Here is a 144,179-nt window from a genome sequence, read left to right on the forward strand (position 1 = left end):
TGGCGTAACAATATAATCGATCCAATCGTTATTTGAAGTGCAAAGCTACTTTCAAAAGGTGACTAGTACAGTATACAGAGTTACATGTTTAAAAAAAAGACCGTTATAATTTATTTATATGATCAATTATTAAAAAAGGTTTTCTAATAAATAAATAATGATTAAAAAAGTTCAAAGTGATCATGGTGTTTATTGCAATGCACAAATATCTTGGTCAGAATGAGAATAAAACACTTATTTACCTGGAAAACATACTGAAAAACAAACAAATACCTTGTAAGGTTGCAATCATTACAAATCATTTGTATTACATATAAATAGCTAAATCTATGAGTGTATAAATCTGTTCTTGGTAAGTACTGACATATTGTATAGATTATATACATCTCCAGTATACATATAGGCAGTGTTAGGCTGACTTTGACCTACAGTATGTCTACTACATCACATAAATTACAATCTTAGAGAATAATATATAACAAAATTAAATAAGCATTTTCTCATTACCATGGCATTTTAAAGATCATTAGATGTAATTTAGTACTCTAGCAAAAATACATAAATAGAACTTCATAGAACATGCCTAACTTTGTTCAAATTTAGTGGTAGGCTAATATAAGATAGCAATTTTAATATAGGAAGTGCCTTCTGTCAGCATAGTGGAATACTAGCGCGACTCGAATGAAGTGCACTCAACATTTGTACATATGCCACAAATGTGGTTAAAGGATGGCTGTAGTCGGCCAATTTCATGTAAATTCAAGGTGAGTTATTTAGCAGCCGCAGATCTCAAAAAAAAAAAAACTTACCGATCGGTGCGATTTGCTGCTTAAAGTCGGAGGAGTTGAATACGTACTGAAGCCATACATGCACTTTGCTGTCTTTATTGCAGATGAAGCTGTTTATATATATTTGTGAAATAAACGCATGTTTCCAACATTTACGTGCAGTAAAAAACTATTCATTCAAACCTTAATGCACTACTTATTTCAGCGCCTACAGGCCTTTGTACAATGAAGATCAACATAAGCTTATTCTTTTTAAATATCAAAGTCTATTTTTATACCTTTATTTCGATAAATATGGCATACATAATAATACAAATTGTGTTTAATATAATACTATTTCTACATGAAAACTGTTAATGTTGTAAAAACTGACTCATGTACATGGCATTTTTACCATAGTAAAAAAACATTGTCATTCGTCTCTTTATTGCAGAACAAGATCGTCGCATACAAAAATATACAGAGGATTTACAATAGTATACTCATTGTTATAGCAGCAAATGAACAAAATCAAATTATTTCTCCAGGGAATAACATTAAATGAACACATAGGCTACTTCCGTTTTGTATTTTCAATACACTTCTTACAAATTATACAATCTTAATATATTGCAGCAGTTCAGTTTAAACTGGTATGATGTAAAATTATCTCAAATCTTCACACTATTAATTCTTCGGACTATTATGGACGTACACTTCCAGATGTCCATTATTTGTAAATAAATCTCACAAGAACATTATCATATAGCCTACCAATTTCTAAAAATAAAGATTTTTTTAAAGACAATATTCCTTTTATTCCAAATAGGCTAACAGATTAGTGTGGACACACAATCGTTGTGATAAAACTCAATTCAATGACAACATTGCAAAAGTTTCTGCTCGTGGAAACCCTAACCAAGGCAGTTTCAGAAAGTAAATAATAAATATCATTACCAGAAGAAGCCGACTGTGTAAATCCTTGACATAAACCGTTCGCATTTAAAGTTATTAAAGCATTTTCCCGAGAAGTCGCCGGCGCGAAGGTAACAACTGATACACTGCTTTGCGGATAGGCGGAAGTTAACTGACGTCATTGTGAAAAGGGTCTATTAAATTAAAATTTTCATTGCAGGGGCAGGACCAGGTAACAATGCTAGTCCAATCAACAAACTTTAAATGAAAAATTAAAAGACTGACATATTATTGAAAAAATCTAACGTAAATGGGCGGGGCCCCCTGTTGGGCGGGGCCCATGGGCTTGAGCCCAGTCAAGCCCAATGGTAAGTCCGGCCTTGGTGGGACGCCTCTTTGACAAATTTGGTGTGTTTGAGCTCGTCGAGGTAAGATCTCCGCAGGTGAAAACAAGAACACACTGAATAGCCGCTTTATAGTACAAAATGAAGTTGTGCTTGTAAAAAAATGAGGCACTAACACTGTTTTTCATGTTTGATACTGTAAAGCTGCTTGATTTTAAGCAATCTATAAAGTGATATATGAAGACGTGACGTGACTGGAGTGCTAATTTGCAGAGCTCGTCCTAACCAGAGCCATAGAGAGCCATCTCTCTATGGCTCTGGTCCTAACATACTGTACAACCACAGCCACACTGCTCTTGTCGTACTGCTAGTGTACATTTATTACACATCCTGTCCCGATCGCAGTGACTGTTAAATGTGACAGTATTCAAAGACCGCCCAGTATGGAGTTACCATACATTTAGGTTTTATGATGAATATTTGATGCAGATTTAGGGTACATTTACGTGACAACGATGTACTAAAAATGGAAAAGTGTTTCCTTTGCGATTACGCACCTATAGCCTGAACATAATATGCATGCGTCACTGCTTTCACAAATTTGCATTTTTTTGTAGTTTACAAGGAGAAGATAATGCTATCATTTTCAGAAACATGCACTTTGAAACCTGTTTTCAAAAGTTTTCAGGCCCCAAAATGCTGTTGCAGTGTAAATGAGCAGCCAAAATGCATAAAAAGATTTCACTTTTTAGTTGAAAAAGGTGTCATATAAACCAAAGTCTAAAATCATTTCACATTCCAAGTCACTTCACTCGGAGACCATCTTTGAAACGCCTCTCTGGCATTCAAGTGCAGCTCCTACCGGTCACGGAACGTAAAGGCAAAGGGAAGATCCAAGTGCAGCAAAGGTGTTTATTGAGGGCAATTCCATAAGGCGTAATCCAGAGTACAGGCAGGGGTCATAATCCAAAATAACAGTCCAAACATAAAACAAGAAACTACAAACCAAAACTGGGAAACATGAAAATCAGGGAACAGACTCCAGGGTGACATTCAACAATGAACCACAAGAACAGACAGAAACAACTCAGATTAAATACACAGACACTAATGACAAAATAACAAACAGCTGAGTGCAATGACGAATGGTGATTAGTCCGAGGAGTATGTATGGGAAATGTAGTTCATGAAATGGGTGAAACAGAAGCTGTGTCCGAAACCACTCACTCGTTCACTCATTCACTAATCCCTATATAGTGTATGGCTTTTGAGTGCACTATATCTGTATGGAGTGAACGAAATGAAGTGAGTGAATTCGGACGCTGACGTATACACTGTGCGTCGGAGATATCTGTCTCAGAAACGGCTCGACACACGATAAAACTATTTTATCCTACATGTTATTTACATTATAAAACAATGTTAATAACAATAACAATCATAATGACTTTATTTTGTAATCATACATGCCTCTGTGCCAGCTTTGTAGTTTAATCGATGTATATTTTTTTTGTCATGCTTAATGTGTTCATAATCATTTAATACTATAAAATACTGCAAACAAAAATAAACACATTAACAAGTGTATATAATTTCATGTATTTATGCTTTTTAATAAAGTTGTTGGAAACGCTCACGCTCACAGATGACGTGGTCTTTGAGCGCCCTCAGGCGACCGTTATAATTTGAATACGCTATGATTAACGAATTTTTTTAAATCATCCACTAAATAATCATCTTTTAAAGTTTAATGTGTTAACAGTGCCACAAATTATTAAAACACATTGCTGTTAGTAAAAACACATTAAATTGATTTAATGCCTACATAATATTTTAATAATAAAAATAATATTTTTATTAATATAATTTCTTTTTTTTTTTAATTCATCTATATAATAATGTCCCCCTACATTTTAGTAGGTTTTATTCAAGTAGTGATAAAAAATAAAAATAAAAAAGGTTAAAAAAATTGGATTTTGGGAAATAGTGCTTCAGCAAGTGTACATCGAATGTACACTCGAAATCAGAGAGAATTGTGGGTATAAAGTAGTGAACGAATGTAGGGAATGAAGTCGTTCACTAAGAATTCGGACACCACTACAAAATGGCCGACACCCGATATAGTGGACTATATAGTGGATAGGGAGCGGTTTCAGACACAGCTAGAGAGTCCGGGAAGGAGTGCCCTCTAGAGGCTGAAGGGCACTCTCACAGGTAATCGTGACACTACCTCTTTGAATGGGGAAACATCAAATTCTCCAAAGCTGTTTGCCAAGCTTTCAATTAAATTTCATATTTGAAATTTTGAAATCACCAATGAAATCTGACAACAACTGTCTCATAAATGTTGTTTCTAAATGTGCTGTGTATGAATACTTATCCACTTTTTTTTATTTGAAATGCTGTCCAAATGTCCTGTTTTATCACGATGATGTCTAAAGTCCCCGCCAAAGGAAGTAGTCCCTTGTTAGCAACCGCCATTTTTAAGACACAATAAAGGTTTAAAAATATCACAAGCGGGTTATAACTGGTGTGTTTTATGTCATCGATCAAAACGTGAAAATATTTAGAGGCTTTGTTAACCACAGACCTTATTTCAGGCGATTTAGCAAAAAACCCATTCAAGAAACCCATAGATGTTAGGGTGATGGAACCGTAAGTCCTAAAATGCTAACTCGCTTCTGGGTTTTACATACAAAAACACGTCATCTCTGAGGCACTCAATTGTGCGTTGCACTTTCTCACATTCAAAACAAAGTTTTTTTCTGTGGGGACATGGTTTTTATACGGTACAAACCGTATTTTCAATCACCCTACACCAACCCTATCCCTAAACCTACCCATCACAGGAAACTGTGCACATTTTTGCTTTCTCACAAAAACTCATTCTGTATGATTTAGCCTTTTGAAAAATGGGACATGGGGTAATGTCCTCATAAGTCACCCTCTCGTTGTAATACCTATGTCATACCCATGTCAAATTTGTGTCCTGATATGTCACAAAAACGCACACACACACACACACACAAACACACACACACACACACACACACACACACACACACACACACACACACACACACACACACACACACACACACACACACACACACACACACACACACACACACACATGTTTGTTTTTGTGAATTGTGGGGACTTTCCATAGACTTCAATGCATTTTACACTGAACAAACTGTACATTCTATCCCTCCCCCTACCCTGCCCCTACCCCTAAACCTAACCCTCACAGGAAACTGTGCAAACTTTTACTTTTTCACAAAAACTCATTCTATATGATTTATAAACCCATTTACATTGTGGGGACCGCTGGCTGGTCCCCACGATGTAGGTGAACTCAGGTTTATATTACATCATGGGGACATTTGGTCCCCACAATGTAATATAAACAAAAGCACACACACACACACACACACACACACACACACACACACACACACACACACACACACACACACACACACACACACACACACACACACACACACACACACACACACACACACACTTCTTTTATGTTCCACAGAAGAAAGAACGACCAAATGTTTTGGAACGACATGAGGGTGAGTCAATGATGACAGAATTCTCATTTTGGGAGAAGAATCCCATCAATAAGCTTTTCAAAAAAGATATTCCATAATCATCCATTATATAGTGCAGTGAAGCCTGACCTCTGCAGGTAGAAGGTACTCATTGCAAAAAAGAAAATGCTAATAAAACGAAACAAAATAAATAAAAACAAAAATAAAATAAATACATAAATAATTCCACTAACCTGCAGTTTAACACTGGTAGTTCTCTGAGAAAATAAGAGATACAGATTGTTGTATCTTTGGACCACATGCTTCAGTAAGTGAATTTACTTTAATGAATGCATTCTGCACTAAGTTGGATAAGGATACTGTAAAACATGTCAACAATGTGTGGTGTTTCCTGTCCGCTACGTAAAAACATCCTGTTGTTGATTCGTTTTAATGAGAGTCTGTAGATCGTCATTCTCTTTAGTTTCATATTATTTGTGACTATTATTGAGTTGTCACTCATAGCGTTGCATGATTTGTTTTTAAGCGTCATGGGAAAATTCCAGAGTATGCAAAGACATGTCACTGCAGAGCACACTAAATTTATGTCAGTGTTATAATTACTACCTTTGTTTAAAACTTGGAAGGCTTTGCTGGCAACAGGTTTGTCAATTTGAATATAGGTGAATGCAAACTCCAGGTCTGGAGAGAGATCACAGTAATGAGAAAGGAAAAGACTTCAGCATTCATTAGCCGAATGATAGCCGACAGATTTCTTTCTCTCATCTCTGGGACCTTTTGACCAGTGATGAAAAAAGCAGAAGATGGTAAAGACATTTGAGAGGTAATTTGACAATTTTCCTCAGATCTTGAAGGCCCTGAAGAACAGTGTTTCTCAAAGCCTTCTCAACCACCCACATGAAATGATTTTCCCTTGCCTTGGATTTCAGCCTTGTAAGATTTGGCAGTTTTATTTATTTATTTATTTAGTTTTGTTTGTTTGTAAAGATCTTCAAGATTGCAACAACAGTCAAATACTGTTGTCTAATATTTTAAAGCACTTCCCAACCATAGTTATATTAAAAGTGAATCACTGCAAAATTGCCAGATTAAAATCAGTAATGCAAATGCTATAAATGACATCCATTGTAATATAATATAAGGAACACATTTATGGTTTGGTTCAAAATCTTGTTATGGTTCTGGCTGAGACTGAGATACAATGAAACAACAACTAAAAGCAAATGTATTGATTATGAAATTGTGGTACATTATATGAAAGTCTTTAGAATGGATCAGATAAGTGCTTTCTTCACATGGCTTGGCAATTGATTCTGTGTTGCTAAAAATGCAAAGTATGTCTACTATGTACCTGTATCTTGCACTTTAGTATGTCTTGACTAGAACTCTAGTGATATGTGGAGAAATCAAAATGAACATTGTATGCAAATTCAGTTTTTACACCATTTCACACGTGTCAACAGGGCTACCATTTCTTCCTGCATTGTTGAAAACACAGTCTGAAGATAAAGAGTCCGTTAAGTGGAAGCAGAATACAAACACATATTTGTGCACATAGACAAATATAAGGTAATTTTCATTAAGGAACTCTCTCTCTCACCCCTGTAGCACACAGACTGTCAGACAGGACAGGAAGTGCCCGAACTCCACTGGACTGGTCTGGGGATGAAGTAGGAAGAACTTCTACAGACAAGGAATGTCTGGAATTTCTTTTTGTTCTCCACATGACCTTTAGAGGTTAGCAATATTCTCATCTTTAACCCTTATAGGGTCTTTGGGGTCTTTTTAGACCCCAAACGATGTTTGCTCAAATAAAAAAAAATATTCTCTTTGTCCAAATGACATGAAACTTTGTACCGTTGTTAACACTTTCTAGATCTACAAAGAAAAAAAAAATTGGAGTGATAGCTTGTTTTTATGTTAGTGTAAAAAAAAAAGGTACACTCAGGGTCTTCGGAGTCTCCACAGACCCCAGGCAATAAAATTTAATTTTGTTATAAAATAACTGCTTTTTAAAAAACAAATGTAATTTTACTCTGTTTATTAATGTTTTTACTTCATATTTGTGCAGTTTTTGGAGGATTTCTCGTATCGTTTAAATTTATATAAATAAATAAATAAATAAATATTTTTTTACAAAAACAGCTTTTTATGTAAAATTCACTTTATAAAAGACCCACATTTCTAACTTTCATTCATGGGGATAACATGGATAATTTGACATGGTTTAGTGTAAGATTTTTGCCCATCTTTTGGAAAATGCAGTTTTAAAAGTATTAAAAAAATCACTTTTACCAGTAGATGGCTGCAGAACTCCACTATTTGCTATGTTATTTGACTAACTGAAAGACATCTTTTCATAAGTTTTTTTTGTTGGATTCATATCTAAATGTTATGAAATCACAATTATAACAATAAAAATTACTTTTTGTCAAAGTTTAGCATTTTTTTTGTACTGAAAAAAATAATTTAAAAATTAAAAATTAAATGGATGAATTTTGTCCATTTTGACAGTGGAGTCTCATCATAATGTAATAATATTGAAAAACTATTTTTTTTTCATTACAAAAAATACTAAACTTTGACAAAAAGTACCCTTTATTGTTATAATTGTGATTTCATAATATTTAGATATGAATCCAACTGGAAAAAAAACTTATGAAAAGATGTCTTTCAGTCATTCAAATAGCACATAGCATATAGTGGAGCTCTGCAGCCATCTACTGATAAAAATGATATTTTTTTTTACTTTTAAAACTGCATTTTCCAAAAGATGGGCAAAAATCTTACACTAAACCATGTCAAATTATCCATGTTATCCCCATGAATGAAATTTAGAAATGTGGGTCTTTTATAAAGTGAATTTTACATAAAAAGCTGTTTTTGTATAAAAACCTATTTTAAAAAAATATTTTTTAATTTATTTATATAAATTTAAAAAATATGATAAATCCTCCAAAAACTGTACAAACATGGAGTAGAAACATTAATAAACAGAGTAAAATTACATTTGTTTTTAAAAAAACAAGTATTTTGTTACAAAATTGCATTTTGTTGCCTGGGGTCTGTGGAGACCCCGGAGACCCTGAGTGTACTTCCCAAACGAAGACCGCATAAGGGTTAAATAGCTCAGATAATTCAACCCCTTGTTTTAAAAATCTAGGACTAACAGCTGCTATCAAGCTAGAAACCACACCATTACTGTGCATTTGTCTTTCTTCTCCTTGTTTTTTCTACTGCCTTTCTTGTTTTTGCTTGGATAAAATCGACAAAAAAAAACAACAACAAAAAACAACAACAACATATATATATATATATATATATATATATATATATATAGATATATATATATATATATATATATATATATATATATATATGAAGAGTTTCGTTGCAAAACGAGATAACTCAGTTTTTTTAATTTTTCAAAAATCTTGTTTTTTGGTTGTGCATTCCAATTAATATCAATTCAACTGCAGTTGGTTTGTTTTGATTTAAACCTTCATAACTTAAAAAATACAGCTAAGTAGCACCATAAAACAAAATAATAACATGATAACATAATAATAAACATGTTTTGACAAATGTTAAAAACGGAGTTATCTCGTTTTGCAACGAAACTCTTCATATATATATATATATATATATATATATATATAAATCATTTTCCAGTCTTGCTAGAATCACCTGAAAAAGTCAGACCCTTCAAAAGGCATGCCATTCAGAAAAGAAATAAACACACAGTGCTTTGTGATATAAATTATTTATTTACATTACAGAAAAAGGACCCCATCAAGACAAACAAATTAACTATTGGAAATATTACCCATACATAACCAAATAACAGGACTTGTCCTATCATGGTGTCCTAAAATTCTCTGTTTGTGTCCTGTGCCACAGGTGCAAGGCATCGTGTGTAGAACCCATCATCCTCCGTTATATCTGCACCATCATCCTCCGTCCCTCCATCCCATCATCCAGCAGGATGCAGTGTCTCATTGAGGACGAAGATTGAGTTTTTTATTTTCTGTCCTCTGTCCAAACTACGTTTCCCATAATTCTCTTGTCACGAGCGGTCACGGCGCTCAAATGAGGCGGGTGGAGGCGCGCAGGGTGTTTTCAGAGTTGTAGTGCATTGTGTTCTGCTTCTGCCGGTTGATTCTGTTGGTCCGTGGGCACTTCCTGTGGAGGAAGCAAAAGGACGTCATTATCGTACATATAATTTGCTTACACCAGGCAGCTCTATGTTATTTCTAATCAAAACAATGCCTGGAAGGAAAAAACTAATTTCCAAAGCTTTTTCTATAAAAATATCTTGTAATTGTAAATATCTTGACATTTGTAAAAGAATGTTTCATGCATGCTTCTGCATCAGTAGTAAGTATTCATTCGACAATTTTCCGCTGCTATGATTTGAAACTGCATCACGGCACCACAAACAAGGGTCTGTTTCTTTCACTGAAGAAGCTAAATAAACAGTGATACAGTAGTCAACATTTGAAGTGGATCAAAACCTTTCATCAAAGTTGTCCTAAAACCTTATTCTTAGGACAACTTTGATTAACCTTTTTTGATGCACTTCAAATGTTGACTACTGTACTTTTTGACTGCAGTTTTCAAATAATGTTATTTTTTATTTTTAACATATCTGTCAAAGTACTTTTCATTGTTTTGGGTGGAATATGTTAGAAGTGGGTAATGTCTGTGCCAATAGTGACATCAAATGGATTTGCAATCTTTGTGAGTGGGTACAACAAAACATTTGCTACTTGTTTGTCCAAACAATGAAATAAGGGTTAAGAGTTTGATGCATTTTTTTTTAAGAAACAATGTTTATTTTTTACAATTTTGCTTGGTGCCAAAATTTCACACTTTTAAATTTTATGCATTTTTAACTTCTATTTCTTACACCGCAAAAGTATATTATGCAGTTATTCAGCTGAAATTATCATACATATGTTCAGTTGGGTATACACCATCATTCAAAACATTTGGGATCAGTGCAATGTTTTTTGTTTTTGAAAAAAGTCTCTTTTGCTCAAGAAAGCTGCATTTATTTAATAAAAAATACAATAAATCAGTTATATTTAGAAATATTATTACAATTTAAAATAACTTCTTTTAAAATGTAATTTATTCCTGTGATGACAATCATCCTTACTCCAGTCTTCAGTGTCACATGATCCTTCAGGAATCATTCTAATATGCTGATTTGCTGCTCAAAAACATTTCTTATTATTATCATCAATGTTGACAACAACTGTGCTGCTTATTATTCTTTTAGAAACTTTTTTGATTCATTGATGAATAGAAAGTTCAAAAGAACAGCATTTATTTTAAATATAAATACAAATTAAAGCTGCAAGCAGTGATGAAAGGGCCCTCGCACCTGGGGCCACCACCACCCGTTGGCCTCAGGAAAACTGTGAACAGTGGTTGACACGTATTTTGAGTAAAACACATGAGTAAATACAGGAGAAATATGGCAAAGTCAATTCGACATGCCACACTTCCTGCTGCCAACAGGTGGCACTTTGACTCTTACTGAATACTGGCATGTAGATGTCTTTAGGCCAGGACTCTTATCACACGTGAAGTTTGGTGCAGATCAGACATTGTATGCCTGAGTTACAACAGCTTCCTCTTTCATGTCGAAACATCAGACTTTGTCAGACCACGGACATGCCCTTCAACGAAAACTCAAGATCTTTGCAATTTAACATCTCAAAGGTCTTAAGATTAGAATGACAACATATGATGTTTATTTGGGTTAAATCTCTATGAGGAGTTAATCACAGTGTAAAACATGTCATTTCCTGTTGCCCACAGGAGGCGCTATGACTGTAACTGAATATTGCCATGTAGATGTCTTCAGGTCAGGACTCTAATAAAGCATGTGAAGTTTGGGGCAGATCAGACATTGTATGCCTGAGTTACAACAACTTCCTGTTTCATGACGAAACATCGAACTTTGTCAGGCAGCCACGGACACGCCCTTCAGCGAAAACTCTAGATTTTCGCAATATAACATCACAAAGGCCTTTAGATTAGACTGACCAAATATGATGTTGATCTGATTAAAGCTCTAGGAAGAGTTTGTTAAAGTACAGCGTCTGGAAATGGCAAAAACTGCAAATATTTTGCATTCGGGGGCTTTTTGTAGGTATTGGGCTGTTATATCTGTCTACCGAATTTCATACCTGTACATGAAACATAGTGCTTAATTGAAATTTTGTGGGTGGCGCTATTGAGCCATTTTGCCACACCTAATTCTGAAACCCATATCAGACGTACATTTTCACCACTTCTGATGCGTTGTGCAAAGTTTCATGAGTTTTCGAGCATGTTTAGGCCCTCAAAAATGCGATTCATTTCAGAGAAGAAGAAGAATTGACCGAGCAATTACAATAGGGTCCTCACACCATCGGTGCTCGGGCCTAAAAATCTTACTAAGCCCAAACTTTTGTATGTAGACTGAAGACGATCTGAAGTTTAATCATCCATCCATCACTTCTACTCATGATCCATGAACATAAGAAATAATGCTCCCTCTTTTGATGCGTATTAGAGTAGATGGGTGAGTTATTTAGTGCTACTAGTGATTTAGATTTCACTATCAGACACATATGCTTCAACGGAGACCTTTCACACAGTGTAAAAAGACTCTTGCTGGCGGGACCTCTCACTCTATAAAGAGCTGAGAGTGTGTGGGATCTACACAGGAGGTAGCTGCCCTCTGCTTTCCTTCGCAGTTATAATGCTGTGGTGTGTTTATACTCACCGGGTGATACACAGCACCACTACACATATGATGGCCACCTGCAGAGCCCCAATGACAGACGCGATGAGGACGTAACGGAGCTTTCCAGAGCCAGGCACCACATACAGCACATTATACTCCTTAGTGTCACACTGCGGACCGCTGAATCCTGAGTGACAGCTGAAGAAACAAACACAGCATTATGTACTTGTTACATTAGATACGTTTGAGTGCACACTGTCTCTGTAATATATCTAGTATTCACACACACACATGCTGCAGTGTATCATGCAGTTTTAAAACTCGAATAGCCACTTATTTTTATTGCGCTAATGTGTGCACAATTCTGTTTACAATACTTCCGTCTGTCCAAACTTAATCTGTAGAGATGACTTGTAGATTGATTATATCTACTATATCTTAAATACCTAAAACTGAAATAAAAATGAATAAAATCAATATTTTTTTAATGATTATAATGATGAACAATCATTATTTTTTCGTGGTTTGAACACTAGGGGGAGACAAAGGTCTGTGATATAGAGTTCCATACACAGTCATAAGATGCCGTGTGCCTGAACACACATTTATTCACAATGATTTTTTCTAGACGGGATACGCTTGAGTGATCAGACACATCATGAGTGTGAGTGTGTGTACCTGCAGGACGGTGTTGAGAGCATGTTGGGATATTCACAGTCTCCGTGAACACAATAGTTCTTATAGTGCTCAGGGCAAGGGATGTACAACCCTCTCGCCACCTCTGAAACCTCAGGCTTCTCCTCTATTATTCAAACACAGACACACACAAGTGGGTCAGAACAGCTGGAATTCAAGGGCATCTTCAGAACCACAGGACATACATGCTAAAATCAACTTTTTATTATCAAACACGCACGCACGCACCTGTGTAGTCTGTCCTGGCATATTGCCCATCGCCTGCTTTGGTGCCTGTAATCATGTCGCCTACAGGATAGAAATGAATTCAGATGTTAAAATGAACAGATCTGCCTCAGCCAGTCTGCTGGTTATATAATAAAGCATGTTTTCATTTGTACATTGTCATTTTGAAGAGGATATTTGGGAAATTGCTATATTCCAGAAACTAATGATCATATGAACATGATTATGAATGAACTTGATTATGTAACAGTGATTTATAATGTTCATCTTTACATGAGTTCTCTCATGTTGTCTTATATAAATGCAAATTCAATGGAAGAACACAGAATGTAACAATATAAGAAATGACTATGTTATATAAAGTAATCATAAATGATTTCAAAATGGTCTTCTTACCCTGACAGTGACCCAGGAACTTGACCTCGATTCGTTCTTGCCGCTGACACGATGCCTCTTTCACCTGGCAGGGGTTGTCATAGGAACGGCCGTCTGATGCGCACACGGGGTTAAAACTGATGTGGGAGCAGTCGATGTTACAGACGCACCTGTGTAGTGAGAAACAGCACAGTAAATGCCAATTACTGACAAATCAAAGACCGTGGAGAAAGATCATTAAACAAGTGTCACATCTTGTTTGATCAAGCTGCCAGCTAAGAATAACACTTCACACATGCAAACTGGGGACTCAAAGTAATTTCTGGAGGGGTATTCAGTGTTTCACATCTGATAACGAAGCAAAATCTTTCATGGCCTCTTTGGACATAATGAATCTTTTTTGGCCTTTTACCAATTTTTATTTTTTATTAATATTAAATAGGTGGAAATGATGGTCAGGAGGAAATATCCAAAGAAATGTCACAAGTCAGATTCCAATGTTGGCTCTAGGGTGGGGTATCGTTGCAGAATTCTGATTCTCAAGCTCAATTATGTTTGATTCCAATCCATTTGGTTATGTTCATTTTTCTTTCTCTTCTAATGCTGTAAATTATACAGGGCATTGTTTCAAACCCATTCAAACCAGTAACTCATTTTGAATGAAAAGAATTTAAAATTTAGTCACTTGTTTGCGAATCAGACTGCACTGGCCACGCTGTATTGTTTGCTTTTGCATGCAGATTGCAGGGGCAACATAATAGAAAGACATTATTTTTTGCTACATTGTCTTTATAATGCATCACAGTCAATACAGATTTTGAGAATCAATATCAAGTTTAACCAAATTAATGTGGTATGGTCAGAGTGAGGTGACAATGACACTTGCAATGTTTGGTGTCAATATGTCAAAGCATTGCAGAGATACAGCTTCAAGTGTCGTTTTTGCATCATGCCTCAAATTCTTTACACCGTTATACGAAAACGATTTGACGTATCAACTTGAAATCCATAACTTTTTGTCGGCATGTTCTGAAGATGACACGGTTAAATTTTGGTGAAAATCAGAGCAAAGGTCTCGGAGGAGTTCGAGAAAGTAGTTTTTTAAAGAAAAACAATATGGCGGACAGCAAGTTCAGCCGACTATGGCAAATTTCATATCTGTGTTCTCAGCATGATCCAAAGAATCTACTGAGACCAGTTTTGGTGAATATAGTCCAAAGTTATTAGTATTTTTGTAAATTTTGTTATAACTTTTGGCCACAAGGTGGCGCTGGTCCAAAACTTCTCAGGCTCCTTCAGGGCATTGTGCTGATGACCCATACTGAGTTTTGTAAAGATACGCTAATGTGTTCGTAAAAACAGCATTTTAGCACAAAATTCAAAATGGCCGACGGCCAAAAGGTCTTATATGGGAAAATTGGGTATCATTCGACTCGGCATGATGCCCCGAATCCAATGAGACCAAATCCAAATCCATCAGAAGTTAAAAGCAAAATTAGAAATTTTTCATATCTCCGCACCACTAGGTGGCGCTGCGCCGAAACGCTGCATGATGCCTCAGGTCATGCTTGTGATGACATGTACCAAGTTTGGTCTGAATACGATAAAGCGTTGCGGAGATACAGCCTTATGTCTATTTTCGCAAGCACTATGTACAATTTGTTCACATGTTTTTCAAAAAGGGTTTGAGGAATCGACTTGAATTCCATTACTTTACGAAGTAATGGCCTAGGAGGAGTTCGAAAAAGTAGGTTTTTCAGAAAATTCAAAATGGCAGAAAAATTTTCATGACGGAAAATGACGTCATATGGTGCATTCGATTCGTCTTGACCCAAGGAATCAGAGGAAAAAAGAATTACGGTTCAAAAGTTATTAACATAAACATGAGTGCAAATTTGGACAGCTGGTGGCGCTAGAGGGATTGAGTTAGAGACTCCAAATTTGCTATGGACACAGTTCAGACTGTCCTCTAACTGTGTGCCAAATTTCACAACTTTTTACCATACGGTTCTATGGGCTGCCATAGACTTCCAGACCGGAAGAAGAAGAATAATCGAAAATAAAAATAAAAAGAACACCAACAGATCCAATAGGTGCCTACGCACCTTCTGTGCTTGGCCCCTAATAAAAGTACCGATCAGGTTTTTGTGCCCCCGTTCTGATCCGATTCATTGAATATTGAGTACGATCTGATACTTGTATTTTCCTAGTGCTTGGTGCACACTTCAAGCACATTAAAGTTATTAAAATCAATCCAATGTATACAAAGCCATGGAGAGATTTTCTCAGGGGCTCAAATGTAAAAAAAAGAGGCATCTATCACTACGGAGCGATTCCAAGAGAATTACTACAGTAATTATATTTATAGGCATACACAAACACACACACAACATAAAGGGAAAAAAAGTGGATTTAAGGTTAGAAAGCATGATGCTCGCATTGTCAGAATGAGAATGCCAGTCTGCCAGTCAAGGCCAAAGCAAGATGTAACCCATAGCAATGCGTTACGGCAACGACACCTCAGATAGTCTGATGGCAGATAAAATAAATAAATGACTTTTTGTAGAGATTCCCAGTTGTCAAATGTACTGACTTCAGTACCATGTCGGTACTGAAATTTTAAAAATGTGACACTTTGAGTGCTGTTGAGCGGATTCGTAAACACCTCTGATTGACCACTGTGTTCACGGCTCATCGGATATGTCTGTGATTAGCTTCAATGATCAACACTTCAAAAACATTGTAAACAGCGGGTGTGCCTCATATGTCCTGAAAAGTGTAGCTGCGGGCTCTTTGATCGCCCCCTGGAGGCAGGATGCAGTACAGGTCATAAACCCCGCCCGCTCAATGCAGACGAAAGTTAAAACATAAAAATAAATTATGTTTCAAATAAAGTTTACCAATTGATGGTTCTGATCACTTAAGGTAGTTGGGCGGAAGTTTGATACCGCGACTCCGCCTCCGTGCTCCACTGACGATTCCTTCTGCGCATGCCCAGGTTCCAAACTGACGTTTTTGCGTAATGTGTCAGCGCCCATCGGCGTCCGTTTTGGCTTCAGTTCATTACATAGACAGTAAAAGAAATGGACACAGCGACCCCATTGGAACTCAATTGAGACAAGTGAAGCCCATTTTTAGCGATTTTAACACTTCCGTTTCTGACGCGCAGACTCAAACTAAGCTTGATGACGTCAGCAACCTGTCTGACAGATGTAAATCTTCTAGTAGCTGTGCGTGCAAACTGCCATCGTTAATCTTGCAGAGACGGCGAGCTTGAGCGGGGAGTTCTTTGGCATGAGTGAGCAGGGGTAAGTATTCGGATTAATTAGTTTGTATAGTATTTTAAAATGTAATGCCAGTACGCCATATTAAGTTAATGCATACTATTGCCTGCGAGCTTCTCCTCCTGTCTGTACGGTAATTTCTCTACTGTGCGACAGAGAGTCGAGTGGTTATGACGCAATCGTTAGCCTATTTTTACAAAAACTGTTTCTACGGGGCCATAATGTAACATAGAAGGTAATGGAGCCCTTTATACATTGTCGTGTAGGTTTAGAAATAAATAATGGACAAATGGAGTCTTTAAATGCCTCAGATGTAAAGTTATTCACTGTCAAAGTGACGCCAAAATGAATGGGAGCTAACGTAAGTGAAGTTCTGCTACAAGATGGCGGCACGCGGCCGACTTCAACTTCCGGTAGACTTCCTTGGGCACTGGTTAATTACAATGGAAGGAAGCGGCGTCGCGTCGTCCATCTTTTTTTACAGTTTATGGTAAATAGTCATCAATGACACTCTTCACCGAGCCCTTACACAGATACACACGGGAGCGTTTGAAAGCAGGTGTCTATTGCGGACCAGTCCGCCGGCTTTCAAACGCTCCCGCTTTCAAATTTAAACACTTCCGTGTGCGTTTAAACGCTCCCGTGCATTGATCAGTGTAGCCAATCACAGACATAGGACATCCGATGAGCGTGTGAATACAATGGCCAATCAGAGGTGTTTATGAATCCGCTCAACAGTGCTCAAAGCGTAGGATAGCCGATACCGATCAGTTAAAAAAATGCTTGGTCATATCGGGACATGCCTAAAACAAATTGTTTTGGTAACACTTTGGTATGGGGAACACATTCACTATTAACTACGACTTTTGCCTCAATAAACTCTTAATTTACTGCTTATTAATAGTTAGTAAGGTAGTTGTTGTAGCATTTAAGTTTAGGTATTGGGTAGGATTTAGGGATGTAGAATATGGTCATGCAAAATAAAGCATTAATATGTGCTTTATAAGTACTAATAAACAGCCAATATGTAAGCAAATAAGCAACTAGTTAAAAGTGAGAATTGTTTCCCATACTAAAGTGTTACCAATGTTTTATACACTATCGTTCAAAAGTTTGGGGTCGGTGATTTTTTAAAATTGTTTTTGAAAAAAGTATGTTTTGCTCAACAAGGCTGCATTTATTTGATCAAAAATACAGTAAAAACAGTAATATTGTAAAGTATTATTTCAATTTAAAACAACTGTTTTCTATTATAATGTATTTTGTATGTAATCTATTCCTGTGATAGCAAAGCTGTATTTTCAGGATAATTTCTCCAGTCTTCAGTGTCACATGATCCATCAGAAATCATTCTAATATGCTGATATGGTGTCAAGAAACAATTCTTATTATTAATGGTTTTGAAAACCATTGTGTTTTTTATTATTTTTGTGGAATAATATATATATATATATATATATATATATATATATATATATATATATATATATATATAGAACATCTACAAAGCAAAGTTTGCCCCACAAACAACACCTGCCAGGAACGGACAGTTTTAAGTATTTTGTTTCTTCTAGTGTTGCTGGTAGTTTCAATCAATCACACAAACACTTGTTTTTATGCCTACAAGAAAATTGCTTTTGTAAGAGCCAGTTCTGCAAAGGGTGAACATTATGATTTTAATGTACACCTCTCCATCATGTATGAGTGTGTTAAGCTCAGCATTTTCACAGGCGTCCTGCGAGACTACAGCGCTGCAACATACACAGATTACAATGGTAAAAAATACAGGCCTCTTTACAAAAGGTCTGCATCAGCGGGAACGGCAACCTCACATAAACATTAACTGACATTCATAATTGCCCATTTGGCTTGAGGCTGGATGAATTACCATTAGAAACAGATTAACACCAACATCAACAGCATTTTTATGATGTGTCTACTCTATAAATGTTGATAAGGGTGTCAAGATTGCAAATGTAATAGTAAAGTCTTTTTTCATCTACTCAGATCAGCGTGAAGCTAGAAGGGAAAGCTTAGGAATGAATGTGGATGGGATTGAATTGGATGCAGCAGTGATTTTCAATCTATAGCACATTCTGGAGTCTATCATCACAGGGGCTTAATGATTAGCACAGAGGACTGGCTTAGCAACCAAAGCACTGCGAACACATCAGTGGAGAATAATACAATGCTCCGTTTCAAACCAGAAATGATGAGTTCTAATACTTTGATGTTCTTTTGCTCGTTTTAATGGTGGTTCTTATTCACATACCTTCATTAGTGACGGTAATGAGTGCTTATGTGCATGTGCGTATGTATGGATGAAAGGCTATGTGCTTCTGAGAAGGAGACAAAGACGCATTGAATACCGGACAAAGTTTCTGACATTTGTGACAGGCAAGCAACACATGCAGCCTTTGTATTTGTGTGTGAACTAGTCTTTCATTTCTGCCTGAGAGAACACAAAATCTGTCATCTAGTCGTCAACTGTGAGTTTATTTGGTAAGTTAGTATTTCCCAGGGTATTTCCCATGAAACTCTAGATGATACAAGCTGATAGGTCTTTGACCCAATGAGCTTGCCGCTTAATATTCAAATACTTGCATTTGCTGCAGCGTGCTTTCAGAAACCCTCCACCTTCCCCAGCTCCACCTGTATAGATTTGCTACGGGGTGATTCATACTTGCCCCGCAGCAGTGACAGCGTAGCAGGTCTATTCCACCAAGAACAAACACATTAATATTGTCATGTACATTACCAAACTGGCCAAACTCTCAGAAATTGAATTTATGGTCTGTATCTTCAGCATTCAGGTGTTTCTGTTGTAGTTTCTCTCTAAAGTGTGTATGCGTCATCTGTGTGCCACTGCAGGAACATGTTGAGCAGAAATTACAATTAAACTGCCGTCCCCAGTCACTTCTCGCTGCAGCAAACAGACGACAGTATAATTAGAAATCTGTCATAATTTGTGTGTGTGTTTTTTCTTTCTTCAACTTTCCTTTTTAATATTTCCACCCTGCCAGTGAGCTTTAGTGGAGTAAGGAGCCATTTTGTATTCTGGCACTTCTGGAATAATGTGAACTGACTACAAATGTGAGCTAAAAATATCTGTTTTAAATACAGACGTTGACTGAACTGAATTGTGGTATGAAGTCCACTCAAGGGCAGCTTTGATTGTTTTGCCACTGCTAATTGAGATCTGTAATGCACGGTAATTTAGATAAATCCCCGGGAATGTTGAATTTGAGATATAAACAAACGCACAATGATATTAAGATGTATTTATTGCAAAGCTCCGGTAATGGTCACACAAACACACACACACAAACACACACATTTGCTCTCCAGTGTGACCGTCTGTAGTGGTCATAAAGGCTAATGTGTCTTGAGAGCATGAATATTTAATGTTGCCTCTCACATTTTCTAGACACACACACTGCAAATGCACTGCATCAACAACACACACACACACACACACACACACACACACACACACACACACACACACACACACACACACACACACACACACACACACACACACACACACACACACACACACACACACACACACACACACACATTAAAGGTTTCCAATAGCAAATCAAGTAATAATGGCTTTGCAAGTGTATCAAACTGAAGGGATGAGATTTCCTTAAAAATTCAGGTTGTTTGGATGGTAGCCTCTGTATGTGTGTGAGCGTGTGTTTATCTTGTTGAGTGAGGGGATATGTCTTATTGATTTGTAAGAGCCATGTGGTTTCTCTGTTATCTAAACTTTTCCAGCATGGCCTGTGGGCTTCCTGTCTGTCCAGCTGCCCTTTACTCACACACTTTAGTCTCTCTCTCTCTATGGCTGGATTATGACGACTGAGTCTGTACTTGTTGAGGATCAGTCTTATTTTTTAGGGTAATTTGTAGTTTTGTCTGTCTATCTATCTGTATTCTGAAAAAATTTTTTTTTTCTTGTTATTATTGGTATTTTGGCTACACAATAAACAGTATCTGGCATTTATTTCAGTGCAAACTCTTGTGGCTTCAACATTAAGAACATCATTTAACATTTTCAGAACAATAAACTGTTTACTGTCTTTCTTTAAACAAATCAACAAAATCCAACATCTGTTGTCTGTCCAGGGTCTCTGCATAGTTTTTATTTATTTATTACATTTTTTAAGACCTGCACAAATAAAATGAATACTGAATGTCCATACAGAACAACTCCATACAATCTCAAAATAAATCATGTATCTGAGTTTGGTTTACTTCATTGAACAGGCTGGGCCACACATTCAACTGCAAAACAGGGTATTTGCAAGTTTAAAATACTCAAGACATGTTTTATCCAATATTTACATATTTACTGAAACTGTTTTTTGCACTAATATATATATTAATACATATGAATTAGAGGTTGATCTATAGTGAATACAAAACTCACATGATAATAATGTGTTTTTAAAAAAGGCAATACATATTATTGTGCCGATACTAGTAAAATCTATATAATGAATATGTTAAATAATAATATTCTTAAAAACATTTTTGTTTTTTTGTAAATGTCTACTTCCAGCTGCTCATTCAAAAAGATCAGGGAGATATATACCCTTACAACCATCAGCAACAGTGCTGCACTTTGAATGTGCAGCACTCACATTAATTTAATTGAAACATAGCCATTTGAAGATTAATAATCACATTAGACTGTATCGCAATTCCTGTTTTTCTGTCCGCAAATGTAAGACCTCTTAAAATGATAATGAAGACTGTCTGTCTGTCTGTCTGTCTATCTATCTATTCATACAATATCTAATAATTCATACAACATTTCAAAAATATTCAGCAACATGCTAACGGCAAACTATACAGAAATCAATATTACTTCTATCTTTCTATCTCTTTCTGTATCTCTCTCTCTCTCACACACACACAAACAAACACACACACACACGCACGCACGCACGCACACACACACACACACACACACACACACACACACACACACACACAGACTAGTATCCTACACAACAGGCAAACAAATCCGGTGCTTGTCACTACACACAATCAATGCACAAACACACACAGACATGTTATTAATGCAGCTTATAGCACTGTTTTTATTTATAATCTCTCATCTCATTTTTTCAGTAATCCTTTCAAATGACACAGGAAGATGGAAAAATGGAGCGAGACTAAAAAAAGAAGGACTACTGAGAGAGGTAGAGTGTTTTTTTCGGTGAGGTGAGGTGAGTGAGTCATCTGCAGTCAAGTGTATCAGAGCGAGGGGCCTGTCATGGGACCATCCCTACGACTCAGGCATAAATGCCTCAAATTGTGCTGATATCTCTGAGGAGGGAGAGGCCGGGTTGTTTCATTCTGATGCCTCCAAACACCCCAGCTCTCCAGCCAGTGCTTGTTGAATCTTTAGTGAATCTACAGGCTGTCTTTGCCAAGGCCGACATGTAATTCCCTTCAGATGCCCTGAGAGAGATAGACAGGAGGGAGGAAGAGAGGCCTTCTTCTATTAAGATTAAAGGGTAGTCTCGTTCACTCTTGCTGACAGTTTGAGCTGTTCACTGATGCTCAGGGCAACGAAAACCTCCTCTCCACATCCACGGGTGGATTTTAAATATATGACGTGAGTCATGATTTTTTCACATGTTTACAACTCAAATAGATTCTCTAGAAATTAGAACCATTTCTCATTGTATATAGCATAAAGATGTTGTTAGAAGAGCAAAGTGACTGCTTATGGGAATTTGCTTCTTATTTTTTATTGAATATTAATGAGTTCTCAGAGCTGGAGCGGCGGAGCTAAACGGCCATTCATCAGCAGAGATGAAACTGTCATAATTGGCCTTGTTTCTTGTTCATTTATCTCGAGCAAGTTCTCCGAGTTCATTTTAGAAGAAGTGAGATTCTTTGAAGTATGTGGATAAATCTCATATATTGCCTATAGTGTCCAATTTTCCACATCATGCTATTACAGTACTAACAAATCAAACAAGCAATAAATCTCTTTGTTACTGACCAGAGAATGAATTCACATTAAAGAAACAGTTATTGATATATTTACTGTTTGCACATTACTGTTAAAAAAAACTGATTTTTTAAAAAAGAAATTAAAACTTTTAGTCAGCAAGGACACATTACATTGATCAAAAGTGACTGTAAAGACATTTAGTGTTACAAAAAAAAAAAAAATCTATTTCAAATAAATGCTGTTCTTTTAAAATTTCTATTCATCAAAAAATCCTTTAATGGTTTCCACAAAAATAATAAGAAGCACAACTGTTTTCAAATGTCATAATAATAAGAAATATTTTGTGAGCACCAATTCAGCGTATTAGAATGATTCCTCAAGGATCATGGGACATCTATTTTTCATACAGTGAAAGTAAATTAAGACCAGGGCTGTCAAGGAAAATTTCCAAAGCAAGAATTCTGTGAATGACTTACATTTCAGTTAGTTCATCACATAAATTGTAATATGCTCCAGAACAGTAGTATATAGTACAGGTGTTCTTTTTGGAGCTTAAAGGGTTAGTTCACCCAAAAATTTTATTTCTGTCATTACCCTCATGTCGTCCCAAACCCTTAAGACCTTCATTCATCTTTGGAACACAAATTAAGATATTTTTCCTGAAACCCTTGGATTTCATCAAAAATATCTTAATTTGTGTTCCGAAGATTAACAAAGGTCTTACGGGTTTTATTTATTTTGTATTCGTTTTCCTACAGTTTGTTTTTGTGCTTACCAGACATCTTCTGCATCAACATCACACTCTGCCCCAAACTGGCAAATGTCACAGGTGGACGTCTCCTTCTGTCCATTCTCTGCCGAACCCTCGTTCCCTGCTTGGATACATAAATATGAGACATGACAGCATAAGCTATTAAAGGTCTTGACAAATATTACTTGGGGTAAGATGAGCAGGCAATCACAGTCAGTCTCTCTCTCTCACACACGCAAACATTCATGAATAGATAGAGAGACAGAGGACAGACATAATTCTCATTCTGCCTTTGTCTCTGGCTCTCATGAGAAGTTCAAATCCCCCACTGATCTTTCCTCAGCCTCGCCCCTCATTTCATCATGATGATTTCTGATATGCTGCTCCTGCTCCCTGGCGATAGAGGCTTCCCAGGAGCCGAAGCTTAAAGCCCCTCACTATCGCATATCTGCCCTCATCAGTGGACGGGGAAAAGCAATCCCGTACGCCATGGAATTTAAATTACGTCTCCTCCTCGGAGGATCATCGTTCCCCTTTGGATCCTGACCCTCCATTATGAGGTGCTATTTTTAAAACTTAGACCGCAAAGACAGACAGATGAGAAAAGAAAGGCAGATGGATAAAAGGAAGAAAGAAATGTAAAAAGAAAGAAATATACTAAGTCACAGGTGTTTCAGTCATTGTTTTGCTTTATTTTGTCCCTCTACGGAGTCTGTTTAAAATGGTTCTTTTCTTTCATTTTGGTGTAGATGACAACCACAAATCCAGGCTTCGAGTTCAAAGCAAAGATACAAAAATAAAAATAAAGCTATTTTAAATTCAGCAATACTACATGAGAAACCGTAAAACTGCTTTTATACAACAGTTCAATAAACTGTTAATATTAAGTAATTTTGACAGTATAACATGATTAACAACATATAGTAACTTACATTTTAGACACAATAGTGTCAGTTATTTTGTGCATTTTGCGCCACGAATTAAAAAAAGTTTGAAACAAGTAGTTTGGCATCAACATGAAGGGAATTAACTGTTGTCACTTGTTGCTAGATGAATCAGTGTTCTATCGAATCTATTGAGTGAATTATTCAATGATTCACTCATAATCATTTGTTTTGTCTGGAATGAGTATGATTCAGTGCCTCACTCACTCAAAACAGTGCCTGCGTCCAAAATCAGATACTCTCGAGTAGGTACTTCACAATGGCTAAAAAAGTATGTTCTATATAATATGAATGCAGTATGTAGTATGAATGTAATATAGATGTACTACATTCGCCATGTTGCCCTTATCATGTGACCTACCAGTGACAGTTGCCTCGCAACGCCACCATACACAAATCCTCTCCCATGGCCTCATGGGATAGTAAAGTGTACATCCATTGTATGCACAGGACATCTGGTTACTTTTTGCCTACTCTTTTATGAGTACCATGAATTCAGGCATATTTCTTTTGTAACATACTGGTTTTCAGCTACTATATTGTATGGAAGGATGCAATTTTGGATGCAGCCAGTCACTTGTTTTGTTCCTGAACAAATCAGTGATTTAAATGAATTGCTTGAGAGAATGATTCAAAGATTCACTCAAACAAATCAAAAAGTTTCTTGTCGACACCTACTGGCATAGTGATGCAACCTGCAGAGCCATTAAAAATGCCCACCACTAATGCCCACCAAACAAACTGACTGTCTGGAAGCACAAAAACAGACAATCGGAGAGACACATGAAATGAAACAAGTAAATCAATGAAAAATAGTAAAATAATGCATGTCCTCCAAAACTATAGTACTGTATTTGGTCACAATCAGCTACTAAACTGAAAAGCATCTCCTGTGTTAGGTCTGAGGTCTTTTTTCTGCCTAACTCCGGTGATTGGCACATCTGGAAGATGCCGTCTGAAATGAGTTAGCATGTTGGTCGTAGAATGTCCACGACACAAATCGGCACAATGCCAAATGGTTTTCTCTCAAGATTAAGACATCATTCGAAACGGTAAAGGGTCTATTTTTATTTGTGTAGACTCACAACAAAAACAAAACACTGCTTTGTAAAATACAGTAAACAAACACAATGCCGATTTCTGCCATCCCGGTTTCCTTTCCGTGAAATTTGTGTAGCGCTCACAAAAAACTATTAAAACTCAGTGTATAGGCTACTAGCAAGTGGTATCTGAATTCTAGTTTTGGGTTGGTGCATAGATCATCTCTTCTTCTTCTGATAAATTTTCTGTTGTGGCGCTTAGCAAACAGGGTTGCATTACGGTTCGGGATTAATACATGTACCATTACACCCCTACTAACGGATCAAGCTTTGCTCCAAACACATCTCTTGTCCCACATCATGACCGTAGCTGATTAACCCAATGCCCAGCTTCTACCTAAGGTGTGGCTGCATGGACCCAAGGGTCTGGAAATGAGAGACGCATCAGAGGGAAGGGATAGTAACGGTTATCTCCATCTCCTGGTTCGATGGACCCTCTGAATCGATTTTCCCTGACCAGAAAACACAGTCGATCACCAACCCCCTCTACTTTCATCTGCAACCGCTGACAAAAAAAAAAAAAAAAAAAAAAAATCTGCTACCGACCCTGTTTAAGAATATCTATGATACACTATGCGTGAACACCCAAGGTCGATGATTGATTTAATATATCTTTTGTGGATAATGGCCGATAAGTCTTTGTTTTTGTTGTTAATGAAGAATCTTTAGAGTGCTTTCTCTGTTTCATAACATTAAGTGTCTTTATACATTCAAATGTAGCAATCTGAGCACATACTGAGCAGAGGAATAGGTTTTGCTTTAAATTTTAGATGGAAAGGAGATACTGAATGAACATAAGACAGATGGTGAGTGTCCAAGAAAATGGCTCTTAATGGGACAAACCTACTTATGCAGAAACTAAGGAGAAAGGTGGGGGTGGATTTAGGGCACAACATGGGCTGTCAAGACAGATGATGAATGAAGCCACCCATCTCCTGCACAGTGTATGGAAACTGACCTTCACAACAAATAGCAAGAATGAGTGTAACATTCCAGTAGGTCAGAGGAGCTGTATATGAACTGACTGAGATCACATCATGAGAAGTGAAAATAGCACCAAAAGACTGGATAAAAAATCAGTATTTTTGCCTTGTTTTCCAGTGAACATATCAAGATCCTTAAAATTAGATAAGTTTTACTTGAGAAGTGCAGAACACAAATTTTTATGTTATAACCACAGTATCAATAGACTCTCTTTGTTAAGCTCTCCTGGGTCTCCAAAAGGTCAAATTTTATCATGTATATTACTTTGCAGTTTAAAGGTAACGTGATTAACATGTGAAGCAATGTTCTATTAGCCTACTATGAAAAAACAAATGTGTAATGGAAGAAAAGCCTACATCCTATATCTCACTGAAGAGATGCCACTACACAAGAACACGATGAGCTCTTGAGGGACACAAAGGTCAAGTGAATCTCCACAGATGGAGAGGACACATTACATCTTTGAATCAATAGAGAATGTAGGAAGCATAATGCTCACAGTGGAAAGATGATAGCCTGAAAGAGGATCTTTGGATTTCCACTGATCTCTACGAGCTAATGATGCTTCTTCTATGCGGTGAATGTGACATTTTAAGCATTACGCATGATCCACAGTATCGTCTTAACACTTACTTTCTCGAGAATTTCAGAGTGATGTTTTCCCCCTCCCTTTGTATTGCAGTAACATGTATTTTTTTTCTGGCAATGATTGCAAAATTCATGGAATGACTGAATCACAAAATTAGGGATGTGCATGAGTAATTGACTACAGCTCGATCCAACTAGCTGGATTGTAAAAACACTACAAATATTGCAAATTGATTACAGATCTCTTGCATGTGCATCACTGTAATGGTATTTTATTTATTTATTTTAAACAAAGTGATAGTCTTTATTTTGCTGTTTGTTTGAAAATTTCATTATTGCTAACTTAATACAACTGATAAAAATTTCATGAATCTGTTATACTCATCATTTTAAAACTTATTTCACTTTCAAAGGACTTGATTACTCAATGCAGAAAACATGGACAGAATCAGAGTCCATTCATAAAAATGGAATTTACAGTATAATGTGGAATGTTGCAGAATTTGGCAAATTTTGGATGAATAAATAAAAAGTAGGACTGTACACTTTGTTAGACACTTAAACAAATTGTGATATGCATTAGCGTTTGTTAATATTAAAGGTTAAAATGGCTGTTATTTAAATAAGTCTGCATGTCTACTTGAATAAATTCCACAGGCGAGCAGTTTTCATGACAACCAGTCAAAATAAAAGTTCATTTTAACTTTAAAAGTCAAAATAATTAAAAATTATTAAAACTGTACTTTTTTTTCCCATGCTTTAATTTTAACAGTAAACCTCTGTTGTGCAGCACTTTATTTGTTAAAAATTAAAAGGAAATTTCATTTGATTACATTTTTAAAGATTAGCCTTCATTTCATTGCTGCCTTTTTTAAAAATACATTTGTATTAAAATATAAAAAATTAAACATTTCATAGGGCCCTGTTAATGCGGCTTTTTTAAAAAAAATAAATAAATAAATTTAGTTGATTAGACATGATTCTTGCTTATTAAAACTGAATAAAAAATAGAAAAAAATAATAAAACGGATTTCATATGGGCATAAAATTAAATTTTTGTTAAACTTTTAATAAATCGTTGATAAATTGTAGAAGTTGCATAATTTCATTTAGTTAGACATGCTTTTTGATTAGAAGTAACTGTAGCAATGCTTAATCACTGTTAAGCATTGCTATCGGGTGTGTCTCATACGTCCTGAAAAGTGAAGCTGCGGGCTCTTCGATCGCCCCCTGGAGGCTGGATGCAGTACAGATCATAAACCCCACCCTCTCAATGCAGTCGAATGAGACTTCAGTGAAAACTTACAAATAAATTCTTTCAAATAAAACTTTCTGAAAGATGGTTTTGGTCATTTAAGGTAGTTGTTATCACACTGATATATATTCAATTGTTCGTTTTTGTGATGATTTAGATTTTAGCTAGCAATCTGATGCTATAAAAATGGGGCGTGTCGTCATGATTCGAAGTTGATTGACAGCTTGTCTGAGGACTGTCGGAGCTTCGAGGGGAGACTGAAGATGTATTAACTAACTATTAATTTTCGATTTCTGTGTTATTTAACACCAACAAAATTAGTTGTTCAGCAGTAAACTGTATTAACCGACCTACAGGATCTGACGGATCACTGAACTTTTTTTCTGTAACATTAAATGTGGGCGTTATAAGCTAATTAATAAATGTTATTAGTTAAGATAACACACCTAAAGTTAACCATGTCGGGAAAAAGCAGGTGATCGTTATCTGGCAGTTACTTATTATTTTTATGGGTATAAAATAATAATTAGCAGGACAAAACTAATGATAGCTTACTCTAATTACAGCAATCGATCTCCTGTAACGTTAGTTGAACTTGATTTAAAATGGCAGGACCGTTTCTGACGATTTAGAGTTGTTTCTAGTGGCATATTATATTGATTTTATCTACTGAATTTGCTGTTTCAAAAATATTATTGCTCTAGAAACAGAATAGCCTATTATTTTATAGGTAGAATTTTAAATTGTGTATAATTTTTATAGTCTATTTAAAATACATGAATGATGACGCAGTCATCTGGGCGGAAGTTTGATACCGCGACTCCACCTCCGGGCTCCACTGAAGATTCCTTCTGCGCAAGCCCAGGTTCCAAACTTTTTTTTTGAGGTATTGCGTAATGTGTCAGCACCCATTCATCGGCCCATTTTGGCTTCAGTTCAATACAATGGAAGGAAGCGGCGTCGCGTTTTTTTTTTACAGTCTATGATTGCTACAGTCCCTGGCCCCAAAAAGTTTGAGAACCCCTGCTCTAACATACATATAAAAATCCCCAAAATTTAATATTACTAAGCATTTTGTATGGATGTATATTTCAACATTTGACCTGCAAACTTGTCCAATAAATACAGTAACAGGCTCTCAATGCTCCAATCATGTAGTCATCAACTGAGTCTTCACCACATTTGGTCCATTATAACATACTTCACACAAATAAGGCTCAGTGAGTACCCCCGTCCAATTGGGAAAAGCATGTCGTAAAACCCCCTCTGGCACTTTGCCTCTTCTATCCACACCTGACAGCATAGAAGACCTTGCCAATGACCCATTTGCGCATGTAATTACAGCAATCCGCTGACGACAGTGGCACAGAGTGAAGGTGTCTAATTTTGTGGAGTGCTCCCGAGGCTCTTTTCTTCCACACTGGCTGACAGCTTTTGGAGAGCATTTTGAAAGCCAGATGAGGGTTTGAATTGGCAAGAGCAGCAAGAGCCAACGTGCGAAATTCAGGAAAGGAGGCCTGTACGGGCTGCCCTTCTTCTAGGGATTAGGGAAGAAGAATTAGGAGAGGAATTATGGCTTAAAACTTCATTTTTTTCTCAGCTTTGACCAGATTAAGAGCTGCTCACTGAAAGTCTTTCATTGAGAGCCTATAAGACCCAGCAGAAGATCTACGAATCGGTTTCACTCTGGGTCATTACACTGCACAAAGGTCAACCATGTAAAATAAACACAGACATTTCCATACCACTCAGAAAGACGATATAAATTAAACGTACACCCCACATAAGCACCAATTCACTTGCATTTGATACAGCTGCACTGTTTCTAGAGCTCTCCGTTATTCTCCCATGAGAAGTGCTGCGAGGTTCAGAGCCTCTTACATTCACACACAAACCAGCATGTGTGCTGATCTCCAGCTCTGACTATGATCTGCCCCTGATGGCACCCATAATAACACTTGTGATGGAGCCGCTTTTAGTAATATAATGGAAGAAGAGTGTAGGGGAAGGAAAGGAGATGAAGAGTAGAGGATGATGAGAAATGAGAGTAAAAACAGGATAGAGAGAACATCAAATGGCGTTTTTGGTATGCAGTACAGAGAACGAAAGAAAGAAAAACAAAACAAGAAAGTAAACATGACAATGATGGAGAGTGTTCAAAAACAGATGAAGGATTAGAGACAAAAAGAGAGACTGAAAGAGACAGAGAGAAAGAGACAGAAAAAAAGCATCTCCAGCAGCTAGGCGGTCGATGTACAGTCAATAAAGTGTCACTTTCTGCAAGCTAAGAAGCCGGCCTTGATGAAGGGATCTGACCAGGATCGAGACTGAAATTAACGTTTGTATTAGTGGCCATATCAACTAGTGGTTTACCCACTGGATGACCTTACCTAAACTACACTCTCATATTAGACCCTAAGATGCCACAGATCTTTAAAAAAAAAAAAAAAAGATTTCTTACATGCATCGCTGTGGAAAAAGACTGCTGAATTTTGAAGCTTTAAAGGAAGACAGGCTCCAGCTATTTTTTTATTTAAAAAAGCCTACATAATACTGTTGTGTTTCCACTTCCTTGTAGTCTTAATTTCCATAAAATGTCCATAAAAGGTCTATTTATTTAAATTATATACTATTAATGAAAAACAATAAATGAAAAATAACACACTTAAAAACTAAAATCAATTGTTTTAAATGCTACCAGTGAATTAAGGCAGAGATTTGTTAAGGATTACACACACTGGTTCTTTACAGGCATTGATGTTTCATTAAGAAACTTTGGCATCCATTGAGCCTTTTCATTGCACAACAGGTTCTTTATAGTGGATAAAAGTTATTTGGATTATTAAAATCAAAAACGGTTCTTCTATGGCAGGGGTCTCAAACTCGCGGCCCGCGGGATGATATTTTGTGGCCCCCCACCTGACATCAAAGTTTAGTGTTAGTGCGGCCCGTGAGTTATTCTGAAACGTTTTATTTTGTTATCACTTATGGCAGTGGTCTCAAACTGCCGGCCCGCAACTAATCTCAAAAATAAAACATAATCCGGCCTGCTAAATTATTATTATTCCCTAGTTGCCCGCGCCGCATTCTCCTTTCCAATGGGCTTTCGCTCCAGTGGCGTCTGTCGTTGCTATGCAACCATGAGCTGCGCTCTCAACCGCATCGCTTCTATTATGAGCACGCTTGCCTAAATCACAGTAAAAGCACTCGACTTTAAGTCACGAGCGTCGATTTAAAACCACCGAAACGCAATGCAACCATTAAAAGGTACAGATGTTCAAACAGCATCTTGGACAAATGTGTCTCAGCTGTGTTAGCGCAAGCGCTGCCAAGTGTCTGTCAAGAAACAGAAGAGTGTACAAATGTATTCAGGGATTGTATTTGTTAAGTACAGTGTTGTTTAGTGCAAGATTTTAATGTTATTTAAGCTAACATAAAGTAAGGGAAAATACTTCCACTAAATTTTAAATACTAATAATGTATGTAACAATGAGAGCTTTTTATTTTTTGGCAAAATAAAGTTGATATATATAGCTCCAGTTTTTTTGTTTTTTTCTGACCCCTCCACACCACAAGTTTTGCTGGTTTTGTTCCTAAATTACACATTTTTTTATTCCATGCACCTTGTTGGATGTGAGAAGTTGCACCTGGCTATTGCAATAAACAGTATTATATTAGTAGGCTATATTAGTAGTATTATATTAGTAATAGTATTATATAATTATATTACACTCTCTAACAATGAGTGAGACAATGCTGTTTACATTTAGTATGGTAAATAAAATATTTATAGTATAGGTATAAAAACATTTTAGTAGGCCTAATGAAAGTAAATGAGAAATAATGCAAAGGAAAGTAAATTTTCTTAAATGTTGCGCTTTCTTGCGCTTGAATGTTAATATGGCCCTCCTATGAGGTGTCAATCACAGAAATGGCCCCCCGCCAATTTGAGTTTGAGACCCCTGTTCTATGGCATCCAGTGCTTGAAATGGGCCGGCATTTCTGACATGTTGCTTGGAACATGTTTTGAACAGAGCATCGGGAGTACTGGAATTTTTATTTTTCCAACCTTTATTTATTAATAGTGCATTTAACAGAGTTATTAAATTATTAGTGTTTTCAAAGATTAAATTCAAAGGATTAAGCATTAGATGAAGGCAAAGGAAATCTCAGGCCCTGTTTACACCTGATTTTAAGATGGTTGGTTGATCATTTTGTTCGATTGGATCACAAGTGGATGACGCTAAATACAGGGTCCAAAACATTTTGAGCTTGTCCACTTTCAACCAAGTCGAAAACGCATTTGACCAGGCTGCTTTAGTAGTGTAGATGCTCATGTGGTCGAATGTCCACCACAAAATGTCAGCCACAAAAGACCACCTACTCTCCACCTACTGACCTAATGCATAAACATTATGGGAAGGGCAATAGACGGGATTCAGAGCGTCTATCAGAGTAGAAACACAAGCTTCTGTTCTCTGTATGCTTTTCGGTCATCTCTGGTTGTGTTCATATGTAAATTGCGTGAGCTTAATTTCGTCCATTGGATCGAAAGATCTGAAAAAGCCCATACATTTACCCACCCATAGATCCTCCCCTCAAAGAAATCAGGACAGAAGTGTTTAAAAGTAAACAAAAGTAGACATTGCACCGAGCACGGTTTTCCAAAATACAGTGCAAAACGTCTTGGGTTACGAGTGTAACCCTTGTTCCCTGAGTAAGGGAACGAGACGCTACGTCAGTGACGTGATGTTCGTGAAGCACTATTGTATCTAACCAATGAGAGAACGCGACGTCAGAGGCGGGTGACGTCACGAACCGGAACCTATAAAGCATGCCCGTAAACAAAGAACGCTAGCTTCTGTGACATGTCTGAAGTAAGCGCTCCAGGCATGCTGGAGGTACGGCAACGTGACGTAGCGTCTCGTTCCCTTACTCAGGGAACAAGGGTTACACTTGTAACCCAAGACGTTCCCTTTTGTGGGAACTATCGACGCAACGCTGTCCCAACTAGGCCGTGCCTCCGAGTGCCTGGCTACTATCTTGTAAAACCAAAGCACCCGGAGTTCCACTCACATTAAGATTATAAAATCTGATGAAGGTGTGCTGGGATGACCATCCAGCAGAACCACATATGTCATTAATGGATACTCCTGACATTAAGGCCTTTGAGGCCGCCATACCCCTAGTCGAGTGAACACGGACAGCTAATGGAGATGGCTGTCCGGCCCCCTCATAAGCAAGTGAGATAGCCTCGACCACCCACTTGCTCATTCTCTGCTTAGATGCTGGACCTCCTTTCTAATGAGACCCATAAAACACACAAACAATTTATCTGTTTTTCCCCACAGGGCAGCTCTGTGGACATATGCATCTAAAGCCCTCACTGGACAGAGCAGATTGAGTTTCTCCTGATCCGAAGTTGTAAATGGAGGAAGATGGAAGGCCTAAAGTACGATGGAACCTGGGACTTTGGTGGGGACCTTAGGCATATAGCCTGGTCTAGTGTGCAGGAACGCTTTGACCATTCCAGGTGCAAATTCCAAACACAAAGAAGCAGCTGAAAGTGCTTGAAGATCTCCTATTCTTTTAAGAGATGAAATAGCCAGTAGAAATATGGTCTTTAACCCTCTGGAGTCTGAGGCTGATTTGGGGCCTGGAGAAGTTTTGACATGCTCTGACATTTGTGCTTTTTTCAGTTCTTCATAAACATATTAATGGAAAACGTGTCATTACACTGTATTCAGCACAAACTAGGCTACAATAATATGTGAGGAACATGTATGTACATGTTTGTGTTTTTGAAGGAATAACATTTATGCGTGGTTATTGAAAAAACAAAAAACTTAAGTCACTGAAATAAGGCCAAAAAAGTATAGTAAATCTGTGTTCACAAGACTTTTGGGTATTGGAGGTTGTAGACTAGAATTTTTGCTTCAGAATTATGTAAAAATTATTCTGCCTACTCCTTCATATAAAACAATATATTCATTTAGTTTTTGTAAGACACTTTTTGCCAAGAAACACAGTATGCGAGGAGGCGTGAATCACCACTGAAAATGGGCCATTCTCACCTGAGAAGACAAAAGAATTGGATAGTAATGAGCTGAAATGACTTGCATATTAATGAGGCATTTCAGTCAGGTAGGCTGTGAAAAAAAACCTTCTGTGATGTCTCAAGCTCATTATGATATATGAAACATACAGAAAAATATTATTACAATATAAAGTAATGGTTTTATATTATACTTTAAAATATAATGTATTTCTGTGATGCAAAGAGTCTGAATATAGGCTTTTAGTTTAAAAGCATGCACATTTGGAGAAATATTGGATTCTCATATGCTTATGTCAATTTTCTATACAGAGGAGTTATTTTTATTTAATATTCACTGTCATTACTATGAGCGCTGGTGTTTTCAATTCATCCTTGAAGTCGGAGGGCGCTCTGTGCATTTTTAGTCCACAAATTCATCTAAAAGAAGAAGAGGCTATTCCATGAATGGAGTTTCCAATTCATACAGCAGCAGGAGGGTGCTAAAGAAACAAAAACTCATCTAAAATTCATCCATAGAAGAAAAGTAAACAGGAAGTAACTGCATGTCTTCTAGAGATCGCTAACCATGACTTTTACATCCATATAAACACTTTTCAAGACAATAAAAACACGATTGAGATGATGAATGCATGTATTGTCTCTGAATTTGCGTCTGAATAGCGCTGGCTCCGTGGGCGTGGCCGCATTAGCGGATAATGAGCTGAAACACGGATTTCTGACATGGCTCTCTTTTCATACAGATTACATAAACACAGAAGGTTTGTTTTCGATTTGACTTACATGATTTAAAACCTGACATCTTAACGTTTTTTTAGACATAAGTATAATTTTTCTGTGATTAGTATTCACTAAGTTACAGTTCATTTTCTGAGAACTATCAGATTGGACTTCATTCAGAGGGAGAGGAGAGATCACGCATCATGTTAGTTTTCTTTATTTTACAAAAAGCACAACATTTTGTTTTTACTTTGAGTGTATATAAATAAAAGAAGACATTCTATAGTTTCAATTGATATATTACTTATGTCTCTATGACAAAAAATGACAGAGTATTTGAAGTCTGTTTTGCTGCAATGTGAAAAAAAAACTGCAAAACGCGCCGGCGCGTTTTTAGACCTCAGAGTGTTAAGGGTGAGGAATTTCTCTGAAACTTCCTCTAGTGGTTCGAAGGGAGCCTCGGCTAACCCTTCTAATACCACGGCCGAGTCCCAGGCCAGCCCCAACCTCAGAGTACCACGGAGGAAGCGTATAAAAAAGGGGGTCTCGACCTACCAAGGAATCCCCCAGAGGACTATGGCCAAAAATGGCTGCATACACTTCCTCGTGGAGGGAGCTCTGGAGTGGAGTATGGTCTCCACAACCTCAGTTGGGAGAGCAGCATGTATGAGCCTGGCCCCCTCAGAGGCCAGGCCCACAGTCTCCATAGTTCTGGGCATGGATGAATTATAATGCTGCCCGCTTGAGACAGGAGGTCCTGCCTGAGAGGAAGCTCCATCAGGGAGCCATCTAGAAGTGGCACTAGGTCTGAGAACCATATTTTGGTTGGCCAGTACAGGGCTATCAATATTAGACTGACCCCTTCCTGGCGTATTTTCTCCAGAACTCCCGGGAACAGAGCGAACGGGGAAATGCATACAGACGCAGCCTCGGCCACGTCTGTACCATGGCATCCAGACCCAGTGGTGCTGAATGAGATAGGGAGAACCACAGTGGACACCGGATTGATTCCCCTGAAGCAAATAGGTCGATTTCAGCTCGACCAAGGTTTTCCAAAGTGAGCTCCACACCTCAGTATGGAGACTCCATTCCCCGGGCCTCGGCCCCTGCCTCGACAGGGCGTCTGCTCCCACATTTTAATGCCCTCAGGTCTGGGAAGAAGTATTTTACTGCAAGAAATACCGCCATCATTTCCAGCCGATTTAAGTGCCAGGAACTGATGGTCCTCCCAGAGACCCTGAGCTGAGCGACCACTCATGATCGCCCCCCAGCCCATGAGAGAAGCATCCGTCGTAAGCATTACGCGACGACGAGAAGTCCCAAACATGGGTTCTGGGACAGGAATCAAGGCTTTTTCCACATGACCAGATCACGAAGGCATCGCCGCGTGACTTTTGATCTTGCGAAAAGGATTTCCCCTCGGAGAAAACCCCTTGGTCCTGAGCCACCACTGTAAGAGTCTCATGTGCAGAAGGCCAAAAGTTATCACGTTGGACGCAGCTGCCATAAGACCCAACAGTCTCTGAAACTTTTACAGTGAATGACTGGTCAAGAGAGACCACCGTCGTGTTGTCCGTACGGACCAACACGTGGTGGCCCCTCAGGTCTGGGAGGAAGTGTTTCAATTCTAGAGACACCGCCATCATCTCCAGCCGATTTATGTGCCAGGAGAGCTGATGGTCCTCCCTTAGACCCTGAGCCGAGCGACCACTCATGATCGCCCCCCCAGACCGTGAGGGAAGCATCTGTCGTAAGCATCACGCGACGACGAGGAGTTCCCAGCACGGGTCCCTGGGACAGGAACCAAGGCTTTTTCCACATGACCAGAGCACGAAGGCACCCCTCAGGGAAAACCCCTTGGTCCTGAGCCACCACTGTAAGGGTCTCATGTGCAGAAGGCCAATAGTAATAACGTTGGACGCAGCTGCCATCAGACCCAACAGTCTCTGAAACTGTTTTACAGTGAGTGACTGGCCTAACTTCACCCCATTCACGGCTCCGAGAATGGAATTCACACGAGCAGGAGACAGCTGCGCCTGCATCGTGGTAGAATCCCAGATTACTCCTAGATAGTTTGCAATCTGACTCGGAACCAGCACACTCTTTTTGGCATTGAGCCTCAGCCCAAGCTTTTTCATGTGCGACAGAACAACATCTCGATGTTGAACTGCCAACTGTTCTGTTTGAGCTAATATCAACCAATCGTCGATATAGTTCAGCACGCAGATGCCCTGGAGTCTCAATGGAGCCAGCGCTGCATCCACGCACTTCATGAACATGCGGGGTGATAATGATAGGCTGAAAGGAAGAACCCTGTATTGGTAAGCTTTGTCCCCGAAAGCAAACCTGAGGAACTTCCTATGACAAGGCCTTCTTTGGAACAATGAAGTATAGGTTGTAAAACCCTGACAGCTTGCTGGGAGGAGAACCCCTTCTATAGCTCCTTTTTGCAAGAGCGTCATAACCTCCTGTTCCATTACCAGAGACTGCTCGGGGCCACCACTGTGGGAAGGACCCCACTGAATTCTGTAACCCTGTTCTACCATGAGCAGCACCCATTTCGAAATATTCGGAAGAAGTTTCCATTCCCCCAAAAATTCTACTAAGGGAACCAGCCTCTCGAGACTGGTCTCTGGTGTTTTTTGAGCACTTGGCTCGTTTATCTGGCACGGCGCACCGGCAGATAAGCGAACCATGTGCTGGCCGACCCTCCTCGAAGGATCGATGGGGACTGCTGCGCCCTGTCGCACACTGGGTGGCAGGGTTGGCAGAACAGCACCCTAAGGGCACCGATGGGGAACGATAGATGTTAATCGTCGAACCCCTTCGGAAGGGACTGCCCTCAGAAACCCTGACCCATGACCGTCAGGATTTCTTTTGGGAAGCCTTCCGGGAAATAATGACGGTCCTCAGATCCGCCCTACCCCCAGAAGGCTTCTGCTGTACAGCGCGCACCGGTCCCCAAGCTTTCCGCGGGGGAGCACGGGCGGCCACACTAGCTTTCTGCTGGGACCTGTATCCCGAGGAGCCGGCTATCGGCTGAGGCTGCTCCCGCCCAGCAGCCTCAGGGCGCTGCCGAATAAGCCTTGCCCACCAGACTCGATGTTTGTTTTAGTGGTTTGGTGGGCAACGTCGGGGCAAGTGTCTCCTCAACCCGAGGCATCGCCCCATAACCGTGTTGCTTCAGCCCCGTGATATTACTGTACATTGTCTTTTGTGGGCTGAAGACACGGTACTGCACGGGTCTATTCCACGACCTCGACACCTCGGTGTGGAGGTCGGGAAAGAACGGCAATCCCCGACGCTGGGGTAGTGACTTAGCTGGGAGGAAGCGTTCATCTAACTTGCTTTTTATTTTTGGAACGCTCTCCTCCGCGGGCCAGCTTATTTTCAGTTTTTTTTTTTTTTTTTTACTGCCCAGATCACTACCTCCATAAGCTCCTCATGGGCTGGAGATGAGGATGACGGTCCCTCATCACCACCCTCGACCCCTTCAACATTAACCTCCTCGGAGGAAGATATATTCAGTGCCGGTGCCTCCCTTTGCGGGGAAGAAACCGCAGCGCGTGCTTCCACCACCAAAGGAGAGACACTAGATCTAGCAGGTAAGGGAAGCGATAAGGCAGAGCCCGTCTCTCCCCCCTCTGCTAGATCCATTTGTGAACCCCACGAGTGCAGCCTTCGCTGTGCCTCAGCAGCAGCGGGACCAGACCCGCGGGGAACACTCGCCGCGGCGCCCTCCTCAAAGAGCGCCCGGCGTGAGCGCAGCGCCCTGAGAGTGAGCCGCTCACAGTGCACACAGACAGCCCCCTCAAGAGCTGCCTGTGCGTGCTCAACTCCCAGGCATTTCACACACATCTCGTGTGTATCTCCCTCCACGATGAATCGCGGGCAAGGAGGTGCACACTTAGTGAAACGCTGGCTTTTCTCCGTCATTTTATATATATATATGTATGTCTTTTATGTGTCTTGTTAGAAACTCTTGTCCTCAGACAAAGAGATCACTTTCTGGCGAGATGGTAGACAGACAACAGTAAATAAGACAGACAAGATACAAATAGCGCTTACTGAAGACAACAGAAGCTAGCGTTCTTTGTTTCCGGGCATGCTTTATAGGTTCCGGTTCGTGACGTCACCCGCCTCTGACGTCGCGTTCTCTCATTGGTTAGATACAATAGTGCTTCACGAACACAAAAATGCAGAGGATTCCCATCACGTCACTGACGTAGCGTCGATAGTTCCCACGAAAGGGAACAACTTTGGGAGTGAGTAATCTGTTAAACGTGCTCGAGCCTGATTTCTGTTGATATGAGGACTTCATTGCTGTTCATACTGATTAAATTGTACAGGACACTAATAAAAGAAACTAGGTATCATGATGTGTGTAATGGTGTAGTAGTGGTGTGCCATTTCTTAGGGGAATATTTTCACCCCTACACCTTGCCACTCTGTTTCAAGGGGCAAGAGGAAGGGTGAAGAGCTAGGCAATTTTATAAAATAGAATTGGGATTGGCCCTCAATGTAAAAATAGAGGAAATGAGCACGCAAAGTTAAATATTCAATATCTACATTCAAACTACCAATATACAAACAAATCTCTATTGTGAGCCAATAAACAATACAGTACCAATATACAGTGCATTCCTAAATTCTGTTCTCTAGATAGAAGAAAGATGAGGGTAAAAAAAAAAAAGTAAAAGTAATTGATAAACTTGGAATTTGAACAAACATGCATTTATTTCATCAACTTGCATTATTCAGGTCCACTTAAAAAGATTGGTATGCCAAAAATAAATCATTTTACATAATATTGATTTGTCCTTTGATCCTCAGATGCATTGATCTGTGTGATGTCACAAAGTTGAAGAAGTTCAGAACAAGTTATACAGTTTAATTTCAATAAATGGATTCAGTAAGCTCTTGTATCTCTAACAATCAAGGAGCATTTGATTTCTTATACTATGACCTCTTTATGCTCCCCAATAAATTCTCCCAGCATACCCCTTGCTGCAGTGAATCATGTTTATCTGAGCAGAAAGATGCTGGCATCTTGTCTTTCCATCTAAACTCCCAGATACAGTGGGGTGGCACAGAGAGCAGCTGAGATTTCCCAGCTCAGTTGGTGCCAGTCTTTGCCATCGTGCCCCACTAATCCCTCTGGCTCGACAGTGTGAATCTTTCACTCCAGTTTTACCCGCTGATCTTTAGAAAAGATCCAAATCAGTAGTGCAAGGCAAGCTGCTGGTACACAAGAGCTAGCTGCTAAAGTCTATTGCAGAGAGGATTCCATAAAATATGACAGAACTAGTTTAATATGTTCTCTTACATAAAAATGCTATGTTTCATTCACTTTGTCCTGATTGTCTATTTATAAAAGAGCAATGTTGTTTTCCCTGAAGCAGATCTTTTAAACTCATTTGATGATGAATGATTTAGCAAGGACGACGTGAGGTTTTCCACCTCAGTAGAACAACAACTAGTTTTTCTGTATCAAGTTAAAGGTCATTTCACAACTCAAAGGAATATGAATTCATTGCTCAGAGACCTAAACCAAATTTAGATATTGGCCTTTAACAACATGTGCCCACCAGGGACCTTTTAACACCCAACAGCCAATGCACAAACGAAAAACAAATGAAAACATATGAAAGAATTTTCAAAAGGGATTTTCCTACTTAGCAATCTCACGTTGGTGAGGAGAACCATTAGACCTTAGAACTGCTTGAATCGACTGAGTGAATAACTAAAGATACCTTTACAAAAAAAGTACTTAAAAAGAAACTATTTAAAAAGATAAAATATTTAAAGAGCCTTTAAAAATAAACTATTTAAAATATACCTTTAATAAAAAAATAATTAAAACAGCCTTTGAAGATTCTTATAAAGAAAAAAATGCATTTACTAAAATTTTAAAAAGATACCTTTATTAACAAGAACAACTCTGTATTTGACATTAAAGGATAAGTTCACTTTAAAATGAAAATTACCCCATGATTTACTCACCCTCAAGCCATCCTAGGTGTATAAGACTTTCTTCTTTCAGACGAATATAATCAGAGTTATATTAATAATCACCCTGATGCTCCAAAGCTTTATAATGGCAGTGCACGGAAACCACACGTTTGAAGCTCGAAAAAAAGAGCATCTATCCATCATAAACGTACTCCACACGGCTCTGGGGGGTTAATAAAGGCCTTCTGATGTGAAGCAAAAATATCCATATTTAACAAGTTATAAAGTAAAATATCTAGCTTGGATTTATGCTCTTTTTTTGAGCTTTGGAGCATCAGGGTGATTATTAATTTTAATTTTAAAGTGAACTAATCCTTTAACTCACATAATCTGTGATTGTGTAATACATGTCCAGGGAGTTTTATTTGTAGCAGACAAATGTGGCTATACCGTGTATCAAAGTTTCAGAGATCTACAGCACAAACAACCACTCAGTTACCAATGCTCAAACAAAAAGTGTAACTTCCATCCCCGGTCTCCCCTATGCACGTATATGTGCTTCTCAAAATGTTTTGATAGGATTATTATTTTATTTTAAAGTGGGATGTAATCAGAAAGGTTTTAGCATAGAAATTGACTGACAGGTGAGTAGGTGGTCCTTCGATGCTATGCATTCTAGCACTACACTATAATTTGTAAATGTGGTCACATGTTTCTGACACTCTATTTGGTTTGAGTGTTCTGATCACTTTGGGCCCCATTTGCACCTGTACCCACTGATCAGAAACAGGGTCTAAGTATTAACAGAACGCACTGGTTGTCAATAATCTTAAACCAGCTGGAAAAAGCCTTAAGAAACTGAACAACAAATTCTGAGATATAATCATCCATTACGCCTCTGGCCCACAAATAACCCATACCATGTTACAGGCATCAACAGAGAAATGTGAAAATCTTTTCCATTTCAAAACACCTCCAGCTCCAGCACAAACCCCAGACTAAAGCCCAGCGGAGCTCCTCTTTGCTTCTCGACACTTTCTATTCAAAGACAGTCAAACAAACCAACAACCTCAGCGGATTTTGCAGATGCATCCCAGGATAAATGAGCCTTTAAGAACTGAAAGCTCTATAAACAACCAAGCCATTAGATGTTTACATTTCAAACACCGAGGTTTGTCTCCAAGGAGTTCAGGCTTAGCTAGTTCCAGTAATTTGGGAGCTAGAGACTGCTGTTATGATGGGTATTCCTGCACCACTGAGAGTTGATGCTTTACTGATTTTAACCAGAACAGATTGCAGTTGGTTTGTTTTTAGTGGCACTTAAGAAATGAAGTTCACTGTTATCAGAGAATAGTGTCCTCGTAAGATCCATGACTGGAAAGGGATTAAACTCCTCAAAGATGCAGCCGCTGAAAAACAATTCTATTTTCCCCAGTTACTGTATAAATGCTCCTAGTGTTCCCTTCTGTCTCCATCTTATCTTTCTCCCCATATGTTACATTTTCTTTCTCATCTCCTGAACTGTAAACCACTATGTTCTATGTTGATAGAATTTATTCTGTCTATTGGCAGAATAAATTCAAATATCGCTTTGTGTGTCATATCTGTTCGGTTACTGTACAGTAAGCCAAAATGAACTCTGCTCTTTTCACATTCTCTGTGACCTTGAGGCCATTTTGTCACTTCCTGCCACGGCTCATCAATCACAATGTCTCTTGACCCGTCTAGTGCACTAATCTCCATATAATCCCCACCATTACCATGGACGGCTCATCTTTTTCTGTCTAGTGTGATTCCTGTTCATCCTCTCCGTCTCTTTCCCGCTTTCTCCAGCCAGTCCATATCATTATATTGTATTTTCCAAAATACATTTTAATAGAAATCCCCTTCTGCCTCAAGGATGACCCACATTAAAACAGCACATTTATTTTTGAGTGATAGAAGGTTTACACAGCCCCCAATGCACCTTTGTCTCATTTGATTTGGCTCCTTCCACATGTGCCTGAGATTTACATTTCATCTCCGGAGACCCTGACTATATTAATAACTCTGGAGGTATTTATCAAAGCTCGGAACGAACCGTGAATGAGTAGATGCTGCCATAAAATGATTGCATTTTCCCTCTTGTTGGGTCTGGAAATAGCTTAGTCTCTGAAACGTTTTTCACAAAGGCAACAAGGGTGAATCTGTGTCTTGTTTGTGATAAGAACAAAAGTGGAATATGAAGTCATTTCCATTTTCAATGTTATTTTCAGTTATGTACTACCACCTAGCTATCTACCAACTAGAAACAGCATGTTACCATGCTAAATAATAGCTCATTGACTAAAGCAATGTTCTTCATGGACCAGAAACTGTTCTAAATCAAATCATAACTGGACATTAAAGCCTACTACTATAACTTCTACAATGTTTGTAAACAAGCAGATCTCTATCTGTTTTTCCTCTTTATGTTTTGTTAGTTAATATAACAAAGCTTTGTATGTTTTAATCGATTATGAGCCAAGCTTTCATGCATTGTGTCACATATTGTAAATACAGCAATTAAAAGGTGCTGTGACTGACACATACAATGACATGACAAAATGGTGATAACACAATTATAAGAGCATCATTCACAAGTTTCTGCACATCCCTAACCACAGCCTGCTATATTATTACATCGATTTCTGACTGATCTAACTCCTGTTGTTTGTGTCTGCTATCCAGATTAGCATTAGAAGAATTGACAAGGGTGCAGTTCCATCTTCTAGGGATCTCTATTTAGATCAGAAACACTATCAGCTTTACTCACAGATTTGAAAAATGAAAATATGCTTGTCTATTTGATATTATATTTTTATTGGAATAATTTGTCAGGTTTAAACATTCTCTCCAAATGTTCCGCTACAGGCAAAAAAATAAGCAGTAAGAACCAACCCATGAAAGTGTTTTTGAACTTAAGAAAGCTGTTTGGTCAAAAATATATACAGTACAATACCAAAATTCCAAAATTTGACATTTACCGGAACAGGGTCCAGCTCAAATTAAAGGGTTAGTTCACCCAAAAATAAAAATTCTGTCATTTATTACTCACCCTCATGCCGTTCCACACCCGTAAGACCCTCGTTAATCTTCGGAACACAAATTAAGGTATTTTTTTTTTTTTAAATCCGATGGCTCTGTGAGGCCTCCATAGCCAGCAATGACATTTCCTCTCTCAAGATCCATTAATATGCTAAAAAACATATTTAAATCAGTTCATGTGAGTACAGTGGTTCAATATTAATATTATAAAGTGATGAGAATATTTTTGGAGCGCCAAAAAAACAAAATAACGACTTATTTAGTGATGGCCGATTTCAAAACACTGCTTCATGAAGCATCGGAGCGTTATGAATCTTCTGTATTGAATCATGATTCGGATCGCGTGTCAAACAGCCAAACTGCTGAAATCATGTGACTTTGGCGCTCCAAACAGCAGATTCGACGTGCTGATTCATTGTGCTCCGAAGCGTCCTGAAGCAGTGTTTTGAAATCAGCCATCACTAAATAAGTTGTTTTTTTTTTGTTTTTTTGGCACACCAAAAATATTCTTGTTGCTTTATAATATTAATATTGAACCACTGTACTCACATTAACTGATTTAGATGTGTTTTTAGTACCTTTATGGATCTTGAGAGAGGAAATGTCATTGCTCCCTATGGAGGCCTCAGGGAGCCATCGGATTTCAACAAAAATATCTTAATTTGTGTTCTGAAGATTAACGAGGGTCTTACGGGTGTGGAATGGCATGAGGGTGAGTAATAAATGACAGAATTTTTATTTTTGGGTGAACTAACCCTTTAAGCACAGGTTTCAGTCATCGATACAGTATATAAACTCAATAATCCAAGATAAAACACCCTCTCATTGAAGCTAGGTTATTGACAAGATATCCCAGTCCGAGAGCTTTTCAATATGGCTTTTTTTTTCTTCTTTTTTTTTTTTTTTATCAGATGAACCTATAAATTATATCCGTTTTGTTTTTTTAAAAGCCTTTTCTAGCCGCAATGCAAGATACTGATAAACACTATGTATAACTCAGTAAGGACTGCAGTACAGAAACAGTGCACATGTTCACACTCAGCTTGAATGTTAAGCACACAAACTCTGAGCACAGCCAGACACTTTTCCTTAGTCTTCACCTCCCATTCCAGACGGCACTGCGCCCGTCTTTATCGCAGCAGCTGAAATGGGGAGATTAGATTATTCTCTTTCTCATTCCTCTAAGCTTGTTACCATGGCGATACCATGGTGACTGAGGAAGGTCCTCACCCGGAGACGGCTGTGCAGCTGACTGTCGTCACCTCAGGAATGTGAGGTCATTAATTTCCCTCCGGTAAAAGCTGCAGAGTGTTTTAGATCATTTTAAGGCACGACTTAACAACCATTTTTATGTGAAAGTTCAAACGCGGTCGACCGCAGCTGCAAAGACTAAATAAATACACAATGAAAACCCAAAGCACACAAACCAACTCCCTTAAAGACTGCCTCCTGTGACTGTATTGTCTGTATTGATTATAGAAAATCTACCAAAATTAAATACATAATGGATCCTTGAAGCAGAGCCCTGGATACACAGTAAATGGATTTCATTTGGAAGTAATTAGAAATAATGAAGTGCTGGTGGAGCCGTATTGCTGCAGTTTTGACAGCCGGAGTGATACAGCGATTAATCATTGAATAAAATCAGGCTTTACAGAGATGGAACAAAGATATTTGCTTCTTGAATTAAAAGCAAGAAAATATATTAAATAAATAAAAAAGTAGATCGAATTGTTTAGTAGTTAGTTCCGTCAGGAGAACACAAAAGGAGAAAACTAGCGCTAAGTAAATTAACTTATTGAGATTTAATGAGGCAATTCTCAAGGGATTTTTCCATTATTTTTTCCCAGTCTTAAAACATTAGGACTGCAATTAAATGTAATTAAGCAACAACAAAAATACCATTTAATGTTTTAAACAAGGGGTCAATATTTGGCTGGTTACCATGAGCCCATTAGCCCCTTCTGCTAGATGTCATAACTGCACCATCTTTTTCCACTGATGACCATTCAAATCTATCTGTATATTAATGTAATGCAATTTTTTAGTGTGCAAATATTTTTAATTAAGTACATATTTTATCAGTGCCTGGTGTGTTTTTGGGGGTATATCCGTGTATTTCCCAGGTATTACAGTACAATTACATTATATTACATATAAATAACTTGGTGACTAAACTTCAGTAGAATCACAATGTTAACTGCTATGAAATGTTTGATTATCAGCAAAGAGCAAAATCTCTTGCCATCAACCATAATAATCATCTTTTTCTCTATAGTCTAGAGCAGGCTTTCTCAACCCTGGTCCTCAAGGGCCACTGTCCTGCAGAATTTAGCTCCAACCCTAATCAAACACACCTGAACAAGCTAATTAAGCTGTTCAGGATAACTAGAAAGTTACAGGTAAGTGAGGTTGATCAAGGTTGGAGCTAAACTTTGCAGGACAGTGGCCCTCGAGGACCAGGGTTGAGAACCCCTGGTCTAGAGTGTAAAAAGTGTTATTCTGCATGTAGCCTGTCACACTCATGGAGCTCAGGGAGCTCAAAAGGCCTGAGAAGCTTCTTTCTCTGCTTTGCTGTAAGTGACCAGAAACCTCCAAGCCCAGTAGGCAATCCATATGATTTATCTGCAGCCATTGAAATACATTTGATTTTTATCACACCGTTGGTGCTGTGCTTACCTTAATGCCCTTCTCTCTCACTCTCTTTCTGTTCCATCCATAAACTGCAATCATTTCTCCCTTCTCTTACCCCAGCCTTTATCGCCCTCATCTTTCTCTTCCTCCTCTTTACTTATCTTTCTCTTTATCAGCCTTCCATTTCTCTTTCCTTCTCCTTTCCTTTCTCCACTCATTTTATCGATGTGCACGTTCTCTGGTCTCTTATCACTCTTCTTTTGTCTCTCTATCAATATTTTCTATACTCTCCCCTCATCGTCTTGCCTTCTCCACGTTCACTACATTGTATCTATTTTCCTGGTCTGCAGAGAGCGATTTATTGTTATCTACTAACACAAAGGCATTTGTTTTTAGTTAGAAATACTAACACATTCTCAGTTGGCATACTTGGTAAATGAGAAATTCATGATGAATTAAGTCCTTCATAAACACTATTCGGCAGGAGAAGTTTTCTAAACCAGGACTTTACAAACTTTTGTCATGGACCCTAAATATAATAGTTATGAACACCCATTTATACTGTGTAAGTGCAATATTATAAAGACAACAAGCTGTTTGCAAAATAATTGGCTTTTATATTGTTACTAAACTGAAGCCAACGTTAACTATTACAGTATTATCTAGAAAATATTGTATTCTCTTTTCTTGCCACTATTAGAGTGTTATACAAGCTTGAAGAGAACATTATCTTGCTATTTTTACTGTATTTTTGATCAAATAAATGCAGCCTTGGGGACAGATTTACTAAACAGGGCAAATTAGCATGAGAGCACAATTCTAAAAAAGCTCCAATGTGAGTGGAAAAGTTCTGTGCATGATCTACTGACGACGTGCAAATTTTGTTTCCGTGCCTTTCAGCGCTAATTTTTTACTGATTGTCTTTAGTAAATCCTGACAGTAGTTTTTTAATGCCAAAAGAAGGTTTGTGTTGGCGCAAGCTATTAGTATATCTGGCCTATACTGAACATTTTTCAAAACTATTAAAAAAATCTTACTGACTCCAAACCTTTGAATGGTACTGTATATATGATATTATAATGTTATAATTATAAATTATAAAGGGGTTATAAAGGGGTCATGAACTGCATTGTCTTATAATGTTTCCTGGGGTGCACATAATGTTAGTATGCCTTTTAAATCAAAATTGGTCATAATTTAGAAATAAAAGACATTTTTGCTACCCTGATTTTAGCCCTCTTATTTGAATGCTCTGTTTTAAGGGGCGTGTCTGCTGTCATACTTCAGTGTAAACGCCCACTGCTGTGATTGGCTAACATCGTTCCATTTTAAATAGCATTACTCTCTTTAAAATTTTTAGCACATTTTTACTATTACAGCTCTCAGGGCTAACTAATCATGAGAAGTGTTGCATTACATTTAGATCTATGGCATTATATTTAGATATTGGCATGAAAAGTTGCAGTGAATAGCATGTAGCTGATCACAGACATGTTGTTGAGCGCATGAAAGCAGTGATCTCATCATTGCAACTCAATTTCTGCACACTAATGAATGCTTTCATCATAGCTAACAGTGCAAATGCATTGTAACTAAGAGATTCGCTGAAAAAAAAAAAAAAAGTTTTAGCGTGTGTCCAGAACTCAGTCACTAAACTTGCGCTGCTTGATTGACAGCTCAAGCGATTGCAAAGGGAACGTTCTTTGATCACTTTCTTTATGTAATTTGATTACCGCTTATTTAACAGATTATATTCATCTTACTAAGAGAAACAACGTGAAGTTGACCATTTAGTCACTGTTTTGATTTACTGACACAGACAAACAACATTTGACTGAACATGAATAATTACATATCAGACCAGGCATTAGAACAGTAGGAGTACCTCAGTTACTTACATGCTGTTGCATTACTGTCAAGTCCATATCATAAAAGTCTGTTTGCAAAGTGCCGAAATGCAATTGATTTACCAAAGAATCCACAGAGAAATCGCAAATACAAATAAATAATGCTCAAACGAGACATTCACATTGTTGAAAATAAGCATATTCCTAGCATTAGGATCCTTTGAAAGGTAATGTTATTTTTGTCCTGTATATATTCTTTCCTCCTCATCTCATGAACACACCAGTGGGCGGTGCTAACGTTGCAATGATGAAGTAGGCATTGATTTCTTCTGCGGAGATGGCGTTTCACCTATCTGTGTTGATATTCTTATAGTATGATGACCACTTATATATCAAAAGCTCAAAGAAAAGTTGATTTCTCAATTCACGATCCCTTTAAAAATTAGTGTGAGAATCTCATGTCTGATGCTGCTACTACAGTTGATGTTCTGACACAATTGATGTCAATAATCAGTATTTAACCCACCAACTATTATTTTACAAAAAAAAAAAAAAAAAAAAAAAATATATATATATATATATATATATATATATATATATATATATATATATATATATATATATATATATATATATATCAAAAAGGATTCATTTTATAATGAAGATAGAACAGGCAGCACAACAAGAAATTTAGCTTTAGTTACAGTGTTCAACAGAAGTCCAAATATATTGTGAAACTACTATGAAAAAATAATATACCCCAATCACAGACATTCCTATCCTATCCGGGATTCAGTTTCTCTAAAAACTCCAGAAGATTAAAATCACGAAGTACTGTGAAATATAAATGTACCTAACCTCCTCAGGGAAAATAGTCCTGTCCAAATGACACATATACCAACCAAGCTGCTGCTATTTGCAAAAAGCACAGACCACATCTAGCAAACAGGAAATGGCTGGCAAAATAAGACCACAATAAGAAGCAGTATGCAGGGGGGATGTTACAGCACTCAATTTGCAAATGTGGCCTGTTCGATCAAGAGAGAGGAATAAAAGGGTTGACTGGAAGAGTGAGAGATTAAATCAAAGAAGAGTGACACATTTTAAGTGATGCTAATATACAGCTCGAGCCGCAGACTGTTCTACTGTCAGTCAGACATTGCACTTTGGGGGAAGAGTGTAATAATTCTGTTTCTCTGAACAATACGTGAGTGGGCGTAATTGAATCTCAGTTTCAGTGGGCGGCTTGTGGAGGAGAGCAGATGACTGCTGACAGGCTGAGAGGAAGTGAGTGTGTGTTTATGAGCATCATTTGTGGGGAAGTGTAAACAAGTGCAGAGTGATTTAATGAGCAGCATGTACACAAATTCAGGTGTCCAAATGGGAAAAATGTTGCTTTACCTTCATCACCTGATCCTGAACCAGCATCTGTAAAACACAAAAAACAGATCGTTTAGATCAATGTCTTCTCCAAAGTCTTTACATCATTTTAGTGAATCCAATAAGGGTCAAAATTGATACAGGTTTTACTGCATGTAAAACTAATTTAGAAAGCATTTTCTAGTTCTTTATCATTATTATGCATGGCGTTTTTAAGGCTTTGTTAACTGAGAGACCATATGAACATTAGTTTAAAACATTAATCTGTCACAATGGAGCAATATTTAAAGTACCCTTGTAGCCAATAATTTTATAACTCCTCTTCACCAAAAATGACATATTTAAACATTTTTTCCTGTGAAAAAACATTTCTTCATGCCTTAAAATAGCTTGAATGTAACTCTACACACTTGCCTCATTTAATATACGCGGATCAATGAATAAGCAAATTAGCTCCGCCTCCACTCAATCACACAAGCTCAGAGATCCACTCGGTCAACTTACTGAGGTAAACCCTGCACAATGGTATCGTTCTTTACAACATTTGACACATAACGGTAATTAATATGTTTAGCCTTTTGCTTGACTATGTTATTAAACAGCTAATAATGATCCTGTTCGTCATCTCAGAGTCAGACAACTGCCTTCTAACAATCCTTACAAAGGAACAACTCAGAATGCCAGTGAAGAAAGGCATATAGTTCATCATAACATTGAAATATACATCATATACCCACTATATTGCTAAATCTACATGATTTTTCATAACAACAGAAAAAAATACAGAGACAACCTGGCTTCTCTCGAGACTCCCCTGCTAGTTTGCTGTTAATAATATGCTAAAGCCTGCCGGCACGTTGACGTGATTGGTTACAAGGTAGTTTGTGACGTCACAGACACCAGCGGGTCTTTTTTTCATTGCAGTTTTAAATAGAAAATACTCAGCAATGGTGCTGACACAAGAATTTGTGGCTTGTCTTAAAGCATATTAAAACACCACATAGACAAATAAACATTAAAAACTTGATTTTCACCACAGGGGGTCTTTAAATGAACTGCAATAAACTAAAACGTTGAAATAAAGTCTTAGCCCTGTACATGGCCATATGACCAGGGTGTTTCCCTGCTACAGCCAGAGACTCTGGGATGGGCACAAATATCCCCAACGACCTTACATATAGGATAAGCGATCTGGAAAATGGATGGGTGAATGGATAAACTATGTACATTATTGAACATCTGGGTCTCTGGGTCTGGGCATACTATCCCAATATACAGTAGAGCTATAGTTTTGTGTAACTGTGGGAGGATCAAAGGTGAATATGTGACCCATTTGGCTTCTGTAGGCAGAAGTGGGCTGAACAAATGATATAAGAGGGAGATATAACAAATGCACACACACTTAGATTCACCACAGTCTGATTTAGATTCAATGTTTCAACTTAAACCATAGAAACTAACCCTTCTGCCCACCCTTTATGCATAACAACAACAGGATCCTGGGCATCATGGATTTATTGCCACATTATTTGTGACTCTAAGGGTGCGTTCACACTTGTCATGTTTGGTTCGATTAAAACGAACCCTGGTGCGATTGCTCAGTTAGTGCGGTTCATTTGAACATATGTGAACGCTGCCAAACGGATCGAGGCCGCTGAAAAGATGGGTCTCGGTCCGCTTCCAAATGAACTCTGGTGCGGTTCGAACGATATATGAACGCAACACGGACCAAAGACATGTAACCGAACCAAAAACAGGAAGACGAGACCCTAAAAAGGACAGAATCCTCACACATGTCGGTTTTTCTCGTCGTAGACGCGAGTTTGCCCATCACAGGCATCAGACGCTCCATGCAGCAGATCATTTGTGTGTGTGACGGATGGATTCCCGCCGGTGTTTTGACTACTTTACACATTTTATAAGCTCTTCACGAGTTCCCAGCTGGCCAAAATACCATCACATGCAGGCTACGCACACACAACGAGCGCAATTACCTCAGAAAACAGCATTGTTTTGGATGTTCGGTAAGTTCCGTCTCAAAATAGGCAATACGTAATAAAATCCGACCAATCACGTTGTGAATGTATTCCTATGCCTTAAGGTTCGGTATCTTTTGGTTCGGTGATAAAATTGCCAATCTGAACGCTAACCGGACCAGGACTAAATGTTTTTTTCTTCTTCTTTGGTCCGGACCAAATGAACCAAACGAACCGAACTACAAGTGTGAACGCACCCTAAAATCAAGTATCATAATGTAAATGAAGCTTGGATCATTACTTTTGTACCTGGATATAAAAGTACAAAAAGGCACTCAAGTGAAAATGAGGGAATGATAGCGAGATAAAACCATGCATATGCATCTTCAAACACACACACACTACAATTTACATGTGTAGGACTGTGTTAGATCAAGCATAAATAACATCCTCAGAGAAAATAAAATGGTCTATTTTCGATTTTTAAAACATTACATTGTAAGATTTTTTTCATCTGTACAATGCACATCAATTTGATATAAATTGAATATAAAAAATCTGACCACCTTGTTCCCAGCGATAATTTAAAAGAAAAATTCACCTATGGAACCACGCTCTCACACACAGAAGTTCAAACTGGTTTATTTGCTGTCACTTTTTCTAATTACCTCACAGTTACATTCTTGAATCAGAGACGTGTCGCACACAATCTGTCTTTGACCATCTGAGAGATTCTCTCTAGCCATCTGGACATGAAACACTCAGCTTTGGCTTTAATACAAAGAATATGTCTAAACCTGTCAAAATATTTTCACCTATATATTTGATATGCTTGCACAATCACCTGTGTGTATAAAAGGGAAAAATGTATAAAATTAGAAAATATGAGTAATATTAACTCTGTAGAGCCTGACATATAAATAATAGTTATGTGATCAATAGTTTTCTAATCAAACAGTCAATTAAAAATGTAGACAAAATATGCACATGTATTTATTATTAATAATTAATAATGTGGTACCAAGAACATTATTAAAATCTCATTGATTTTCATTATAACAAAGACAGCAGGCTTCATATAAAATACGTATAACATCAATTCCCACCCAATATATCTTAATTCATTTAAATATAATTTGATGATCATGTTTTATTTTATTCATAAGTATCTCTAAATAAATATTAGAATATGTTTTAAATATGATATGGCTTTGTAGAGTTAAATTGATTCAAAACTAAACAACTAAAGAAGTGTAATGCATTAAAATAAATAATCAATTATAATGTTCCATCCTTGTGTTCAATTCAACATTCCTAATAAAAACTGAAGACCTACAAGGCAAAAACATATAAATGCATTAAACAGAACCAAAGAATCTAACCTGAAGCATTGGGTCAAAAAGTGGAAAACTTTCAACAACCTCAAAAAATCATGAAGTTCCCTAGTACATCAAAAAGACTATTTCACAGTGAGGCTGGAAGAGTAAAGCGAGACGAACAGCCTGTTTCTCGGCACACTTCTTCCTGTGAGACTGGACTCTGCTGAGTCTGCAGGCACGAAACAATGGCAGGAGTCTTATTAAGCATAAGAGACCTTTGTTTCTCATTCAGAGGTATCAGCAGGTTACGCATCTCATCTGCCTTTGTCATTTATCAGGAAGAATGTGTGATGAGGTGACTTTGCACTTTTCCTCAGGCTCCCACGATGCCACAGGTTGAGCGAACTTGAGCTTGTGGCTCAGAGGCAGATGGTCTCTGTCAGCAGAGACAAATGCAGCTGTGATTTAACATGCCACGGCTGCTGTAACAACACACAATTAACTATTTCAAGAACAGCATGCTTGACCGACATGTGCATCAAGTAACATCGGTACCAGGTGTCAAAGAATTATTGTTTTATCAATAAGGCCTGTTGAGCTGTTTATGTGAATGTTTTGAGAAAGAAAAAGACATTTCTTGGAATATGAAGCATACTCCCTGCATGTAGAAAGCTACTTTAGCACTACATAGAGTGCGATTGCACAGAAAGGCTATCTAACCTCCATTTCTAATGTAGAAAATGACATGCCTTCTCCTCTCTACAGTCACGCACCACTAAGCTAATGGCTAGCTGCCCTGTGCCACGCTGAAAACTCAATATAAGCACTGGCCCGTCTCCTTAATCAGTGCATTATTCACACTGATCTTACAGCAGCACAGCAGTGAACTCGCTACCATTTGCGAGGTAAATAGCCCACTTATCAATGCCAGAAAAAAGAGAGAATCATATACTCACCTCTGTGATACTTCCTCAATATAGGAAAATTTAGCCTTCTGAAAGTTTCAGTGGAGCACAGCAAGGACTCATTTTGGGAAACTAAGCTTCAGTCAAATTTTAGTAGCCAAGTGTGATGGAGGAGAGGTTTGACACAGTAATGGAAGTGAAATTACTTTGTGGGACAAAGGAATAACAGGATTTCACTCAACAGTATTGGAAGTGACTGCTGGTTAATGGCATTACAGCTAATTTAGTGACAATGCTATACTAACTCGTAGACTTTAAATATTACCTAAAATTTTAATGCTCACACTAGACTAGTCTGAATTGAAGGATTGTAACTGACAAGTACAATGGCTTTTTGACACCATTCAGCACCATTCAACACATGTGGAATGGTATTCAGCACCATGGAGAGCACCAAACACAGGCCCAAATCTGAAAACTTCTTTAAAAAACATAAAAAAAAATCTTACTGACCCCCAAATCAAATCGGTAGTGGATATATCCACTACCGATATCCACTAACTTTTATAACTGAAAAACCTACTTGAATTTAATGTGCAAAAACTGTGACAGATGAATGCTTTAACACGTGACTGTCCATGTTTACATGCCAATAACATTTCTTAAAGCCAGAGCAGCATTTATTTCTAAGAGTCAGAGAAAAAGTGGAAAATATGACAAACTAAAATATGACAAAAATTTTATATGATGCGATATGACGCCTTTAATACTTCTCCGGTTATTACAATCAATGTTCTATTTCCTGGGGCATGAAGGAGCTCGCTTTTAGTTATGATATTGATGTATGAATGAAGACAGAGGATCCAAGTTGCAACCAGCCTTGGAGAAATAAAGAAAATAGCAGAGTGTGATACACTTCACTTATCTCCATAGGTCATCTGTCAGCTGCCGGATCATTTGCCAGGGAATTAGTGGAGAGGAAATCAGTGTCAAAGAGTTAGATGAGCTTGTGGAAGCATCAGAACTGTGAGGCAGTCCATTTCTCTGTCTCTTTCCTCATTGCCCTCAGGGCTGAAAGTGTGGAAATCTCATCGGGCTACGGGTATATTCTTTTGGTCAAACATAAAGTTCTTTTTATACAGAAATCACTCAGCAAGGTTTCAGAAAAATTACATTTTTTGTTCAACCACATAATTTAATCCTTGGCATAATGATGTGTGTAAAATTGTACTATTAAATCTGAATTGAACATAGTCAGAATGAAATTGGTAAGGAATTTCATAGGTCTGTTGAGAATGTCTGTTGGCCATGAGGTTTGGATTATGAGCTATATACATTCTGTCTGCTGGATCTAAGATCTTTCTTTCTATAATATATGACTTTGTGGTGAAATACTCTGTTGACTATGTTTTATAGTTTGGCTAGAGTTGTTCAACTATAATTTAAAATCAAGATTAGTGAGACTGATATATATATATATACTACTGTTACATATACATACTACAAAATTGTCAATACAATTTAAAAAAAAATCTGCTTGACTAGTTTCGGCTACTTCCTGTAGCCTTTGTCAGAAGCGTCATGTGATGTTGCTGTGACGTGTCTTGTAGGACCCTGGCAGGGTCATCCGTGCTGAAAGTAACAAGTATCAACGCTGGATTAGGGAGGCCACTGAAATTAGGAAACGTGCACCAAGGACCATGAACCGGGACGAGGGAGCCTACACCTTATCCCACACCTGGGATGTGGTCCTGGAGAAGGCGTCAGACAGTAGGGGGCGCAAGCTCTCCCTACTGTCTGGCAAAACAACATAAGCAGTCTACAAGACACGTCACAGCAACATCACATGACGCTTCTGACGAAGGCTACAGGAAGTAGCCGAAACGAGTCAAGCAGGTAAACAAAAAACGTTCCTGTCTATCTAAAAGAAACAATACAGTACTTAACGTAAAGAAGACAGTATGAATCTAGGATACAATAAATTGATGAAACGTGACAGTCAAGATATTTATAATATTACATAAGAATTATATTTCAAAATTAAAAAAAAAAAACGATCTGCTTCTATCTGCTATTTCAAAAAAAGTTAATAATTTAAATTCTTTTTCACAATATTACTGTTTTACACAAAGAAATGCAGCCTTGGTGAGCCATACCAACCACAAATTTTGAATGGAAATGTATCTTGCAATGTGTATAACTTTTTTTTTTAAAGATAAATAATTTAAGCAATTAAACCCTGACCTATATATAATAATATATGTAGTTAATTAGATTATTCAATAGACAAGGAAATGAAGAAATATTTACAAAGTACCAAGCTAGCTGTTACAGGCTAGAACTATTTGCCAGATTTGTGAGGTTCATAGAATCAAACCATTGAAAGTTATTGAAAAACTTCAGTTTTCTGAGACACTTTAGAAGTAACTAAACTTTGTTTTTCAGTTATATCCATGAAGTACTTAAACTGGACTTGTCTGATGTGCACTCAGTGTATGAACGTAAAGTGTGAAATAAAAACAAATGATGACAGGAAAGCGTTCAGAGACAGACAGCCAAACAGAGAGATGATGAGAAATGATTCAGTGGTGCCATTCAAGCATCACAGAGACAAAGACTCTTGTTTTCTGCAGCTTGTTTCAGTAAATTAGCTTTTAAATTCCAGAGCACCTACAGACAAGTACATGCTCGCATATTCAGGAATAGATGAGAACCAACATCATGCTGGGATTGAATTATGACTTTACCTGTATACACACAAACAGGCACACACGGCGAGAAGAGAACACTTTTTTTCTCTGGATGCTCCATAAGCACAAATACTCGCCTCCCACACTCTCTTCCCTCCCTAGAGATCATTTTTAGAGGTTTCACTGTGTTTAGGCACTGTTTAATGGAGTCTGACTCAGCAACTCCCAGAGCACCAAACATCTGCTTTACACTTTGCAATATACCATTTAAATGACCACAGAGCACACTTTTGCTCGTATCATTTGGTTTTTGATTTGGCTTAAACATGCAATGCTCATGCATAATCATGAACATAATATAAAAGGGAAAAGGAGGATGTTTATCTGAAAAAAATTCTAACATGCATGCCTTAAAAAGTTCTGAATGCAGCTCACAAACCCTAAAAAAATAGCAAAACTTTACACAAAGCAGTAATACACAGCTTTATGCTGCGTTCACACCGAACGCGTCTGGGGCGTCTGAGGCGTCTGACTTACATGTTAAGTCAATGCAAACGCGCGTCTAGAGGTCCTGCGGCGCGAATCAAGCGTCTAGCGCGGCGCGAATCGGCCGTTGACGCGCGAATGGCGCGGCGCGAATTGAGCGTTCACGCGGCTGACGCGCGAATTGAGCGTCTGACGCCCAAACGCCCGAGTTGAAAAATCTGAACTTTGGCGTAAATTCGCGGCGCGTTAACCAATCAGGGACTCTGCTTTGGTAGTAACGTGTTTATGATGTGATCAGTGATGCCGGAGACCAGAACAAAGATGTCGCTGTGTGTAACGTTAGCCACCCTGAGTTCTGTGATGTGTCATTATATTTTTATCGAGACAGGAATAAAAAGGACCTTGCCTGGAAGAGAATAAGCGAAGAAATCGGACAATCTGGTTAGTTGTAAAACTTTGTGCGTGATTTTAGCCATTGATACTAGCCCACCTTCTAGCTAGCAAAAGTCGGCCGGCATAACAGAGTTAAATTGCCGCTACAGGTTTCCAACTGACGAGATTATGTGTTTATTCAGAGGATCTGTGCAGAAAGAGATGAAAGCCCCTCCCATGACGCGAATTCGCGTCTGAACACACTTTGTTTAGACGCGCGAATTGAGCGAATTTTACGCGCGTCTGAAGCGTCTGACTTCAAAATGTTCAAGCGTCCAACTAGACGCGTCTGGCGCGAATTTGACGCCCCAGACGCGTTCGGTGTGAACGCAGCATTAGCCTGTTAAAGGTATTATGGGTATTGTCTGACTGAAGTATAACAACTTTATTTAACAATATCTAGTGATGGGCGATTTCAAAACACTGCTTCATGAAGCTTCAAAGCTTTACGAATCTTTTGTTTCAAATCAGTGGTTCGAAGCGTGAATCAAACTGCCAAAGTCACGTGATTTCAGTAAACGAGGCTTCGTTAAATCATAAGTGTTTTGAAATTTCAATGGTTCACCACTAGGGGGTGTGACTTTGGCAGTTTGATACATGCTCCAGACCACTGATTCGAAACAAAAGATCCGTAAAGCTACGAGGCTTCATGAAGCAGTGTTTTGAAATTGCCCATCACTAGATAATGTTGAATAAAGTCGTTATTTTGTTTTTTGGCACACAAAAAGTATTCTTGTTGCTTCATCACATTAAGGTTGAACCACTGTATTCACATATGTCACATACATAAATCCATCTTTAGCAGCTTTCTGGGCATTGAAAGTGTTAATTGTCTTACTGGCAATGCAGGCTTCACTGAGCCATTGGATTTTATCAAAAATATCTTAATTTGTGTTCTGAAGATGAACGAAGGTCTTACGGGTGTGGAACGACATGAGGGTGAGGAATTAATGACAGAAATTTCATTTTTGGGTGAACTAACCCTTTAACAACACAGATATGACTCTCTGTCTGTTTCAGACCACAGGGATGAATAAACTGAATTTCTGTCCTCAATCTGATAACTTCGACTCATAGTTACACATTTTAATGGCAAATGGTTAGACTGTGGATTAACCTTTAAGAGACATACGCACCAAACCCACGACTGAACGTACCGGCTGGGCAGGATCCTTCAGAGACCACCAGGATCTCGGTCTGCTGTTTGCAGGCATCTCTCCGCAGAAAACACTCGTTTTCATAGTTTTCGTTGTTGGAGCCGCATACAGGAACATAATCGTTGTTGCACTGAAAAAAAGGAGGGATTTTAAGCATTAGAAAATATATGAGAAAAATTAGATTTAGGAAACATAGGGCAAAAAAAATCAAGTCAAAGATTTCAAGCATCAGTAACAAAGAACATTTGGATAAACACAATTATATATTTAAGTTTATAGTATTACAACTATCTGATCATGTTAATAGTATAAATATATATATATATATATATATATATATCTTTTTTTTTAAATAAATATATATTTTTATAAATATAATAAAAATAATTAATTTAAGAAACACTGTATATTATTTTTACAATGAGTAGTTTTCAAAAAATATAATAAAATAAAATTCATATTTTATGTAAGCATAACATGAAATGGGAACAAAGGAGTCTTTCTTTAAGAACATGTATTATATTATGCAAGAATAATAATTAAGCATGACACTGACCTATATATCTCTCACAGCTTAATTGTGATGTTTTACCACCACTTTATTTTGGGAGTTTTAGATGAGCTCACAGCAGAGAATAAGAATTGTGTGATCTGAATGTGAATAAAGAGCTCAGAAGGGTCGAAATACAGCCTGCCAACTACACTGCCCACATTCCCAAAGCAGCGGAAAAAAGAAGATTAATGTAACAAAACACCAGGGAGGAATATATCACAAAATGCTGTGAAACATTTGCAAATCTATGGTTTTAGGTTATAACAGGTTATAATTTTAAAGATGAAATTTGTGTTCAAAAATGTTCCAACCTTTTCTAACCTTTCATTTAAGTAAAACAATTGAAAATGGGGGAGAAAGCTCATTATGAAATAAATGTTTTTCTGTAGTTCACGTTGGCCACAATTATTGCAATGTCCTTTTGCCAAGATAACAGCTTTGGGTCTTCGCCTGATGAGTTTGGAGAACACCTGACAAGAGATCAGAGACCGTTCCTTCATACAGAATCTCTCCAGATCCTTCAGATTTCCAGCTCCATGCTGGTGCTTCTTCTCGTCATTTCACTCCACTCATTTTCTTTAGGGTTCAGGTCAGGGAACTGGGAAGACCATGGCAGAAACTTCATTTTGTGCTCAGTGACACATTTTTGTGTTGATTTTTATGTTTGTTTTGGATCATTGTCCTGATTGAAGATCCAACCAGGCCCATTATTGGATTTCTGGCAGAAGTGTTCAGGTTTTGATTTTTTATAAAATAGGCCCACAACATTAAAGATCCAGCAGTATATTTAACTGTGGGCATGGGGCACTTTTTATACATGTGTGCACCAAACCCATCTGGTGGGTTTGCTGGTTCCAGTCGTGTCTGACAACTGAATATGCTGGAGTTTGTTTTTGGATGAGCGAGGAGGATTTTCTTGAAACCTTCCCAAACAACTTGTGGGGATGTAGGTGCTGTTTGATTTTTTTTTTTTTTTTTTTTTTTAAGCTTTCTGACCTCAAGACTCAACTAATCTCTGCAATTCTCCAGCTGTGATCCTTGAAGAGTCTTTGTTCACTCAAACTTTCCTTCTCACCGCACATTAGGACGATTTAGACACACATCCTCTTCCAAGCAGATTTGTAACATCTTTAGTTGATTGGAACTTCTTAATTATTGCCCTGATAGTGGAAATGGGGATTTTCAATGCTTTCGCTATTTTCTTACAGCCATTTTCTATTTTGTGAAGCTCAACGATCTTTTGCTGCACATCAGAACTATATTCTTTGGTTTTTCTCATTGTGATGAATGATTAAGGCAATTTGGCCTTTGTGTTTACACATATTTGTACTCCTGTGGAACAGGAAGTCATGGCTGGACAATTTCATGTTCATGATCACCCTGGTGTGCTAAAAATTTTTAAATATGAATGGGAAAATACCTCAGAGATATTTTACTCATAAGAATTTCTAGAGGTGCCAATAATTGTGGCCAACATGTATTGGAGAAAAACATTTATTTCATAATGTGAGTTTCCCCACAATTTCAATTGTTTTACTTCAATAAAGATCAGAATTTTGTGAAATTTTTGAATAAAAGATCAAAAGATAAACAATGCAGATTTATTTTCACAGCTGCCTTTGCTCATATTTACTGAGGGTGCCGATATTTGTGGAGGGCACTGTAATTAATCGCCTAATTAATTCTTAAATTTAAATTTATTAAATCTGTATCAGACATAATTTTTATTATTGGTGCATCCACAGAATTTTGACAAACAAAATAATTAAAAAAGAAAGACAAAAGATCAGTGCACCAAAAAGCTTCTCAAATATTCCAATGAATCTCTTTAAAACCCACTAAAGTCTGACTTCATGAGAAGCAGTTTAAATTCACTGGGTGGCCTGAAAATGAAGCTGTTCCAAACCTCACGCAGGTATTTTGGAAAAGTCTGACCATACCGCACACACATATGCACCTGGACACACAGAGACACACTGTGTCTGGTCCAGCAAGCAGGTTCTGTCTGGCCCCTGGGGAGGCAGGTAGAGTGCAGGGCTGCAGTGGTCTGTCAGCTCACATGTTGGCTGAGGGACTGTGTGGCTGGAAGCCAGCTGGTTGGCAGGGGTCACAGGAATAACTGTGCCCATCGATTCTGGAGCGGGATTTGTACTTGCTGTTTTATCGGCCGAGAAGCAATATTATGCAGGAAGAGAGAGCTCTGAGCCAACACTGGCAAGAGATCCAGAGAGAGGGGGTTGAAATAGGAGGAAAAACTGGATGAACTGAAATTAGTGGAAAACAGCAAAAAGTCTGATATGATTATACAGGTTTTTTGGCATATATAGAATTTAAGAGTTAATTTTAGAAACACAAGAAGAAGGGTGGTGGAAGGAAAACAATGCTAAGTCTACAGATACATTTTTTCAAAGGTGCCCTAGAATCAAAAATTGAATTTACATCGGCATAGTTAAATAAAAAGAGTTCAGTACACGGAAAAGACATACATTGAGTTTCAAACCCCATTGCTTCCTACTTCTTATATAAATCTCATTTGTTTAAAAGACTTCCAGAAAACACGGGGATCTCAACATAACACCGACTGTTACGTAACAGTTGGGATCATTAATATGTATGACCCCAATATTTGCTTATATGCCAGCCCATGCTCAAAGCATTAGACAAGGAAAGGCAGTATTAACGTCAGAATCTGTGCACAGACAAGGTAAGCAAGCAAGAACAACAGCCAAAAATGGCAGATGGAGCAATAATAACTGACATGATTCATGATATCATGATATTTTAGTGATTTTGTAAATTGTCTTTCTAAATGTTTCATTAGCATGTTGCTAATGTACTGTTAAATATGGTTAAAGTTACCATCGTTTATTACTGTATTCACGGAGACAAGAGAGCCGTCGATATTTTCATTATTAAACACTTGCAGTCTGTATAATTCATAAACACAACTTCATTCTTTATAAATCTCTCCAACAGTGTAGCAATAGCAGTTAGCCACAGAGCACAGCCTCAAACTCATACAGAATCAAACGTAAACATCAAAATACTTTACTCACATAATTCGAAGCATGCATACAGCATGCATGACGAACATCTTGTAAAGATCCATTTGAGGGTTATATTAGCTGTGTGAACTTTGTAAATGCACTGTAATATAGTCGAGAGCTCGTGTGGCAGGGAGCACGCCATTTAAAGGGGCGGCGCTGCCAAAATCAGTGTATAGTTAATGATGCCCCAAAATAGGCAGTTAAACAAAATTAATTAAAAAATATCAATGGGGTATTTTGAGCTGAAACTTCACAGACACATTCAGGAGACACCTTAGACTTATATTACATCTTGTGAAAAAGCATTCTTGGGCACCTTTAACTTCTTTTTACAAAAGAAGTGAAACAGCTGTCAAATGTGTCCGTCTAGCACATGTTTGCATAGAAAATCAATAGAAAACTATAGCATAGTGGAATGCGCAAATAAGTTCTGTGTGAACGACTCCTGAAGCTGTTTATTAGGGCTGGGACAATATATTGCGATTCGTGGATCGATTCTGATATTTTTCAAATACGTCGCAAAAGATTCTGAGCTTAATTTTTATTAGCAGATAGCGCTCTGAGCTAGTTTTTAACCGTACACTCAAATGCTCACGAACAAGAGTGCTCATGCGTTTGGCTGAGTCTGAGAATTAACTTGCACCTCAGAATGCTTTTAACATGAGATTAATGTAAACAGCTTGCAGCAAACACCCTTGTAATTCACTTCAACCTTTTCAAACCTTATGAATGAATATTTTATAGAAGGTTCAAGTGGTGTGTATAAGGAATTGGAAGGAAGCAGAGTAAGGCTGTTTCTACAGTACACAGTTCAATCATGCTGTTGAAAACTAAGCTCAGAATCGATTTGAGAGAGAATCGTGATACATGCAGAAAATATCAGAATCAATCCAGAATCATTTCTCGATTCTTGATGCATCGTTGTATTGTCCCAGCCCTACTGTTTACTATCTGGACATGTCAAAGCAAACAATCCAAATTAATTTGATCTTTGTGACAGAAGTGTGGAGGACACCAGAAACAGAATGGGTCATTCGTTTACTGTTGGTGACTTGTTGCATTGCAAAAGACTGATCATTATCACTGATTATAATGGGTTTTGTTTACTTTTGAATCATCGCTCACATCTGGAGTAGAAAGGGTTTTAATTTTTAGACACAACATTAGTATTTTTATTGGTCAAAGTCAAAGCAAAGACAACCCACAACCAGTGATGGGAATAACGGCGTTATAAATAAACAGCGTTACTAACGCCGTTACTTTTTTCAGTAATGAGTAATCAAACAAATTACTTCTTCTCCCGTTACAACGCCGTTACCGTTACTGACAAAAAAAATGCTGCGTTACTATAATTGAGCTCACTGAAGCGGTTTTCATCCGAGTAAGCTCTCTCTCAGCCATAGGACCTGCAAAGTTTTTTTCTCTGGTGTGTGCTGCGGTTAGTCATACGCAAATATAATTTTAAACTGATAATAATGTATGATGCGCTGTGTGTGTGTCTGTCAAAGTTGACATTGCTGATTCTCACTGCTGATCATTTGCTCATATGGACGCGCCTAGAGAGATAATGCACATTTCATTCGGATTAGGCTACATAATCAGAGTAGCCTATTTCTTTTAGTTTTTAATTACTTCATTTCTGTTAAAGTAGATATTTCAAGCATTTTATAGATATATTTCTCATGTCTGCGAGGCAAATAGCCTCTGAGTTTCGGTTCATTTAGCCTATAAGACGCGCTCCAGTTCACGCGCCAGCGATCGCGCCCGCGCCTCCATGTGATGATTTTATTGTCTGCTATATTTTCTTGTTATATATTAAATCCAAGCAATTGGTTGATGAAACATTGATTAAAATTAAGATACAATTTTTATAAAACGAAATTCACTTTAAAGAAAGGCTTTCTACAAAGCAAAACTTAATGAAGTGGTCAAAATCATATCTGACCCACTCCATGTCTCCCGATATATTTGCGCATCTTATGATGCATCTTACTCATGCTGTTCACTTTTCATAATCGAATAAATGGATTTAAAACATAACATAGGACTATTTAAACATATATATGAAACTACGTTTTCTTTAATGGCTACCAACACAGTACAGAGAAATTTCATGTCATGAGCAAGAGCGGATCATAAGTCAGGAGTCGCATCAAGAATAATTTATTCTTAGACTTACATGTAATATTGGGGGCATTCAATTTATTTGGCATATTTTTATTTATTTATTTATTTATTTATTTTAAAAAGTAACACAATGGTTGTTTTCCCTGGTAATTAGTTACTGTTATAATGATGTAACTCCGTTACTATTTGTGAGAAGTAACTAGTAACTATAACTAATAACTTTTTTAAAGTAACGTGCCCAACACTGCCCACAACACACTGTATTTCATTCCAGAATGAATCAGTGATTTTTTTGGTTGAGTACATAATTCAATGACTCACTCACTCACTCGCCATTTTGAACTAATCAATTTAATTAATGATTTAATAACTCATAATAGCTCATAAAGTCTTTCGCTGCCTACTGCTGTACCGTTGTAATTTTCAGAAAGAGTTACTGAAAAATTCCCACCACTAATGCACAGACAAGTGGAGTGACTCAAACACTGCTGCTGGAAATTCAAGGACTGTAATTAGTCATTGTAAAATGTTATACAGTATATGAACTGATGGATGGATTGATATGACTAAACATTCACATATAGGGGTTGGTATGCCGTAGTGGTTAAAGGTCTTGGTCGATAACCAAAACGTTGTAGGTTTGAACAATGCAAGGGCCAATCTTTTAATGCCCTTGAGCAGTGACAGATTATTTTTTTTCCAACTAAATTTTTTCTCATTCAACTAAGGTCGAATGCGACTTGAGTTCTCTTTGATAAAAATATTCCACTATTAGCACACCTGAGATGGAGAGTGTTGTCAAGACTGAGTGACAGTAAAACGCAACCGAGTCACCAGAATAGAAAAACAGAGTGAAATCTCAGAAGAGCATAGCATTGAGATGATCTCAAAATAAACACAGAAAGAATGAGAGGAGGAGGAGGAACAGAGAGAGTGAAATGGATATTACCAGCTTTTAAACCTTTTCCTTTCTTGGCATTTCTACAGCTTCAAGTGTTCAATCAATCTTTTTTGGCCTGGCATGATGCAATAGTGAGAAAGGCTGGCCCGCCCCAGGCAGCCCCCAGCATGCCCAAAGAAATGCCTGTTTTGCCGAGCCCCAGCAGTTCAGTCCTTTTAACTTTACCCCTTGAGGGGAAGGAGTGCATTAGCACTTCATCTTTGAGGAAAAATAACTGGTGATTATGATAGAAAAGTTAATTGAAATAAATTGAATGCATGTAATGAGTCTCTGACACACTATCACTTAAATAAGCAGACAGACACTTCAGCTACAACTAGAAACAGCTCTTCACTTACAGGTCAGAGGAGTAGGAATGGATAGAATACAATAGCATCATGATGAATGAAAGGACCTTGAAAAAGCTGAAAAACATGCTGATAAATATTACACACATATATTCCTGTCCTATTCCACTGCAGAAAAAGTTTGATCTTTTTACAGTTATTAGTGATAATTAATAGCATTAAACAGGCTCCCTTTTTTTTTTTTCTTTTTTTTTTTTTTTCGCAGACAACTGAATTACCCAAACTACACAGTGTCCCAGAATGTCTAACGGGCCGTTCACACAGGTGTTCTTGCATTTAAAAAGCTATATGGACTGAAGCAGGATGGAACAAATATGGACTAATAATGATAATTCATCCTGCACTACACAGATTTTTGTCCAATCAGAATGAGACTCTAATATGAGAATGTCCCAATCACTTAATTATAAATACCACCTGCAACTAATGAGCAAGTAGCAAATCTTGGTTCTCAAATGTGATGTAAACCAAAATATACTGGCTATCCATCTTCTTTCTTATCCACCTTAGGTTTCAATGCAGAAGTAAGCTATTTCCTTTGAATATATGAGTTTTGATGCATTAGCCATTACAGTAAATAACTAGAAGAATAACCAGTAAACGGGAATACTATTTACACTACAAAACAGTGTGTTTATGATTTTGATAATAAAATTAAAATAATATTACAAATAGCTGATTGAATCACCAAGCAGCATAACAGATTTTTGTACAGACGTAACAGTTTTTGTACAGTTAAGATAACTTTAAGAAGAAGCCTTAAAGGCACAATTAAAATATCCAAAAAGCACTAAAACAGTGTTACATATTGTGTTGACTTGTGTACTTACATTATACCAAATATTTCCAAGAATTTTTAAATCCAGAGAAATAAGCAATTTTTAACCAAGACACGGACCGAGTCGTGCGTCGCCTATCAGTGACATCATACCCACGTTACCCTCGATTTCCAATTTTATTTTGTAGAAACCATGAAAACACCAAAGAGGCTTTAAAATAGTAGTCATCATTTGAAGGGGATCAAAAAAAGTTCATCAAAAATGTCCTAAGACAACTTTGATGAAAGGTTTTGATCAACTTGAAATGCTGACTACTGTATATTACATGTTTTATTAGACAAGGGAATAACTGTTTGGTTACATTTATAGACAGAAAATGAAATATTATTATATTTCTCAACACGTTTAGTCTTTTTGTTTGAATCTCATTTTCTATAATTATATTATTTCACCATGCCTCAGGGAAAAACACTATTTTGTCAAGTATATTTTGTATAATCAGATGCAGATTTATTTTTAATAACAGTAATAATAAAAGTTCCTCTGCTCTCAAGCCACGTGTCGTGCTTGTCTCTCATTAGCAATCACTCCAGCGGCCTCGTTCAGCTTCCACAGCATTCGGCCCTGCTCTGCTTCATACTACAGTAACATAAATCTCATCCACGAACATGATTTCTGCCTGAGTCCCATCCCGATTCTTTTCCACCGGCTGTGAGGGGAAGACGATATCTCCCAAGACACCATGCACTCAAACGGCGTCATCAAGCGATGCCTTTGTTTTGAATAGGGGACCTCTAACGGTGAAAATTTACATAGTGTGTCTTTAAGCCTCGGACATTAAAATTAAAAATGGCTCACCCAAGCCTGGTTTCTCCCAAGATTTTTTTTTCTCCATTTTAACACCTATTTGCCACTTGTTTGCCACCTGATGTCACCTGTTGGAGTCTGGGTTCCTTGCCGCTGTCACCTTTGGCTTGCTTAGTTGGGGACACTTGACTTTTGATATTCAACAGTGCTTTGATCTGCCTGCATTGACACTATTCTTTAAGAGCTGCTGTGCAGCCAAAATAATGTACCAGTTCAATGTAAAGCTGCTTTGAAACGATCTACATTGTAAAAAGCGCTATATAAATAAAGGTGACTTGACTTGACTCGTTCTTATGTTAAAAATCACATTATGACAGATTCTCAACTAAAGTAATAATTAGATTGATCAATACAAATCAAGGTATATTGGTAGTTGACAATGTCACATTATTAATCCTAGAATGCATAAAGGGGATAAAATTTCAAAAAACAAATATATATATATATATATATTTTTTTTTTTTTTTTTTTTTGCTGTGATTTTTGAAATATTTTATCAACAAAAATATTTATTTTGGTATTCCTTAAATTCTTCAAAAAACTTGATAGCAATGGAATACTTTATAACCTACTTTATAGTATAGGTGAAAAGCAGTATGTGAAATGAGTAGTATGACTGAATTCACAGTATTCATCAAACAGCAGGCACAAAAAAAAAAAAAAAATTATATATATTATATATATATATATATATATATATATATATATATATATATATATATATATATATATATATATATATATATATATATATATAGATGACCTACTACTTCTGCCATGATTCTGAAGTTCACGTCCAATGGACACTTTATTATCCATGGACCATGGGAATGGCAGGGAAACAACACAACTCACTCTCAGTCATTTTTCTTTATGCATTCATAAAGGTTTTTTGGTTCATGCATTCTAGGGTTAAGACAAAGCAAGGGAGAAAAGGAAACTGTAAGACAAGAGACACAGTGAGAGAGGGATAGGCCTAGGAAGGAGCGGAAAGACCACAGAGATAAAGAAACATGTACATGACAGCCATACGGCCAGACAGCATGTGCTCGAAAGCAATCTAATGCAATGAGCCTCCCAACAGAGGCCAGATACACAAACACTTAGGGTGGAGACTGACAAATTTCTTCACCCAACAAAAACAAAATGACTCACTACACACTTTGGCTCTTAAGTCCCTTTAAGACAAGTTAGTTCACTCAATTGGCATCTTGGGAACACCACAAGCAGATTTTTTTTTTTTCTATGTAGATAACAGGCAAGTACAGCTTCTATCTTTAATAGGGGAAGTCTGAAATCTTACTGCCAATTTGAAGATATTATTAAAAACTCATCTTTTAAAACTTATTCATAAGGATTAAATTGCCCCTATAATGTAGCTGTTTGCGAATTAAAAAGTCATAAAAGGTGAAATCAGATATGGTAATAGGCTTTTTGTTTCCGACACGCACTACAAACTGTAAACCAATCACAACAGACTTGGCCGTCTGGCCAATCAGAGCAGAGCAGACTCTCGGAAAGGAGGGATTTAGAGAGACTAAATCTTTGAACAAACTGTTTTCAGACTCTTTGAAAAATGAGATGATGTACAGTGTATATTATGAGAAAATTAAAGTGTTTTTTGACTTTGGATGCATATAAACCTCCAAAACATAATCAAGAACCTTTTAAATAGCATAATAGGGGCATTTAAGGCAATTTTGTTTATTCCAATGTGTTGAGCTCGATGTTTTGATTTTCTTTTATCTATTATTGTACTTTAATTTAATCGTTACTTTATCTCTTTACAAATAAAATGTATCATTATTATTTTTAAAATTGTTTGCCAAAATTGTTAGAACAATGTCTTTCAAATTAGCAATGGAATATGACAATAAATATATCATAAATTATTATTAAGCTCAAATTACACTAAAATTACACTACTTTTTAGACTGGTCCAGCAAATGTGCATAAATGATCTAGACTAAACAAACAGGTATTAGCTCTTTTAACTACATGGCGGGGCTTCCACTCCTACAGGTGGCATATTGGGGATTACATTTTCTCCAATTAATTTATATATAAGTGGTCCAAATATTCTCTCTTATACTACATTTTGTCTCTACCGCCAAGATTTGACAGTGTTTCAAAGCTTGTGTATGTGTGAGCAGGTTTGCTTGTATAGAATAATCCTATATTTTGCCTTTGTACCTCAAAGGAACTAAAACCCTTCATTGTAATGCATTGTGTTTTGATTCCTCTGACTTTTAAACCTCCATCGGACGTACTGCAGTTCCTGTTTTGTCCTGCAGGGGCTGCTGTGGGGCTGTGCTCTGGCTAACAGAGGTCTTGCTTTTGCTCCAATTTCCTTCATTATCTTTTACTTATTTTGAAGCCTGTGTTTCTTCACAACAACAAAAAGTTCTTGCAAACATCACTCAGAGACACCTGTGCTACCACATTTTAACATTTCATTCACACTATGCCTCGAATTGATGTCACACTTAATCACAGGCAGGAAGCCAACAGAAAAGTGTTGAAGCATTATTAGAGTGAGTATTAGAGCGAGCAAGTGGCAGCCCATTAATCCCTTGTTTTTCACCCATCCATCAGTTTTTTCCCCCAATCCAGCCATTCATTCCTGCATCAGTCAGTCCATCTATTAGTTGATCTATTCATCTATTCAGAGGCACAAATCAGCTGTTCTCTTTCTGACAAGTCAATCCATCTATGCTAGGCACCGCTTGTACTGCCTTAGCCTACACAAAGAAACTTCTCAAGCAGTAGGACTAGACTGAACCAAGACAGGCAATTAAAGTCAGACACAGTGAACAGCAGAAGCGATCGGTGTGGTGATAAGACTGACTGCGTACTGCGTCTACAGTTCTGTAAGAGGAAGCGCTTACAGCACTGAAAACTACCGTACAGTTGCTGACATGTTAAGACAACACACTCCCATAAGAAAACGGCAGTCTAATGACTCCTGCACCACCAAAATGTCACTCTAGTGCTGTATTCAAGTCATTCTGGTCCCACATTCAGCTAGTTTTGGATGACTCCATTAGTTTACCCAAGGGATCAAATGAAAATGGTCATCATTAAAGCACTTTAATGATGTTTGGAACACATACATTTTTGTTGTTGTTGTGTATGCAAAATGTAATGTCACGCCAGCATGTTTGGCTATTTTATGGTTACTTCTTGTCCCATAAACAGGAGAAAAACATCATATAAATATCATAAAAATAGTTCATTCAAGTTCATCGCTGCCAGGGTGAAAAAATAACACCCACAATTGTTTTTATAATATATATTTGTATATATTTGTATATATTTGTATTCAAAACAATACTAATACTAATACTAATACTATTCATAACAATACTATACAAAACAATACTATTAGATTATATATTTTTAACATACACACACACACACTCAAAGTAGGCTTAAACTCAATCTTCTAAACTGAGGTGAGAATGTAACTTTTCGAATATCCAGGATAGATATTGCTATAGTAGTGTCACCCTTATGAAACTTTCTTGGTTAAGATGGAGTGTTAGCAAACAGTGCGTACTGAAGTGAGGTTGCCCATATGTGTTTATTGTACAACACTGTGAGGGAGTGAAACACTGAATTGAAGGATATCTGCGAGGAAGTGTGACATTTGAGTGTCATATTTAAAACAGCGGAGTATCTTGAGTGCAGATGCAAAGCTCCCATATGGTCCAACAGACTGAGAAGCGCTAAAGGAGTCTTGATTTGATATGGAGTAAGAAAAGCAAATGTGTGTACTCGTCTACTTTCCAGTGGGTACACAACAGCTTGAGATGAAACAGGCATAGCGAGTTAATTATGCATTGTGGAACATGATATAACCCATTTGATTCATTAAGCATTATGTAGCATTTCTTTTCACCCTTGGGCACATTATGAGGGCTGAAACAGCACGACTCGAGAAACATGAGAGGCCAGAACGATGCTCAAAGTGCACCGTGAGTGAGCGGCTGTGACTGCAAACAGACATTGCGTGCACAGCTCAATCTGACATGTACAGAGACAGTCACAGACAAGAAGTCTGCCCGGTCTGTTTTTTTTTTTTCTTCCATTAAGATAACATAAAGCCTATCGGCTGTGTATCAGTAACATCAGCTGATCCTTATCAGGAGAACAAATCTGTCAAAGATGGAGGCGAAGCCCTGAGGAACAGAGGAACAAGTCAGGACATCGTCTCTTTGAATTCCAGTGACATCCATGGTACTCCAACAACCGTTTCTTTGGAAAACGCAAAGCTGTCCGATCCTTGAAATCTGAAAATCTCAGACGTCACGAATGGTACTTGAACTAAGAAGACTTAATGTTCCAAACACTTGGAACACCTGTGGTTCGTGACAAAAGACAGCGATAGCATCTTTGAGTGGCCCTGTCAGCTGGGCCTGTGGAGTGATGGATGTCTGGCACAGCATTTGTGACAGAGTAAAAGCTCCGGGGAACGTCGACGGAAAACTGGGCCTTTCTGTCAGATCATTAGTTCCATACCAAAGGGATGAGTTGACCTTAAACCAGTGGAGGAATGTGAACGGGAGAGTCTTGCACAAGGACGCGAGGGTGAACATTCGCTCACATGCGATTTGTTCTCTCATCACTCCGAAATGTTGCTCGCTCCAGTTGATGGACTTTATGCTTTATAAACACAAAATATCACCTTGAAAGCACTTCCGGTTTCGCACTCTTCAAAACGCTAAATGTCCTACACCTTCCCTATTCAACTTATGGAAAAAAAACAAACTGGCACCGCTTTCATTCCGTAAGTAGAATAGGAAAGGCATAAGACATTTAGAGTAAGCACGGAAGTACGTTAAAGGCAATATTTTGTGTTTATAAAGCATAAACAGTTGTATTTTTTTTCAAAAATGACAAATCGTTTCGCTAGATAATACCCTTATTCCTCGTCTGGTATCATTTAAAGCTCTTTGAAGCTGCACTGAAACTGTAATTTTGACCTTCAACCGTTTGGGCTCCATTGAAGTCCACTATAAGGAGAATAATCCTAGAATGTTTTCATCAAAAATCTGGGTTATAGTGGAGCCAATCCATAGATGTTAAAATTAGCGATCAGCTAATATGAATGAGTTGATGGCCAATGCTGATGCATATATCATAGAGAGCAGGGTGGCAGATGCCTGATATAAAGCAAATATATGTGACATTTTAGCATCCACACATCTGACATGTTTACCTGTTGTTAGCTTATCCACATTGCGTGCACAAAATAGACAGCAGCCATAGGAGAAGTGCTAATTAAACATTACCGTTTCGCACAATGATTTCAGTCCACCAAAACTGTTTCAGCCGAAACTGAAAATTCATTTTCTGGCGAATATTTCGAAATTTCAATCCATCACTACTTTTTCAATTACCATTTAATTTCTTTGTTAAACAGTTCTGTCAAATAACTGATTAAAAAGAAGAAAGTAAACTAATGAATATGGAAAATCAACACTTCAAGGTGTCTGCGCTCAGGTGCTGGCGTTCTTAGCGCTGTTAAAATAAAAGTCACGCTCCCAACACTTATCAGCCAAGCAGAACATTTTATCAGCTGATGCTGATAATTAAATGTCAAATAATACACACGTTTAACAGAAAATGAATGCAACTGCTTTCAGAACAATTTTAAGCTTGACATTTTTGCTCTAAAATCCTAAAAATGGGCCCCATTTACTTCACTGTAGTTAAGTGCCTCACCATAACCTTTTCTTTTTTTAAAGAAAATGAGGGAAATAGTTTTTTTGTGGCTATCAACATTACGCCACGAATGCTGTCGACTGAGTTTAACTTGTTCTGAATCTGCAATCTTCATTTAACAGTTTCATCTGGGAAAGTAAGAGAGCATCTACTTCTTAGTGCATTTGGATTCAACGCTTGCTTTCTTAAAGAAGAACATTATCTGTGACAGCTCTCAGGGAGGGTGGCCAACAGGGTCATGGGAGGAAAAAATAGAAGCAGATCAGCCATGATATCCCGGAGAGGCACAAACAAGGGGAAAAAAAAGAGAATCTGGTGCATGTCTCACCAGATGATGTATTTTTTGCCCCCTCACACAGAGACGTGCCTGCCATTGTGTGACTGAGTGACATTCCCCATTCCCAGGATGCCCATGTACGTGTTGTTTGCCTCTGATGAGGGTTGGGGGAGGCTAGTGGGGAAGGCGGAAAGGCTCCTGCCTCCCTCCTTAACCGCTTGGCAGTCTGCTCTTGATTAGAGAGACACTCTTCCCAGCGAGGAGCTCCTGGGCCCTGTCAGGGGAGACGGCTCTTCGGTAATAGCGTCTGACAGGCTGAGGGGAGCCACACGGGGACTGATACAGATGCTGCTATCCTGAGTGGCATCAGGCTCAAGCGAACATCACCTACCTTGGTAGAATCCCCACACCGCCGACTCTCAAGCTGCCAAACCACCAACCAATCTCATGTCTAGCACATGCCAGCCGAGGGACTCTGTGTACATGGATCTATGACACATCCCGCATCTAACATAGCCAAGGGGAAAAAACAGGTGCTGCTGGTATGACTGCATTTTCAATCCCACCAGACTGACTTTTAACAGGAAACTGGACCTAATTCCACCCTGAAATAACTTCCTTCCTGATTTTAATTGCTTCATTTTTGATATATTGGTGAAAGTTATCTCCTGTGGCAGCTCATGGAGAGAAGCTATTAGGGGTGATAGACATGAAAAAAGAGCACAAGAAAAAAAAAAGCTTAGTTTTTTTTTTTTTTTTTTAAACAGGCTGAATGGAAAAATACTGAATGGCCAATAGGCTGAATGGAAATGCTGGTAACCCAAGATCATTCAAATGCGTTTCTGCAAGTCATGTAAAGGGCTAGTTCACCCAAAAATTCTGTCATTTATTACTTACCCTCATGCCATTCCACAAATTAAGATATTTTAGTTGAAATCTGATGGCTTCGTGAGGCCTTCATAGGGAGCAATGACATTTCCTCTCTCAAGATCCATAAAGGTACTAAAAACATATTTAAATCAGTTCATGCGAGTACAGTGGTTCAATATTAATATTATAAAGCGACGAGAATATTTTTGGTGCACCAAAAAAAACAAAATAATGACTTATTTAGTGATGGCCGATTTCAAAACACTGCTTCATGAAGCATCGGAGCACAATGAATCGCGTCTCAAACTGCCAACGGCTGAAATCACATGACTTTGGCACTCCAAACAGCAGATTTGATACACTGATTCATTTATGATCCGATGCTTCTTGAAGTAGTGTTGTAAGAATCAGCCATCAATAAATAAGTTTTTATTTTGTTTTTTTTTCTGGCGCACCAAAAATATTCTTGTCGCTTTATAATATTAATACTGAACCACTGTACTTATATTAACCGATTTAAATATGTTTTTAGTACCTTTATGGATCTTGAGAGAGGAAATGTCATTGCTTCCTATGAAGGCCTCACGCAGTCATCGGATTTCATCTAAAATATCTTAATTTGTGTTCCGAAGATTAACGAAGGTCTTACAGGTGTGGAATGGCATGAGGGTGAGTAATAAATGACAGAATATTCATTTTTGGGTGAACTAACCCTTTTAAGGAGAAAGGTGTCACTTCTACACCAAATGCAAATGGCAAAATAATGATTTTTAAACAGGTTTCAAACACTACCTCCATCTGCCAAGGGTTAGAAAAATTACACACTTAACTTTTTAACAAATTTCTAAAATGCAAATTTCTCAAATTTTAGAGTTCTGATTGGAGGAAACACTATAAAATATAAAATAGCCAATAAATCCACACACCAGTGACTGCACATAAACTGAATTCTACATTAATTCTACAATAATGATTTTACTGTCATTGAATGCATTATAAAGGGAATGTGAAAATGGATTGTTCAATTCACTTAAATCAAAGACTATTCTGAAAAACAATATTTGTTCTTTTTATGTTTGTTCTTTGGCAGAGATACTGCAACAATAGAAATTATAATGAAACAAAAAAACTACAACAAAAGAAACCATCTTTTGTAAAATCAAGTGATAATACAATTTTGCTCAATAGAAAAATACTAAAAGAAAAAAAATAACCAAACAATTTTTATACTTAACATTAAAGTAGCAGACTTTACACTAACTTGAGAATCTATCAAAATTACTCCAGTAAAAGAAAATGGATGAAAAAAGTGAAAAAAGTTTACAAGAGCAAACATGTGTGCGCTCCAGATGGTGTACCACAGATGCCAATTTTAAAAGAAATATGAAGAGGAGTCACCAAGAGAAAGCTTTTTATAACTTTATTCAAAGTCATCCGATTATTATTAACCCTTTTATTGTCATCTAATGTGCACTGTGTGCTTGAAAAGTAAGGAAAATGGGGTCATTATGGTCTAAGATACTTGACTCATGCTAAAAAACACCCTTTACCTGTAGTGAAATCACTGAAACACAAAGAATATCATGGCCTATTTCTCCACACAAACATGAGAAGACATTCGAATTTGCAGTTACAGGCACTCAAAGCACATTTTGGTATTGCACCTGTACAACATGATTCATGGTCATAGTCTTGTAGGACTGTCTAATGGCACCAGGGAATAAAGCCCCACTTTTAATCTGTCTCCAGCCACGGTGAAACCATGTGACTGAAGAATAAAAGGATAACAAATGTATGGAAATATATGCAAAGAGGTCTGGCTGAAAATGGCTATTATGATGGGCAGCCGAAGGCCCAGAGGGAAGTCGTCCACCTTCTGCCACTGTCTGCGCATCCTGCAAGTTCATTCCCAGAGTTAGCGCTAAAGGAGAACTGAAGGAGACACAGTTTTTCATGGGTACATTCATTTGAGCGCTGCACCTTGGCTAGAACCCAAACTAGAAGCTGTTTGTTACATCAACCGGTTAACATCCATCTGAAAATGGCAACACCTCAGTTATCCAATGATGGATGTAAGGATAGTGTATCAACCAAAAACAGAGTGCTTGAGAGACGAGACAAGTGGAGCGAAGATGGCTGCGATAACTGATCAGTCAAGTTAAACTGTATCAAGACCAAACACCATCAACAGGCAAGGGACAATTCCGTAAACTAGCTTGCAAACAAACCAAAAAACAAAAAGCCCAGGCAGTCTGTGGCTAAGCAATAACCCCCCATTAGAATGAATCACACGAGTAGGCAATGAAAGTGCACATGAATGACTGAGCATCAGAGCTTTGGATCAGAGGTGTCATAACACAGTGCGTCATCAGAACGAGCATGACTGAACATGCAGAATCACAACACAATCCGTTATGACATGATGGTACATGCCCAGATGAGGTCAATCAAAGGCAAAATCTGACAGGGCACAAATACACTGTCGCTTCATTTTAAGATTTTCAAAAAGCAGTTCTTTTTCTGCTGACTTTTTGAAATTGCATTTCACTTCATGTACCTGTACAGAACTATGGCTTAAAGTTTCAAATTATTAAAAAAAGAACATTTTGTCCTCATTTACTCACCCCCGTATTGTTTTGTCAGTTGAAACATTCAAAAACATGTGAAACATTTTTCAAAATATCTTCATAGAAGAAATAAAGTCATACAGGCTTGGAACAACATGAGGGTGAGTAAATGATAGAATTTTCTGTTTTGGGTGAACCAACTCTTCAATGATCCAGGACCAGGATGTGCCAAAAAGAATATAAAAGACAAAGAGCTCAAAGTTTCAGTAGCTCCTCACTGCATCTGGTTGGCTGGTTAGCATGACCCCGAAATGCTGGTTGAAAATGTAATTACGCCATTCTTGCAGCATCACGCTCTGACAACGGCACCGATGTCTCACGCATATACTTCAATGAGTGCTAGACATCACTTCTGCTGTCAGAGCGCGATCAGACCTCACAAACCGAGTGCTGAACACAGTTGGACATAGTGGTGTTTTAGAAGTAAAAAATTATATTAATAGTGTTCGGTTTCTCGCACAAACTGATCGCTTTGTGTCTTAGGACATCAATGTGCTGCACGAGCCACAGGGTTTAATTTGGATTTGTCTATGCAAGTTTTTTCGACTCTTACTGATAGAGTTCCCATTCACTCCCATTATTTGACTGACAGACGGCAACGGTTGCAGTTAAAAATCATCATTTTTTCTTCTACTGAAGAAACAAAGTCACCTACATCTTGGATGCGCTGGGGGTAAGCAGATAAACATCAAATTTTCATTTTTGGGTGAACTATCCCTTTAAATGTTGCTGTGTTTTCACGGTTTGCATAAAATAAAATAAAATAAAATAAAATAAAATAAAATAAAATAAAATAAAATAAAATAAAATAAAATAAAATAAAATAAAATAAAATAAAATAAAATAAAAAATAAAATAAAATAAAATAAAATAAAATAAAATAAAATAAAATAAAATAAAATACTCGTCGTACTTCCAGGAAGTCATGTGCCAGCTAAGAAAGTTCCAATGAAATGAATGAAAATGCTAACAGACCTGTTTCTTTAGGTATTATAGAACTCGTTGTGGCAGACCATAAACTTAAGAAGTCAAAACACTTGAAAACATCCTGAACACAACCCAAGATCACTGTTCCAGAACTGCTGCTTCTGTGTCAGAGACATGATAGTCATATCCATAGTAAGCTCTGATGGAGCAACTTTGCTTTGCCACATCAAACTTGTTTCTGAAAACTATTTATGGGATTCATGCTGTGCCCCCGGATTTCAAAGTTAACTTATTCATGGTCCAATAACATGCTGCAAATTCATTATATAAACTGTACTGCATACTTTCCAGCAGGTAAAATCACAAAAAAATGGCTAAATTGATTTTGGGGTTAACCAACCTCTCACAATGCAATAAGGTGCTAAAGAAAGTTTTTGCAAGTATTACAAGTACTTACGTAAATGAAATGACTTTCATTTCTGCATTGCTCTCAGTTTCTGCTTTCAGTCAGCCGCAGGGATACTTTTGTGCATTTGATTAATTTTCTCGGCTAGATTCATTTTTACATTTCACACTCATTTTTTGAGCTTCATCGTGCTTATTCAAAAATGGATCATAATAAAAATGGAAAACCTAAAATAAACAAATCAAGAAAAATATCACAATTTCCACAAAAATATTAAGCAGCACAGCTGTATATAATTAAATGTTTCTTAAGCACCAAATCATAATATTAGAATGATTTCTGAAGGATCATGTGACACTGCAGACTACAGTAATGATGATGAAAATACAGCTTTGCCATCACAGAAATAAATTACAAATTACAATTCAACAAAATAATTGTAATAATATTTCACAATATTACTGTTCAATATTACTGATCTATTTTTGATCAATTAAATTCAGCCTTGCAGAGCACTGTTGTATTCCTCATCTGTAAATCGCTTTGGATAAAAGCATCCACTAGATGAATAAATGAAAAATAAATCTAAATGTAAATATGAGACTTCTTTCAAGAACATTTAAAGAAACTTTTGAATCATATACTATTCCTATATAGATAAATCGAGAAATAGATAAATAGGAAATGTTTCCAGCACATGTAAAACAGGACCACAGTGAAGTGACTGCATTTCATCCTATAAAAAAAGACACTAAATCGAACCCAATGATGAGCACCACCATGTAATAGATACTGCTTCGCTTTGGCCACATCAGTTAGTGAATTATAATTCAGCATGGCAGAATGGACTTATAGGTGTAAAAGTGGTCTATCGTTGTCCATCTCCCTTAAACAATGGGGAGGTTTCCCTTTTCATAGTGGTACAGTTCATACAGAAGACACACTTGAAAGTGACATTATTTTTAATACCCTGCAACCTTGTTTTTGTGAACCATGCAGAAAGTAGTAAAAATCAACCAAACATCCAGACATAATGAATACTTAAAAAACCATTAAAGTACCAATCTTAAGTAAACATCACAGTATGACTGATGTGCTAGGCGCCTCTGAGAGCTGGTGTGAGGTGAATAAACATCACTAAATGAACATCAGGGGCTGAATGACCTCTATTCATCGGCAGATCAAACCTTCTTCCTCTCTTCAGCAACACTACCTCCCTTACTGTAGACTTCCTTGGGCTTCATACCCGTCACAAGCCTCTCGACGATCCTTCTTTGATGAATTATTTCACTTAATGGAATAAAGACATGGACCATTATTAGGTTTAAGCTAGCTGACGCCAGAGTTTCACTTGCACACATGTGGCACACAGTCCAGGATGCCTAAATCAAGCTTATCCTTTTCTCGCCGATAGCATTAGTCCCTCACTTGAAAAGAAATTAAAACAATGTGACCCAGTGAGGCCAGACACAGAATGGGGTTTGTCCTTAAAACAGAATGCCATCATGAGTCTTAGAAGTCTGCGGCCTATTTGGACCAAAGAAGAAGAGGGGGGGGTTGGACAAACAGGTAATGCTATTTATCTCGCCAAAGAAACTAATGTTCCTTCGCAAGCTGGGATAAAAATAACAGACTCATTGAGTGCCTATGTGCTCAGTGCCTTGGAGGGACTCTAATGCATTTTCATTTAGACCAAACTCAGATGTTATTAGGAACGACTCTCTCCGTCTTCATTTCACTGTGATCTCAAGGCCAAAGCAGATAAAGTAGGCCACTTTCTAGTGCTCTTAAACATCAGTTAGACAGAAAACAGTGAAAGGCAGATATACTAAAGAATAGCTGAAATTGCAGTTATCATGGCATCAAAGTCCTGTATCTAAATTGTTTTTTAAACAGTTTTTTTTTTTACTCCTAAAGCCATTATTTTTAAAAATTGTAAAAGCAACTGTAAAAAGAAAAGCTCCAGCAGGATTCAATCATCACTTTTAATTAAAAAAATCTGGCCATTGGACAACCTTATTGGCCGGCACTTGGTATTTCATCAGAGAAGACATGTTATTGCAAGGAGGAGTTAATGTGTCTGATTGAAGATTACAGCATGTATTAAAAACAATTATGTTCACAAATAAATCATTCATTATAAACACTGCAACATTCCATAAAAAACAGAATAGTCAGTTTTGATTTCATGATGACATTAAGACTTCTTTAATTTATTTTAAATTGAGAGCAACGAAGAAACATGAAGTTCCAAAGAACTTCATGGAGAAAAGGTTCTGCTCTGTGTGGCTCATCCAATCAGAACTATGTTTATTATTAATATTTCATGGGCCGGTTTCACAGACAGGGCTTAGACTAAACCAGGATTAGGCCTTAATTGAATTAGGATATGTAAGTATCTTTTATAAACATACCCTAGAAAAAAACATTACTGGTGTGCATCTTGAGAAAAAAAAAAACAATGGCACTGGCATTTTTTAAAGTCTCCCCAATATCCCTTAAAACTCATTTTTGATCACCAAAATTACATATTTAAGTTTTTTTTCCTGTGAAAAAAAAATTCTTAATGGCTTAAAATAGCTTGCATATAACTCTACACCCTTGCCTCATTTAATATAAACGGATCTATGAATATGATAATTACCCCTGCCTCCACCCACTCGCACAATCTCAGACAAGATCCACTCGGTGAACTTACTGAGGTAAACGCTGCACAATGGCTTTTTACAATGTCGGGCACATAACGGTAATCAATTTGATTAGCGTTTTGGTTGACTGTTATCAAACAGCTAATAATGTGTTGCTAATGTTACAGAAACCATGTTCACATTCACGAGTCAGACAGCTGCTTTCTAACAATCAGTATCCTTAGAAACGCTTTGAACAACTCTTCTTTTGAAGAATGTCAGTGGAGAAAGGCATAGTTCATCAAAACATCGTAATATGAATCATACACCCGCCTTATACTACCCGATTTTTCATATCAACAGAAAAATTTTAAGGAGAAAATACTCAACAATGTTGAAAATACTCAACAATGGTTATTTGTTGAATCTGCATAAAAAAAAACACCAGATAGACATTTAAACAAAATTAAAAACTTGATTTTTACCACAGGGGGAATTTTAGATTTGTCAGTACAAGTTGCATTCAGTTAAAACAGCTCAAACATGCATTTTAGTGTAGGACTATCTTAAGCCTTGTCTGTGAAACTGGGGGCATCAGTTTTAAGTGTTTTGATCGTACTTAGCAAAGTGATATGTTGTTGCCATGAATGATAGGTCTTGCAAAATTATGAATAGCATTATATTTTGGTCTGCATTCATGAAGTCTTAAATAAAAGTAAAAAAAGTAAAATAAAACTAATTTTATTTATAAAGTATTTAAATTACTGAATTATCCAATAACAGGCATTACCACCGTCACATTTTGAGTTTGTTTTTGATCTGTTTTCATGTTTTTCCCTGTTTTATTGTCAGTTTTCTAGTTTGTTAATTGTTTCAGTTCTCCTCTTTTGCCAGTCTGTTTGTCTCCTAGGTTACTGATTTGATTAGTGTCTTCAGTCCAGGTGTGTTTTGTTAATTAGTCTTGTTAACTCCTCAGTTCACTGTGTATGTATTCCCTTAGTTTCAGTCTGTCCTTTGTCTAGCTATGTTTTATGTTACACTGTGTTTGTAGTTGTTTTCATGGTTATTTTCCTTGTTCCTAGTACTCCATTAAACTTTATTGAATATATCTTCTTTGTCGTGCACTGAGTACTGCAAACCAGTCCGTGACAACCACATGGTTATGTGGATATATACAATCCATTTTGTATTGAATTTTCAGCAAAATATTGTAACAATATGTGATACTGTCACTGATAAAAGATTTCTGTCATATACAACCCCTGACCCTTCAGATCCCACAAAACCTGGATTAGTGAGGCTGTTTCATAGGGGAGGTGGCCTTACCTTGAAGTTGCATATACATGTTATTATGTCCCCAATTCTGAGACATTCGCCGTCAAACTTGCAAGTGTTGGTGTCACAAAGGAAGAGATCTGTGTCACGGTCATCATCCCCTGCAACAACACAAAGAGCCAGAAAACATCATGAATTTCTGCATAAACACAGCAGTGTCAAGACACGACTAGCACAAGCAGGATGTTTGTTCACACACTTCTGATAAAAATAATTCAGCAGAACTAACGGAACAAACACGTCATCCCAGCAGGATATCTGGCAAGGCTTCTGAAGGGTTCATCAAGTTGCGATGAACACCTCCATTCGCCAAGACCATATTTTGCTCTTGAGATATTTTCTTATCGGGAATAAAACAAGTGTTCACTGAGGAATAATGATTCAGCACATGGTGAACTTCTTGAAATTGGCGCATGAGAACACTATTCAGCTTTTATAATAAGCTGAGTACAGGCTCTGTGAAATATACTCATTTTGCTGAGGAGCTGGACAGTCTCCGAAAAATAGTACTTCATCAAAAATCAAGAGCTCGCAGACAGTTTAAGTCCACAAGGATTCCTTAAGATGATTACAATTAAGATGAGTCGTTTCTAAAAACAGACCACCGCTGAGTCAAAACCTAATTTTACTATTCAGCATACAGAAGCTGACTGCTGTTTATTTAACAATAAGCTCCCAAAATAATGAGTTTACCCATTTACCCGCACTACATCATTCAGCCCCTCTCTGATAACTTTTATAATTATGCAAGGAATAAGCATCTCTATCATTTGCTTAATATTATAAAAATGACACAAACATTATGCAAAGAATGATATCTCATGATACATTCCATATTACCTGCATATATTCTGACTCAAAGAGCCATACATCATCATAATAAGACTACACGACACAAAACAGTGGGTCCGCTCGTGTGCCCTGGGATTTTTGCTGTCAAAGCAAATAAGCTTCTTGCAAGTGCTACACAGTATTTTTACCCTGTATTATCCAGTGAGCCCTGGAAGCCAGAACGAACCAGAACATTGCTCATTGTAACGACAACACCAGAGGACATGCAGCTACTTTAGGCCCCTGCTAAAGGGCCACATACAGCGCAGAAAAATGTCTTACATAACCTTGTGGCTTATTTGCATTTCAGCTAAAGAAATTATCAATGGACCTCAAACGCTTCAGGGAGAAAAAAGATCAGTCGTCTTGTGAGACAGTTGCAATATTCACATTGTGTGCCACAGTTGTGGAGACCTTGACAAATTATGCAGGCTCTTGGTATGTGCATAAATCTCTCGTGTAAAATTAAAGTAGCTGTTCATACGAATGTTTTGCAACAGGAATTTTTCATTAAAATTCATCTTGTTCACAATCTGTTCCTAAGGAGCTGTGATAAACTGACATTCAATCAATTCAGCCTACTGAAGCAACAAATACAAGTCAGAGTATTTGCCAAAGCTAATTAGTCAAAACCATCGTCAATCCCTCAGCTTACTGATAAAATAAGAAATATTTTACTTTTTACACAAAATCTTTTTCTCGCATTCGGAGGGGTCACAAACCTTTTTTTTATGGTGGCATCAGTAGAAGTATTGGTGCCTTAAAAGGATGGTTTCGTGCAACAAAAAAAAAAAACCCAGTTCCAAACCAGTATGACTTTCTTAAACAAATTTTTCTTTTTTCTTTTTTTAAAAAAAAAGGAATTTTTGGACCCCATTTACTTACATAGACTTATATAGACTATAGAAATATTATTTGTGTCCATGCAACTTTATTATCAAATATCAAATAATTTCAAAATACCTTGAATATTTTTTACGAATTATTCAAATTTTTAGAATGCATTTTAAGAATACTTTACCCATCAACCATTTAAAATGCACAACACAGCTGTGATGTAAACAAGCCCAACGTGCATGAGCAGCGCATGGCGGAACTAGTGAAGGAGAGACACTGATGCTCTTTCACTTACTAAATGCTCTTTCACACTCTGACAGCAGAAATGCAGTGGTTACCCCTGGTAACCCCTGTAAATAAAGCAGCTGCGCTACAGCTACTACAGTAAAAATGTTATAAACAGCCATTCAGATTTTTGTATTCTCTATTGTGTTCATCACAGTACCAAATTCTTAAAGAAATAAGGCTATTTATTTTCAAACTTAAAATTTTTATATTTTAATCTAGACTACAACATGTCCTAGATATTGTTTTAATATGTTCTGAAGATCACACTTTACAATAAGGCTCCATTATTTAACATTAGTTAACATAATCTGACAGTGAAAAATACGTCTTAAGCATTTATTAATCTTAATTTCAACATTCAATAACACTTTTAGAATCAAAACCTGTAACTGTATTATTTAATGGACCTGAGCTATAATGAAAAGTTGTATTTTTAAACCAACTTTAACAAAGAATAATAACTTCTGTAACAAATTTAGCTATTGCTCATTGTTAATGTTAGTTAATGCATTAACTAACGCTAACTAATGAGACTTTATTGTAAAGTGATACCTATTGTTCTTTATAATTCTTTTCCACTATAATCTGTTTGAAACATTCAATGACTTTATAATTTTACTTTATTGTATTTATATGTTCAGAGTTCTTTTTGTTACAAGAAAAAAGTTATTAAACCTGTTATTACAAACTTTTTTGCAACTTATTTCAATATCGTGATAATACCGTATACCGTGCTTCAGCAATTATCACAACATGAAATTTTGATACCGTCACATGCCTACTTGGCACACAAATCTAATATGGCTCATACCTCGTCGGTCTGAGCGGACATGATGCATCTGCTTGCATTATTGATGCAAGCACTCCCTGAGCGAAGTCATACAGATGCAAGGCATTTTGTCACACCTCTATTGCTTGGCTGCCCTTCTATAGCTGTGTCATGATACAGCTTGACCTCACAACACACAGTAGATGCTTTATAATGCCTGTCTGAGATGTGCAGCATTCAACGAGGCAACATGAGCAGGAGGGGGAAATGGTGTAATGGATCGGATAAGAACATGGAGATTTGAGTCACAGAAGCTTCTCTCTCACTAGACACAAAATCCCTCTATTCATTCTAATTAATCTGAGGCAGTGGTATCCTGTAGCGACACTGAAAAAGCAAATTCCATTTAAAAACAACACATGAGGTGCCACAGTTTCAGAAAATGTGTAAAAAAAACACAGACAAAAGAGTCAACCACTAACCGACCTTGAAAAGATATATTCCATCTAACACAATACACACTGATTATACTGAGAGCGATTCAACAGTCTGGACTTGTTTACCAGCCTTTTTGCCTCATGAATCTTCACAGCCCCACAAGTAAATGTCAAGTTCCTTTTCATTGACAAAAGAAAAAGAAATGTGTTCCTTTTACCTCATATTATACATTCTATCATTTAGAGTTATACAAAATCAGTTTCACACAAAATACCATCTTAGTGATTTTTGTCCACACAATGAAAGTCAGTGGGGTCCAAAGTTGTTTTAGACCCCACTGACGTTCATTATATGGACAAAAGTTGAAGCATTCTTCAAAATATCTTTTTTTGTGGAACACAAAACTGAACTGTCCCTTTAATTCCACCCTGAGGAGCTGCTTATATATTTATCCCCTAGGGTTCACACTCCTGGTCTGGACCACCAAAAAGCCATATAAGGTTTGGGATGGCAAAGTAAAAACAGAGACTGAAGAAAGTTAGCAGGTCACACTAGAGGAAATGAGTTCTGGAAACAGGCAGTGGCATCCTTGCAATTTTATTACAGTAATTTCTTCATCAAGGACACTGAGAGGCCTTTAAATGCTTAACCGGATTTTAAACTTAACCAAACATCAGTCAGATAATATGATTAACTGTAAATAAGCTTTTGGAAGTCTGTTAAAAATGCTTTTTGAGCAGGGATGAGTTACCATGAGCGGAAAGGAATTTTGTTCTGCTCTCTTTAAAGTCTCTCTGGCAGGACAATCTCTCAGTAGCTGTCTACACGGATAGATAAGATCTGTTTTTCTATTCTTTGTGAAGAAAGCACTGTATGTGTGTGAACAACAAGAGAGTAAAAAAAATTCAATAAAAATTCCTCAAAGTCATTCTTTGAAGTTACGGAGCAATGATTAGAGCAGCCAAACAGGAAATTACATCTTTCATCCTAAGATGTTCTACTATCAGACGGCCCATAAAAACAAGTTAAATTAACTCTTCCTGAATCTAAAATAGACTTTCTGTAAGTACGAAAAGGGTTCAGTTTAAACACAGGACTCTTCAAAATCTTATGAAGTTCAAAGTATGTATAATAAAAATGTGATGTGCAAACAGCCTGAGTGACACACAGCTGTAAATAAGATCAGCTGATGCATGACTATTCGCAACAATGGTTTGCGGAGGCGTTTTTTTTTTTTTTTTGGGAGCTGTCACAAGCCAGAAAAACACTATATTTAACCTCCCAACAAACAGCCTTATACTAACATCAAAACAAACTAGAGCACTTTGAATTTAGTACATGATACAGACTTTAAGGAAGGATATAGAATTTATAGAATAGTATTATAAGTTATAAATAATAATAAAATGGTTAAAATCATCAATAAATATCGGTGCCACTATAATGTCACTTTTGAGTGAACTGTCCTTTTAATATAATATTATATATTTTTTAAACATAATGTTTAATAAAAATGTCATAACTCATAAACCGAACATCTCCAATCATTTAGAGGCCATCCACATTGGCACTCACTTTTTAGTGCAACACCCACATCTCAAAATCCAATCAACTACTTATGCATAAAATCAAGTCCCTGCCCTATTTTTTTTTTTTTTTTTTTTATATTCTTTAAAGGTGCCCTAGAATTTTTTTTAAAAAAGATGTAATATATTTCTAAGGAGTCCCCTGAATGTGTCTGTGAATACCCCATAGATTTTTTAACTGCCTATTTTGGGGCATGATTAGAAATGAGCCAATTCAGGGTGTGTGGCCCTTTAAATCTGGTGCTCCACACCCCAAGAGCTCGTGCTTGCCTTAAACAGCATAAAAAAGTTCAAACAGCTAATATAACCCTCAAAATGGATCTTCAAAGCGTTCGTCATGCAGCATGTCTAATCGCATAAGTACAGTGTTTATTTTGATGTTTACATTTGATTCTGAATGAGTTTGAGGCTATGCTCCGTGGCTAACGGCTAATGCTACACTCTTGGAGAGATTTATAAAGAATGAAGTTGTGTTTATGAATTATACAGACTGCAAGTGTTTAATAATGAAAATAGCGACGGCTCTTGTCTCCGTGAATACAGTAAGAAACGATGGTAACTTTAACCACATTTAACAGTACATTAGCAACATGCTAACGAAACATTTAGAAAGACAATTTACAAATATCACTAAAAATATCATGTTATCATGAATCATGTCAGTTATTATTGCTCATCTGCCATTTTTTTGCTATTGTCCTTGCTTGCTTACCTAGTCTGTTGATTCAGCTGTGCACATCCAGACGTTCTGCCCTTGTCTAATGCCTTTCATAATGTTGGGAACATGGGCTGGCATATGCAAATATTGGGGGCATACACCCCAACTGTTACGTAACAGTCGGTGTTATGTTAAGATTCGCCTGTTCTTTGGAGGTCTTTTAAACAAATGAGATTTATATAAAAAGGAGGAAACAATGTTGAGTTGAGTTTGAGACTCACTGTATGTCTTTTCCATGTACTGAACTCTTGTTATTTAGCTATGCCGAGGTAAATTCAATTTTTGAATCTAGGGCACCTTTAATAATCCGTTACACTTGGATGTATGTCATAATATGGAAGAAAAATGATTTCGCTACTTTCATTTTATTGTAGAATCCTAAACATTCTATATAAGGCCAAATTTGCATATTTCCCCAGAAGTTGGGCTTCCCACTAAGCAAGTCATTTTAAGATTCTGAAGCAAAACATTCTGTAAAGAACTTTAAAATCAGTATAACCTTGGTAACTGCTTTTGGATGGGTGTTTGGAGCAACATAATTTGTCCTAGGCTTGGCCACTTTTGCATAAAAGCTATTTAGTGGCTAATGGATTGCAATTTAAAACAAATGGGTTCTGAGTTACAGCTGTAACTTTATAGTGACAAAGTGAAGGGCAGATTTATGCATTCAGTTTAGAGAATGTATGCAGAACTTCTTAACATGCATATGAATAACACTAGACTGTACTAATTAATGAATTCACCTCCAATATTACAACCAACAACATCCACTTCATCAGTAACAGAGCTCTCTAACAGTCCTAATTAAAGGTGTTGCCAGTACTACCTCCAGCTGCCTGTTTCTTCCATCTGCAGCGAAATCAGAATCTTTGTTTGGCTCAAACACCTGGTATTGCAGGTCTCCCCGCTCTCCTCGTCGTAATTTTATCAAAACGAGAAGCATGAGCCAAATGTTACATCTCACAACGTGCCAAACGGGTGAGTATCGGGGGAGATGCAGATTGTTATTTCGGCCATGCAGCGAGGTGAATAATTGAAAGATGCAAGTTGGCAGAGACACAAATATTCTAAAGGTGAAGTGTAAACAATTCCTCTGAGTGAGACATCAGACCAGTTGTCTGCCATTAAAGAGCTGGAATTCAATCCCCAGGACATTGTTATCAGTTGAAAATATTTTAAGCTTTTGTTTTGTTTAAGGTGTAATACAGATCTCTAAAGAATGGTAGTGTAGTAGAGAATTCAGAACAGATTCTGTTTCTCGATTCTCGATTATGAATCCTCTCCTACACGACACCATTCTATAGAGATGGAGTGCTTTGTAAAAAATCTGGAGTAATCTGAAAATACTCTAACAAAAACAGACAGACAGCAAAGGTTCAAAGATGCGTTTGTCATTATTTACTCACCCTCATGTCATTACAAACCAGTATTTATTTTTCTTTATTTCTTTCTTTGAACACAAATGAAAATATTTTGAAGAACCCTGAGGTCCAAACAACATTGGACCGCACTGACGTTCATTGTATGGATAAAAAACACTGACAGTCTTCTTTTGTGTTCCACAGAAGATAGAAAGTCATACAGTATAGCTTTGGAAAGACATGGGGGGGGGGGAGTAAATGATGACCGAAAACTGACATGTTTATGTTCTCTCTTCAAATTCATAAAAGTCCGCTATCTCCTCTCAGCTCCTTTGCAGCTGATATGCACCCTTGGAGAAAAAAAGTTCTCCAAAGAAGAGCTATTGATATCTATGAATAATACAAATAAAAGCTTACTGTCCTTTGGACAGTGAGTTTTGAGTCAGTAGCTACATAAAATTTAAAATGAGCTTACAGAGTAGAGACTGAATTCTAAGCATGCACAGAGAAGATATTTCAGTAAACAGACACTTTGCAAGAGTGTTCATACCGCTTATGTCCTTTGCCAACAGCCGCAAGTTAGGATTGTTGACTAAACAGCTGGCTTGCATTTGTTTTGCTGGACATTATTGCTGTGTTCAGCGCATAATTCAGTGCTGGTGAGTTAAACTATATTCAGTCAGTTGGAAATTCATGTTTTATGCCAAGGATTCCTCTCTTCAGACCTGATTAATGCTATAATGTCCATTTTTGGCATTCTGTTTGCTGTGTGCACTATCCTCTTAATTCAGCAATGATTTAGTGATATCAAATGCTATCACTCACCCTCAACTTCTTTGTAAGAAGGCGCAAAAGATATTTTGAAGAATGTTTCTACCATTTTTTTGTCCATACAATAAAAATAGTCCAAAATAACATTTGATCCCACTGACTTTCATTTTGTGTTCCACAGAACATAGAAATTCTTGTCAAATGTGACTGACAGCTGTTTGAAAAACAGTCACTAAAATCTTTTAGACTGCACTCATGACAATCAGATAAGCTATTAAAAACTATAACTCCAAACACTAGCCACACCTGTTTGAAAAATAATACAATACACCATTAGCTGCTTGATTCTGGCAATTAGTGTTAAATTTCTTATTATGCATTTGTAGACAGGATTTACTAGGAAAAAAAAAAAAATCATATAGCCTATCAACACCTTTTTGTAAATCATGGAAACACTAAAGTGGCCCTCAGGCATGCCTGTGGTAGAGCTTCCCACGTCTCATGCATGCCATTGCCATGAGTTGTATAACCAAAGTGCAGGCAAGAGGCAAGGATAGATGTTTTGGAACGACACCTAATTGCCCACGGTGACCTGCTGATTGATAGTCAGGCGCCACGTTGGGAAACTGAGCAGAAATATGCGGCGAGTTCCGCGCGTCTCTCGCGCCTCAGGGCGCGCTTGATGATTATTCCACGTGCATCCGCAATCATCTGAACGGCGCTCTGACAGTGAGGGTGAGAGGTCGGTGCAATCTAAATCAAAACCCACTTAATATCCGAGTCTACAACGGACCGAAGCTCGGAGACTATTATGCCGGCTTGATGGAATCGTTACCAAGAAAAGTAAGACTTGACTTCTAAAAGATTTCTTACACGTACAATACATTCTTCAAGGCTGAAACCTACTTCAATAAAAACATCACCACTTGTTCACTAGCGGTAGCCTTTTTAGGAATGAGAAGCTGTCAAATACTAAAGCACACAAAGTACTATATATATATATATATATATATATATATATATATATATATATATATATATATATATATATATATATATATATATATATATAGGCTATGCATACAAATGATGACGTTAAAATCAGTTGCCAATTTAAACGTTAATGTTATCCTCTATCGATAGGGGAGAGTGGGGGCGGTTGCAACACTTTTTACAATTCCTTCAGTTTCTCAGCGACTGTTTGTATTAGAAAGACAAAAAATATTTATATTAAACCCATATATGTCACCTACCTGCCCATACTGTTGCAACATGTGTACATGTGATAATATGAAAGTAATTTGTACTTAAATGGACCCTGAAAAATGTTGCAACTGTCCCCATATATGGGGACAGTTGCAACAGTACCGAGGGGCAGTTGCAACAGTCATTTAGATGTAATAAAACTCATACTTCTGCATCATTTTTCAAATCTTTTTTTTTAGTTTATTTGAGACCAGAGTTCATTGAGTTAACTTTTTAAAGTAAAAAACAACCAAGTACACAACCATGTAACACCTTTGTCAAAATCCCACAAACTGATTTATGTAGGCCCAACTCAAATGTGATTTTCTGCCTAATAACATCAACTCATGCAGTTCTGACGGAAGAAGAAAACTAGAGCAAGCTGTTTGCATGTGCACAACTCACCAGCACATGATGTGGGTGTTTGCCAGTGTGTTGCTATGCATTTGCAAAGTATTTTTTGTTGTTGTTACTTACTAGTCCCTCCTTCAAAGCCAATTTGAAAATCATAAATCTGAATATCATATATCTGATCATTTGCAATGAGACAGCATAAATTCCTCAACAAGATGCATAATTTGAGGCAGTTAGAGTGAGTTAGGGGTTTGCTCTAAACACAGACACTATGCATGAGCCATATTAATAGCGATGCATGGTTTAGCAAAGAGACTAAATGAATAAATGCTAAGAAATACTAAGAAAATATGCACAACATATCCAAGCACAGACCTCTAGCTTGGCTACAATATGTGCTATTTCTCTAATATGCAGTATATATGCGCATTTTCTGATGATGAACTGTATGCCTTTAATATCTTAAAAGTTGTTCAAAGCATTTCTAAGGATATTGATTTTCTGAGATGGTGAATGGGAACATGTTTTGTGTAACATTAGCAACACAGTATTTGCTGTTTGATATCGTAGTCAAACAAATGCTAAGCATATCAATTATCGTTATGTGACCTCACTGTCCTGCCATCATTGCTTACTACAGCAGCAGCTAAGGACAGAATAGGTAGAGGGACACCCCTTTCTGTTGTCCTTTTCCTGTAAAAAAAAAAAGTTGTCCATACTGAAAAAAACAGAACAGAAAATGTAGGATACACTGCAGAGTTTGACTTTTAAAAAAGCAATTTGCTGAAATACAAAGAGGAGATACCTGATTATTGAAATATGTTCTTTATCAAACCACTGAATTGCCTTTTATATAAATTTTTATCTAATTGTCATTATTATTGTCATGAGGAACAATTGCAACACCATGTGGGGACAGTTGCAACAATGCGTTGCAACTGTCCCACCCCCTGGCAGCCATCTTAAAACTAGTGATGCTAGCCTAACACATTAGCTTGAACACATTGTACCCAAGTCTGTTAAGAGCTAAGAAAATGCACATTCAAACTATAAAACTATAAAAAACAATACTTAAACAGTTTAGACAGTATGACAAAAAATCTAGTAGTAAAAAAAGTTACTTTTTTGCCTTGAATTTCAGTTCTCCTATAAGGAGGTTTAGCATGTAGCTGTTAACTTCCAGAAAGAAGGAGGGGCATACTGAGCATGTGCAGTAGGAATGTCATGACTCTAGCTCATTCCTAATTGGATAAATCAGCAATGTTGCAACTGCCACACGTTGCAACTGTCCCCACTCTCCCCTATACTAGGCTACTAGAATTTTTTTCAACAAAAAAGAAAGATATAAATACGAGTTTAGGTAGCCTAAATGCGAAAAAGTATATTTCAAAGATGAATAAAAATGTTCATACTTTGATACGTGTTTCTTAATTTCTTCAGGGGTGAAAGCTTGTGTTTGACGTACAAACCATCCGTTTTCCTTTGAACGCACTGAACTTGAAAAACAGGTCAATTAATGTAGGAAATGTGGTATCAGCCACAGTTAGTAGGCTAAACACTGTTTCATTCGTGAGAAGAATATGCCATTTAACCAGCAAGAAAAAAACAATATAGTCTAATCTAAGAACGGTTAAACATGACAGTTTATTTAGTACTTTATGCGGTGAATATTAACGATTAGCCTATATATCGATTGGGCTATATCATTTCAAGCGGATTAAAATGAATGGGGAAAATTGTTGTTTTCATGTAAATATTATTATTATTTACATATCACGTGAGAGTTGAAAAGACGGTAACACACCAAATAGCACGCCCTGACTATCAGTAACGTATACTAACTAAAACAGGTCTTTAACATCTTTTTTTCCAGCAACAGTGAACTGCAAAAACTTGCATCATCTCACATTAGGATCAATTTAGGTTCATAACTTATGCTTCTTGTGTGATAAACAGCTGTCTTTCGTTGCCAAGGGAACGTCAAACCGTATTCCCCTCAACGCAAGGATCAGCGGACTAACGTTAATTGAACATCTTACCCGAGCAATTCCATCCAGTTGGAGTCTGACAGTCGCTGAGAGAGGATGGGAAAGCGCCAAGTTGTTGCACCGGGAAAGTGGCGAGAAAGGACAAGACTGCAATCCATACCCAATGTCCCACTATCCGGCTCCACTGGTGCGGACTTCGGGGCTCGTGTAGGGCCGCCGCCACCGAGACACCCATCTCAGTTCCCCCGACACAGCTCACAGACGCGCCCTGGTCCTAATGTTGTCAACTTTGCCGGTGCGCTTAGGAGCCAAGAGAGGGACATTTTCCGATGAAAGGAGTGTGCCCCATGAAGCAGTTGTTTCTGAATGACCAGAGCAAGGATCCGCCCGAAGCGATAAGGTGCAGATGCGGAATGAGAGAGGTCTGGGTGCGATGACAGGGGAGGGGATGGTATCGGGAGGAGAGTGGGTAAGCGAGATGTTCAGGAAACAAGGCAAAAATAAAGATACGCAAGGGGTGTTTTTGAGAAACACAAATGGGGCAAAAATCATATATCCCATTCGAGTGACATGCCGAAGTTACAACATCCACTGAAGCGCCAGTTAGAGAGACTGTCCTCCGTCCTCACTCCGTGCGCTCGCGGTGAGCCTTGAGTTTGTCAGAGTCTCGCGGAGGGCCATTCCTCTGTACCTGTGAACCACAATAACGCACTGAACGCGAGCGGCAGGTTTCCAGACCGCTTCGGATCACGTGTTCTGAAGGAATCGGGAGGGGCGGGACGGTGCTGCGGCTCTGATTGGTCGGTAGGGATGCAGGAGTGTCAGGAGCGAGGCGATGGTCCAGCTCGAGCATATCGACGGCCAGTTCGGAATAGTGTACCCTGTAGTCTACTTTAACAGAGCTTTGGTTCGCAAACGCGTGGGCGAAGGGCCATGCAGGGAAAGTCTTCCCAGTAGCCTAATTGAGCACTGCTGGTCTGAGCACGGTGGCAGCAGAAATCGATAGAAACGTGCAGTGTTGTGAAATGATCCCCGTGTCTTAAACAAAAGACTTAAAGCATAAGATGAGAAAAGCGAGGGACGAGGCGGAGTTCACGACGCTCGCGGATGATCACGGTGGAAATAAACAAGCAGAGGCGTTTTAATAGATCAGCAACGGAGCCTTTTAACGACATTTCATGACGTTACGTTTCATATCAGTAAAGCTAGTTTCGCAAGGCGTACCGACGATAATAAACAGCTCACTTTTGACCGCAACCACCACTTGCAAGTTGCTTGTTCCCGACTAACATTATACAGCTTTTTCTCCATCACTTTAACACTAACGTAGGCTACAATGTGTGTTGTTGCACCCGTTGTTAATATAGGACAATACACGATGCCTGATCAGACGCGAAATGACCGAAATGCATCAAAGTGATTTTTACATCTACTTTATCTTGTTTATTACTTGCTGACTTAATTGTCATCACATAAAAATATGCACTGCGTTGAGTTTCGTTAGAGAGAAGGCAAAGTCAGACCTTGAACCCCCAGAGGGCAGACAGGCACAACATTGGTCCCACGAGTGTTTGCACACTTAAAGTGTATTTTAGATAACAAAACATCAAACCAAGTAGCCTACCACTATTTCAAAAAGTGCAAGTACAGAACATTTAAAACTGATTCATTTGATCAATTTAGATTAATTAATCAATATAAATTCTCATATGAAACTCAAATCTGCCAGTAGTCTGGTGGCCAAAAAGCAAAATTTTGGTCCCATTAGCAGTGGGGAAAGATACTTTTAAAATCTAAATCTAATAAAAGTAATTTCCAAATCTAATATAAAGTAATTTTTGCTTATTAGTATGGTTGAATTAGATCACTGAAGGTCAGCAGCAGCAAAGTTAATAAAATGAGATTAGTATATTTGTGTAATTTAATATAGTTAATTATTACAGGTTTGCGTAAAATTCTGAAATTGTATTTCACTGTTTTTATTCATTTTGAGGAATACTGAATGTTTTTGTGCAAGTGAGATGAGTAAAAGCATGCTCACATTTAGAACTACAATACCATCACGTTCACACTGCGCACACGACGCCTCTGCACTTTATTTCTCAACGGGATAGAAGAGCTGTCAGTCAATAAATGTGAAAAAGAAACAGAGAACTTTCTTCCAGCTGGATTCACAATGCTCCACGTCTTCATGGTAAACTGTTGTTAAGATGTCATATGGCTTTTTTTAACAGTGGCTTTCTCTTTGCCACAGCTGTGAGTGGCGAAGCACCTGGACAATATTTTTTTTTTTTAATGTAGAGTTTCTCCAAACTTCTCCAAACGGTTTCTCGGTGGCCTCCCTCCCGAGTCCCGAGTTTTTGAGAATGTAATCATTTACCCCACCTCATGTTGTTCCAAATCAATATGACTGTCTTTATTCTGTGGAACACAAAAATACATTTTGAAGAATGTTTATGCAGTTGAAGTCTTATTGACTATTTTATTGTGTTTTTGGCCCTTGTTTGGTTTCTTTTTATTTTTCAGTGCTTTTTCACTCACTGGCCTTTATGGAGTTTTACGAGTTCATGTGCCCATATAATCTTAGTGTAAGTGGTAAACAGATTTGGCTTGCTGTCTGCTATAGAGGGGCTTGGAAAGGATATTCTACTCGAGCTCCGATTGCCCCCCTATAACAGGCAAAAATAGTACAAAAGGAGGAGGAGGGATGCCGAAAAAAATAACAACAGGAAGAGGTAAGATGCTGGTTTTAATCCTTGGTATTAATTGGAAGATTAGATGGGCGTACTCCCCCCGAAATTACGTTTATTAACTTCACTTAATTCTTTAACTCATTTTAAAGGGTTAGTTCACCCAAAAATGAAAATTCTGTCATTTATTATCCTCATGCCGTTCCACACTCATAAGACATTCATTAATCTTCGGAACACAAATTAAGATATTTTAGTTGAAATCCGATGGCTCTGTGAGGCCTCCATAAGGAGCAATGTCACTTCCTCTGTTAAGATCCATAAAAGTACTAAAAACATTTTTAAATCGGTTCATGTGAGCAGAGTGGTTCGATATTAATATTATAAAGCGACGAGAATATTTTTGGAGCGCCAAAAAAAAAAAAAAAAAAATTATTTAGCGATGACCGATTTCAAAACAATGCTTCAGAAAGCATCGGAGCACAAATGAATCAGTGTATCGAATCTGCTGTTTGGAGCGCCAAAGTCATGTGATTTCAGCCATTGGCAGTTTGACACATGATCCGAATCATGATTCGATACACTGATTCATTTGTGCTCCGATGCTTCCTGAAGCACTAGTGTTTTGAAATCGGCCATCACTATATAATAAGTCATTATTTTGTTTTTTTTGGCGCTCCAAAAATATTCTCATTGCTTTATAATATTAATATTGAGCCACTGTACTCACATGAACTGATTTAGCAGCTTTATGGATATTGAGAGAGGAAGTGTCATTGCTCCCTATGCAGGCCTCACAGAGACATCGGATTTCAACTAAAATATCTTATTTTGTGTTCCGAAGATTAACAAAGGTCTTACGGGTGTGGAACGGCATGAGGGTAAGTAATAAATGACAGAATTTTCATTTTTTGGGTGAACTAACCCTTTAAGCACTGTTTCAGTGCGGCACTAATAAATGCAGACAGCATTCCGACATGAATCACCTGTCAAATTCATATATAGTAAAATAATGCACACACAAAGGCCTATATATATATATATATATACATATTTTCCCCCAATAACACTTCTTTGAGTTGTCACTTTTGTATTTTTCACTTTATGTGAAGACCACATTTGGAAAAGGTCTGAAACCTGTTGCTTCCGCAGTATAAATTTGGACTTCTGGGCATGTCCTCAAGAAAAATTACAATATACTCTCCACTGTTCATTTCTCTTCTACCTGATCATTCCCACATTTCTCCTGGAGTCTGGCTCCATACCAGCTCAGTATTATTAGCATGGTTCAGAGCTCTGCTGGAGAGCAGCTGGCTCTGGGCTATCACCGACAGACACTCTTGACAGATAAAACAACACACCCTTGCCATAGGATTTCTGTAGTTTTCTCAGTGCTGTATCATGTATCACATGATGGATCTGACCTTGTAATTAAGACTATGGAACATTAATGAATCATTCTGCTTTGTAGGAGACATGGAAAGGTTCATGTCCTCTATAGAACCTGTTCAGAAAAAAGGAAGAAAACTGATTCTTTTTTTTAAGATATTCAAACCGAAGGCAATGTAAAAAAAAAAAATAGTTTTAAAGGTCTAGACACAGTTATCTCACTGATAGGAATAAAGATGTCAGGACTCAACTCCAGAGCCATATGAAATTAAAAACCAGTTTAAAAGGAGTCTTGGCAAGTCTCCCTCAACTGCTTTTAGTTATTTGATACAGCAAAAATATTCAAGATCAATGAACACTATAAGAATTATACATTTTCAAAGGAACATACACGTTACGATGTTGGTTTAATTAAGTGTATGAACTAGTAATAGTGTCAAAGATAAAATGATAAATTAGATTTATAAACGCTTGTCTTTGTTCTCTCTAGACTCTTTAACCTGGATTTATTTCAAGTGCAGTACATTCTCAGTATATTCTGCCACTCACAGGTTTACAGTAGTTTGTGGGCCACTGTTCACTCCCAACATTGGTTTCTGCATTACAACAACTGTCCCAGTTCCACCCAGTTAGATCCATACCTCTTTTATAAATCATTTACATTACATCTAACTTGACATCTCTCACCCGGACAGGAAAAATCCCCTCTGTGGAACATACCTGGAGAATTGACATGGCAACTGGAGTTTCATGGTTTCATTACATTCATTCAATGCGAGTCTTCGCTGGAAGAGTATGGTGAGCAGGTTAATGAGCAAGGCTGCCTGGGGACCAGTGAGAAGGTCACATCTCTGGAGGGAGCGTGTGGTGTTTAAGTCTTCTAGCAGCATGGGATCTGCTAATGATGCAGGCATTTTAAAACACTCCCTTAAGTTCTGTTGCTGCTTCTGTAATCCTGCTGAGTAGCTCTTCTCTTTATCTGTATATGTAAAAAAATAATGACAGACATATCACGTGAATAAATTATGTATATTGATCTGATCTGCTACGCATGTATTTTCTGAAATGACAATATAAAGGTAATTTCTTAATCTGATATTTTGATACCCAAGATTCCTGTAGTTTGGTATTATTAATGATTTCTCATTAGATCAATAGCTCAACAATGACAATTTTAAATACCTTATTATATAATTTTACCACAGGCATGCAATCTATAATCCATATAAGAGAAGTGAATAATTTATGAATTAATTGATTTGTTTTCACAGATGAACTCCTGCTTACCAACTGAACAGTTTTTGTTTATTTCATTTCCTCATAATACAAGGATGAGCAGATGTTTTTGTTCTTTGCTGCTGGATATCGCAGATTTCAGTACAGCTGTGGATTTTCTCAACACTAACAAATTGATTGCTATCATCCTTCTTGGACATCCTAGAGAAATGCTAAGGAAATGATATGGCTTGTTAGAGATTTTTATGAATTCATTAATTTGCTTCTGCATTTGAACTGCTGAATGCAACAAGCAAACCTGACTGTTGCCAAATTACTCAAATTTCCCATTGAATAAATGTGTGATATTAGTGATGTATCTAATATAAGCAATTAGTTGATTAGCTAAAAAATAAGCATTATGTTTACTCCCTTTATCAATGAGTGGTGTAGTCACATTTTTGGCTATTAAAATATGCAAATTACAACAAGTGGAGTAACTTGTGTATGGGCAGGTTGGCATTTAAAGCATTTTAAATGAACTACCAGAAAAACAAAGATTAAAAGATTTAGATTTAAATCAGGGATTTCAATATATTTTGATGCCCCAAATATGATTATCCATTTGCGAACTAATCAGTTAGCACAAAACCACGCAACTTCACACATCTAAACTGATGCACCACATTATCTCATCAAGAGCTTGAACATGGCAAGTTTCATGAGCTCTTTAATCATAGGCCTGTCACACCATAACTTGGCCATGGGTGAGTTTTGCCAATCAGCTATAGTCGTGGGTTACTGCCAGTTCAGAGTCTTATCGACAGCAGTAAAAAATAACAGGACCTCTGGCAGACTGCCACTTCCAGTTGTCGGCTAGGGGCCCTGAAGTCCTGCTGTGGCAGAGACTGACAGAGAAGGTGCTTGTTTCACACTGGATACGAGATGACAGTGTGAAATATGAGCACAGAGATGGTCCCATCAAGTTATTGGGGAACACTATGGTAGAGTTTGAATCAAGATAAGTATTAGGCACAATGAAAGTGTATGGTGACAAGTGGCTGTCAAACTCCAAAAAAAGAGTATTATCCATTGAATTTTATTGTGCATGAATGCAACTGAAGATGAGAGATATTGACTAGCAAGCTGTTATATGAATGACTGCTATTTGTGGACTACCATCATGTAAGCAATAACTTGATATAAGCTCGTTAAAACTGCACAGCATCTATTTTTGCTTGTCATCTATTGATCAGAAAGTCCCTCACTAAGATGTCATGACCTCATGTGGCTTTTAGAGTATGATGATCAATAATCACATTATAAATGCTTCAGTTTCCAGCCATGATGGTGAGTTACTGCAATTGTAACTTTAAATACAGCTGTTCTATCTAAAGCAGAGAAGCAAATTATATTGTAAATTATATTATATTTATTTTATTATATTAATTTATATTTAATATAATATAAATTATATTATATTTTGTTGTTATATTTTTAATCATTGATTAAAAATAATCTAATTACTATGAGAAAAGTGTCAATTGCAGCAATTATGGATTCTACCCGTACAAGTGGTATTTAAAGCAAGGATGGCTCAGGTTTTGAACCTGAAAATGAGTGTTATGTCGAAGCACTCCAGCTTAAAAAAGACACTTGGATGAAAGCCAATATTTCTGAATTTCTTAATGAATTGAATAACACTTTTGTAATGGACATATAGCAAAGAAAAGGTATGAAGGACAGAAGACTGCCATAATAAGAGTGGACAGTCATTTACCACTATTAAGTCTTTGAGGATCAGTCAAAGACAGTGAAGAATAAATTATTATGTAAAACTGGCTTTTATATTAATTCATGCATGGTTTAATCTGATATGTGCTGTAATTTTAACCGTTATTTTGATTATTGAAATATCCCTAAACCTAACTTTCATATTAACTGTAAATATAACCTCAAAGACAGCGGTACTTAGAAATTTACAGTAGTTAGATTCATCTTCTATAGAGAGATGTATGTCTGATTAGCAAACTGCTTCACCAAACATTAATAGTTTCACATGTTCAGGAATAATAACAACTACTGTAAAGTATACACTCACCGGTCACTTCATAGGTACACCTTTTCAACTGTTTGTTAATGCAAATATCTAATCAGCCAATCCTATGGTAGCAACATTTAGGCATGCAGACATGGTCTAGACGATCTGCTTAAGCTGATTTAAGTGACTTGGCAACCGTGGCATGGTTGTTGGTGCCAGACGGACTGGTCTGAGTATTTCAGAAACTGCTGATCTACTGGGATTTTCAGGCACAAGCATCTCTAAGGTTTAAAGAGAATGGTCTGAAAAAGAGAAAATATCCAGTGAGTGGTAGATCTGTGGGCAAAAATGGCTTGTTGATGCCAGGTGTCAGAGGAGAATAGTCAGACTGGTTAAACTGATAGAAAGGCAACAGTAACTCAATTACTCTACAACCAGGATCTGCAAAAGAACATCTCTGAACACACAACCCGTTGAACCTTGAAGCAGATCTTCTATAGCAGCATGATTTGAGCTTTGTGACATGGCGAGTAATCCTGCTGGAAGTAGCCATCAGAAGATGGGTACACTGTGGACATAAAGGGATGGACATGGTCAGCAACAATACTCAGGTAGGCTGTGGCATTTAAACTATGCTCAGTTGGTACTAAGGGGCCCAAAATGTGCCAAGAAAATATCTCACACCATTAGACTGCCAGCACCAGCCTGACCCGTTGATACAAGGCAGGATGGATCCATGCTTTCATGTTGTTTATGCCAAATTCTGACCCTACCATCTGAATGTTGCAGCAGAAATCGAGACTCATCAGACCAGGCAACGTTTTTCCAATCTTCAATGTGCAATTTTGGTGAGGCCGGGCAAACTGTAGCCTCAGTTTCTTGAACATGACAGTGAGTTATACACAAATGGCCTCACACAAATGTTATTCTGGTCACTCCATTTGAGTTATACACAAATGGAGTGACCAGATCAGATTCGGATCATGGATGTGTAACCAACAAATCTGCCGCTGTGTGATCCTATCATGTCAATATGGACCAAAATCTCTGAGGAATGTTTCCAGAACCTTGTTGAATCTGTGCCACAAAGAATTAAAGCAGTTCTGAAAGCAAAAGGCGGTCCAACTCAGTACTAGCTAGCAAGGTGTACCCATAAGTGGCCCATAAGTGTACATTAGCTTAACAGAGACCACAATTTAAAAAAATGCTTTTTAAAAACAATATATATATATATATATATATATATATATATATATATATATATATATATATATATATATATATATATATATATATATATATATATATATATATATAAATAAATAAGATCTAAATTAAAGAATCTTAGTTCTTATGCAGAAATTTAATTTATGAAGTTAAAAAGAGGTTGAATACACCTTCATGTGCTTTAATATCAAAAGGTGTCAGAACTATATTTTTAAATATTTTAATATGATTAATTATATTTTAATAACACTTACCACAGAGTTAGAGATGATTTATACACATGATTAAGTAGATCAGATGTTCTCTGAGGTAAATTACTTCAATTTCAGGATCTGGATTTACATTAAATCTGTCATTTGAAGTTCCTGTCATTTGAAAGGACTGAATTAAAAAGCAAAACTCTTTTTCTGTGAGATTTATGATGCGGGAAAAAGATCCTTTTTAAACCTGTAAATTTGCACTTGCTGAAATGTTTACTTTTCTGTTTTTCTTTTCTTTATTTGCCATCTTCTGAGTGTAATTTACCGCAAGTGTAACTCATCCACAGTTTGGGAAAAACCACAGCAAAGTGTTCGTTTGGAAATCTGAGCGACATAGAGCTTTCTGATACTTTGTGAGGCTGAGCGAGCTGCCTGCAGAAATGTCATGCTCTCTGGCTGTGAAATCCAACTCCTCCTTCTCCTTTTTTCTGGCTAAGCTGCTACGATGAAAAATATTGATTCACCATGGGGACACACAACAGCCTTATCTGCCCGAACCTTTGTGCTCCACAGGCTTTACCCATCAACCCCTGCACAGCCTCATGGGTTTTTTGCAGAAGTCTTTAAGCATCCCAATCTGCCTCCTGTGGACATTAAAGGAACTGCATTATGAAGTTTGAATGATTTTAAAATATATCTTAAATTGTTTTGGTTAATTTAGTAAATCAGTTAATACAATTTTAGTGAAGTAAAAATAGTGGTATTTTTACACAGATGATATGAAAGCCTATTCACATGTGTAAGCGGTTGTGTAATATCCATATTCCTAAAAATGTCCTTGTATTATCGAGCTGAACATGCCCCCACATACATTATGTAACCCAACAGCATCACTGTGCCCCCAATGGAATCTTCTAAATCTTGAACTTTTTAACCTGTCTTTTGCTCCTACTCGATATGAAACATACATTTAGTGAGTGCATTTATTCAGAGAACTTACAAAAACTTCAGCTTCACATATGAATCAGCTTTACGTATGCTCTGTATATCAGTACCAGGACTAAATAATGTTTCTTTATAGCATACGTATAAACTAGGACATATCTCAGAGCAATCATGAAGCATTTCATAGCTCAGTGTGAACAAAACAAAATGTCCTCTGACTGCATTCAGCAAAGTCTATTATTAAGGGTCTGGTGTAAAAGCGGCAGTTAAAATGTCATACTACAAATAGGTGTTGTGGATTGTGCGCTAAACAGCAAGCATTTCATGAGAACAATCAAAGACTGCCAGCCACGAACAACACAGCAATAAGACGGCCGCTAAACTGCCTTTAACAGGGCTATTTAGTAACAGTTTATGGCTCCTTCTCAATATCCAGCAGAGCCATGAAAACCACAGAACTTAAATCAACATGATTTATGCTTTAGGGTATCGAGCGTCCTATTAATAATATAAAAAAACTACATCTGAAAATTTTTATTTCATAACACGTTCAAAGTTTCTATAACTGATGAATTACTAGAGTGTCAGACAAAAAGATCACCTCATGTGAAAAATGTACAATAAAATTGGACACACATTTTTGACCCCATATAGTTTGGGGTTAAAAGAAAGGATTTCAGCAAGGTTCATTTTAGCAGGATATATTTTAATTTGAGATTTAAAAAAAAGAAACAAGCTCACTCAGGCATGGATACAATCTTTCATAACAGTTGATCACTAAACTACAAAGTCTCTAGACTAGACTTCCTCCTTTTAAATCCTTTTTTTTTTTTGTTTTTTTTTTGTTTTGTTACCAAGCTCCTTTAGTTTCTAATTTTTGCAGAAATTCAAATTAGCCTTGCGTCAAATACCAAACCCCTGTTGTGAAAAAGGTCTGCTTAAGCTCTTTGTGTGGATTCAGTCAAATGTTGGACACAGACCTATACAGGCACGTTTCTTCGTGTTTCTCTACAACGGCCGTCTTGAAATGCAGCGGTGCAGTCTATCTCTAACTCACACACTCACTAGTAATTAAACACCTCAATGAACAGATTAAGAGTTTCCCCATTTGGAAATTTCATTACCATTGCTGTAATTGGATTCCAAATTTAATTAGCACTCCTCTGCGAAACAGCAGGTGATGTTGTGGCGGCAGTCAAAGCTGTCCAAGTACAGAGAGGTCACTGAAAGAGTTTGGCCACTGCCATGGAAGAGAATGTGGAATGATACACCTGAGCTGATCATTTCTGACCTGTTGCTCTACATAGAGGTGTTTAAGCATGTACTGATGTTTTTGAAGGATTTGTGTAATGGAAATGAACTTCTACACAAACACATATTTTGTGTTTGAAAATGATAACTTGCTAATTTTGCTAACATGTTAACAATAACACTTGCTGAATGAGTACAGCAATATAAAACATTTAACATGCGTGCTCTCAAACCAAGCTGCTTCACCACTTGTCAAACATTAATCACTACTAAATCTCCCACTTGACATTAGTCTTGCACACACACACAAAAAAATTATATGACACTTAATTTTAACATTTACTCCCTTTTTGAGTGCCATGGGCAAAGCATTCTGGAAAATAGAAATCCCAGCTCAGTTTCAGTTAAACTTAAGTTTGCCTAAAATAAATGAGTTCATAAAACTGAAAATAATGAAATAGTTCAGTTTACTTAAAATGTATCAGTTCTGTGAACTTGAAAGAAAACGAAAGTGCTAAATACTCATAAGAGTTAATTTCACTGAACTAATTTGTTTAAGTTTAATGGAAAACATGAATTATTGAAATTATTATTTAATAAACATTATATCAGGCATTCAGAGCTTTAATGTTAAGTTAAGGTTCTCATCCTTATAGTCTCAGGTTCAAACAGCCTTAAAATGGATCTTTACAAAGTGTTCGTCATGCAGCATGTCTAATCGCGTAAGTACAGTGTTTATTTGGATGTTTACATTTGATTCTGAATGAGTTTGAGGCTATGCTCCCTGGCTAACGGCTAATGCTACACTGTTGGAGAGATTTATAGAGAATGAAGTTGTGTTTATGAATTATACAGACTGCAAGTGTTTAAAAATGAAAATAGCGACGACTCTTGTCTCTGTGAATACAGTAAGAAACGATGGTAGCTTTAACCACATTTAACAGTACATTAGCAACATGCTAATGAAACATTTAGAAAGACAATTCACAAATATAACTAAAAATATCATGTTATAATGAATCATGTCAGTTATTATTGCTCCATCTGCCATTTTTTTGCTATTGTTCTTGCTTGCTTACCTAGTCTGATGATTCAGCTCTGCACAGATCTAGACGTTCTGCCTTTGTGTAATGCCTTTCATAATGTTGGGAACATGGGCTGGCATATGCAAATATTGGGGGCGTACACCCCGACTGTTACGTAACAGTCGGTGTTATGTTGAGATTGTTCTTCGGAGGTCTATTAAACAAATGAGATTTATATAAGAAGGAGGAAACAATGGAGTTTGGGACTCACTGTATGTCATTTCCATGTACTGAACTCTTGTTATTTAACTATGCCGAGGTAAATTCAATTTTTGAATCTAGGGCACCTTTAAGTGAAGTTAGACTTCACATGGTCAAGCAGAAGAAGCTTGGACAACAGTGTAATTACATCATCTACCAGCAGGGGCTACCTGGACTATGCTAATCACCCCTTGGTCTTGGCACAGTCAACCCTAATTTGATGGGATGTCCTTTTTTTTCCAAGAAATATCTCAATGACTTACTTGTTATTACTACTGAGTGCCAAGAGTAATTTACAAAGCCCCTCTGGAAAGCCATATATATTGATGATGTCGCTCTGTGATCAGGGTTATAAATGAAATCTAAAACCTATGGGGAAACGTTGTCAATGTAAATTCAACACAGGATAGCAGGATGGCAGAGATAAAAGAACTATCAAAAGGCAGCAACCGGTATAAACCTTAATGGCAGACATTGTGGGATCTGTAATTCATTTAAGAGGAAAATAGAAAACCTCTGGAAGACGTCTGATGGGCGCCTTATAATAGTGGTCAAGATTCTCAAAGCCATAATTAATCATCATTTATTAACAGGTAAACTTTATGATGACTTTCAGTAATATGTCTGCACTTTGTGAGTATGTTGTAAAATTTAATTTAAAAAAACCATCAACATTCAAAAAAAAAAAAACTATTCATATTAAATATATTATTAACTACTTTGTTTAAAAAAATATATTTTATTTCTTCAGTATTATGTGATTCATCTCGTGTTTTCTTGAGCAAACTGCCTAAACTATATTGTATGAACATTTTTCGCATGACCACTCATAACACAAAAGACACTTTAAGGTTTACAATTCTCAGACCTCAACACATGGTACATGATACAAGACGACAAGGATGACAATCAAATATGGTTCTTAATTTGAGGAACAAATACATCTTGACATCACAAGATAAGTAGTTGATAAACATGACAGCAAAATCAACAACTACATTGTTAATAAAACTGGCAAACAGACAAACAAAGCATCCAAATAATTTATTCATTCCACAGTGTATGCTTGGAACTCCAAGACTCAACCCAATAATCTTATATCTATTTTTTCAGCATTTAAATTTTTGTGGAATATTCATTGAGATCAACACTCATAATTACAATCTGTTCTGTTTCTCACATTAACTTTACTGTTAAACTAAGCAAACTCTGGTTGAGAATGTTTAAAGTTTTTTAATGTCATTATCCTCTTTTGTAACCCGTGCGGCTCGCTTATGCCCAGCGTGATGTGCGGCCAGCGACACCGGGTATTAAAACTTGGTCTGCGTTGTGTTACGTTGTGTGGGTGTAGAAACAGACACGGGACAGCAGGCAGCAGATTCACTGGATCATTTACTGAATAATAGAGACAAAATAAGCAGCCTCAGAATGAGTGGCCCTTATAACACTCTCTTCCATTGAATCGCAGTTCAAAAGGGACGGAAGAAAACATGAACATAAGAAAATGTATAGAAAACATACCTGAATAACAGAGACAAAATATGCAGCCTCAGAATGAGTGGCCCTTATAACACTCTATAAAAGAAATATGATGCGCCTCCATTACCATGTGCTTGTTTCACATAACAGACAGAAATATACCTCAAAGAATGTAAAATAACAAAAATAACCCCAAGGATGGATAAAACAGTACTTTACACATAAGTTTGGGTGGAAATACAGATATAAAAGTTATAATTAACATAAGGATTAAATAAAATTAACAGGATGACAAAAGAAACCTACCTCTTCCATTAAATTGCAGTTCTAAGGGAAGAGGAGGAGACAAGACAGGAAATTAGGTCATACTGTGACCTCGCATCACTTAAAGGAGAAGCGCACCTTTAGATCAGGTATGATAAAACATATAAAAGAACAATTTTGTGTGAATTATAACAATATTTAGTAGTATACTTTGTATACCTGTTACACTTAGACCTTAGTGTGAATTTCACACAAGCTTCACAGGAATGAAGAGCGCTATTGATCAGGATTAGACTCATTTTTACAGGCCCTGGAAGTATGAGCTGAAAACCACCATGGATGTCAATGAAAGCCCCAGCAAATGACATGAAGATGAAAACGTGAACACATCATTTGAAGGATCAGTGGGTGATAACATGAAAAACAAACAGTCATTCTGGGGAGCGTTTCCCAAAACCATAGTTGCTAACTAAGTTAGCAATTTTGTTGGTTGCAATACAAATTCCCATTGCCAACCAACTAAGTTGCTAACAGGTTAGCAACTATGCTTTTGGGAAACGCACCCCTGAGCTGTTCTGCTGTCCTGTACTGTATGAGGTGAATTCACTGAGAATATATAGAGCCGTTTACTTTATATTCCTAAAACCTGAAAGAGAATTAGCATTGTATAAATTCTACAACTACCAAAGGCCCTGTCCCAAATCGCACACTTCATATGCACATGCTTCTTGTGGACTTAATATGGCCTCCATGTGCACATGCCGGTAAAATCCGTAACGTCGCGTTTGTGATTTTAGTTTTCTGAACGATGCTTCTTTGTGAGTGATATACACCCTCAATGCACACTTTTGCCAAGACAGCACTGAGGCAAGCTCAACAGCAGACTTCTACCCAGCAGTTAAAGCAGCATTACATCATGAAAGTGTGGACTTGGAAGAAGAACGCAAGGGATTGGGGTTCCATTTGGGACAGGACCACAAGAATGTGAGTTTTCTTAGTCAACTTTAGTATTAGTCAGACAACTTTTATTAGTCCTTATGCAGCAACCTGTTGGAAGCTTCAAAATACAGGTATGACTGTGTGTCATTAATGTCGTAAAGAACATATTTTACACAATAATAGACAACAGATTCTAAAAACCTTTTAGAAATTCCCAAAGAAACTATACACCGCCCACTGATACCACTGTTTATTTTGCATGCGCTGTCTGTGTTGTTTAACATGCAGTTCACTAAATGAATTATGCAGTAAACGTGCAGTAAATAGTAAAACTATTTGCACTACCAGAGTGTTTATGCATACGATAAAACAGCTAAAATAACTGGAAGTGTTCGACACAAGAAGTCTTGCACAATCAGGTTAAAAATGACCAAGTCGCTCTTGTATTAGAGGTGGAAAAATGTGTTCTTTCAAGGGTAACATATTTCTGTGCAGTACATATAGAAATAAAAAAGCAACTAGAGATTTCCTTTCTATTTTTAGCTAATTTCGAGATGCAGTCTTCAATAACACACTTTCCTTCATGTGCTCACAAGTAACAATAAGAATCAACAACAAAAAAGCGAACTTGTCAAGATCAGGTTAAATAAATGAGAATGCATTTCCTGTACAATATACCTTTTCCTTCATATTATCTGCTTTGTCCTTTCTGTAAGTTGTTGCATTTACATGCTAATAGGCTCAGAGCCAAATACCAAGTCAGAGGTTTAGCCAGCGTTTAGCCACAAATCCAGTTTGGCAGTTCAATCTTGAACAGTTCAAAACAATTCCAGCACTAACAAATTAAAAGAGGAAGTGACCTGTGCTCTTGCATTCAACTGAGAATGTCAAGTCAAGCCCGGCTAGCTTATCACCGTAGACAGTTGAAAGGGAATGGACAGCAGATGACATTTATGAAAGATGTGCTTCATAAATCAAAGCTAATACAAACTCCCAAAAAGCATATTGTTGGCTGCTGTTCAGTTAAATAGAAGAAGTGGAGTCGAGTGAAACTGAATGCCTCTTGTTGATCATTTCCAATTTTACTGCTAGAAGAAATGTTTTGGTAAGTTTGTTGGCTATAAATAACATTATTACGGTATCTAAGGGACTGGAGAATGACACGCTCAGTAGTATGTGTGTTTACAGGCACTGCATTGTTTACTGTTTGACGTTCTCCCTGTCAGGAAACTGTAGTCACATTTTCTGCAAGCCCATCATGATACGGTGCTTCATGTCTCTTCTTTGAAGCATAATTAATTAGAGGAAGCCACGCTGTGGTTAATTAAATTTTCAATCCATTTCATGTAACAGGCACATTGTTTGCATGCCCAGCAGTTGCACGTCACTCAAAGCATTGCTCGATCAAAGGGGGGCTCACTTTGAGCAAAGTGACAGATGAGTTTCAGTGAGTAGCAGCAGGAGGGACGCCCATTGCCATCAGCACTTTCAAAGCAAGTTTCTCCCAAAGTGTTATCAATGCTGATTATTGTGACATGAGATAAAACATGTCCCACAACTTTAGCTATCTTCCATTTTGAAAACAAAAAACAAAAAAACAAACAAACAAACAAAAAACAACAACATATAAATCAATCATAGATTATCAGAATGTTCTTAAAGGTGCCCTCGAATGAAAAATTGAATTTATCTTGGCATAGTCAAATAACAAGAGTTCAGTACATGGAAAAGACATACAGTGAGTCTCAAACTCCATTGTTTCCTCCTTCTTATATAAATCTCATTTGTTTTAAAGACCTCCGAAGAACAGGCGAATCTCAACATAACACCAACTGTTACGTAACAGTCGGGGTGTACGCCCCCAATATTTGCATATGCCAGCCCATGTTCCCAACATTATGAAAGGCATTAGACAACGGCAGAACGTCTGGATGTGCACAGCTGAATCAACAGACTAGGTAAGCAAGCAAGAACAACAGCGAAAAATGGCAGATGGAGCAATAATAACTGACATGATCCATGATTACATGATATTTTTAGTGATATTTGTAAATTGTCTTTCTAAATGTTTTGTTAGCATGTTGCTAATGAACTGTTAAATGTGGTTAAAGTTACTATCGTTTCTTACTGTATTCACGGAGACAAGAGCCGTCGCCATTTTCATTATTACTGTATAATTCATAAACACAACTTCATTCTTTATAAATCTCTCCAACAGTGTAGCATTAGCCGTTAGCCATGGAGCAAAGCCTCAAATTCATTCAGAATCAAATGTAAACAATATAACAGTATACAATACTCACATAATCCGAAGCATGCATGATGCATGCATGATGAACACTTTGTAAAGATCCATTTCAGGGTTACATTAGCTGTGTAAACTTTGTTCATGCACTGTTCAAGGCAAGCGCAAGCTCCGTGGGCGTGGAGCACGAGAATTAAAGGGGTATTTTGAGCTGAAACTTCACAGACACATTCAGGGGACACCTTAGACTTATATTACATCTTTTTTAAAAAAGTTCTAGGGCACCTTTAACACAAATGTTTTTATACATTTACAATACATCACTCCCTACCTCTAAAACTACCTGTCCTCTCATCATAACTCAGTACTTTATATAGAGTACAGTACTTATATACAGTACTTTATACTACTGTTCAAAAAGTTTAGAGTCAGTAAGATTGTTGATGGATTTTGAAAGAATTCTCTAGAACTGAACTAGGGCTGGGCGATGTATCGAATGCTTTTGTCACGCGCATTTCTTCAGTAAAGCCGGTTCCCTGATTACCGCTAAATCGCCATCACCTGCTTTCAAACGAAGCGGCATTTAATAGACAGAGCCGTAGATCACTGATAAGCCACGCAATATCGCGTTCAATATCGACGGCGATACATATCGATATTGAACGCGATATTGCGTGTCTTATCAGTGATCTACGGTTCTGTCTATTAAATGCCGCTTCATTTAATAGACAGAACTGTAGATCACTGATAAGACACGCAATAGTCATTCACTACCCTCCTCCTCATTCATTTTTTAAAGTTAGACATCAACCTTCTTGGTATTCCTCAATCAATTCATTATAAAAAATATAACAAGAAAAAAATCATAAAAGAATGCCTATTTTTGTATTCATTTTTTGTAAAACTTGTATAGGGTCGCTAACGACCCGAGGTGTGTATGAGTGTACATATATTTTTTCTGCACAACAATAATTGAATCTTAGATGACAGAATAAGTGCAATTCACCTTTATTCCACAAGTTGGCAATGTCTGATACACAATGCTGAAGTGACGACTCATTTAGACAGTACTGCAGAGCAAGTACTGAACGTAATCAAATATGACTGTAACTGTTACAGGACAAATCTGGTGAAGCTGTTAGCGATCAAAATATTGATTTTGAAGATGTTGAAAATTATATCGTTTTGAGAATACATTTGAGATTGCGAATGGGCTTCATATTTGTGACCTCAAACATAAAACTAGCCTATTATTTGCTGAATTTATTGGGAAATGAGCTCTGACGAGGACAGTGATGAAGGCATAAAACATCTGCTCAAACTGAGCCCTTTCAAGCTCCAAAAGGTAACAAAATATGATTTATTTTATTCTTCTGTAATTGTTACTCTAATATCAGAGGAGTTTTATATTATCGCGACAGGATCCTTCCGTGTTAGATATAGATCCGGGTCAATAAAGACCCGAATATGTAAGAATGATTGGCAAAACAGTCATGCATTTAAGGGTTAACAGCTCTTCATAGCACTCTTTATTGGTTTTTATCTCCTATTCTTGAAAAAGTGGCTTTGCTTTCAAGACTTCATATCAGTCTGACAGGCTCAGTTAGGGTCTTAATTTTACACTGAACGTGAGTGAGACAGCTTCACTATAGGGGAGCATGACACATTAGTGCACATTAGCTGGCATGCTAATCGCTGTTCTGGTAGGTAGGAGGTCGAGAGTCCAGGAGATGAACCGGAGGCTTAGCTCCCCTGCTAATGCACGCTAATGCTGGCTAATGTGCTGGGGAGATGTAATTGGGCTCCAGCAGTGAGAGCTCTGTGGGCGTCTGTCCTCTCTCCGAGGGTTGGGATTTAAAAGACTTGTCCACCCAACTAAAAATATGTCTGTTTATGTGATTATGTAATATGGAACGATTAGCAGGAGACGAGCAGAAAATAGATATGTAGATCAACCTGAACTTCTGTGCATTAGCTTGTATAAAAGTGAAGCTCCCCAGGGGACAGGTGTTCAAGCTCTGATTCATGAACAGGAAAATCCCACATTTTAAATCAGCCATTAGTTTATTCCAGCACTTTCTTTTCCATCCATTTGGCAAAGCATAGAATCCACAAAAATCCAAGAAATCCAAGAAAATGATAGAAAATACAAAAAACCCCTGCACATTTCTTGCTTTAAAGAATGACTCTTTTACTTTGACATAGACTATGATTATTTAATTAAGCCACAGGGCATAAGTCAAGCAGCAAATTAGCATTTCATTACTTGCTCAACGACAGTACTAACCTGCAATTCAACCTACTGACTCTCAGGTCTTAATCTGCTGCAGGAGTGAGGTGGCTGGAATGCACTGCTATCCATTTTACTGTGTAACTTTTTTTTTTTATCTTGAGATAGGACACAAATCTTCGGCCATTCTAGAACAGACTCAGTTAAAGCTTTAGAAGAGGAAGATTTATATGCTTTTAAAACTTAGAAGCTCCAATTTCCTCTTAAAAAGCCTCTCGGCTGTGCTGTGGATAGATCAGAGACATTCTCAAATGTCCTGTCAAGGTATTTATATACTTAGGTGCACACTAAAATAATCAACCTGTATGGCATACAATGAAATGTTGCTGTACAATGAACCTCAAATATTAACTCTTTAACATCACACTTACAGATTGCGCATTTATTAGCCAGTGCTTGGCACCAGAATGCATCATAAACCCCTAAATATCAAAAATGCTTTTGACTCTTATTCTGATCAGAAGCAGATTGAATTAAGAGTATGGTGTCCTCTAAAGGTACAATCAGCAGCAATTTGCCTCCATGGACATTTTAAAATGTCTAAAATACACTATATTGCCAAAAGTATTGGGACACCCCTCCAAATCATTGAATTCAGGTGTTTCAATCACTTCCAAAGGTGTATACAATCAAGCACCTAGGCATGCAAACTGCTTCTACAAACATTTGTGAAAGAATGGGTCGCTCTCAGGAGCTCAGTGAATTCAAACAGGGTTTCCATGGCCGAGCAGTTGCATCCAAGCCGTACATCACCAAGTGCAATGCAAAGCGTCGGATGCAGTGGTGTAAAGCCATTGGACTATAGAGCAGTGGAGACATTTTCTTTGGAGTGACGAATCACAATTCTCTGTCTGGCAATCTGAAGGATAAGTCTGGGTTTGGCAGTTGCCAGGAGAACAGTACTTGCATTGGGCCAAGTGTAAGGTTTGGTGGAGGGGGGATTATGGTGTGGGTTTGTTTTTCAGGGGTTGGGCTTGGCCCCTTAGTTCCAGTGAAAGGAACTCTTTATGCTTCAGCATACCAAGACATTTTGGACAATTTCATGCTCCCAACTTTGTGGGAACAGTTTGGGAATGGCCCCTTCCTGTTCCAACATGACTGCACACCAGTGCACAAAGCAAAGACCATAAAGACATGGATGAGCGAGTTTGGTGTGGAGGAACTTGACTGGCCTGCACAGAGTCCTGACCTCAACCTGATAGTCAGAACACCTTTGGGATGAATTAGAGCGGAGACTGCGAGCCAGGCCTTCTCGTCCAACATCAGTGCCTGACCTCACAAATGTGCTTCTAAAAGAATGGTCAAAAATTCCCATAAACACACTCCTAAACCTTGTGGAAAGCCTTCCCAGAAGAGCTGAAGCTGTAATAGCTGCAAAGGGTGGACCAACTCCATATTAAAACCTACGGATTAAGAATGGGATGTCATTAAAGTTCACAAGCACTTTTGGCAATATAAAGTATTTGAATTACTATTTGGAAAATTCATTCTAATAGCTATGTTCACACATTCAGCATTTAAAGGGTTAGTTCACCCAAAAATGAAAATTCCACACCCGTAAGACCTTCGTTAATCTTTGGAACACAAATTAAGATATTTTAGTTGAAATCCGATGGATTTTTGGGTGAACTAACCCTTTAAGACTGACAGTCGTAGTTTATAGGTGTAGTAGGTCTTAATCTTAATCTCAATCTCAATCTCAATCATGCAGTTTACAGTATGAATGAATACATAGGCTATATCAGGGGTAGGCAAGTTTAGTCCTAGAGAGCCGCTGTCCTGCAGAGTTTAGCTCCAACCCTGAAAAAAAACCTTCAGCTGCCTATAGCCTTAGTAATCCTGAAGAGTTCATTTGCTTGTTCAGGTGTGTTTGATTAAGGTTGGAGCTAAACTCAGCAGGACAGCGGCTCTCTAGGACCGACCTTCTTTCGAAACACTGCTTCTTGAAGCTTTAAAACATATACAAAACTTTCAATGCAGTGGTTCGGAGCTTGTATCACATTCGGCAAGTCACATGAGGTGTGTTTGGTGATGTGCCGAGTCGCCGACCGATCGGTGTATGATATCAAAGCACAGGGAGAGCAATTAAATGGCTCCATATGCTTTCAAATTTATTTACTTTGATGTCATACACTGATTGTTCTGCGCAGAGCCGCTTCAAGTCGAATACACCTATCGAATCTGTATTGCTTTGCGTGTTCCAGACAGACTGTTGGTGGTTTGGACTTTCAATTACTTTATGCATGTTACTTTATGACACCAGTATATGTCAACAAGTGACTGCTTTATGAGTCACTTGAATTTATTCACTCAGTCAATTCATTCAAATCACTGATTTATTCAGGAACAAATTCAAGTGACACCCAGTTTCCAAATATGCCTACTCCCATACTATATAGTACATGAAAAACATAGGTGACCATATCACATACTACACACATTCTACTATATATAACAACATACTTTTTAAAAGGTTGTGAAGTAAGTTTCAAATTAAATGTATACCAGGAGTGTCAAACTCAGTTTCTGGAGGGCCACTGCCCTACTCCACAACACCTCGCCTTGCAGTTTCCAGTTTCCTGAAGACACTGATTAGCTGGTTTATGTCTGTTTAATAAGGGTTGGTGCTAAACTCTGCAGGACAGTGGCCCTCCAGGAACTGACGCCCCTGTACTATACAGTTTGGCTACATTCAAAATCATATACTCTCTTGAGTAGGTACTTAGTTTGAATAATTACTTTTACAACCACTAAAAAAAATGTTCTATACAGTATGAATGTGTGTAGCATGCATGTAATCTGGCATGTACTGCATTTGCCTTGTTGTCCATATCATGTGACTTATCAGCATCAGTTGTGTCCCTTCACAGCCATTCACAAATCCTCTCCTGTGGCCTCATGGGATAGTAAAATGTCTATCGTAATCGCACTTCAGAATCTCGCCGGAAGTAGTAGGACATCTGGGTACTACTGTGTGTTGGAGTCACAACAGTTAATTCTGCAGCTTTGTTTTATAACAAAAATACATTAAAGTAAACAGCAATTGTGTATCTAAAATATAAGTTACTTAACTTCTGGTTTATTGAATTGTTGTAATGCAATATTACACAATCAATTTTTTTTTTTTTTTTGCTGAATATCAACATGGCTGTGGTTACCTGATATTTGGACCAACAGCAATCTTGCTTAAGTGATGTTGCTTAAAAATATATTGTCCACAATATTTTTATTTTATTTTCACTTTTTAACACTTTGAAATACAGCCTTTTACATTTATGTACATTCTTTCGAATTCCATATGTTGAAGAATTTATCAGTTTTACAAGGTTGGAACCACAGTGTCCACAAAGATTAATCTTCCACTTCTTCATCTGTTAAATTAAAATCCTTAATATAATTAATGAAAGGGCTCCATATGTTTTCAAATACAAGCTGTTTAGCCTTTAATATGTAAGTTATTTTTTTCTAATGGAAGGCTTGACAGCATCTGTTTTATCCATTGAGTATAACTTGGTCTGTGAATCTTTGTCCACAACAGAACCGACACATTTTTTTGGCATAAAGCAAGCTGAGGTCTATAAATGCTCTTTCACCTCTACTGTAATTTTGTTGCTCTGGGTATAAGTCGAAGAGAAAAAGCTTAGGGTCCAGTAAAATTTGTTTTGAACTTATCTTCTCAATTATTACTCTTACCTCTTCCCAGAATAATTACATTTTTCTGCATTACCAAATACAATGAAACCAAGTTCCTCTAGCTTCCATATACATTTTGTACAGATGTCTGGTATGTTTTTATTAGATCGATTTAATTCCACCAGTGCTACAAATGTCCACATTAACCATTTCTATTGTATAAGTTTAAGGTGTGTATTTATAGAAAAATATATTTTCAAACAAATAGAGGCTATATTTGTAAAAATCACATTTGTTCATTAATTTCGCCTGCAACCAAAATGCATTGCAAATGAAATTACAGTTACCATCTCACATTTCTTTAGACAAGATGTTTTTTTTTTTCCCTAATCTAATTTAATTTTGCAGATGAATTGCAAATATGCAAAGCTTCAGTCAAAAATAAGTTCCCCAAAACACACTCATGATCTGCAAGATACCTTATGTTCTTCAAATCACTCAGATTAACACAGGATTTGTCATATGCATGTCAATTTGCACATGAAAATAATATTCCGCAATCTCTCAGTCACAATAATTCAGGTATCCCTGTAAAATATTGCCTATTGTCCCAAATGTAGTATGTTGTTTAGGCTCCATAATATTTTATGTCTCTTTGTAAGAGTAACTGTACTCAAGGTTTGCCAGCCGCTGTAAGATCACACCGACCGGCATATTCAGTTTGTTGAGGTATCAGTTGCTTGGCTAATGAGACCATACATAAGCATGGATTCTCTGGCTCCTGCTGGCTGCTCTGAGATAGATGATGTGCATTAGCTTTCCTGTGGTAAGAATAGAGAAATTTTCAGGGGGCCTGATGAAAAATTGCCCATTTGAAAGTGGGGCAGACAGTCTCTGCTCTGGAGACGGCGGGTTTGTCAGAGAGAGAGATTGTATGTTTGTGTGTGTGTGAGAGAGAGAGAGTGAGTGGGACTTTCTTCTTGTGCTGGTTAATAAATTGCATGACTATAATCAACAAATTTATATTTAGAATATGTGTGGATATGCAAGTGCGTCACTGCATGTGTGCAAGGCCTCAATTACTTGTTTTTATTGGAGAAGTTGTATATATATATCTCATTCTCAGTTGTGTACGGTTGTAATCAGGCCACCATTGGCTTGCAGAAACCCAGAGATGAGATGGTGGAGAGTTAGTGTGTGATGGCAGCAGGTGTTTGTGTATATGAAGGTAATCAGGCTGGCTGACAGCTCTTGCGCTGGGCCTGTATTAAGGCCTGCACCCTCGAGCAAGCCAATATATTTCCCAGGTGGACCAGAAGGTCAATTTCAGGATAGTTGTGGTACAGACAATAAGAACAGAGCAGAAACCTCTTTTGTCTTTCATTCTAGAGTAAAAGGGAAAACAAAGTAGCATACGATAGATAGATAGATAGATAGATGAATACTTTCCGTGAAGGCGCGCCCTCATTTCAAATGTCAATCCACTGAAACATGGCATGTCACAATCTGTGACGAAGCAGGTGAGAACCAATGAGCGTTTGATATCAGATATCAGTTGCGCTCGAGGGGGCAACTTTCAAATTTGAATCATAATGAGCAGCGCAGGCTTTGACTGATGGTCGATTCTGAGAATGAAGATGAAGATTGCTGGATAAAGGGCTGAATTTGGATCTGTTCCTTACAAACATATGGATTCTAAAGATTTGGAGTACAGCAAACAAATAAAATGGATGTGATTTGTGAATTTACGTTGTGATTTGGTGTATCTTATGGTTGTATTGTCAGTCGCTGCATAGGAGAAAACAGCTTCTGTGTCACACAGCAAACAAACTATTACAAAATAGTTAATTTCAGAAATTTTATTCATTTTAAAGTTTCAAAGTGTAGTCTTGTTTAACATTATATAATCCTCTGAAACGAGTTTGCAGCACAAGTCATGCACAGAAATGTTATTTCATATTAAGTAGATGGGTAAACCTACATTCAATAAATTCAACTAAAAATATGTATTGATATGACAATTGAATACAACAGATCTAAAACATTAATGCCACGATTTTAATAATAATACTTGGGAATTCATACACATTCACACTTGGATATGTAAATTATTTACGTTTTATTGCTGTTAATACGTAAGTATTTTTACGTTTTAGTGCTATAAATACGTCAGTATTGTACGTTTTTGTGTGTATGAAAACGTAAGTAAATGTACGTATGGTAGAACCACACTTACGCAAAAATACACACGTATTCTCATGAGATCACATTGGATAGATTTACAGTTACTGCTGTCTTGCCAATTGAAATGACTCACTGTTCTTGAGTCATATGCAAACTCATATCTGCTGCAGTTTGTGTAAGTTACAAACTTCTACATGTGTTTTTTTTTTTTTTTTGTCTTGGAAAGGAGCCAAATATTGTTAAATACATAGATAAATAAATATGATTAAAATGCATAACACTGGATGTATAATAATGTCTTCGTAAAATAATATTTATAACCGACAGCAATTTACCATTAAGTAACAATAAGAAAAAACAGATGTAAAGATGCAAAAAAAAAAAAAGAGTAAGAAGTTCAGTGAAGTACAGTAGGTAGCTGTTCTGTGGAAAAAGAATCTGATATATTCATATATTGTCTCCAAATCTGGGATTATGTCACATACTACTCCGATAACCTAAAGGCTCAGTAATCCAAAGTCTGAAATCATGTGATACTAGTCATACCTAACACATACTAATTCACTGACAGTGCTCTCCAGTGGCTCATATAGTCAACATGTGAACTGTGATCTGAATCCTTACAGATGATGCCATGCAATTACATCTGTATCTTGAAATACTGAGAAGGACATACTCCAGGCCCTTATTTTTCTTGCTGCTGTGGTTCTTTTTGCAATTTTCTGCAAATTCTTAAAAAATAAATCCTGCAAACTGCTGTCTATTGTGTAACAGCAACAAATAAACATAAGAAAATAATCTGTATTATTGACTCTTTGATTGACAACACTCAAATACCAAGCACAATCTTACTTCCACAGCCCTGAGGAACATAAGCCACATCTTTGCCCTCTTTTAATTAGTTCTCTGAGTTCATCTGTGAACAGTTTCGGCTATTGGAGCAGTAATTACTGCATTTATAAATCTGAAACTCACTCAATCTGAAGTCTAACAAGAAGTCTAACAAGAATCACAATCAGTGCTAGCTAATCGTATCCAATCTCTGGCATTTGGAGAGTGCTATAGTTTTCAGCCCCAGGTTTGTGTGCTGTTTTTAGCCCTGATTGGTGAAAATTTCCTTCATACACAGCTACAAAGCTCTTCAGCCACAGTCAGAATCCAAGCCGTGTGGATTAACAAAGCTTGAAATCTGCATTCAAAATCAAAAATCTTTCAATGAGATGATCCACACACAGTTTTGGCATCTGCCTTTCTTGCATTTGCCAGATTGGCTCAATGCACCCCTGGAAATCTGCGGTAGGATCAAAAGAGGTGGGGGGCTTTAATAGAGAGTTTGTGTAGCCCTGGGCAAGAGGCTGATAATGCCACTCTCTTCTGGATCCCTGGTGTAATTGCTGTAAAATAGCTTCTTGCGGAAATCGTTTGACTCATCAAGTGGTCCCTTGAATAATAATGGGCTCTTGTCTAATAATTCACATTATCACGCATGGTGTTATTTTGTCTAACAGTTTTTTTTTCTCCTGATAATATTTTTAAAAATTTGTAAAATTAAATACCTGATCTCCTTATCGAATTGACACACTTGAGGTACTAGATCTGAGTTTATTTCTATATGCTTTCCACACTGATTCTCTCTGTGAAATAATACCATTTCTCTGTTGCTTGCTGAGCTCTTCTCGTGCACTAGTTTGAGAAGCTCCTTCCCTGTCATCCATATTCGCCATGCTAGGTGCCTCAGAAAGGACCCCTTTGATATACTCAGGCGCTTGTAGGGCAGCTCTCCAGCTGGCATTTGGGCCGGAAAAGATGAATGCCTCCCCACCTGGGCAGCACGCCTAATCCGTCTCTTTCATCCTGAAGAGAAGGAATAAGGAATCATGGGGATAGCAAAAAAGAGATGGTAAAGAATGTAGGAAAAGAAGGATATGGAATGAGAAGAGAGAGATAATGATATTTAGTGCATCTGTTCTCAGCTGGTTTAGCTTGAGAATTTGTCTACATTACACATCAAATGGCAACCAAAATTTATTGTACAAAAGTCAAAAATGAAACGGATTAATATGACTTTTATGCTTCTTATTACATTTTAATTTCCATATATATGTCATATAAGGATCTTCTTGTCCATTTATTTACTAAATATACATTATTATTAGTTATCTTTTATCATTTGCATTCATCATTTTCCCGCTGTCTATGACTCTATCACATTCACTCGCCCCCCAGAAGAAAAGCACTGATTTTTAGAGTCTACACAGGTAGTTATATTAGAGATAACTCAGAGGAAAGTACAAAAGACATAAAAGTCATTAAAATACCCAGGAGGTTAGAGAATAAAGTTCATTTTATATGAACTCTCCCTCTCTATCTGGATGTTTGAAGTGCACTCCTAAATGATTTTGGCCCCCTGCCTGGTTTTCATATTTCTTAAACTACTGCTGATACACATACAGTATATTGAACTCAACCTTGATTTACTGAAATTGAATACCACTGATTGAATCATTTTAAACAATACTTGCCTTGATTCAAGTCACCTATATAATGATGGTGTGGGATGTAAATCAAATTGGTATTTTAACATTAATTCTGTCAAATTAAGCACAGTGGGAAAATTACATTCACACTCAAATAATATATCCTCATAGTTAAATATTTAAATAGAATACACTTGTGCTATATGAAGTATTTATATATATATATATATATATATATATATTTAACTAAGTGAAAGCACACATAAATTCTCACTGCATGCTGGGGGGCAAAAACCCAGACATTTTTTAATTGCTTAAGGCATTATTAATGAGTCTTTCCTTTGCCTTATTTCAGACAAACCTTCTTATCCAGTAATCCATGAATGAAATTTGTAAGATTATTAATTAAATGAAATGTGTTACACCCCTAAAATAGCTAGAAATGGACTGTTACTAGCAGCAACTGTCATTAGCAAAGATAATTGTGGATGACTTGAATTTATATTTAATCTAAAAAAATAAATAGAAAATGCATGGATTCAAATTTCTCTTTATACAGCTTCATATTAAATACATTTGAAATAATAAAAAGAGCAATACAGTAAATATGTGCTCAGAATTAGATTTTCTGGTTCTACTGTTTAACATTAACACTGGATTGTTTGAACTGCAGACGGTCTTAAAGTGCACGTTCACCCAAAAATGAAAATTATGTCATTACTTATGGGTGTGGAACAACATGAAGTATCATCTTCAGAACACAAATTAAGATAGTTGATAAAATCCCATGACTCAGTGAGGCCTGCATTGACAGCAAGATAATTTACACTTTCAAACATCCAGAAAGGTACTAAAGACATATTTAAAACAGTTCATGTTACTACAGTGGTTCAACCTTAGGTTACAAATTAGCGGTGTAGGAACACAACGAGGAATAGAAGTTCAAGAGTCAGACTTTACTAGGCAATCCAATGGAACATACAGGAACAAAGGTTACACACTCTAACAACGTAAGATAACCAACAAAAGTAGGTGAGGTGACTGTTTATAAAGGAAGTCCAGATGAGTGATAATGATAGTGAGTGTCTTCATGTGCGGGTGATGACGTGCAGGTGCCAGTCCCCAACCAGGATGTTGGACATTGGCGGCTACGCTGAAGGGAGGAGCCATGGTGGTGGAGGTCTCAGCTTGGGGACGAGCGAAGGCAGCCACGGAGATGGCAGAGGAACCCACGGCGCAGATGGAAGGGAGATGGAGCGGTTTGATGCTAACAAACCAGGCGACTGCGACGGAGCCACAGCGACGACCATCCGAGGTGGATGCAGGGATCCTGAGGGCTGAGGTGTAGTTGGAGCGACCGAGGGCGGTGGCGGAGCCTGAGGGAGGGTGGAGCTAGCTGGAGCAGTAGGGGTGGAGGGCCGGAGAGCAACGGATGGCCCGCAAGTCCGTTGCATAGGCGATGTGACGTCCGATCCAGGTGAAGCCGACGGTCTGATGCAGCTCCGCGAAGCCGATGGCTTGAAGGTCCCATCAGACGACGAGGGAGGGAGGAGCATAGGTGAAGGAGTCAGGGCGACGGGTCGAGGAGGAGAGACGAGGACAGATGCTGGAGGCAGAGCCACGGGATCCTTAAGCCCAGAAGGAGATGGCTCACAAATGTCCCGCAATGTAACCACATCACTGAAAGGAGGTGATGGTGGTGTAGCGGGACTGATAGGGGACAGCTCTGGCAGGACAGCAGAGGTGGTTTGGGTCAGGGAAAAAGGCAGCGATGGAGATTCGATCAACTTTCCAGGAGAGGATGTGGGAGAGGGAGGCTGGTAGGGATTAGTGAGTCCAGTAGAGTTTTCAGAAAGCTGGGGAGTAGAATTGTTGTCGGTAAACTGACTCTGCGGGCGGGTGGGCGGGGCTTCTGACCTGCTCGTCATCTCCGGCACCTACTCCCTCAACGCTGGATAGGACCCCCGACTCGAACCTCTCCTCAGATGCAATCACCTCAGGCTCCGGAGTGATGTCAGACTCGGTCGCTCCTCCGGTCACGGGCTCTGACTTCACGGCGGGGTCATCGTCTCCATCTGCGGTGGGTCTCTGGTTGGGAACTGGGTTCGGCGGGGGTTCCAGATCAGGGCCGCTTGAACTCTAAGGACTTCAGCATGGCTTCCTTCCAGTTCAAGCCGGTGGTGTCTGGGAGATTGCAGGGTCCGTTGTAGTTCACCCCAATCCAGAAGTTTCTTCAATTCCTCATCCTCCAGCTGGCTGTTGATGGCGAGAAGAAAAAACTGTGATGAAAAAAACTAAAAAATCATGGCTCTCCTGATCCAAAGTGATGAATTTGGCCCATTCATCCATTTAGGGTGGTTGGTTATTCTGTTACAAATACGCTGTGTAGAAACACACACGAAGAGGAATATAAGTTCAAGAGTCAGACTTTACTAGGCAATCCAATGGAACATACAGGAACCAAGGTTACACACACTAACAACATAAGATAACCGACAACACAAGTAGGTGAGGTGACTGTTTATAAAGGAAGTCCAGATGAGTGATAATGATAGTGAGTGTCTTCAGGTGCGGGTGATGATGATGACGTGCAGGTGCAGAACAGAGGGGATGCTGGGAAACGTAGTGCAGGAACTGGTGACTGTAACACCTTAATGTTATGAAGCAACAAGAATACTTTTTAAATAAATAACAACAATATCTAGTGATGGCCAATTTTAAAACACTGCTTCATGAAGCTTCAAAGCTTTACGAATCTTTTGTTTCGAATCAGTGGTTTGTAGCCAAAGTCATGTGATTTCAGTAAACAAGGCTTTGTTACATCATAAGTGTTTTGAAATTTCTATAGTTCACATGACTTTGGCAGTTTGATGCTCTGAACAACTGATTCGAAACAAAACATTTGTAAAGCTTCGAAGCTTCATGAAGCAGTGTTTTGAAATTGCTAAATAAAGTCATTATTTAGTTTTTTTGGCACACACAAATTTAATTGTTCAATTCACATTTATTTGTATAGCACTTTTCACAATACATATCATTTCAAAGCAGCTTTACAGAAATTGCATGTCAGCATTATAATTTAGAGTGGTCTGTTATCAGAGTTGATTGTCCAAATTATGTAATTTCAGAAATGTACATATAATCACAGTTAGCTAACAATGTGATATTTTAATTTACAATCACTGTTAGCGAACTAATTTAGGGTAGAAACAATGAGTTCATGGAAGTAATAATTGCATGATAACAATAAATAGGATATATAAAAAAGTATTCTCGTTCCTTCATAACATTAAGCTTGAACCACAGTTCAAGCCTAATGACCTTTCTGGGTGTTTGAAAGTGTAAATTAACTTGCTGTCAATGCAGGCCTCACTGAGCCATTGGATTTTATCAAAAAATATCTTAATTTGTGTTCTGAAGATGAACGAAGGTCTTACAGGTGTGGAACGACATGCAGGTGAGTAATTAATGACAGAAGTTTCATTTTTGGGTGAACTAACCCTTTAAGCTTATCTAAATAACTTATATATTGACCCAATTTATAATAAACAATACATCTTCATTAAACCTGCCATGCTGTCTGTTCATCATTAATCTAACTATAGTTTAGCAGTATCTCTCTAAAGCAAAAAAAAAAAAAAAAAAAATCAGACTTGTCCTCATTCTTGACTATTTATATACTTGTCATTAAAACACTCCAGAATTGGCACAGAATTACTTTAGATGAAAGTGAGCCTGAAAAGGCACAGACGTGACTGACCCAGAGCCAATGTAATCAATCTTTAGCGCTCTTTAGTAGCAGATTTGAGGTTATACAAAACTGCATGTGTGAACTTTAATTTTCATTTACAGGTTATGATTATTTTCTATTAATATTACTATAATATTCAATATACTCATTGAATAAAAGACACCTACAAGGGCAGCATGACTTTCAATTTGTTAAACAGCTCAAAAATCAATTACTCTGGAACTATGAGCAATGAGGTTCAGTGGTGAACATGTATTCTTTCCATTATCATCTCCAGAAACGCTTATATATGATACAGATTTCTGTTGCAATTGTTGCTTGTCAGATCGTATAAAATGAGCGGACGCATCAACAGATTTTAATGTCAGTCGTGACATGCATCTGAGACAGTGGTCATTATTGACAACATTAGCAGAATGTTTTAAGTCACTATAGTCTGTGTTTTTATGACATCCTCATATATGCAAAATTAAAATTTAAACAGTACAAGCCTAAGCAAATGTCTTGAGCTAATGTCAGCAATGTTCAGCCTGGATTTGTGGACTGATCATTTCTTTAAAGCAAACTAAAGGTTTGACTGCACAAATTGTACATAAGATATTTACGTTGTATATCATATAGATGAATAATGAACGTCTCTTTCTCTCACATGTATACACGCTTCTACATGATGACGTTTTGTCAGAGGCTAGGATTAATCACAAATGCAGTTAGCATGTCACAAAGCAAGCAAAGACTGACAATTTCTTCCTATGACGAAAGAAACAATTTGTTTCAGATGGCACAATTGTGGCCAGAATCGTAGAGTGTGAACTTGTCAATCTGTTTCCAAAAGAGAGTAATATATTATAGATTTTCTTCTATTCAAGCATGTAACACAAGAGAAACAAAGAGAGAGAGAGAAGGGAAAAAATATTAAAAACATTTTTCTTCATACTGTCGTGAATTATCCATTTGTCATTGTATATGGGAGATGGTTATATATATTGATCTCAGAGGTTAAATAAAATAACAGGGAACAGATAAAGGAATTTGTTTTATGTTGTTCAGTGGCGATTTCATACAGACTTAAGTCTGGTTCACACTGCCCTCACAAACAACAACTGATCCAACAAAACTCAACAATCAGTGGAATTTGGTGTTTGTTGGGACAGTTTTAATTTTGAATTGTATAGCACCCTTTTTAAGCCTCCTGTCTCAAATAACTGCCATCAAGGAGATTTGATTTTCTTGTGATGTAGCCATAAAAAAAAAAAAAAAATAGATTGTGATGAGGCACATGAAGTTAATATACACAGCAATGTGCTGTACCTCTCCTATAAGGTCATAACAAGACAAAGTGCCTGTCTCTAGCATCAAGGACACCATGGCCATTTCTATTTTCCTACGCTCTCTTGAACCCTTTTGATTTGTATCTGTATTTAAAATGAAAGCACTTTAAGATGCATATCATTATCGACCGAACTGTGCATGTATTCACTCCCCAGCAGATTATAAAACAAGACTTTGAACATCCATGTGTGCCGCAAATTTGTGAGTTGACAGACAAATTTGCACATGATATTTCTCAAAGAAGAGGTCTACAATACCTTCAGAAAGCTAATTGTATCCTTTCCTATTCCTCTCAATGGAAGTATGTGATATGAAATGTCAGTAGTTAAGTTGGGTTGAAAATGAACAAACCCAGCGGTTGGGTTAAATGTTTGCCCAACCTGCTGGGTAGTTTTATTTAAACCAACTATTATTTAAAAATTGCTATATGGCTAGCTTAAAATGAACCCAAAATAGTTGGGAAATTAAAAACCAGATGCAATTAGAGATAACAATAATAGACAAAAGGTGAATGTTTATTAATAAGCTTTAATATTTTATTAATATAATTTTAAAAGTTTAATAGTTTATTAATATAAATTTATTAATAAGCAATTTAATAAATGTTTATTTTTTATAATAATTATTCATTGAACATTAATAAATGTTCATTTCCAACATACTTTGGGTTAATTTTAATTAAGCAATACAGTAATTTTTAAACAATAGTTGAGTTAAATAAAACTACCCAGCAGGTTGGGCAAACATTTAACCCTACCACTGGGTTAAAACAACCCAATTGCTGGGTTTGTCCATTTTCAACCCAACTTGGTTTGTTTTTAACCCACCATTTTTTAGAGTGTAAGAATTCTCAATACCACTTTCAATATTAAAGATAAAAATTTGCAATCTGCTTGTTATGTTGTGACATACTGTTTCAATTGAAAATACTATCTCAAAAGCCATTTATGAGCACTGTTCATTTATAGTATGGCTTTTAAAATCTCACAGTGTCCTGGCACCAACAATTCATCGATTCAGAAAAGATGAATCACTGTCCCGCCAACTGAGATTTCGGCATGGAGATTGGAGATCATGATAATGGGATCATGATTTTTCTGTGGTACTACAGCACACCGCGAGTGTATATTAGCACTATATGTTATTTGTTTTTGGGATCTGAAGGGGCGTTTGGACCCAGAAACGGTGGTGCGTGATGTCAGAATTAACAACCGTGTTGAACACTCCTTTCAATTGTTTAAAATATTTATTTATGCATTTTCAAAGATGCAAGCACTATTTAAGCTAATTAAAATGAATAATACATAAAACAATTGTATAGTCAAATAATTTTCAGTTAACTTCAACAACAACAACAAAATACAGGTTAACAGTCAGCACAAAGAAACACAATTATTACATGATTATTACTCGATATATATTATAACATGATTATTACTCATCATCAACAGCAGCAGATAAGAAAGATGGTATCACTACATTGAATTTTTTGTTAATATCAACTTGTTACTTTTGACTTCATGTCTTGGAACAGCTCCTGTGAGCCAAGTGAAAAACCATCCATTCTTTCTCCTTCTCCTGCAGTCATGACTATTTGTCTTCTCCTCTCTCATCCCCCTTATATTTGGGAAACAGTTGGATGATGAAGGAACATGAAGCCTTGTGCTCTGAAGCGTAACTGTGAGTTTCTGTGGTTTCATGCTCACACTGAGTCCCAAAGTCCCAGCCCTGTTGTTAGCCACTTAGCTTCAGCATCACACAGGAGTGCAAGTTCACTCTACTGTGTCGAAAAAACATAAGCATCTTACTCCCAGAGAGATCTCCAGCCTGATTCACACCCAGAGTCAAATGCTTATGGAAGCATTTCTGGTCAAACAACCATGGCTGTACCACCCTCACACTTTTACATGTGACCTTGGCCATCTGTTGAGGACAACAGCTATTATTTGCTATGAGGTCCATTTTAGGCCCTGTTCCACCTGGTATTAAGATGCGTTTTGGTCGATCGGATCACACGTGGATGAGGGAGACACATACCTGTTTCCACCTGATATTTTAATCTGTCTCTTTTGTCCACTTTCAACCACTTCTGTCCTGATTTCTTCAAGGGGAGGGTCTAATGGTGGGTAAATGTGTGTGTGTTTTTTTTTTTCAGGTGTTTCGATCTAAATAAGCTTGTGCAATTTACATATAAACATGCTCAGAGACATACGGAGAGCATCAGCTTTCTTTTCTGCTCTGAAAGCTGCAATACCACACCGAACGCTGTGAAATGGTGAGCATGGTGATAGAACATTGTGCTTGGTATGTTTTTCATCTTCAATCCAAACTTGGGTCTTCAGCTGACAAAGTTTAAATCCCGTCTGGCTAGCGTGCTTCCCATAATGTTTACGCATTAGGTCAGTAAGCAGAGAGTAGGCAAATCTTTTGTGCCCTTACGAAAAAGAAGTTTATTCAAGTGTGCTATTAGTATACTTCTTTTTAACTAAAAATAAGAACGTATACATTCAGTCTACTTTTTATATACTTCTCAGGAATATACTTTATGTACTTCTGAGAAATATACTTAAAATTGCACTTAAGTATTTTTAACTTATACTGACAGAAAAGTCTAAGTATATTTGGCCTATACTTGGACTCAAGTCTTTTGATCGAGATATACTTAAACATATATTTATAAAAGTATAGTATAAAAGTACATTGTTTGAAAATATTGATTTATAAAGAAAACAGATATATTCCTAATTCTGAGTATCTGAATTTTTGTGTAGGCTAGTCCACTGGTAATGTACATAGGAATTTACTTCAAATCTACTATACGCTTTCCTCGCCATTGACCAAATTTTCAGGCTATATGGTAGGGGGCGCTGTTACGCATCTTCTGAAAGAGTACAGAATCTCCAGATCAAAATGCAGGAGAAGAAGCTGAGACAATCGATAGAAGATTTCTCACGCAAATATAAAATAAAGCGATCAAACATTAAACAGCATATAAAACAAAACTGCCTAATGTTACTGAATGAGGACTATGAAGCTTTGAGGGTGTTTATGGACGTGTTTATATCCCATCTGGACGTAGTCTTTGAAAAAATGCAATTTTCTCAGCTTTTTGTTTAAAATGTTTCTTTTTTTTTTATGAAACTTACCCACATTTAAGTGTTGATAAAAAAGGATTCATGAAGCTAGAATAAAATGTTTTTAAAATGGAAAGAGTTAAAGCACCGTTAAAGATATTTCAAGTATAAAAAATAATACATAAATAGGAACATAGTAGTATACTTAAAGTGCAAAAATAATATATAAAAAGTAAACTATAAGTTTGATGTTATGTTCATTTAAAGAAAACTTACTTGCACTAAACTAGTAGTTTACTGAGAGTATACTTCAAAGTGTATATTCATATACTAAAAATGTACTACTAGTATTAAAATAGTAAACTACTAGTATACGTATGTTTACTTGTAGTACAGATGCAGTACAAATGAGAAACGTAGCTGTGAACTAGTTGTGTACTTAAAGTTTACTACTGTTACACGTAGTACACTTAAACTTATACTTCAATTGGGCCAATTTAGGCCCAAGCGTTATTAAAATACTACACTTACAAGTTTACTACTAGTACATACAAGTATATTTACTACATAAAGTATACTTAAAAAAATATACTTGAACATTAGTATACTTGATAAAATGAACTTGAAGTATACTTCTTTTTCGTAAGGGTGGCTTTTCGAACACATTCGTCCACATGAGTGTTTCCAATTCAAAAGCAATCCGCTCAAATTCGTTTTCGACTACCTCTGAAAGTGGTCGAAAGTGGACAAGCTAAAAATGTTTTACACCCTGGTTAAACCTGTATTTAGCGTCATCCACTTGTGATCCGATCGACCAAAACGCATCTTAATACCAGGTGGAAAAAGGGCCTTAGTGCTCATACAAATCTATGCTTAAAGTCATGATGAACTGAAGTTTCATTCATCCATATTGCAGTGTAACAGATTATAGAAAAAGAAAAAAATATATGGTGGGGACTTGGTTCTATGCATTGGTTATTGATTGGATTTTGAGTGAGTGTTGCATTTAAAAGTGGAAGCAGATAAATGTGAGCTTGTTTGGAGAAGTCCTGCATAGAGTATATCTCCAGAAAGTCTGTAGTTTTCAGAAAGTCCACATGTGATATTTGATTAAAGATTAAAGGTAAGAACATTTGTAAAAAATAAATAAATAAATAATTAATAATAATGCACGGATTAATTTTTTACAATAAGATTTATAACATACATTTAGAAAATAGGGTGAATTTACATTAAGTGTATAATTTCTTTGTCACTCACAATTTTCCAACAGGTTCCATACACTCCCTCCATCAAACGGAGCACTGTTTTGATAGCACTTTTGTTTTGCACTTTTCAGGAGAGTCAGCCTACAAATAGCTTAGTTGTCTCTGCATATTAAGCTGGGATAGAAGAAAGTATTTTAACACTGAAAAATGGCACACTTCACCTTTAAGGATCCACTTTATAGCTGAATAAAACAGAAGAGCTGAGTAACCTTTCACAGGAAATTTGAAAAAGAAAAGTTAAATGTTATGCAAATGTACCTTAAGTGTTCATGTTCACTTTTCACAACTTATACATCTTGATGGCCTCTACAGCAATTATACATTTTGAAAACAATCCTGAAGACACTTTCTTCTTGCGTATTTCCAGAATACATCACAGGAGCATTTCCATGGGAACAAAAAAGACTAAAGATTATTCTCACTTTTGGTGCCCAATAGACTTTAATCAGGGTAGAAGACTTTATAATTGCGTTTGCTGTATTAAGGTCATAGATCACATGTAATTTTTATTTAAACTTTGACTGTTTTGTGGAGTTTTTGTCTACTGAAAGTCTTTTGAAAAGATGTTTCTTCAGTTGAACAGTATTACAGTACATTCCATTGAACACACTGTATACTTCTATTCCTCACAGCAATCATGAGCATCGCTGTTTCCATTCCTGTAAAAAATTAAATATGGAGCTACCCTGACTAAGGTCTATTACAAATTGTTCTTGTTTTCTCATTAAAACATTTCAGAATACAAATGGGTCTTGTCTTTTTACTGAAACTAATTCAGGTTTTTGGATGAGATGGATCTCAAGCCCCTTTACTGTGACCCAGAATACAATGTGGCTATTGTGGAAATGTGCCAGTATGAAATAAAGTCTGAACTGGAGAACGTGCTTAAAATCCATTCTTCTGTCCTCTGCCAAAGCTGAAACTCATCAGACATTTAAAAACATGTGTCTTTGATGTTGCAGTTTATAATGCGGAGAAGGTAACGGTCCATGATGTTCCTTCATCTGTCATTTTTATTGATGCACATGTGTTCTGAATTACTTTCTGGAGACAGGGTGCTATTTCAGCTGGGAGTACATTTACCACTGTCTAACACACTCTGTATTTCTATCCCTTGACTGTCTTCTCTATTCTTATAAACTATACCATATGATATACCAACTACCATGGGATTTTTGCCTCGCTTTTACTTCTTTACTTGTCAGCATTCAAAAGCCTCTTGATGAACACAGAGAATGAAACTCTCACTGTTTCACACTCACCAATCTTACAACATATAACATTCTCTTAAAGTTGAAAACAAAACCACAAAAATCAAAAGGAGCCGTAATAATAGTTACATCACTTTAACCTTGTGCTCTGAACAGAGCTTGAAGACTCAAAAAGAAAAAAGCACGAGGTTAAGGCATCTATCTGTCTCTCAGTTCATGTTTGATATGAAGTGAAGTTCCTAAACGTAATTTAGGGAGGAGCGAGTCCATCTAATCTTCCAATCAACAGCCAGAGTATATAAACAGCTGCTTACCTCTCTTCAGTCTCAGCTGTTCCAGCATCCCTCCATCTCCCCAAACTCCGCCTTCATCTCAGGTACCTTGCCCTATGTAATCATACTCTATATTTATTCACTGTAGGGGTATATCAGAGCTTGAGTTGAAGCTGCTTCATCGAGCCCCTCCTCAGTGGACAGCAAGCCAAATTAGCTAACCTAATACCCTAAAGATTATATGGGCAAACAAACTAATTAAATAGAGAGTAAAAATTGAAACAACTGGAGACCCTGTGGGCCCTATCATAGACCCAGCGCAATGCGACGTCAGGTTCGACGCAAGTGTTTTTTGCTAGTTTCAGCCCGATGCAATTATCATTTTCACGTCCAGCACCATGTTGTTTAAACAACAAATGCACTTGTGCCCATCTGTTCGCCCAACAGGGTGTGCTGGTCTGAAAATTAGGTGTGTTCAGGCATATTGTTGGCGTGTTGCTATTCTGGAGAAGCGTTCAGTCTTTCCGCTTGCAAATTCCGCCATGTAAATAGCAAATCCGCCATGGTGCAAATGGGAAATGAGACTCTGATTGGTTTATTGCATGTTATGCCCCAAAACACAGCCTTGACTCATTAAAAGACTCATTTTGGCCATTTTGTCTGTCGTTAAACTAGTAAAAGAGGATTTTGGACATGCCCTAAGTGCACCTGCGCCATGCGCTTCAAACCATGCGCTTAGATTGTTAAAATAGAGCCCTAAAATAAGTGCCTATTCTTCTCTCAGTAGAATGTGTAAGAATGAATAACATAATTCAATAAGGATAACACAGAGCTGATATGTATCATATATATTTATAATATTTATAAAAAATAAAAATATATTTGTTCAATTATAATTTAAAACAAAATATAATACAATTTGGTGATATGCTGATTGTGAAAAATCATTAGACATGGACTTATCCTAATTCTAATCATGTCTCAGGAACAAAGTCATAGCCGTCGGAGACCAAAGCAAAGGACTGGAACTGGCACAATGGCCTAGATAACAGTCTGAGCTCAAAATCAAAGGGACATCAAAGGGAGATCCTCAGGGTCTAAGTGTTGATCCTGTGCTAAATTTATGTGCTGAAATTAACACTGTTCTTTCTTTTCCAGAGACTGACACTTGTTTACCCTTGGGTCTGGCCAAATAAGCACCAAAAAACAAAGAAACTGTTTACTGTGCTGAACTGTGCTAAATGTATCCCGATCTTCAAGGAGAGGGAACTGGATGAAATATTCTGAATGATCAATCTACAGTCTGAATAGTGATTCAGCCTGGAATTAAACCACTCCAGATTTGTTCGTTTGGACAGAGAACTGCCCCCTGACTGAGACTGGTTGATCCCAAGGTTTTTTTTAATCCATTTCTGTCACCTTTTGGCTTGCTTAGTTGGGGACAATCTATATTCGGCAATATTATTGTTTTGACTGTACTGACACTATTGGGTGAAAACTGAACTAAGTTGGATGATGACCTCAATCTTTTCTCCAGAGTGGCTTTATAGATTAATTGAACAGTTATTAAACCAAACTGAATCAACACTTAACTGATTTCAACTGAATAATGACTGTTTACTATTGTCTTTTTAGAGCTGCTTTACAGCTTTATGTTTTCATTATTGACATGCCTTGTCATGCAGTGTGCCATGATGTTTACATGCCTTTTACATCTTATGAATGTGCTTGTTTATTTACTTACATTATATTAATTGGTCAATGGACCAGTATTTACTAAAACTTTGCCAATTATTAGCTTTTCTGACATATATATCAGCTTTCATTTTAAGTATGTAATCAAACTAAAAACGACAATTATGCTCGGTGTGTGCACTTTTGTTTTGTTTGCAATACATGTAATGCATGTAAAAGAATGTGTGAAGACTGCAGATTTAGGGCTCATATAAACAAATTTCAGAATCTGGAATCAGATTGGATTCATTTGGATTGAAAATATATCTGTGTGTAAGCATACCTAATGTTTTTTAACACTTTGAATCTTTTGATTTAGCAGTTTAAAATCTTGGCTCACTGTAATGTAAAACTACTAAAAGTCTGCAACAGTTAATGGATTGTGAAAACATCTGTTGAACTATTAATATGGCTTATGATTGTTTTAGTGATTTCCACTCTGTATGGTAATCTTAAACAGCCTGGATTTGCTGATAGCAGATGAAAGCTCTAAGCAAATGTATCTCTGAAGCTGCTCCACCTCCCAATCCTTCAGATGTTGATTCAGATGATACACAGAGACAAACTGAGACTTCATCTTTAAGGCCATTGCGGTGTCTTTGCTGTCGGCGGACGCGACGAGAGCTCTGTTAACTCCGCTAAAACTCCCGTTAAAAAAAGCGAAGCCTCAGGGCCAAAGACACTGCTGATCGGATGTGCAGAGACAGTGCACTAACCCGCTGAAAACCCTGTTTGTGGTCCAGCTGACTGAACACCAGGCATGTTAAGCTATTGGTATTATCTTGTGTGTGTATGCCAGTGTTTATTTATGTGTGTGCCAGTGAAATTTTGTGAGTAATGTGACACCCCCAAGGCAAGCGTAGATAGTAATGGCTTCTCTCAGTATTTCTGAAACTTAAAGTGGGTCCCAGAGGGCACTGGATAAAGAACAGACTAGTGTCACCACAAGTGCAGACATTAGAGCCTTGGGTATTTTCAATATCTATGTTTTTATAACGTTTTTTTAAACTACAATCAGAAGGGATATTTGAGTAAAAGAACAGGGGAGCGAATTTCTGGAAATTCAACAAATAAATCATTCATTAGAATAAACATTTGGTAATATTGTATTTTTATGAACTAAAATCAATAAATGCTGTAAATATGATATCGCTAATTGTTAGCTCAAGTTAACTAATGCATTAACTAACATTAATGAATGGGACATTATTGTGAAGTGTTAACAAACATTAAACTGGAATTTCAGCATAAAGACTTCTAATAAATCTAATAAATGCAACATGTATACTCTGTTAATTAAGGTATATGCTTAAAAAGACTGAAACCTAAAGGAAAAATAAAACTGTTGATTTATACTGTTGATTTTACTTTATACTACACTAATTTTGTGGTATCCTGCAGTTTTGCATCTGTCAGTTACTGTCATGTCCCAATGCATCCGTCACACTTTCGGAAAATTAACTGATCCATAATTAACCAGCGATAAGGTGTTCTGTAAGTACAAACAACCTATGATCAGCCTATATTCAGGCTACACTTTGGGAATAAAAGTATTCTTAATGAAGAATTAAAAGACTTGGATCTGACAGTGGGTAAATTAAATAAAATAAACAACTATAGTTATTTACTCAATCTCATGTTGTGCCAAACCTGCATGACTTTCTTTCTTCAGCAGAACATAAAAAGAAAACATTCTGAAGAATTGTACTGTTTGATCTTTTTCATGAAACTATTTCCCATTAAATTGGCCTCAAAAAAGTGACTCTTAAGGTGGTCACAAAAAGATCCATTGTCTATTATCAATAGTGTACTAGCAAATATATGTATGAAGCACAGCTCAAACATGTCAATTTCAAACCAAGCAGCTTTCTGTTGGTCAAAGCAGCAACTCATTGCAAACTCACTGCGAAATCTTTTGCCCTCGCACAAAATTCCTGATCGCATGGGCTAGACTGGATTTCACCAATGAAACAAATAAAGGCAAATGTGACCTCATCTATACAAAATACTCCAAATCTCCTGAAGCTTTACAAATGGGTTCAAATGGGTTGACTTTACTGCTGGCAAAACGGGCTTTCAATAAAACTTGGCTGCCAATATGCTCAAAAAAATAACTCTTTGAACGAACATAAAAAATCATGGAAAGGATTTCCACGTGATTAAGTTGCTTTATTTCAGCATTATGCAATTCTGTTATTCCAATTTAATGTACTTGCATTGGGTCAACTTAATTTATTAAGGTTGATTCAACTTATTTACTATGGTTGGGTACAGTTTAATTTAAGTCCATTGGTGGCAATGGTTTTACAATCAACATTGGCTTACAATGCTTTTAGGAAATTCAACCAAGAGCACTACCACAGTGATTATTTTCTTATTAAAGTAATTTGAAAGTTTGTTAGCAACCCAAGCACAAGTGCAACAATTCACCACAATGGTAATCCTAAAACTATTAATTAACAGAAACTTTTAAATACCAACAAAATAGAACAGTAAACATTAAAAAGTCTTTCCATTTTCTCATCTTCCTAAAAACAGCTTAAAATAACACTTTTCAACATTTACACTCCTAGTTCAGCCCCTTTGCAAAGCATGATGGGAAGTGAAAATCCTGTTTGATTGAGTCCTGGTTGGGTTTACTTGATTTAAACATGTTATTCCAATATGAAAACATCAAGTTAAGTCAAAGAGTAATCGTTTCAAGTAAATTTAACATGAATCAATTACATTTAAACCAGAAACCTGATACAATGTTGTTGAATCAAAATAAATTGTTTAAATAAACTGAACAGCATCAAAAAATCTTTTTTTTTTGAGTGTACACTACAAAAACTTTTTTTTTTTTTTTTTTTTTTTTTTATCAGTGCTATGTAGAGAAAACAGAAAAGGGCTGTTGTCTTCCCTTTTGCTAAATAGGTAGGAAAACTTCTACACACATAATGCACTGGGCATGTTGCCATGCAGGGCCACTCCCACCAGTCTGCTATGGATATGCTTACCAGAATCAAACACCACTTTGCATTAGTAGGAAATGCTTTTTAGCAAACTTTCAGTCATAATAGTGTTGACTTGTTTCTGGGTATAAGATTTCAAAGAGTAGATGTTAAGAGGGAGTGAGTTACTTTGAGTTTCTGGTGAAGAATCCAGCATGTTGTAGGCAGCGGCTAAAGACTGCAAAGAATCGTAAATATGAGAATTGTGTTTGTAGTCAACATTTCAAATTGGATGACCATGAACACAGTGTTTTAGGCCAAACGGAGGGGTAAAACTGAAATAAACTGATGTTCTGTCTGTTCTGTCCAACAACCCCACAAAGGAAAACGCTGTTGCATACAGGTAAGAACCCAGCAAGCAATTTTGCATTTAAAAAACGTCTAATAGCCATCCCAACACAGCCCTAATGTCTAGGCTAAAACAGGGCAAAATTTGGGCTGTCAGTGAAAATTTAATAGATGTCTAACCATAGAAATGAAACCAAACACCTTCTGATCATTGTTGACTTTGCTTACATGATGGAGCATCATACATCTTGCAAGTTATTTTGGCCAAAATGAAATGTAACCAAATTCAAGGTTATTTTGGCTAGAAGTAGCTTACTCATAGCCGGAATATATCAGCTCAGTAGGTAACTGAGATGGTGAAATGACAGCTATTGCTTGCTGGGAAAGCTGCTAGTGTTATCGTTCCATTTGTACCATAATGCTCACTGTAAAAAATGACCGTGATTTTAACAGTAAAATACTGTAAAAATGCTGCGGTGAAAAACTGTCAATTGGTTTACAGAAAATTTCCGTACTATATACGGTGAATAACTGTAATAGATCTAACGGTACATTTAATGTAATTTTTTAAAAACAGTTTTTGGAAGTGAAAAATAACAATTCATTGTAAAATTTACAGTGAAAAACCATAAATTGACATTCCCACAATTCCCTGCGTGACACTTGATTTGATTTATTTTAGTTGAAACAGCTCTGTTTCTTCTTAGTTTTTCTCATTTTTTTCTAATCAGTTATGTACATTATGGTTTTATGTTACATCTATTGTTGTTAAATTAATGTTTATTGCATTTTTAAAATTTCATGCATGTTACCATGATGGTGTTTAGTGTGTGTGTGTGTGAATGACACTGTGTGCACCTTCTATATGTTAGTATTGTCCTTCTCAGCTTGTGGAAAAGCTGCTTGTGATGAACTTTGATTCATCATGTGACTCTTATCACCACTGCGTTTGGTGACTGTCAGTGTTTTATAAAGGTACAAAACAGATATTAGTACTTCATTAGGTTGGTAAATTAACATTATATCAGTTAATGAAATACATTATTTTACTGTAAATTTAACAGATTTTTTTTTTTTACGTTGCTACTGTATTTTTTACGGTAACGTTCTGGCAACCACAGCTGCCGTTTTTTTACCGTAAATTTTACTGGGATTTTTTTTACAGTGTGTTTAAAGATTAGACATAGTACAATATAATTTTCAGTAATAAACCTACCCTTACAGTAACTGCAGAAAAATGAGGAAGTATAATCTGTAGTTTTCATGAAAGCTGGAGCTGTCAAAAGTCTGCCGGATGGCGCGTTTTACTGACAAATAAACATTAATTTCTCTGTTCAGGTAACACATAGAATGAGTCATCTTTGTAATTTACATTAACTACAGACATTTCAATGATACAAAGCAGGTTGAAAATTGGCAAAGTTACATTTTAAGTCGCGTAATTTCTAGTTCACAAAATCCAGATGGTTCCCATGGAACATTACTGTATGGAAAAGAGTGACCAGTGTATTCTTTACAATGTTTTCCTTTGTGTTCCAGGGAATAACAAAGTCAAATGTTCATTTTTTGGTAAACTATTCTTTAACAATATGAAAATAAACAAACTAAATAGTTCTTAAGCTCAAAAGTTTGTCAGATAATCGAGGCTGATTATTGTCATGACCACAGTATCTTGCTTTGATGATTAAACTCAAGTATGTTATCTTTCACATGTATCACACTGTATCATTTTGTTGACGTAAACAGCAGAATCCTAGGGACTTGTCAACATCAATATCTCTGAGCTGACATTACTCATCCATGTTGCAGCACACAGAGCATTAACTGAAGGATGTTATGTAGGCTTGCACTCCTACGGGATTGTGTTATTCACCCATGCTAAATGCTGTTACACCATCCTCACTCATACTGTATGTGCAACATGAGTCAACACCATCACTGCCTGAATGACTCCATTAATAACGTAAAGACATCTGTTATATATACATTTCAAACTAATTTGCCAAAGTATAAAGCTGTTGAAATAACACTTAGAATAACCCACTTTGACAACATTATTTGGGGAAAAATGTGTTCATACAGCTTAGTTTGTTCATTTATGTCAATTTAAAGAGTGACAACATCTAACTGTCACAGACCCGCCAGGCTCCATCACCAACCAATCACAACTCACTCCCTCGCCAGAGTACTGATCACGCACACCTGCTTCCAATCAGCACACTCATCAACCAGACCATTTAAGCACACACCTCACCTTCCTCCAGTGTGTGGTCTAGTTTACACATAATGGGCTTCTCCCACAATCATCTCCTGATACTTACCTGTCTCCATTTTCCAGCATGTTCTCCCAGTCTTTGTTATCCAGCATCTGTGTGTGAAAACTTACCTCTGTTGAGTGTGTGCTGTCATCTGTCATCAATCCATCGATGAGTTCATCACCTGTAAGACAAAGACTGCTTTCAGTAATATGTTATCATTCTAAATATCCTGTTTACTTGTCTGCATTCCCATTAAACCCTGCTGTTTGTCAAATAAACGTCATTCATCGTCATCTCCTGTGTTCTCTGACCGTAACACTAACAACATTGTGCAATTTAATTACTCTGATCAAAACAATATTCTTTGGATGTTAAATTGATTTGGACAAACTAGGCTGCTAACATATCATTTTCATGCCTGTGAATGCTCACAGGTGGCACAGTGGCATTATATTTAATTGCTTAGGACAGGTTGTTTGTGTAATATTGCTTATAGTTTATACAGAATGTGCAATATATGCAAGCCATGCCTTGGCAGAAACTCAAGCGCACAGAATGTCAAAAGCACTCCACTGATATGGCAACATGAAACTAGATGGAAGATAAGGAGCTTCAAGAAGAATCATGTTTATAATATTGCATGCAAAAATTAAAGTATCTAAAATAAGCAAAAAAGAAAGACTGACATTTATAATGGAATAAAGAAATTACTATTGTTTCATCATTCATTTCCCATAACATTTTATTTTTGATAGCTGGTTTTCCAATAATGTGTGTGTGTGTGTATGTATATATATATATATATATTTTTTTTTTTTTCATTCTGACTACAAACAGTCCATTAACACTGTTCCACGTGGTGAATTATTGCTGGCATGCAGTTGTATGTGTTATGCTCATGATGGAACTGTATCAGAGTGATCTTGGAGCTAGACACTAGCAAAAAAAAAAAAAAAAAAAAGTTCTGCCACCACTTCACACCATACTGCCTCTGACTATGTAATCCTGAAACAAAGTCAAGAAAATGTATCCATCTTAGATAATTAAACCTAAATTTTAAGCATAATATGTGCTTCCTGAGCTTTGTTTTGGGTAGTGGATGTGTAGTAACTGTTTTTCCTGGAACCCTGGATCCTCAGTGAGTGTGACTGACTGTATGACTGCAGCAGTGTCCAAAAAAGAACCGACATGTTAAAACTCACAGCTCTGCTTCACTTTATCACACTCTGAAGTTACATCACTGGAGCAACAGTCATTGACTGTAGAAGGTCAAATAGTACAATCTACACGTCATTCACACAGGCACAGGAAATGAGTGGTAAATAACTTCATTTGTTTGTTAATGGCGCCTGGCAAGTACATTATGATATAGACATGCTGTGTTGGGGAAATAGACTACCCAGGTAGTCTTCCTGCCTAACATTTTCCCTATATGTTGCAAAAAGACTTGGAAGTCAATCCTAACAAGGTGTATGTGTGTGTGTGTCAGTTTGGGGATCCTCAGAGAGAGGTCACTCACCTGTCCCCTATAAATTCACTCAATCCAGCCCAGTGATTTTTACCACCAAGTTTGATTTGGACCAGCATTGGTGTCGGTGCAATTCAGTTTAAAGTCAGCTTGACCTTCATATTCTGTTCAGATTGACTTGACACCTTTATAAAAAAGAATACAATTAGACAGTTGAAGCATGTTATCAAGTAAAAAATAAATACTTTTTTTTTCTTTAATGTTAAAGGGACAGTGCCCTCAAAATTTAAATTCAGTCATCATTCATTCACCCTCATGTTGTTTCAAACCTGTATGACTTTCTGGGTGCTTCTCAGATGGAAGTGAGCTCTGCAACAGACTTCTTCCCAACAGTCAATGCGACGCTATGTCACAAAAGTGAGGACTCGTAGGAAGACCACAAGTTTTTTAGGGTGCCATTTGGGACAGGACCAAAGACTGTTGATTTACAGCAAAAATATTTTAACAGAAAGTAATAGAGGAGTGAAAAAGGAGTTTTAAGTTCTTTTCCAGTGAAACATGGGGGAAGAAACATATTTTCATACTTTTATTTCGAGGAACTCCGGTAAGTGTGACGTTTTTCCGTTATTGTTTTGTAATCGCTCAAATGTGTTCAATTAATGATTTATGGTAAGAAATATGATCGAAAACTAACTAATGACAAAAAAATATTGAAATATACATGTTGTGACGAAGAGCTAAAGGTCAAGGGCGGGGCCTGTACAAAATGTCGGCACTTAATCTGCATCTACAGAATCTGCATACTCTCCTCGGATGCCAAATATGCTTACCATTTACTCTATATGACTTATTTATAAGTGTGAACTTGTCAATTGGGTATATTTTCCCAGGATTTTCTTTGTAAAATAAATTAATATACAGTTGAAAAAAGAAAAGATCTGTAAATTCATGTGACATATCTGCTGTCAATTCAGATAAAGTGACTGTGAAGGAGCGATAAGTTCTCTGCATTATGCAGGTTGTTTTTTTGTCTCCTGTTGATGCGTACTTCCTGAGTCGACCTTGAACAGTGAGCCAACAGTGTCTAATTGATGTCATAACGTTCTCTGGAGTGAATTCAGTACCCTTAATCTGTCATTAATACAGATAACCCACGTAGAAAGCAATGTTCTCAGGACCTTGCGCAACATTCCCTAAAAATTCTAAAAAGGTGACGAAAATTCCGAACCTTTACAGAACATTCGAGACATTCCTAAAACTGCTTCTTTTGGTAGTGAAAGTGCTGCAGTTCAAGTTTCCTTATATGACTTTAGGGGGACATTCCATTTTGGTTATTTTATGGTCAAAAAAGAATATTACAAAGAGGACATTTGAGACATTAACAGAACGTTCCCACATGGTTCTCTGTTGGTCATTTAATAACATTCCTGATATGAGTTTAGGGGGACGTTCTATTTTGGTTATTTTATGGTCGCGCGAGAACGTTACAAAGAGGACATTTGGGAAGTTAACAGAACGTCCTATAGTAATAGTCCCCTAAACATTCCCAGAACGTCCTGAATGTTGCCTGAAGGTCCACCAAATAACGTTCCCCAAACCTTAAAAGAACTCCACATCCTGACCATCTCTGAATGTTTCTGAACGTTCTCAGGATGTCCACTGGTGTTAAGGACGTTGTCTAGTAACGTTCCCAGAATGTTCAGAGACGGTCACGATGTGGAGTTCTAATTAAATGACTAACAGAGGACCATGTGGCAACGTTCAGTTAATGTCCCAAATATCCTCATTGTAACGCTCTTATGTGACCATAAAATTAACCAAAATGGAATGTCCCCCTAAAGTCATATAAGGAACCTTGAACTGCAGCACTTTCACTACCAAAAGAGGACGTTTTATGTCCAAAATGTTCTGTAAAATGTCCGAATTTTCATCACTTTTAGAGAACTTTTAGACAAAGTTACGCGAGGTCACAAGAACATTGCCTTCTACGTGTATGTTTTATAGAAAATAATAAAGTTTGAAGTCACCATTTTGGAGGTGAGCGTTTGCTTTAGATGGGCTCTTGTTTCTTATTAGTTTTTTTTTTTTTTTTTCTATTTTTATGATTTTTTTTTTAATTCATTATACTGACAGTTTTGAGCAGTATCTTTTAGACTCACACAGACATCATGAATCAGCGTATGATCCTCAACAATGGTGACAATAAACAAAAATCTTTTTTGTGACTTTAGCAGCTTGTTTTGTGATGTTCAGAGTTGATCTGTTTATCTGAAAACTTTGTCAACATTGTTGAGGATCATACGCAGAATCTTGATGTCTGTGTGAGTCTACATGAACCTTTTTAAATAATTTCTGCATGGTGATAAAAACTTTCAAAATATCAAAGCAGGACAGGATTTTCATGCACTATCATGGGACTACAGCAACATGAAAGAAAGTACAATATTCAAAGATCAGTGAATAAGACCACTGTATGATGATATATTCATCAACAATGAGCAACCAAATACATTTCATCAGATTTTTTTTTCTCATAATTTCTTTTGGTAACAAATGCTTTAGAAACACAATTACAACAACTGGAGAAAAAATAAAGTCAAAACATCAAGGGTCAGGAGCCCAACTAAAGCAAGCGTTTACCTCCGTAACATTATTAACACCTCATTTAGAAGTTTGGTATGAAAGAAACAAAGTCAGAGTGGTTTGAAATAAGTGAAGATGCTGAGATCTAGAGAGATCTGTGTTTAATGTTGTTTCTGTTATTTGGGTTTGTGAGGTTACCATTGTGCTGGAGAGTAGATCCTGTGCTTCAGTCAGTGATAATCCTGAAACACTGATGCTCTGCTGCATGTTGCTTTATTTAAAGACAGTAACTGTGTGTTTGCTGATGCAGTGAGACAGCAGTTACATTATCTCATGTATGTGTTGTCAGCTAATGACTTACTGCAGGAGATTTGCATTTTAAATATAAGGTTTC

The 144,179-nt window shown here is 37.3% G+C and overlaps 1 protein-coding gene across 2 annotated transcripts; it reads right to left on the reverse strand.

The window, feature by feature from the left end:
* Positions 1-9,447: 9,447 nt before the first annotated feature.
* Positions 9,448-94,925, reverse strand: tmeff2a (transmembrane protein with EGF-like and two follistatin-like domains 2a). 2 transcript variants are annotated; one of them, XM_067409779.1, is made up of 10 exons: positions 93,850-94,925; positions 82,604-82,713; positions 59,136-59,265; positions 50,192-50,218; positions 23,670-23,769; positions 13,649-13,797; positions 13,256-13,315; positions 13,010-13,133; positions 12,371-12,529; positions 9,448-9,771 (listed from the first exon to the last, which is right to left on the reverse strand). In XM_067409779.1, the coding sequence occupies exons 1-10, from the start codon at positions 94,031-94,033 to the stop codon at positions 9,675-9,677; spliced, it is 1,140 nt and encodes a 379-aa protein (XP_067265880.1). In that variant the 5' UTR covers positions 94,034-94,925; the 3' UTR covers positions 9,448-9,674. The 2 variants fall into 2 exon arrangements, with proteins under 2 accessions (XP_067265880.1, XP_067265879.1); XM_067409778.1 differs by having other exon boundaries at positions 59,115-59,265.
* Between the last annotated feature and the right edge of the window lie 49,254 nt (positions 94,926-144,179).

This window comes from Chanodichthys erythropterus, chromosome 14 (genome assembly GCF_024489055.1).
Source record: "Chanodichthys erythropterus isolate Z2021 chromosome 14, ASM2448905v1, whole genome shotgun sequence".
Classification (NCBI taxonomy): Eukaryota; Metazoa; Chordata; class Actinopteri; order Cypriniformes; family Xenocyprididae; genus Chanodichthys; species Chanodichthys erythropterus.

Bases quoted from the DNA above. Each gene is read 5' to 3' on its own strand.
- tmeff2a (XM_067409778.1), bottom strand. From the start codon at position 94,033: ATGGGTGTCTCGGTGGCGGCGGCCCTACACGAGCCCCGAAGTCCGCAC. The intron at 82,714-93,849 runs GTAAGATGTTCA...GTGTTGTTGCAG, and splicing joins AACTGGATGGAATTGCTCGG to GGGATGATGACCGTGACACA. The intron at 9,772-12,370 runs GTGAGTATAAAC...CTTCCTCCACAG, and splicing joins GTGGTGCTGTGTATCACCCG to GAAGTGCCCACGGACCAACA.